At 48.0% G+C, this 127,988-nt stretch overlaps 2 protein-coding genes across 11 annotated transcripts; one reads left to right on the forward strand and one right to left on the reverse strand.

Annotated features, from left to right (window-relative positions):
* Positions 1–76,927: 76,927 nt before the first annotated feature.
* On the reverse strand, positions 76,928–89,914 carry FANCF (FA complementation group F). Of its 10 annotated transcripts, none has more exons than XM_063937620.1 (5): positions 89,289–89,542; positions 86,931–87,103; positions 79,268–79,343; positions 78,425–78,444; positions 76,928–78,204 (listed from the first exon to the last, which is right to left on the reverse strand). In XM_063937620.1, exon 5 carries the CDS (start codon positions 78,184–78,186, stop codon positions 77,152–77,154), a length of 1,035 nt encoding a protein of 344 aa, XP_063793690.1. In that variant the 5' UTR covers positions 78,187–78,204; positions 78,425–78,444; positions 79,268–79,343; positions 86,931–87,103; positions 89,289–89,542; the 3' UTR covers positions 76,928–77,151. The 10 variants fall into 10 exon arrangements, with proteins under 10 accessions (XP_063793690.1, XP_063793688.1, XP_063793685.1 ...); XM_063937618.1 differs by having other exon boundaries at positions 78,332–78,444; positions 89,289–89,541; XM_063937615.1 differs by lacking the exons at positions 79,268–79,343; positions 89,289–89,542 and adding an exon at positions 89,818–89,914.
* Position 89,915: 1 nt separating this feature from the next.
* LOC134949182 (THAP domain-containing protein 5-like) lies at positions 89,916–108,351 on the forward strand. Its single transcript, XM_063937612.1, has 4 exons — positions 89,916–90,087; positions 98,009–98,195; positions 105,023–106,015; positions 106,460–108,351. The coding sequence occupies exons 1-4, from the start codon at positions 90,023–90,025 to the stop codon at positions 106,598–106,600; spliced, it is 1,386 nt and encodes a 461-aa protein (XP_063793682.1). The 5' UTR covers positions 89,916–90,022; the 3' UTR covers positions 106,601–108,351.
* Positions 108,352–127,988: the final 19,637 nt, after the last annotated feature.

Here is a 127,988-nt window from a genome sequence, read left to right on the forward strand (position 1 = left end):
AAATCCTTCATAAAATCATCAAATTCAATACGGTCCCCCTTCCAAACAATTAATATATCGTCAGTATATCTTTTAAAAATTACTACTCTCTCAAACAGCCTCATCTCTTTTAGGCCACTCTCCCAGGAACCCATATATATAAGTTTGCGAGACTTGGCGCACAAATACTGCCCATCGCAGTCCAGCATCGTTGACTGTACCAGTTATCAAGAAACATACAGTGGGGAATCAAAAGTTTGGGCACTCCAGGCAAAAATTCATTTTAATGTGCAAAAAGAAGCCAAGGAAAGATGGAAAAATCTCCAAAAGGCATCAAATTACAGATTAGACATTCTTATAACATGTCAAAAAAAAGTTTGATTTTATTTCCATCATTTACACTTTCAAAAGAACAGAAAACAAAAAATGGCATCTGCAAAAGTTTGGGCACCCTGCAGAGTTAATACCTTGTACTGCCCCCTTTGGCAAGTATCACAGCTTGTAAACGCTTTTTGTAGCCAGACAAGAGTCTTTCAATTCTTGTTTGAGGTATCTTCGCCCATTCTTCCTTACAAAAGTCTTCCAGTTCTTTGAGATTCCTGGGCTGTCTGTGACACACTGCTCTATTAAGGTTTATCCATAGATTTTCAATTATGTTGAGGTCAGGAGATTGTGAAGGCCATGGCAAAACTTTCAGTTTACGCCTCTTGATGTAATCCACCGTGGATTTTTAGGTGTGTTTAGGATCATTATCCATTTGTAGAAGCCAGCCTCTCTTTAACTTCAGCTTTTTCACAGATGGCATCAAGTTAGCGTCCATAATTTGCTGGAATCTTATTGAATCCATTTTTCCTTCTACTCGTGAAATGTTCCCTGTGCCACTGGCTGCAATACAACCCCAAAGCATGATTGATCCACCCCCATGCTTAACAGTTGGACAGAGGTTCTTTTCATTAAATTGTGTGCCCTTCCTTCTCCAAACGTACCTTTGCTCATTCCGGCCAAAAAGTTCTATTTTAACCTCATCGGTCCACAGAACTTTATTTTAAAATGCATCAGGCTTGTCTATATGTTCATTTGCAAACTTCAAACGCTGATTTTTGTGGTGAGGACGTAGAAGAGGTTTTCTTCTGATGACTCTTCCATGAAGACCATATTTGTACAAGTACCTCTTTATAGTGGAATAGTGTACCACAACTCCAGTGTCTGCCAGATCTTCCTGGAGGGATCGTGCAGTCAAACGTGGATTTTGACTTGCTTTTCTCACAATCCTGCGAGCTGTTCTGTCTGATATTTTTCTTGGTCTTCCAGATCTTGCTTTAACTTCCACTGTTCCTGATGACTGCCATTTCTTAATTACATTCCGAACAGAGGATATGGGCATCTGATAACGCTTTGCTATCTTCTTATAGCCTTCTCCTGCTTTGTGAGCGTCAACTATTCTCCGTTTCAGTGTTCTACACAACTGCTTAGAGGAACCCATGGTGCTGATTGTTGGAGCAATGTCAGATGAGTCTGGGCTTTTAAAACCTTTGAGATTGACATCACCTGGTCTTTCCAGACGATGATTGAGAACAATCCATGACACTGCCAGGTCTCAGCTGTCCAAAGGGGGCAGTACAAGGTATTAACTCCGCAGGGTGCCCAAACTTTTGCAGACGCCATTTTTTGTTTTCTGTTCTTTTGATAGTGTAAATGATGGAAATTAAATCAAACTTTTTTTGACATGTTATAAGAATGTCTAATCTGTAATTTGATGCCTTTTGGAGATTTTTCCATCTTTCCTTGGCTTTTTTTTTGCACATTAAAATGAATTTTTGCCTGGGGTGCCCAAACTTTCGATCCCCACTGTAAAATAATTGTGCTTTAACTCAAATAAAAGACAATCACAGATGAATTCAGTCAGTTCAGTTGTCATATTTTCATCTTTCAACAAAATGGCTCTAATACTCTCTATTCCTCCTTGGTGCGGGATTGAAGTATAAAGCGCCTGTACAGCTACAGTGCACCATTTATACTCCGACTTCCACTGTATGTCATCTACTATTTGTAACACATGAGTGGAATCCCTTACATAAGTATCTAGCTGAGACACATATTTCTTTATATATCTATCCACATATTCAGAAACCCTGGCACCCAAGGAGTCAATCCCAGATATAATGGGATGACCTAGGGGAGTTAAATTGTTTTTATGCAGTTTTGGTATATGATGAAAAACTGCATAGCTGGGTGTTTCATTTAAAATATATTTATACTCCTCTATATCTAGACATTTAGATTGTACACCTCTATTTAGCAGATCTCTCAGTTCATTCACATATTCCTTAGTTGGATCACACATCAGTTTTTCGTAAGACTCTTTGTCCCCTAACAACCGATATGCTTCTGGGACATAGTAGTCCCTATCCAGGATGATGACCCCGCCGCCCTTATCTGCATTTTTTATGACTAGATTGGAAAGATGGCTGGGGTGTCAGAATGGGGTGCTGGAGAGATGGCTGGGGGTGTCAGAGAATGGGGTGCTGGAAAGATGGCTGGATGGGTTAGAGAATTGGGTTCTGGAGAGACAGCTGGGGGGTATCAGAATGGGGTTCTGGAGAGAGGGCTGGGGGTGTCAGAGAATGGGGTGCTGGAGAGATGGTTGGGGGTGTCAGAATGGGGTGCTGTAGAAAGGGCAGGGGTGTCAGAAAATGGGGTGCTGGAGAGATGGCTGGGGGTGTCAGAAAATGACAAGAAATGACAAGAAACTAATGGGGTGCTGGAAAGATGGATGGATGGGTTGGAGAATTGGGTTCTGGAGAGACGGCTGGGGGATGTCAGAATGGGGTGCTGGAGAGTTGGCTGGGTGTCAGAGAATGGTGTGCTGGAGAGATGGCTGGGGTGTCAGAGAATGGGGTGCTGTATAGATGGCTGGATGGGCTAGAGAATTGGGTTCTGGAGAGATGGCTGGGGGTGCCAGAAAGGGGTGATGGAGAGAGTGCTGGGGGTGTCAGAGAATGGGGTGCTGGAGAGATAGCTGGAGGTGTCAGAATGGGGTGCTGGAGAGATGGCTGGGGTGTCAGAGCATGGGGTGCTGGTGTGCTGGAGAGATGGCTGGGGTGACAGAGAATGGGGTGCTGTACAGATAGCTGGGTGGGTCAGAGAATGGGTTTTTGGAGAGATGGCTGTGGTGTCAAAGAATGGGGTGCTGTAGAGCTAGCTGGGTGTGTCAGAGAATGGGGTGCTGGAGAGATGGCTGGGGGTGTCAGAGAATGGACTCCTGTAGAGATAGCTGGGTGTGTCAGAGAATGAGGTGCTGGAGAGATGGCTGGGGTGTCAGAGAATGGTGTGCTGTAGAGGTAGCTGGGTGGGTCTGAGAATGGGGTGCTGGAGAGATGGCTGTGGTGTCAGAGAATGGGGTGCTGGTGTGCTGGAGAGATGGCTGGGGTGACAGAGAATGGGTTGCTATACAGATAGCTGGGTGGGTCAGAGAATTGGGTTCTGGAGAGATGGCTGGGTGTGTCAGAGAATGGGGTGCTGGAGAGATGGCTGGGGATGTGTGAGAATGGGGTGCTAGAGAGGTAGCTGAAGGAGTCTGACAATGGGGCTCTGCAGAGATGTCTGGGGGTGTCAGAGAATGGGGTGCTTAAGAGATGGCTGGGGGTTTCAGAGAATGGGGTGCTGGAGAGATGGCTGGGGTGTCAGGGAATGGAGTGCGGAACAGATGACTGCGGGTGTCAGAGAATGGGATGCTAAAGATATGGCTGAAGGAGTATGAGATTAGGGTGCTAGAGTGGTGGCTGAAGAAGTCAGATAATGGGGTGCTGGAAAGGTGGCTGGGGTTGTCAGAATAGGGGTCTGAAGAGATGAATGGGGGTGTCAGAGAATGGATGCAAAAGAGGTGGCTGAAGGAGTAAGAGATTAGGGTGCTGGAGAGGTGACTGAATGAGTAAGACAATGGGGTTCTGGAAAGATGGCTGGAGGTGTCAGAATGGTATGTTGGAGAGATGGCTGGGGGTGTCCGAGAATGGGGTACTGAAAAGATGGCTGGGGTGTCAGAATGGGGTGCTGTAGAGATAGCTGGGAGTGTCAGAGAATAGGGTGCTGGAGAGATGGCTGTGGTGTCAGAATGGGGTGCTGGAGAGAGGGCTGGGGGTGTCAGAGAATGGGGTGCTGGAGAGATGGCTGGCGGTGTCAGAATGGGGTGCTGTAGAAAGGGCAGGGGTGTCAGAAAATGGGGTGCTGGAGAGATAGCTGGGGGTGTCAGAGAATGACAAGAAATGACAAGAAACTTACCATAAAATTGGCTGGGGTGTCAGTGAATGGGGTGCTGTAGAGATAGCTGGGTGTGTCAGAGAATGGGGTGCTGGAGGGATGGCAGGGGTGTCAGAGAATGGGGTGCTGGAAAGATGGCTGGATGGGTTAGAGAATTGGGTTCTGGAGAGACAGCTGGGGGGTGTCAGAATGGGGTGCTGGAGAGAGGGCTGGGGGTGTCAGAGAATGGGGTGCTGGAGAGATGGCTGGGGGTGTCAGAGAATGACAAGAAATGACAAGAAACTTCCCCTAAAATTGGCTGGGGTGTCAGTGAATGGAGTGCGGAACAGATGACTGGGGGTGTCAGAGAATGGGATGCTAAAGATATGGCTGAAGGAGTATGAGATTAGGGTGCTAGAGATGTGGCTGAAGAAGTCAGATAATGGGGTGCTGGAAAGGTGGCTGGGGGTGTCAGAATAGGGGTCTGAAGAGATGGCTGGGGGTGACAGAGAATGGATGCTAAAGAGGTGGCTGAAGGAGTAAGAGACTAGGGTGCTGGAGAGGTGACTGAATGAGTAAGACAATGGGGTTCTGGAAAGGTGGCTGGAGGTGTCAGAATGGTATGTGGGAGAGATGGCTGGGGGTGTCCGAGAATGGGGTGCTGGAAAGATGGCTGGGGTGTCAGAATGGGGTGCTGGAGAGATGGCTGGGGGTGTCAGAGAATGACAAGAAATGACAAGAAACTAATTGGCTGGGGTGTCAGTGAATGGAGTGCGGAACAGATGACTGGGGGTGTCAGAGAATGGGATGCTAAAGATATGGCTGAAGGAGTATGAGATTAGGGTGCTAGAGAGGTGGCTGAAGAAGTCAGATAATGGGGTGCTGGAAAGATGGCTAGGGTGTCAGAATAGGGGTCTGAAGAGATGGCTGGGGGTGTCAGAGAATGGGGTGCTGGAAAGATGGCTGGGGTGTCAGAATGGGGTGCTGTAGAAATAGCTGGGGGGTGTCAGATAATGACAAGAAATGACAAGAAACTTCCCATAAAATTGGATGGGGTGTCAGTGAATGGGGTGCTGTAGAGATAGCTGGGTGTGTCAGAGAATGGGGTGCTGGAAAGATGGCTGGATGGGTTAGAGAATTAGGTTCTGGAGAGACAGTTGGGGGGTGTCAGAATGGGGTGCTGGAGAGAGGGCTGGGGGTGTCAGAGAATGGGGTGCTGGAGAGATAGCTGGGAGTGTCAGAATAGGGTGCTGGAGAGATGGCTGTTGTGTCAGAATGGGGTGCTGGGGAGATGGCTGGGGGTGTCAGAGAATGGGGTGCTGGAAAGATGGCTGGGGGTGTCAGAATGGGGTGCTGTAGAAAGGGCAGGGGTGTCAGAAAATGGGGTGCTGGAGAGATGGCTGGGGGTGTCAGAGAATGACAAGAAATGACAAGAAACTTCCCATAAAATTGGCTGGGGTGTCAGTGAATGGAGTGCGGAACAGATGACTGGGGGTGTCAGAGAATGGGATGCTAAAGATATGGCTGAAGGAGTATGAGATTAGGGTGCTAGAGATGTGGCTGAAGAAGTCAGATAATGGGGTGCTGGAAAGGTGGCTGGGGGTGTCAGAATAGGGGTCTGAAGAGATGGCTGGGGGTGTCAGAGAATGGATGCTTAAGAGGTGGCTGAAGGAGTAAGAGAATAGGGTGCTGGAGAGGTGACTGAATGAGTAAGACAATGGGGTTCTGGAAAGATGGCTGGAGGTGTCAGAATGGTATGTTGGAGAGATGGCTGGGGGTGTACGAGAATGGGGTGCTGGAAAAATGGCTGGGGTGTCAGAATGGGGTGCTGTAGAGATAGCTGGGGGTGTCAGAGAATAGGGTGCTGGAGAGATGGCTGTGGTGTCAGAGAATGGGGTGCTGGAAAGATAGCTGGGGGTGTCAGAATGGGGTGCTGTAGAAAGGGCAGGAGTGTCAGAAAATGGGGTGCTGGAGAGATGGCTGGGGGTGTCAGAGAATGACAAGAAATGACAAGAAACTTCCCATAAAATTTGCTGGGGTGTCAGTGAATGGGGTGCTGTAGAGATAGCTGGGTGTGTCAGAGAATGGGGTGCTGGAAAGATGGCTGGATGGGTTAGAGAATTGGGTTCTGGAGAGACAGCTGGGGGATGTCAGAATGGTGTGCTGGAGAGATGGCTGGGGTGTCCGCGAATGGGGTGCTATAGAGATAGCTGGATGGGTCAGAGAATGGGGTGCTGGAGAGATGGCTGGATGGTCTAGAGAATTGGGTTCTGGAGAGATGGCTGGGGTGCCAGAAAGGGGTGCTGGAGAGAGGGCTGGGGGTGTCAGAGAATGGGGTGCTGGAGAGATAGCTGGAGGTGTCAGAATGGGGTGCTGGAGAGAGGGCTGGGTGTGTCAGAGAATGGGGTGCTGGAGAGATGGCTAGGGGTGTCAGAATAGGGTGCTGGAGAGAGGGCTGGGGGTGTCAGAGAATGTTGTGCTGGAGAGATAGCTGGTGGTGTCAGAGAATGACAAGAAACTCTGACAAGAAACTGCCCATAAAATGTCATGGTTCCATGTTAGTACCTGTGTCATGCCCCCAGAATTCTCTCTATGCTCAATCCTGGCCACAAGCAATGCTTCCTCTATCACATGTGAAATGAGTCCTGCAGGCCACACTCCCTGCCCACCTTTCTCCCATCTCTAGACCCTGAGCTAAAAGAAGAGCTGTTACAGAGCAACAGAAGACGAGTTACTTGGCCACCTCAGGTGGGATGGAGCAGCAGAGAGGGCCAGCCCGGGATGCACTAATGGGGACGTCACCAGCACCCCACCACACCATTGGAATCCCGGATAGTACTGTCCTGAGGAATCCCAGCTAAGGTTACCACTATTAACCATAGCCACACCAGGCTTTACTACCCCCATGAGGAGAGACTGGCGACCACACCTAAAGATGGCACTGCACACAGGTGAGTTGCCAGCCTGGGAGGCATAGCTGTCAGCAGACCAGCCAAGGCTGCCCAGCTGCTGCACTGCCTATAGTCCCGCTGCTATAGCCTGAGGCCCCATGAAGTCTTAACCCCTTCAGTGGCAGGTTCTTAATTTAAAAACACACCCTGAGGGGTGGGTTTTTAAATTGAAGTGTGGGGGGGGGGGGTGCAGGGGGCGGGCGAGCAATGGGGAAGGGCGATGTAATCGCCCACGGGGATCGCCAGCCCCAGCACTGATTCCCTGCCGCCTTGCAGCACCAGGGAATCAGCATAAGCTATTTTACAGCTAAAGTCCATAATGGAGTATACTGATCCCCAGGCGTCTTGCACGCTGCGCGGCTGTCCCCGGGGAATCAGTCAGTTGTATGCCCGGAAATCTGGGTTTGTCAGCGCTGGCAAAGCAAAAAAGCAAGCAACTGGGCAAAACCATGTTGCAGTGCAGGTGGGGCAGATGTAACATATGCACAGACATTTAGATTTGGTTGGGGTGTGTTCAAACTGAAAACTAAATTGCAGGGTAAAAATAAAGCTGCCTATTTTTTGTGGGCTATATGCAAAAGCAGCCACTATTTATTCACCCTGCGAAAATCTGAATAAGGCCTAGAGGGAACTGACAGAAGATATGCCATGTCATTGCCAACTAGGATAGTACTCACTGCATCAGCCCCATAGCATATCATTTTCATCTTACACAGAAATGCAAAAAATGAGGTAAGAGTTACATTCATGTTCTACTTATCCACTTTACTGGCTAATATTTATTTATTTATTTTTTTCAAAAACCCTTGTGGGTTTTTTTTATGATTGATGATCATGTGATCACACCCACAAGTGGTAAAAAATATACCTTTTTAAATGTATTGCCGTCATGTCCCAATATACTGGAGGATACAGTGACAAAATGCTTCTTTTTTTCTTACTGTGGTTCAATGAGAACATCAAAAGAACTGAAATTCACTACATGGACCACTGTAAAGAGTAGGCTACCTTCATAACTTATTTTTGAATATTTTGCCACAGAACTCCAAAATGAAGCAACCAATTACAATGCCAATATCATTCTGCAAATATATAGCCCAAGAGCTTTAATTTTTTTGTATGATGTTCTCTGCTCAGACATCATAGAAATAGGTCACTCCTAAAAGTCGTCCTTCTGCTATTAATATTTAGATAATTAGAATTTTATTTTAAAGTATACCACTGCTCCCAGTAACAAACCTCATTTCATCATCATCTTATTTTTAAAATTCTAAACAACTCTATAAGTGTAGTACTGGGAGGGAGGTGGGCGTTGATGCAGTAACTAACTGCATCTTTATATAGAAAAATAACATCAACCTATCATTTCCATTATTGAAGTATATGAAAGAAAAAAATAGCCTCTGCATCATCTCCACCGATATGTGTCTTATAAATACCGGACACCTTGCCTTATTACTAGTAACATCCATCCATACGGACTCTGTGTACGTATCTTATGGAGCCTTTGATGAACATTTAAACAATAAAGATAATCAGAAATGATAACAGAATCATCTTTTTTTCTACTTTACTTCTAACATCAAGAACTGGATTTTAAATATGCTCCTCATACATATATTATACATGTTGCTTTCTTACTGGTATATTGCGCTCTGCATTCTGGAAACGACTATGGCACATATTATTACAAAAGGTTTACATTACCCAGGTGACGTGATAATTGGTGCCATCTTGTCCATTCATGGTTGGATACCTCCCATAGATCAAAAGTCAACATTCAGAAACAAGCCAGTAGATAACGCAGGCATTATGTAAGTGGTGCTATTGGGTTCAGTATGATTTGCCGACGCACTGGATGTCAGCGGTCAGAATACCGATGCCGGCATTCCGATAGTTGAAATCCCGACAGGAGGGAGTTAATACTTAATAGCACTGGCGTTTCTATAATGGGTGCAGTGTGTGCAGTGCACACGGGCCCCTGAGTTCAGAGGGGGCCCCCACCACACACGCTGCACCCATTTTTAAAATACTCACCCCTCCAAAGTCCAGCGTCGGCATCCACAGCACTGTTAAAACGCATGCACAGTAGAGAAATCTCAGGGAAAATGGTTGCTGCACCATTTTCCTGGAGATCTGCGCATGCGCAGTAGAGTCTGAGCCTTCTAGTGCTCAGACTCTCAGCGCTGCCGGCACAGAGGAGGTGGCCGAACAGAGGAGGCTGAACACGGGCCTCCTTCTCTCTCAAAGCGCCCCTGGTTAAGAGTGTTCCCACCTCTCCCCTACCTGCTAACCCTCAACTCTATAGGTAGCACAGTACTGGGGGCACGGCGCAACTAGAGGGCACAACTCTACAGGGGGCATAACTGACCACACCCATTCTCCATGAAGCCACAACCCTATTTGTTTGCCCGGGGCGCCACAAAGTCTAGATCCGGCCCTGAGATCGATATATATATTCTGTAAGTTCCTAAGGTCTATAAGAGCCCATATAGAGGGATACTATAAAACGTATGCCTTGTAGATGCTTTCCATTGTACTAAGGACAATTATAGGCTTTAGTCCTCATCTAAAGCTGCACGTACTGTCAGTGCTTTTGCTCGACATGTATACACTAGTATAAAGGTTACATTTATTATAAGATTATAGAATATGTGTGTCGGAAACTAGAAATGAGAAAATGCGTGGTGGCATGTTTTCCTCATGACAAATCATTTTAGTTCAACTATAAATCTGATCACCGTCAAGAAAACATAAGGTTTATTGTCGGAAATCTCATACTCCAGCCACAAGGATTTATTTTTTTACGGTTACAAAGCTAATATTTTTATTTGAGCTAAACATTCTAATTATACCACATAGATGAGAGACACTAGTGACCTGCACATAATATGGCAATACTAACGTTAACAAGCATCCCTTCAGCCATATGTGAGCTCAGCCGATAGTCACAAGAAAGCATACTGGTAATTCCCAGAACTACACAATGGGGTATATGCAATTGCGGTCGAATTCCCGAAATTGTCGAAAAAAAGGGACTTTTTCGCCAAAAAAAAAAAAAATCGACAATGCAATTCAGTACTTTCCGTCAAAAAAACGGACTTTCCAAATTCGACTTTTTGAAATTCGACATTTGTCAAATTCGACTTTTCTGCAATGGTACAAATGCGGCAATTCGACAAAAGTATATTCAATTGAAGTTTGGAAATTCGACAACAGTGCTTTTAGACAGTAAATTCGTCATTTTCAATCCGCCACACTTTGGTGGGTGAATCTAATAAAAAAATTTAAAACATGTTTTTTTTGGTGTTTTTTTTATTGGTAATAGCATATCTATTTATATTAGAAGGGATTAGGTACTTGGTTTGTCTTTTTGGGAGGCACAAGTATTATTTATATATTTTTAAAAATATATATATATATTTTTTTTAAGATGGAATGGTAAAATCCCGGAAAAAAATGGCGTGGGGTCCCCCCTCCAAAGCATAACCAGCCTCGGGCTCTTCGAGCCGGTCCTGGTTCTAAAAATCCGGGGGGAAAATGGACAGGGGATCCCCCGTATTTTTAAAACCAGCACCGGGCTCTGCGCCTGGTGCTGGTGCAAAAAATACGGGGGACAAAAAGAGTAGGGGTCCTCCGTATTTTTTACACCAGCATCGGGCTCCACTAGCTGGACAGATAATGCCACAGCCGGGGGTCACTTTTATACAGCGCCCTGCGGCCGTGGCATTAAATATCCAACTAGTCACCCCTGGCCGGGGTACCCTGGAGGAGTGGGGACCCCTTCAATCAAGGGGTCCCCCCCCCACAGCCACCCAAGGGCCAGGGGTGAAGCCCGAGGCTGTCCCCCCCATCCAAGGGCTGCGGATGGGGGGCTTATAGCCTTGAGAAAATGACAAGAATATTGTTTTTTTCCTGTAGTACTACAAGTCCCAGCAAGCCTCCCCCGCAAGCTGGTACTTGGAGAACCACAAGTACCAGCATGCGGGAGAAAAACGGGCCCGCTGGTACCTGTAGTACTACTGGGAAAAAAATACCCAAATAAAAACAGGAGAGACACACCTTGAGAGTAAAACTTTATTTCACACCTGCCGACACACACATACTTACCTATGTTGACCCGCCGACTGCCACGTTTCCTGATCCGACGATCCGGGGTACCTGTGAATAAAATTATACTCACCTCAATCCAGTGTCCAGATATAAATCCTCGTACTTGGCAAAACAAATAAACGAACACCAGACCAAGCCGGACTGAAAGGGGTCCCATGTTTACACATGGAACCCTTTCCCCCGAATGCAGAGACCCCCCCCCCCCCCGTGACAGCTGTCACAGAAAGGTCTCTTAAGCCAATCAGCGAGCGCAACGTCCTGGCACTCTGCTGATTGGCTGCACGTCTGAGCTGTCAGACAGCGCATCGCAAAGCCTCTCCATTATACTCAATGGTGGGAACTTTGCATCTGCGGTGAGGTCACCCGCGGTCAGTGGCTGACCGCGGGTAACCCCACCGCTGACGGCAAAGTTCCCACCATTGAAAGTAATGGAGAGGCTTTGCGATGCGCTGTCTGAGCTCACACGCGCATACAGCCAATCAGGTGAGTGCAACGAAGTAGCGCTTCCTGATATGCTGAAGGGACCTCTGTGACAGGAGTCACGTGGGGTCCCGGCATTTGGGGAAAGGGGTCCCATGTGAAAACATGGGACCCCTTTCAGTCGGTTGCCGCCAGGCTCCAGCAGTGAAGGGGGCACCTTCTCCATTGCCTCTGACAGTGCGGCTGTTCGGCTGCGGCTGCAGTCTCCCAAATGATGATACCGCGTCTGGCCAGCTCCCGCCCCCCTGACAGCGCAGCTGCCCAGCTCTGGCTTCAGCATGATGACACCACGGCTGGCCGGCGCCTGGCCCACAGTGAAGCTGCCCGGCTTCGGCTCCTGCCCCACAGCGACGCTGCCCTTCTCCTGCATGCTGACACTCCAGCTGCCTGGCAATGGTGAGAAGAGGTAACTGATGGAGGAGAGTGTCAGGATGCGGACAGTGGCCCTCATTCCGAGTTGATCGGTCGCAAGGCGAATTTAGCAGAGTTACACACGCTAAGCCGCCGCCTACTGGGAGTGTATCTTAGCATCTTAAAATTGCGACCGATGTATTCGCAATATTGCGATCACAAACTACTTAGCAGTTTTAGAGTAGCTCCACACTTACTCTGCCTGTGCGATCAGTTCAGTGCTTGTCGTTCCTGGTTTGACGTCACAAACACACCCAGCGTTCGCCCAGACACTCCCCCGTTTCTCCGGCCACTCCTGCGTTTTTTCCGGAAACGGTAGCGTTTTCAGCCACACGCCCATAAAACGCCGTGTTTCCGCCCAGTAACACCCATTTCCTGTCAATCACATTACGATCGCCGGAGCGATGAAAAAGCCGTGAGTAAAAATACTATCTTCATAGCAAAGATACTTGGCGCAGTCGCAGTGCGAATATTGCGCATGCGCACTAAGCGGAATTTCACTGCGATGCGATGAAAAATACAGAGCGAACGACTCGGAATGAGGGCCAGTGTGTGTGTCAATGTGGCTGTGTGTGTGTGTGTGTGTGTGTGTGTGTGTGTATGTATTTGTATAGATGTGTGTGTGTGTATATGTGGCTGTTAGTACATAGATATGTGGCTATGTGTGTGTATATATGTGGCTGTGTGTGTAATAGTGGTATAATGTGTGGCTGTGTGTGAATGGCTGTGTGTATATGTGGTTGGGTGTGTATTTGTATATATGTGAGTGTGTGTATGTGTGTATATGTGGCTGTGTGTGTATACCAGACTTGGGCCAATGGGGAGGGGGCAATATAAACGTTGTCGCCACCGGGCGTTTGCCATTAACTTACGCCCCTGATGGAACATGTTGGTTTCCGACCTTCATTAGCATTACCCCAGTGTGTACACACGATCTAAGGCTGACAGGGATTCATTCCAATGTCAGAACAAATCCCCGTCGCTCTAGTGTGTACCCCACGTTAGGATGTAGTCTGAGCTAGGTCTGCTCAATTTACTGTTACAGTGAAGGGTTACACATTGGAAAGGGTTGCGGTCGGATGATCGGCGGTCGGGATCCTGGCGGTAAGCATACCAGGATGCCAGCAGGGGGCGAGCGTAACAAAGCCCCTTGCATGCTCGCTGTGCTTGCCACACTGCGGGCTTGGTGGCTCGCTGCGCTTGCCACAGGTTCTATTGCCACTCTATGGGTGTCGTGTGCACCAATGAGTGAAAATAGCCCTGGGCCCCCTGCCGGCATTCTGACCGCCGGATCCCGACCACCTGTCACCTGGCTAGATCCCTTTTGAAACACTCTTACTACAGTGGTCAGCTTGTTTACCTTTGTAGCTATTATAGTATTTGAATTTCCTGCATAGGATCTTAGATTGTTATACATTTTATACATTTACAGTGCAGTGCAGGTCTGGAGGCACATGAAAAAAAAGTTTAAATTCTAAATACATCCAAGGCACAGTAATGTTGCTGCCCCCAGGGCCCTTTCTTGATGGCACTGCTCGCAACCCATATTTATGTCCCTGTATACTGATCCCGCCTAATTTGGTGTTGGCTCTTCCTACCATTGATTTGGTGTCGCCCACATGGGGCCACTTTTAGAATTTTTTTCCAGGGCCACTTTTAGTTCCCAATCCGCCCCTGGCTGAGCTCCCTGGCTTCCTGAGCTAACCTGAATAGCTACTCAGCTTCCTCATCACAGCATATCCCGATTCACTGGTACAGCCAATCCCAGTGATCCTGAAGGTCTGCTCAGCTTCATCATTGCAGCATAACCAGATTCACCAGTACAGCCAATCCCAGTGACCCTGAAGGGCTGCTCAGCTTCATCGCATCATATCCAGATTCACCAGTTCCACTCCGGTTGCTCTCAAGTCCGGTTCCAGTCCGGTTGCCCCCAGCCGGTAGCCAGTCCGGTCCCGCTTATCCTCAGCCGATAGCCCTGGTCCAGCTTATCATCAGCCAGTAGCCAGTCCGGTCCAGCTCATCTTCAGCTGGTAGCCAATCCGGTCCAGCTCATCTTCAGCCGGTAGCCAGTCCGGTCCAGCTCATCTTCAGCTGATAGCAAGTCCGGTCCAGCTCATCTTCAGCCGGTAGCCAGTCCGTTCCAGCAGCATATCTCCAGCTGAACCCCGTTCATCATTAGTTCCAGATGAACCCTGCTCAACATTGATCCTGCTCCTTCTCACCAAGTAAGGAGAGTGTAATATTATTAATTACTTATCCATCCAGTTCTCAGCTGGTTAATCCTCTACTACACTCCTCCCTACTACAATACATTCACCATCCTATCAAAGTCCCTGGTGTTCCAGTGGTCAGTATATGGCTCCCTCTGCTGAGGCCCGGGTTTGACTCCCTGTCAGGGATTGCTCCTTACCTCTACATCTCACTGTTTCCCTCGGACTAGCCAATTCTACACATAAGGGGTAATTCCAAGTTGATTGCAGCAGGAATTTTTTTAGCAGTTGGGCAAAACCATGTGCACTGCAGGGGAGGCAGATATAACATTTGCAGAGAGAGTTAGATTTGGGTGGGTTATTTTGTTTCTGTGCAGGGTAAATACTGGCTGCTTTATTTTTACACTGCAATTTAGATTTCAGATTGAACTCACCACACCCAAATCTATCTCTCTCTGCACATGTTATATCTGCCCCCCCCTGCAGTGCACATGGGCCCTCATTCCGAGTTGTTCGCTCGGTAATTTTCTTCGCATCGCAGCGATTTTACGCTATTTGCGCATGCGCAATGTTCGCACTGCGACTACGCCAAGTAAATTTGCTAAGAAGTTTGGTATTTTACTCACGGCATTACGAGGTTTTTTCTTCGTTCTGGTGATCGGAGTGTGATTGACAGGAAGTGTGTGTTTCTGGGCGGAAACTGGCCGTTTTATGGGAGTGTGTGAAAAAACGCTGCCGTTTCTGGGAAAAACGCGGGAGTGGCTGAAGAAACGGGGCAGTGTCTGGGCGAACGCTGGGTGTGTTTGTGACGTCAAACCAGGAATGACAAGCACTGAACTGATCGCACTGGAAGAGTAAGTCTCGAGCTACTCAGAAACTGCACAGAAAAATCTTTTCGCAATATTGCGAATACTTCGTTCGCAATTCTGCTAAGCTAAGGTTCACTCCCAGAGGGCGGCGGCTTAGCGTGTGCACTGCTGCGAAAAGCGGCTAGCGAGCGAACAACTCGGAATGAGGGCCATGGTTTTGCCCAACTGCTAAAAAATTTCCTGCTGCGATCAACTCAGAATTACCCCCATAGTCCTCCAGTTACCCGCACAGCCTTCACATAGACTCCGGGTACACAAAACAAACAAATATGGGTGATGGATGGCTGAGACAACCAGAGCAGAGATGTGTGTGGGCCCCCATGTTTTGGTTTTGCCAAAACCACTCACTGTATTTTTATTGATTTCTGGTTATGGCAAAACCACCCTCACATGTTTTGGTATTGGTTTTGGATCTGGATTTCGTAAAAAAAAAAAACCCTGCTGAAAACATGCTAAAATAAAATCACGTCATTTGGGCCTGGTTTTGTTCACACAGTATTAACCTTAATAATATTAATTTCCAGTTAATTTTGACCACTTCCCAGCTCACATAATTGTTCACCCAGTAAGTCCAAAGGCTGGCAGGATAAGCGTAGCAAGTTTGTGCACCGGACATTTTTCGGGTTTTGTGTTTTGGTTTTGGGTTCGGTTCCGCGGCCGTGTTTTGGATTCGGACGCGTTTTGGCAAAACCTCACCGAAATTTTTTTTGTCGGATTCGGGTGTGTTTTGGATTCGGGTGTTTTTTTCAAAAAACCCTAAAAAACAGCTTAAATCATAGAATTTGGGGGTCATTTTGATCCCAAAGTATTATTAACCTCAATAACCATCATTTCCACTCATTTTCAGTCTATTCTGAACACCTCACACCTCACAATATTATTTTTAGTCCTAAAATTTGCACCGAGGTAGCTGTGTGACTAAGCTAAGCGACCCAAGTGGCCGACACAAACACCTGGCCCATCTAGGAGTGGCACTGCAGTGTCAGACAGGATGGCACTTGAAAAAAATACTCCCCAAACAGCACATGACGCAAAGAAAAAAAGAGGCGCAATGAGGTAGCTGTGTGACTAAGATAAGCGACCCAAGTGGCCGTCACAAACACCTGGCCCATCTAGGAGTGGCACTGCAGTGTCACGCAGGATGGCCCTTCAAAAAAATACTCCCCAAACAGCACATGACGCAAAGAAAAAAAGAGGCGCAATGAGGTAGCTGTGTGACTAAGATAAGCGACCCAAGTGGCCGATACAAACACCTGGCCCATCTAGGAGTGGCACTGCAGTGTCACGCAGGATGGCCCTTCAAAAAAATACTCCCCAAACAGCACATGACGCAAAGAAAAATGAAAGAAAAAAGAGGTGCAAGATGGAATTGTCCTTGGGCCCTCCCACCCACCCTTATGTTATATAAACAGGACATGCACACTTTAACGAACCCATCATTTCAGCGACAGGGTCTGCCACATGACTGTGACTGAAATGACTGGTTGGTTTGGGCCCCCACCAAAAAAGAAGCAATCAATCTCTCCTTGCACAAACTGGCTCTACAGAGGCAAGATGTCCACCTCATCATCATCGTCCGATTCATCACCCCTTTCACTGTGTACATCCCCCTCCTCACAGATTATTATTTCGTCCCCACTGGAATCCACCATCTCAGGTCCCCGTGTACTTTCTGGAGGCAATTGCTGCTGGTGAATGTCTCCACGGAGGAATTGATTATAATTCATTTTAATGAACATCATCTTCTCCACATTTTCTGGAAGTAACCTCGTACGCCGATTGCTGACAAGGTGAGCGGCGGCACTAAACACTCTTTCGGAGTACACACTGGAGGGAGGGCAACTTAGGTAGAATAAAGCCAGTTTCTGCAAGGGCCTCCAAATTGCCTCTTTTTCCTGCCAGTATACGTACGGACTTTCTGACGTGCCTACTTGGATGCGGTCACTCATATAATCCTCCACCATTCTTTCAATGGTGAGAGAATCATATGCAGTGACAGTAGACGACATGTCAGTAATTGTTGGCAGGTCCTTCAGTCCGGACCAGATGTCAGCACTCGCTCCAGACTGCCCTGCATCACCGCCAGCGGGTGGGCTCGGAATTCGTAGCCTTTTCCTCGCACCCCCAGTTGCGGGAGAATGTGAAGGAGGAGATGTTGACGGGTCACGTTCCGCTTGACTTGACAATTTTCTCACCAGCAGGTCTTTGAACCTCTGCAGACTTGTGTCTGCCGGAAAGAGATATACAACGTAGGTTTTAAATCTAGGATCGAGCACGGTGGCCAAAATGTAGTGCTCTGATTTCAACAGATTGACCACCCGTGAATCCTGGTTAAGCGAATGAAGGGCTCCATCCACAAGTCCCACATGCCTAGCGGAATCGCTCTGTTTTAGCTCCTCCTTCAATGTCTCCAGCTTCTGCTGCAAAAGCCTGATGAGGGGAATGACCTGACTCAGGCTGGCAGTGTCTGAACTGACTTCACGTGTGGCAAGTTCAAAAGGTTGCAGAACCTTGCACAACGTTGAAATCATTCTCCACTGCGCTTGAGTCAGGTGCATTCCACCTCCTTTGCCTATATCGTGGCCAGATGTATAGGCTTGAATGGCCTTTTGCTGCTCCTCCATCCTCTGAAGCATATAGAGGGTTGAATTCCACCTCGTTACCACCTCTTGCTTCAGATGATGGCAGGGCAGGTTCAGGTGTTTTTGGTGGTGCTCCAGTCTTCTGTATGCGGTGCCTGTACGCCGAAAGTGACCCGCAATTCTTCTGCCCACCGACAGCATCTCTTGCACGCCCCTGTCATTTTTAAAATAATTCTGCACCACCAAATTCAAGGTATGTGCAAAACATGGGGCGTGCTGGAATTTGCCCAGATGTAATGCACGCACAATATTGCTGGCGTTGTCCGATGCCACAAATCCCCAGGAGAGTCCAATTGGGGTAAGCCATTCTGCGATGATCTTCCTCAGTTGCCGTAAGAGGTTTTCAGCTGTGTGCGTATTCTGGAAAGCGGTGATACAAAGCGTAGCCTGCCTAGGAACGAGTTGGCGTTTGCGAGATGCTGCTACTGGTGCCGCCGCTGCTGTTCTTGCAGCGGGAGGCAATACATCAACCCAGTGGGCTGTCACAGTCATGTAGTCCTGAGTCTGCCCTGCTCCACTTGTCCACATGTCCGTGGTTAAGTGGACATTGGGTACAACTGCATTTTTTAGGACACTGGTGACTCTTTTTCTGAGGTCTGTGTACATTTTCGGTATCGCCTGCCTAGAGAAATGGAACCTAGATGGTATTTGGTACCGGGGACACGGTACCTCAATCAAGTCTATAGTTGGCTCTGAAGTAACGATGGATACCGGAACCACGTTTCTCACCGCCCAGGCTGCCAAGGCTTCAGTTATCTTCCTCGCAAAGGACTGTTGGACAGTCAATTGCTTACTGGAAGTAGTACAAGTGGTCTTCCGACTTCCCCTCTGGGATGACGATCGACTCCCAGCAACAACAACAGCAGCGCCAGCAGCAGTAGGCGTTACACTCAAGGATGCATCGGAGGAATCCTAGGCAGGAGAGGACTAGTCAGACTTGCCAGTGACATGGCCTGCAGGACTATTGGCATTCCTGGGTAAGGAGGAAATTGACACTGAGGGAGTTGGTGGTGTGGTTTGCGGGAGCTTGGTTACAAGAGGAAGGGATTTACTGGTCAGTGGACTGCTTCCGCTGTCGCCCAAAGTTTTTGAACTTGTCACTGACTTATGATGAATGCGCTGCAGGTGACGTATAAGGGAGGATGTTCCGAGGTGGTTAACGTCCTTACCCCTACTTATTACAGCTTGACAAAGGCAACACACGGCTTGACACCTGTTGTCCGCATTTCTGTTGAAATAATTCCACACCGAAGAGCTGATTTTTTTTGTATTTTGACCAGGCATGTCAATGGCCATATTCCTCCCACGGACAACAGGTGTCTCCCCGGGTGCCTGACTTAAACAAACCACCTCACCATCAGAATCCTCCTTGTCAATTTCCTCCCCAGCGCCAGCTACACCCATATCCTCATCCTGGTGTACTTCAACACTGACATCTTCAATTTGACTATCAGGAACTGGACTGCGGGTGCTCCTTCCAGCACTTGCAGGGGGCGTGCAAATGGTGGAAGGCGCAAGCTCTTCCCGTCCAGTGTTGGGAAGGTCAGGCATCGCAACCGACACAATTGGACTCTCCTTGGGGATTTGTGATTTCGAAGAACGCACAGTTCTTTGCTGTGCTTTTGCCAGCTTAAGTCTTTTCTTTTTTCTAGCGAGAGGATGACTGCTTCCATCCTCATGTGAAGCTGAACCACTAGCCATGAACATAGGCCAGGGCCTCAGCCGTTCCTTGCCACTCCGTGTCGTAAATGGCATATTGGCAAGTTTACGCTTCTCCTCAGACGCTTTTAATTTTGATTTTTGGGTCATTTTACTGATCTTTTGTGTTTTGGATTTTACATGCTCTGTACTATGACATTGGGCATCGGCCTTGGCAGACGACGTTAATGGCATTTCATCGTCTCGGCCATGACTAGTGGCAGCAGCTTCAGCACGAGGTGGAAGTGGATCTTGATCTTTCCCTATTTTTTTAACCTCCACATTTTTGTTCTCCATATTTTAATGCGCACAACTAAAAGGCACCACAGGTATACAATGTAGATGGATGGATACTATAGTATACTTATGGACGACGAGTGACGACACAGAGATAGGTAAAGCAGTGGCCTACCGTACTGCTATATACAGTATAATGGACCTGGTGGACACTGTCAGCAGACTGCGTTTATAGTATAAAAAAAAAAGACACCACAGGTATACAATGTAGATGGATGGATACTATAGTATACTTATGGACGACGAGTGACGACACAGAGGTAGGTACAGCAGTGGCCTACCGTACTGCTATATACAGTATAATGGACCTGGTGGACACTGTCAGCAGACTGCGTTTATAGTATAAAAAAAAAAAGACACCACAGGTATACAATGTAGATGGATGGATACTATAGTATACTTATGGACGACGAGTGACGACACAGGGGTAGGTACAGCAGTGGCCTACCGTACTGCTATATACAGTATAATGGACCTGGTGGACACTGTCAGCAGACTGCGTTTATAGTATAAAAAAAAAGACACCACAGGTATACAATGTAGATGGATGGATACTATAGTATACTTATGGACGACGAGTGACGACACAGAGGTAGGTACAGCAGTGGCCTACCGTACTGCTATATACAGTATAATGGACCTGGTGGACACTGTCAGCAGACTGCGTTTATAGTATAAAAAAAAAAAGACACCACAGGTATACAATGTAGTTGGATGGATACTATAGTATACTTATGGACGACGAGTGACGACACAGAGGTAGGTACAGCAGTGGCCTACCGTACTGCTATATACAGTATAATGGACCTGGTGGACACTGTCAGCAGACTGCGTTTATAGTATAAAAAAAAAAGACACCACAGGTATACAATGTAGATGGATGGATACTATAGTATACTTATGGACGACGAGTGACGACACAGAGGTAGGTACAGCAGTGGCCTACCGTACTGCTATATACAGTATAATGGACCTGGTGGACACTGTCAGCAGACTGCTAAACTAGTATAAAAAAAAGCCACCACAGGAGTGTTTTTCAGGCAGACAAACGTATACTGGTGGTCACTGTCAGCAAAACTGTGCACTGTACTCCTGCTATAACTGCTCCCCAGTCCCCACAATTAGGCAGTGTGAGCACTCAGCACAGATATATATCATGCAGCACACTGAGCACAGATATGGTATGGAGCGTTTTTTTCAGGCAGAGAACGGATAAAAAACTAGCAAAACTCTGCACTGTACTCCTCCTAACAGCTGCTCCCCAGTCCCCAATCCTCCCCACAATAAGCTAAGCAATCAGATCAACTGTGTAGTATACTATTAATAATTAACTATATAAACGGAGAGGACGCCAGCCACGTCCTCTCCCTATCAATCTCAATGCACGTGTGAAAATGGCGGCGACGCGCAGCTGCTTATATAGAATCCGAATCTCGCGAGAATCCGACAGCGGGATGATGACGTTCGGGCGCGCACGGGTTAGCCGAGCAAGGCGGGAGGATCCGAGTCTGCTCGGACCCGTGTAAAAAAATGTAAAGCTCGGGTGGGTTCAGTTTCTCGGAAACCGAACCCGCTCATCACTAGTAGCAACAGAACAGTGGCACAAACACATGGCAGTTACTTTAAGAATATTGCACATCTATAGAACATTGCAGCACAGCAGTGACAGACAGGAACCGGCCCCGTAGAAAAAAATGTCTTCAAAAGAAGAGGACCCAGGGCAGTACAGGAAAATGGATGTGCAGTATGTAGTGGCAGGCAGGTAAGCACCTCAGCAGCACAGGGCTGTTTTCCTAGCAGGCACCTCAGGACTCCTCCCGACCAGCAGTCCCTTTCTGATGCTTTCTGACACTCGCTGAAGCTCAGCATAGACAAATCCATCATCTTCCTCCCTAACAGTCTCCACACTCCCCAATCTATGAAAGTTAACAGCACCATCAACTTGACTGTTCCCCAACTCCACTGCTTTGGTGTCACCCTTGACTCTACCCTCTTATTCGCCACCCACATTCAATTGCTGGCTCAAACCTGTCAGTTCCAGCTATGAAACATCGCTCGATTCAGTCCGTTCCTCTCCCAGAATGCTACCAAACTGATAGTCCACTCACTAGTCATTTCACGTCTCGACTGCTCCAACCATCACCTCATTGGCCTTCCACGTTCCCATCTTGCTCTCCTCCGATCTGTTCTCAATGCTGCAGCTAGACTTATCTTCCTCTCCCACCATTCCACAGTTGCCATTCCCATCCGCAAAAACCTGCATTGGTACCATTTCCCTCCTAAATCCTCTTCGCACTACTCACCCTTACATACACATACTCTTTAACTCCACTGCTTCCTACATCTCAAACCTCATCTCCTTACATACTCCCTCCCGCCCTCTCTGGTCAGCCAATGGCCGTTATCTCTCCTCTGCCCTGGTTACTGCATCTCACAGTTGAATCCAAGATTTTGCCTGTGTGGCCTCCCTTCACTGGAAAGAGCTCCCTCGCTCTATCAGGCTCTCCCCAACCTTGCATAGCATCAAACGTGCACTGAAACCTGCATTGTTCATCAAAGCATATTCTTATTCTAATTCATAGCCATTCGTCTCTCCCAGCGTTGTGCCGTCACTTTTGGAGACAGGTTCCCACCCCTCGACGATTACTCCTTCGTTCAGCTTGCTTCCCAGCTGTATTGTGCACTGAGAATTGTAGTGCTAATTGTTACTTGTGCTCTGTTTATGTTTTGCTTGCTGTAATGTTATGTTCTGTGTACGCTGTACTTTCCTACTGTAGCCAGATACACGGTGCTGCGGACCACTTGTGGCGCCTTATAAATTGAATGTAATAATAATACCTGGTTAACAATCATCAGGGCCATATTAACAATGGGGTGGGTGGAGCTCCAGCTCCAGGACTCTACATTAAAATAGTGCCATCATCATGGCAACATGATAATGACCAGCTGTCTAGCTGTCCACACAGTCACTCATAAATCATAAGTATTAAAATTGTATTTCAATTTTTTCACAAAATGATGGAATTTTTCTACTTTTAGGTATTTAAGGAGACAGCTAGGGTGGTAGTGGGAGTGGCCTAGAAACCCACGGTGCTGAGGCCACACCCACACTGCAATGGTCACAACTCCTCCCCTACTCAGGATAGGCCCATGAACATTTTCAGACCTAGGCCCATTTGGCCCTTAATCCTGCCCTGGCAATCACATTTGTGTATTATCGATTGCAATGATTGTTTAAAATGCATGCCGATATGTTATTGTAAGAGGGACGCGGTGCGAGTGCAGTGCCTGCTGCCGTGCAGGTGTAGTCTCACCGCTTACCTCGCGTCGCACTCTCTCACCTTCAGGTCACGGAATCTTCAACGGACCTGAAAACCTTCAGTTGGATCCGGACACGGCAATCCCCACTCAAAGCCGACGACGGACGAACTGGGGAGGAAGTAAACCAAATTAAGGGGGGTATCAACTCTTTTTCCATCGGAAAAAGAGGATACCCCAGGGGTGGCGGCGACCTTCACCGGTTGGGTGAAAGGTCATCACTGGCCCTAAGGCCTCAGCAACCCAATTTTCACACGCTTGCACTCTCGCGCGTAGTGTGATAAAAGGGGCTCTCATGACCGTGAGCAAACCGCTAATCCAGCGCTCGGGGACAGACAAAGGGACAGACAGACACAGATGTTACTCACCATCGCCAATCTTGCACTGCGAACTTCTCCACGTACAGGTCCCTGTAAGGAGGCAAACAAACAGCAGCCGTGCAGGGCCCAACTCTATACTGGTATAACACCACTACACTAACTATAACGGCAGAGCCCCCAAACTAGCTCTGTGTGTGTGGTGCAACAAACTAGACACAAACTATCAGCAAACTTGGCCCTGCACGGAAACAACGCACATCACAATATCACAGTACAAGGTTAAACGTTGCTGTCCCTTTAAATCCCTACCTGCCTTCTGGGGAGTGGGCGCCATACAGCCTACCCATCTCCCGTACACTTACTTGGGCCTACTGCCCCCTTTCTGACCACAGGCCTGACTTTACACTCGGGTCTAGCGCCGCCTAACATGGGGCCCGTTGGGTGACCTGGGCCTAATGCCCAGGGTCACCTTATATCCCTAGCGGCCGCAACTGAACTAGGGCCTAATGCCCTCTAATATAGCCACAGGCCTAATGCCTTTTATTACCCATGGGCCTAGTTCCCACCTGCAGTGCCACAGGCCTGTGGCCTGACTGTGCCCACGGGCCTAATGGCCGATCCCTGATGGTCTATGGAGGAGAGAATGGGGGGGGGGGGGGGTGACAGGCGCCCTCGCCGAGGGCCTACCTGTACCGATGGGAGAGGCACCAGGGGGGAGCATCGTTAGCTCTTTTGCAATCCTCCCCTGGTGTCCTCTCTGGGTCCTCAGCCCCGTTCTTCTGCCGCTGGCCCGTCCTGGCCAGCGGCGCCGTTGCCTCTTCTTCGCATCCAGCCAACGCTGGACATCTTCCTCCAGGATGCAGGAGTCGTCTGACCTCTTCCGCTGCCACCGGAGCTCTTCCCGCGGCATCCTCTTCTGTTCAGCACCGCCCAGCTCTTCACCACTCTTCGGCGCGGCCTCCGTTCTTCTTCTGCTCCCTGCGCCGCCTGACGTCACTGGCTGGAGGCGGCGCCTATGACGCGGCGAGTGCCGATTGGCTCGCCGCGCCCTCCTGTGATTGGCCGGCGCCCCGCGAGCCGTGATTGGCTCACGGACGGCACCGGATTTAAAATCCCGCAACTGGCGCTTCCCATTGGCTGCCAAAACGGCGCCAAGTTTGAAGTGCCGCTGCAGCAGCGCTGCCCGCCGCCACTTCAGGTCCAGTGCAGGGAACCAATACGCGGTCCCTGCACGGGGCACCCGCCGCTGCTGCTCTGATGTGCCCTGCGATACAGGGCACATCTTTTCATTATCATACCCCCCAACTGTCCCGCTTTGGGTGGCAGTCTTGTTTTAGGCGGGACACTCCTACTTTCCGGGGACTGTCCCACCGTCCCATCCACGTGTCACAGTGAACTGTGCGGGGGAGGGAGGGGGGGTTGAGCAGTTAGGATCTTCATCATGCGGGGACAGCCTGGGGGCAGCCCTGTTGGGAATTACCCTAGAGCATGCTTTCCCAACCACGGTACTCAAGGCACACTAACAGTGCAGGTTTTAGTGATATCCAGGCTTCAGCAGAGGTCACTTAATTAGTAGCTCAGTTATTTTGATTTAACCATCTGTGCTGCAGCCTGGATATCACTAAAACCTGCACTGTTGGTGTTCCTTGAGGACCGTGGTTGGGAATGCCTGCCCTAGAGAAATGGAAACAAGAGCATGCCTGGGGATGCGCCCCTTTCCGTGAGGACACACCCTATTGGGAGTAGGCAAGTGGTCCCGAATTTTAAATCCCATATGTTGGGAGATATTATGTTATTACAAATAGGTGTCTCTTTGAATAAATAGATTGTTTTAACTTATTACTGAAATTAAGGGGAATGTGTGGTGTATCAGGCTGCCCATCATTGGTTAGCAGATATACTTTTCTAGAAGAAACATATCAGCTCATAAGAAATAAAATGTGACTTTGAAGCCTAGCATGCCACCAGTCCCAGTCATCTCACCACAGAGCCGTAACTACGTGTGTGGCAGGTGTGCCTGGCACACAGCGCAGTCGCCCTGAGGGCGCAACTGCCCGCATTCCAAGTCAGCAGCTTGTAATGAGTCAAATTGACTCATTACAAGCCGCCTGTATGCGCCGGAGGAGGAGAGGACAAGAAGCAGATCCCGGGCAGGTGAGAAGGTAGAGGAAGGAGGGGGAGGAGGGAGCCGCAGCAGCGCTATGTAATTGGTAGCAGCGCCGCTGCAGCTGTCCATCTCCTTCCATATAGGCTGGCCGCCGCCGCAGTAAATGCTGGGATGCACTTCCCTCATCCTAGCATTCACAGCAGAGGCGGCCAGCCAATGCAGGAGAGGGACAGCTGCATGCGGTGCCACTACCAAATACACTGCGCTGCTGCGGCTCCGGAGTTCCCCTCCCTCCTCCTCCTTCTTCCCTGCCTCCGGAGCCACCAGCACCGAGAAGCCTGACTGCCTGAGCAAGCGGAGAGATGGTAAGTATCAGCTATTCTGTCTGTTTGTCTATCTATCCTGCCGTAATGTGTAAAAAGGGGGCGCTGTCTGCCGTAATGTGTAAAAAAAAGGATGCTGTCTACCGTAATGTGTAAAAGGGGGGACGCTGTCTGCCGTAATGTGTAAAAAGAGGGACTGGCTGCCGTAATGTGTAAAAAGGGGACGCTGTCTGCCGTTATGTGTAATAAGGGGGACGCTGTCTGCCGTAATGTGTAAAAAGGGGGACTGGCTGCCGTAATGTGTAAAAAGGGGGACTGGCTGCCGTAATGTGTAAAAAGGGGACGCTGTCTGCCGTAATGTGTAATAAGGGGGACGCTGTCTGCCGTAATGTGTAAAAAGAGGGACTGGCTGCCGTAATGTGTAAAAAGGGGGACTGGCTGCCGTAATGTGTAAAAAGGGGACGCTGTCTGCCGTAATGTGTAATAAGGGGGACGCTGTCTGCCGTAATGTGTAAAAAGAGGGACTGGCTGCCGTAATGTGTAAAAAGGGGGACTGGCTGCCGTAATGTGTAAAAAGGGGACGCTGTCTGCCGTAATGTGTAATAAGGGGGACGCTGTCTGCCGTAATGTGTAAAAAGAAGACGCTGTCTGCCGTAATGTGTAAAATGGGGCTCTACCTGGTGTAGTGACGCTACTGTTCAGTGTAATTTGAATAATGGAGACTACTGTGTACCGTAATATGAATTGGTATTATTTTGTGGCCTCACCCCTTCCCCATGAAGCCATGCCCCTATATATTTTTTGCGCGCCTGCAGCGTGCACTGCCTCTATTTTACAGAGGGGGCGCCAATGCCGTTTCTTGCACACATCGCTAAAATGTCTAGTTACAGCATTGTCTCACCGTGTCTATATTTGCAGTGCCCATGAGGTGAAATATCAAACATTGTTTACCCTCCTCTTTGCTATTGAGGAAATTAATAGGAGCTAAGAGCTTCTGTCAAATATAACCTTGGGATTCCAATTCTACGAGTCATTCTTGATGGAGGAAATAACACTGGAAGCTTACATGAAAATATTGACCGGAAAGGGACCCCCAGATTCCTAATTACCGATGCTACAGTCAAGGACACCTGGTTGCTGTGGTGGGATTTGCCTCCAGCCTACTTTCTCTTGCAACGGTGAATACATTTGGGTTGTATGGCTACCCACAGGTAGGACATGTTTATATGTGAGTCCTTCCAGCACCATATATTGGCCCTCATTCCGAGTTGATCGCTCGGTATTTTTCATCGCATCGCAGTGAAATTCCGCTTAGTACGCATGCGCAATATTCGCACTGCGACTGCGCCAAGTAATTTTACAATGGAGATAGTATTTTTACTCACGGCTTTTTCATCGCTCCGGCGACCGTAATGTGATTGACAGGAAATGGGTGTTACTGGGCGGAAACAGGCCGTTTTATGGGCGTGCGGGAAAAAACGCTACCGTTTCCGGAAAAAATGCAGGAGTGGCCGGGGAAACGGGGGAGTGTCTGGGCGAACGCTGGGTGTGTTTGTGACGTCAAAACTGGAACGACAAGCACTGAACTGATCGCACAGGCAGAGTAAGTCTGAAGCTACTCTGAAACTGCTAAGTAGTTAGTAATCGCAATATTGCGAATACATCGGTCGCAATTTTAAGAAGCTAAGATTCACTCCCAGTAGGCGGCGGCTTAGCGTGTGTAACTCTGCTAAAATCGCCTTGCGAGCGATCAACTCGGAATGAGGGCCATTGTCTCATTGATGTGTTCAAACTACGGGCTTGATTCAGAGATGAACACAATGCCGATACTTACGCAATTGAGTGAATATTGGCAAACTGCTAATGAATCTACTTTGTATGGCCTGGGCACCATAGTACCTTAGCGATGTCGCTCGCAGTGAGGATTTAGTCACAAAGCGATTGACAGGCAGGCACCATTTGAGGAGGGTAATGAGGAGTGGCAGCAAAAATGCAGGTGTGTTGCGACTGCTTTAGGGGTGTATCTCAGCCTACAACTGTGATCCCATATGCACATAACATCGCGGCCATTCTGCCTGATCATGTCTACTTAGGGAATCAATTACTGAAGGATCTGTGTACTCCTCTCCATACATGTATACAGTTGCTAGCATGGGCGAGGCTGCAGGATGGATTTTCAATACATTTCCAGGCAGCTACAGCATTAGCATATTTTTGCACAATAGCTGTGTACACATTTGCCTATGTAAATGTATTTGCGTATATCTCTGAATCACGTCCCATTCCACCCAGTAGCGGCTCTTGCCACAGGCAAGCAGGCTTTTTGCCCGGGGCGCCGCTGCCCTGAGGGCGCCGCCGTGGCAAGAGCCGCTACTATTATCCTCCATCCCCGCTCCCGGCTGCAGCAAGCGCCGTGTGCACCCGCTGCAGCCGGCGTTGCTGACTCTGGCTAGAGGTCAATATTGACCTCTAGTGTCAATGCGGCGCTGCTATGGGAGAGACGTCATGACGTCTCTCCCATAGAGAGGATCCAGCGCCCGGAGACAGCAGAAGCAGCGGTCCGGAAGCAGGAGCGAGGCTGGTAAGTATTGTGATTTTTCTTTTAGGTTTCAAAGCGGCTACAGGGGGCACAACTACTGGGGGAACAACTACTGGGGGCACATACTGGGGGCACTGCTACAAGGGGCACATACTGGGGGCAAATCAACTGGGGGCACAACTACTGGGGGCAAATCTACAGGGGGCACAACTACTCTCGACCCTCCCCTATGAAGCCACGCCTCTGATTTGCCATGGGGGGATGGGGGGCGCCAGTGGAAACTTTCGCACTGGGCGCCGCAAGGTGTAGAACCGGCCCTGATTCCACCATTTCTGGTTCCAGTCAGGTCAGTTTTCTATGGGCAGCTGGAGCATCTAATGTATGCTTTATTTATTTGTGGAGGCCAATGTGTTTTCATTTTTCTTATCAGTGCCATTGTGGGGAGTTTTCACCTGTGAGTCCTAATGTGGTTTTTGTTTTTTTCCTGTGAGTACCATTGTGTTTTACTTTTGTTCTTTCAGGGCCATTGTGTTGTTGTTTTTTTACTCTGTGGGATAGTGTGTTTATTTTTTAAAGGGAACCATTGTGTTTTATTTTTTTCCTGTTGGGGCAAATGTGTTTAATGTTTTTTTCTGTAAGGGCCTGTGTGTTTTATTTATTCCTTTCGGGGCCATTGTGTTTTGATTTTTTTTTACTGTGGGAGCCAATGTGTCGGTTTTTTTCCCCCTGCTGCTGACCATAGTGGGTTTTTCCCCCTGTTTGGGGCTAGTGTGTTTTATTTTCTTTCCAGTGGGGTCCATGAGAGATGAAAATGGGGGTGTACCGCAAGGCCATGACCTCTTCCCTTGAGGTCACGTTCCTTTTGGAGGCACACCTAAGAAGTCCTTATTTTGAACTCACATATGTTGAAGGGTATGACAAATGTATTCTGCTTTTGTATAAAGGAGCATTGGCTGCACCTGTACAGTCGACATATATGATCAATAGACTAATAACACAGCAACATTAATATGATGAAAATGCAGAGGGGGCGTTGTTTGTGGGTATAGCATTTCCTGCGAGACTATGCCCCTTTCCTTTTTTTCGGGCATGTGCTACCTAGGGTTGCCAAGAAAATACACTGCTCAAAAAAATAAAGGGAACACTTAAACAACACAATGTAACTCCAAGTCAGTCACACTTCTGTGAAATCAAACTGTCCACTTAGGAAGCAATACTGATTGAAAATCAATTTCACATGCTGTTGTGCAAATGGAATAGACAACAGGTGGGAATTATAGGTAATTAGCAAGACACCCCCAATAAAGGAGTTGTTCTGCAGGTGGTGACCACAGACCACTTCTCAGCTCCTATGCTTTCTGGCTGATGTTTTGGTCACTTTTGAAAGCTGGCGGTGCTTTCACTCTAGTGGTAGCATGAGACAAAGTCTACAACCCACACAAGTGGCTCAGGTAGTGCAGCTCATCCAGGATGGCACATCAATGCGAGCTGTGGCAAGAAGGTTTGCTGTGTCTGCAGGGCCGGTGCAAGGTATCTCGGCACCCTAGGCAAAACTTCAGCCTAAACCCCCCCCCCCCCCCAAAAAAAAAAAAACACTTGCTCTCCTTGGTGTCTGAATGCCTGTGTCTCTCACCTTTACTTACTCCTCGCATTTTGCCTGCTACCCATTCGGCTACTTCTACCCTCTCAACCCCTGCCCCCCCCTCATTCCCCGCACCTCTCATTGCTTGTTTCACTCCCTGCCTGCATCCTTGCCCCACTGCCTACCTGATTCCTTCTCTCAGCCCCACACCTCTCACTAGCTTTCTTTTCTTTAACCCCTAGCCCCTCTCCCCAATGCAATTTCTCATCCAATGCAGCTCCTTTCCCAACATAGACATCTCAAATCAGGAGCACCACGGCAGATATGGTGGCAATTTAAACTTAGCACAGCCACTCACACAGGAGTCACCCACTGTCGCACACATTCACACACAGCAGTCACCCAATGTCACCCACACACAGCAGTCACCCAATGTCACCCACACACAGTAGTCACACAATGTCACCCACACACAGCAGTCACCCAATGTCACCCACACACAGCAGTCACCCAATGTCACCCACACACAGCAGTCATTCACTGGCACCCATATACAGCATTCACCCAATGTAACCCACAATGTCACCCACACACAAACAATGCACCCAGTAGTGCTCACCTAGTGCTACCTTGCACTGCGCAGCTGGCTGGGAGGAGCCCGGGAGGCAGCTGTCATCCGCAGCCGCTATGTGTCTAGCCAGATAACTGGAAAAGTGTGGTACAGTAGCTGCAGCTGGTGTGACAGCTATTCAGCGGCTCTGGGCAGCTCAATGTCAGGATCAGCCACACAGCAGCAACAGCCGGGGGCGGGAGGGCGCATGGTCATTGAGGATGTCCCGGGTCCTAATGTTGCTGTGTTTTTAGTGCAAAGGGGAGGTCTTGACCCTCCTCAGCCTGGCCCTGGCAGCACAAGATGCAGGAGGTGGGGAGGCAGCGGGTAACATTTGGGAGCACAATCGCGGGAGGGGGGGGGGCTGGTAATGATGCAGAGAGGAGGAAGTAACATTCAGGAGCATAATTGCGTGGGGGCGGAGATTGCGGTGAGCGAAAAAGCTTGTGGGTCCCAGTGACCCATTACTTAAAAAAAATGGGGTCCTATTCCACTGTTTCTGGGTCCCATCTCTATATGCCGCACCTACACCTTCTCTATATACCGCACCTACACCATCTCTATATACCACACCTACACCATCTCTATATACCGCACCTACACCATCTCTATATACCGCACCTACACCATCACTATATACCGCACCTACACCATCCCTATATACCGCACCTACACCATCTCTATATACCACTCCTACACCTTCTCTATATGCCGCACCTACACCATCTCTATATACCACACCTACACCATCTCTATATACCGCACCTACACCATCTCTATATACCGCACCTACACCATCACTATATACCGCACCTACACCATCCCTATATACCGCACCTACACCATCTCTATATACCACTCCTACACCTTCTCTATATGCCGCACCTACACCTTCTCTATATGCCGCACCTACACCATCTCTATATACCGCACCTACACCTTCTCTATATACCGCACTACACCATCTCTATATACCGCTCCTACACCATCCCTATATACCGCACCTACACAATCTCTATATACCGAACCTACACCATCTCTATATACCGCACCTACACCTTCTCTATATGCCGCACCTACACCATCCCTATATACCGAACCTACACGATCTCTATATACCGCACCTACACCATCTCTATATGCCACACCTACACCATCTCTATATGCCGCACCTACACCATCTCTATATGCCGCACCTACACCATCCCTATATATCGCACCTACACCATCTCTATATACCGCTCCTACACCATCTCTATATACCGCTCCTACACCATCCCTATATACCGCACCTACACCATCTCTATATACCGCACCTACACCATCACTATATACCGCACCTACACCTTCTCTATATACCGCACCTTCACCATCTCTATATACCGCACCTACACCATCACTATATACCGCACCTACACCATCTCTATATGCCGCACCTACACCATCTCTATATGCCGCACCTACACCATCCCTATATACCGAACCTACACGATCTCTATATACCGCACCTACACCATCTCTATATGCCGCACCTACACCATCTCTATATGCCGCACCTACACCATCCCTATATACCGCACCTACACCATCTCTATATGCCGCACCTACACCATCCCTATATACCGCACCTACACCATCTCTATATGCCGCACCTACACCATCTCTATATGCCGCACCTACACCATCTCTATATGCCGCACCTACACCATCTCTATATGCCGCACCTACACCATCCCTATATACCGCACCTACACCTTCTCTGCATGATGCTCCTGAATAGAACTTTCTGTGTATTGTGAACCTTTCTAAACCAATAGCAGAAACCAGAACTACATGGCTGAAGTTTCTCTGCAAATTGAGATTGTCCTGGGGGATAAGGTGTTAACAGTCACAGATTCCCATGTAGGGGTGGGGGGCAATGTAACACATTCCAAGAAGCTGTGCAGACACTACTGTGTACTATGCATTACTTCAGTCAGTGTTTCTATACACGTGCAGCAGGGACCAGTGACCGGTCAGCCGGAGCTGGAGACGGAGCGCTGCCTGGTGCTTCAGCCTGAATGTGAGTGAATGTGAGTGTAAGTTACCTTACATCGTTCTGCACTGCACATTTCCTCTGTGTGCTGTGCTGGAACAGCATCGTAGGTAACCGTCACTGGAGGGTGATGTGAAGAACGTCGGCGCTGTTGTTCCTTATTTCCGGGGGAGGAGGGAAGAGAGAGGGAGGGAGGGCTGTACAAACAAACTCCCCTGGGACGCGCTGCACTGATATTGGTTTATTTTAATGATTGCTGTCCCCCTCGCAGGCTGGCTCCTCCTCCACTTTTGCAGTCGGGCAAGGGAGACATCAATCATTAAAACAAACCAATATCCGTGCAGCGCGTCCCAGGGGACCCACCTACCCTGGCACGTATTTGCGAACACTGGAGGTAACATTCGGGAGCGGGGGAGCGGGTGGATGGGGGCGGGGGATGACCCACTCACGTTGAACTCATGTTGAACAATTGTCAGCAGAGTGATAAAGCGTTGTCTGATTCATTCAGTGTGCGGTGCCGCCCTCCAGTGGTCGCCGCCCATAGGCAGCTGCCTAAAGCTGCCTAGTGGTAGCGCCGGCCCTGTGTGTCTGTCAGCGTAGTGTCCAGAGCATGGAGGCGCTACCAGGAGACAGGCCTGTACATCAGGAGACATGGAGGCCGCCGTAGTAGGGCAACAACCCAGCAGCAGGACCGCTACCTCCACCTTTGTGCAAGGAGGAACCGGAGGAGCACTGCCAGAGCCCTGCAAAATGACCTCCAGCAAGCCACAAATGTGCATGTGTCTACTCAAACGATCAGAAACAGACTCCATAAGGGTGGTATGAGGGCCCGTCGTCCACAGGTTGGGGTTGTGCTTATAGCCCAACACCGTGCAGGACGTTTGGCATTTGCCAGAGAACACCAAGATTGGCAAATTCGCCACTGGCGCCCTGTGCTCTTCACAGATGAAAGCAGGTTCTCACTGGGCACATGTGACAGACGTGACAGAGTCTGGAGACGCCAAGGAGAATGTTCTGCTGCCTGCAACATCCTCCAGCATGACCGGTTTGGCAGTGGGTCAGTAATGGTGTGGGGTGGCATTTCTTTGGGGGGCCGCACTCGCCAGAGGTAGCCTGACTGCCATTAGGTACCGAGATGAGATCCTCAGACCCCTTGTGAGACCATATGCTGGTGCGGTTGGCCTTGGGTTCCTCCTAATGCAAGACAATGCTAGACCTCATGTGGCTGGATTGTGTCAGCAGTTCCTGCAAGATGAAGGCATTGATGCTATGGATTGGCCCTCCTGTTCCCCAGACCTGAATCCAATTGAGCACATCTGGGACATCATGTCTTGCTCCATCCACCAACGCCAAGTTGCACCACAGACTGTCCAAGAGTTGGCGGAGGCTTTAGTCCTGGTCTGGGAGGAGATCCCTCAGGAGACCATCCCCCACCTCATCAGGAGCATGCCCAGGCGTTGCAGGGAGGTCATACAGGCACGTGGAGGCCATACACACTACTGAGCCTCATTTTGACTTGTTTTAAGGACATTACATCAAAGTTGGATCAGCCTGTAGTGTGTTTTTCCACTTTAATTTTGAGTGTGACTCCAAATCCAGACCTCCATGGGTTAATAAATTTGATTTCCTTTGATCATTTTTGTGTGATTTTGTTGTCAGCACATTCAACTATGTAAAGAACAAAGTATTTAATAAGAATATTTCATTCATTCAGATCTGGGATGTGTTATTTTAGTGCTCCCTTTATTTTTTTGAGCAGTGTATAATATGGGGCACACACACACACACACACACACACACACACACACACACACACACACACACACACACACACACACACACACACACACACACATCTCCCATAAAGGCTGTAATGTTGGCAGCTGTCACGTCAGAGGCCACAGAGATAGCCAATGGAGGAGTAGGGATGGCAGCAGCAATAACAGTTGAACTCAGTGGGTCCAGCAGCAGAACTGAGATGGTTTCAGTAGATGCCCCAAACCACCCTGTTCTTGGTGTAATGACTCCTCAGCACTAACATTTCCCACAATTATTACTGGGTAATATCAGTGGGAAGATGCTGCTGATGTGAAGCACGGCCATCACCAACTGCCCGCATGCCACATTTGAATTCTCCATGGAATAAATCCCCAGTACACAGCAATATCACTGGCATTTCTTGAGTTGAAGCTGCTGCTGACGCATGAGAAAGAGCCTCCCAAGAGAGATCTCGTTTGCTCACTAGAATTTGCTGCCAGCGATTCACCAGTGAACAGATTTTAGCGCACAATCACATCTGTGTTTTTTCTTTCCCTTTTCTTTCTTTTTTTTTTCAATTTGTGTAGGTACCGACACAAACTACAGTGAGCCAAAGGGAGTTAGCCCAGCTGCTTGGAAATGTAGGAACAAACCATAACATCAGTGAGACATGGCTGAGGTCAGGACGCCGCAGACCATCCAATGGTGAACCATCATCAGGAAGAGTAACAGCTGTACCATCGGGTGTAGTACTGCTGACCGCCGGTCAGCTTACCGACGCCGGGATCCCAGCAGGGAAGGGGCGAGTGCAGCAAGCCCCTTGCGGGCACGCTGCGCTCACCACGCTGCGGGCTCGGTGGCGACCTGCGGTCGCCACGGGTTCTATTCCCACTCTATGGGTGTCGTGGACACCCACGAGTGGAAATAGTCCCTGTTGGTCGGCATGCCGACCGTCAGGATAGTGACCCGTCGGGCTGGTGGAGGAGGTCATGTGACTGTCGGTCAGCCGACGGTCACATGAATACCACCCGTACCATCATCTGGAAGAGGAAGAGCTGGCCCATCATCAGGAAGAGCAGGACCATCATCGGGAAGAGAAAGAGCTGGACCAACATCAGAAATCAGGATTTTGGTACTTACCGATAAATCCCTTTCTCCGATTCCACAGGGGCCACTGGAGTGTAGTTACAATGGGGAAATAGTAGGTAGTAATTGGGAGCTGGCACTTTAAAAATTCTCACACTGTAGCTAGCTCCTCCCCTACTATCTCCCCTCCAAGCCAGTCTACGTAAAACTGTGCCCGGTGAGAGATGGAATAAACAAACCCTAAGGTAGAGGAGGTTAATGACGCCCTGTAAACCAGGATAACCCAAACTAAACCTGGAACAGAACCTGACAAAAAACCAGGCTAGCCTGAACTCAACAAGCAGTCATATGGTGACCTGCAAACCTTTAAGCAAAAAACAAGGGGGAACAGCGCTGGGCGGGCGTCCAGTGGCCCCTGTGGAATCGGAGAAAGGGATTTATCGGTAAGTACCAAAATCCTGATTTCTCCTTCATCCACTAGGGGCCACTGGAGTGTAGTTACAATGGGGACGTCCCAGAGCTCCCAAAAACGGGTGGGAGAGCGCTGAGAGTCCTTTAAAAACTGCTCGGCCAAACTGTGATGCAGAGGCCGCAAAAGTGTCAAACTTGTAAAAATTGACAAAACGAATGTCGGTCCGACGAAGTAGCCGCCCGACAAAGTATTCATGGAGACCCCATGGGCAGCCGCCCACGAAGGTCTTATATCGCGCGTAAAGTGCGCTGAAATGGAAAACGGAGGCTCCCTAGCAACCGCCTAGAAGACTGTCTGATGGTCAGATGTATCCAACAGCCCAGCGTCTGCTGGGACCCCGGCTATTTAGCACGGGAGCATCGTACAGAGACAAAGAAGAAAAACACTTCGTTGAATAGCCGAAGACCTCTGTAGAGAGAGTCAGCGAGCCCTGACAAGCATTCAAAGAGGACCGAAAAACACTTGTGTCAGATTTATACGAAAAATAGACAACCCCTCTGGAAGAAACGATCGCTGAGGCCGAAGCTCAGCCGGGGGAGTTGTCAATAGAGTACTCCCTGAAAAAGAGGCCGAACTTACGGCCGCTAGGCTAATCTCTTTTGGAAGAAAAACCAAAACAAAAGGCAGAGACCTAAAATTCAGGTCAGTGTGGTTTGAAGCGCAGCGGAGCAAAACCTCCCAGAGAAACCAAAGATGAATGGTAACTGAAAGAAGGGGAAAACCCCGTTCATCCTTATTATGTCCCATAAAGTCTTCCAAAAGTGGCAAAAGCGAGAAGAGGTAACAGACTTCTGAAATCGGGGCCCAGTAGGCCTAACCGAACCAGGGAACTCCTCCCTTCTGAGGTCTCGAGAACAGTCCCACGGTTAAACGAAACCAGTGTAAGATTGAACAAAGAAAAAAGGAACCTGTTGGAGTAGACAGTCCAGTCGAGGTAGGAGCCAAGGCTCCTCTACTGACAACAGGTGTATCTGTATCCTCAAGTCATGCGTGGCCCAACCAGAGCCACCGAGAGGACTAGCACGCAAAATCCCCTCCTGTGTTACCGAACATGAGGTAGAAATAGAAAAGGAGGCAGGATGGAATAACCAGAAAAACTCCCTGGAGCCCTGAGGGCATTCTCGGCTACTGCCGCCAGAGCTCACGTCCGAGAGTAGTAAAGGGTTAAAGAGTGAGTCAGAACGCCCTGAGGTCGATCCGAAATCTCCGCCCACAGCGGACCAGCTGACAAAACTCCGGGGAATGTTCCCTCACCCGGGAGTCTGACCTGGTGGCTTGACCTGGAAAGAAGATCGTTGTCCCCCGCTCAGAGAGGAATGTAGGCGATCACTCATTGCGTCGCAACTTGACTGAAGGATAGAGTACCTGGTGCCGAGAAAGGAAAAATCCTCTGACGGACCATGTTGAGAAACGTCTACGAGGAGCATAAATTGGATCTGTGTCGAACCAGAAGCTTCTAGATCCTCCGGATATGCAGAAGCCACCTAATGTACAGAGTGGGATAGTAGCAGTAGATTGTCCCATTATGGAACCAACGTCACCTACTGCCCTTAAAAAAGAGTTATTCTGTGAACTTCCTGAACTCTGTGGGAGCGGAAGAGAGACCGAAAGGAAAGGATTGACAGTGAAAAAGAGAATCCTGTAATGCGAATCTGAGAAAAGCCCGTTGAGGAAAAACCCCACGGAAATCAGTAAACAGGCATCTTTGAAGACAAGGGACACTTAGAACTCCCTCTCTTGTTCAAACTAGCAATCACAGACTGAAAGGATTCTAAGGCCAGAATAGGCCTGGCCGAGCCAACTGGCTTCGGAACGTGAAAAGAAAACAAAGGCCTGAGAACTGTCCCGATTCAAATGATATGTGAAAAACAGGGATCAACACCCTTTGCGGCTAGAAGCATATGGAGCGCCGCCTGCAGTATGACTCTCTTGTCATCGTAACTCGGCCGACCCATGTCGAGGGACTCCTGAGACGGTTGTACTCCAAAATCTAGTTTGTAACCGCCCAAGCCTTCTCCCACCGACCTGCGCCTACCCTGGGACCATCCAGGTAGTAGAAAAGTCTGACCTGTAGTGGGTGTATAGGATGACCTAAAGTCAGACTGGACCGAGGATGTTGAACCTCTACTTCAGCTTTTTTACCCTGAGATCCCCTGGCGACGGAGATATCGCCCGTGTGGAGTCGAAAGCTTGAAGGGGCACGGAAAAAACATTTTTTAAAGGAAAGACCGGTAAAGGTCTGTCTTGGAGCTGGGGCAGCAGTAGTAGAAAACAAAGTGGACTTACCTCCAATGGTTCAAGAAATCATGCAGAAAGTTCCTTCCCCTGAACCCTCTGCCCCATAGGTTTTTCATGTTCACCTGTCACTGTCGCAGCCCCAGAGGTCGTCTGGTTAAGACATCCCCAGTGAAAATGTAGGTTCCGAGTCTGCAGACGTGGAGACCTCCAAAGAACATAAAGCAGAATCGTGATTCTGACCTGTACCAAAGTATCAATTGAACCTGATGCGAAACATCCTGTAACCTAGAGGACAATTGTTCCACAACCTACCTGCTCAGGACAAGGTAGAAAACCCTGCTGCCGTATATGTCTTTGATGGATCCCTGAGCAAGGTTGCCTGAGGAAAACGGCAGCTTGTTGGACCGGCGATACATCGAGGGGTATACCCTGGAGAGGTTCTGATACCATCTCCTGCCGTCTGCGGGGAAAGGATAGGAAAACAAACATTGTTTGATACCTGAAATTGTGTATTCGGGTGTCTGCCGGCCGTCTACCGGAGCCTGCCCAGCTCATCTGAAACTGGACCAGTCGCTGCCATTTCGTCATCGGCTTCGAGCCCTGATGGACTTGACGTGTCCGCCTCCTTTACCTGCAGTATCAGACGAACTGCTGTATAATGCACCTGGATATTCTGAGACACAGGTTCAGACTCCACAGAAAACAGACATCATCAGTATTGTAACATGGAAGGTTAGTTAGCAAGGTTCCTTTAGAAACCTGGAGAGGTGAAATGACGTACAAGGTCTCTGGTTACCAGTGACATTACCTGTATAATCTGTGCTGTTCAAACATGGAGTGTCCTGCAGGTGCGTGGAGGGCTAAGCAGATGGCTCCACCGCATACTGCACACCTAAGAGGGAATTCTTTGACTATCCCAGGTGAGACAAACGAAAGGAGAAAAGGTGGGTTAAATAAACACAGCCCTATGTAAGGTCTGCACTATAACGTGTAGTGACCGACACGATTCAAATAAACTTCCTGGAGCAGCGGAGACCTGAACCAGTAGCGCTGCGCTGTGGGACAGGGGTCTGAGCCCTAGGCTATAGGTGCTCCCTTCAGATACCCGCTATTAGCGTACTGAGCCGCTGCGCTATTTGTCTGATGCCACACACATTCCCCAAATTACAAATAGCATTAGTAACTAGTGACACCAAGGAATAATAAAGGAAAGGCAACACCCCGCCCTGTATGTAGTGTACCGCTATTTTAGGTGCACCAGAAGTTTCTCGGAGGTTCCGCTGGCTTTTCAAAATGGTGACCAGCCTGTGAGAAAAAATGGGGGAAAATGTTATGTGGCAAGGTGGGGTATTCTGTTATTAGAAAACCTTGCGGAAGTGTTTGTTTTATCCCCTATATATGGTATTGTATGCATATATCTATATACATACCCACACACACTTAAATATATATACAAACATATCTATATATCCATACAGACATACATATATATATATATAATATATATACATATATACACTTTGTAGAGTAAAGAAATCTGCACAGTAGATTTTTAATTATTAATGAGCTGAGCCCCAGCTCCTGTAATAGAGCAGGTTTCCTGATCTACATGTATGAAATGCCGGGCAGAGGTACTGCAGGGAGGAATGTAGCTATATTTCAGCAGCCTAATGCATGGAAAAGTTAAAAACCCAGAGACAGGATCTGTTGCCTAGCGACAGTGAGACCTGGGAGCCGCCGCCGGGGAGCCCGCTGAGTAAGGCGGGAATAGCCTTCACCCCCCCTCATACCTTATACAAGCAAAGCCTCCTGCCTGCACAGCCAGGAGAGGAAAGAAGCCTTCAGCGTCCAGGGGAGCGGGAGACTGGAGCGGCGTGTCATGCTGCAGCGGCGCGGGGAGCGGAGAGAGCCCGCCATACAGAGCGGGAGTTAGCTCCGCCCCCCCCGCTTCGGCGCCAAATTCAAATCCGCTGCAAAGTCAGCGGAAAGCGTCCATGTCTCCACCGGTATGCTGCGGCCAGGGAGCGGAGATGCAAATGTATTTCCCGGCCGCTTGTAAATGTATTCCCCGGCCGCCTGTCTGCTGCGGCCGGGGAGTGGTGTTGTAAAGGTATCCCCACGGCCGCGTGTATGCAGCGGCCGGGGAGCGGTGATCTATCCCCACGGCTGCGTGTATGCAGCGGCTGGGGAGCGGTGATCTAAATGTGTTCCCCGGCCGCCTGTATGCTGCGGCCGGTGAGAGGTGCTCACATTGTAATGTAACTCCTGGCCGCCTTATGCTGCGGCCGGAGAGAGCCTGAGCCCGCCGAACGGAGCGGGAGTTAGCTTCGTCACCTTCATATTAAAAATCACCCTATCGCCCCCCTTATCCGGCTCCTGTAAGTGGGGAGTGTATCACCCCGGCTGCCTGTATGCTGCAGCCGGGGAGTGAAGAGCGCTGAGCCCGCTTACAGAGTGGGCTGAGGTTCCGTCTACATAATGGCGTAAGTGCACCTCTGTACATAGTAAAAACACACATCAGTCTGGAGGGGGGGAGATTGTACTCACCGCTGTCCTGATGTAGTTCACCGATCGGCCCCGACACGCGCCGCACGTAGCGGTGTCCGGCCCTTTATACTCACCGCTGCCGTGCTGCCGGAATCTTCTGCTGGATGGAGTGGCCCCGACACGCGCCGCACGCAGCGGTGTCCAGCCAACTCAGGAGAGCTCAGTGTCTCCCTCAGCCGGGGCCCATCCCGAGCCGCACACAGCTGCGATGGGACCCCGCCGGCAGCTCCCGCGGTGCAGACTGGCAGTGGCAGAGCTGCCAGTCTGTGTGTGTAAGTAAGAATAATAAAATAATAAAGAAAAAATAAAAATTTCTTCAGCTAAACCCAAGTGAACCAGCTCTCTCGGGCACTAAACTAAGACTGGCTTGGAGGGGAGATAGTAGGGGAGGAGCTAGCCACAGTGTGAGAATTTTTAAAGTGCCAGCTCCCAATTACTACCTACTATTTCCCCATTGTAACTACGCTCCAGTGGCCCCTAGTGGATGAAGGAGAAAGAGGACGAAATAAGCCCAGTGCCAGTGAAAATTGGGCAGCTGCACTGGAGGAAGCACTCCTGAGGCTGGAGAATATCTGGAGGCCCATTCTCCCCAGTATTCCAACCTACAGCAGACACACTGTTGCAGAAGGAGAGTACGCAGAGTACCGTACCATCTGCATGGCTGACATTGAAGTTGTAATGGAAATGGCAGTATCATCCTGTCACCATACCTTCCATGTCCCTTGCCTGACACAATGGCTACAGATGAACAGCATTTGTCCTGTGTACCGCACAGGGTGCTATGACCTAGACATTTTTTTCCACTTTGGGGGTCATAACGAGTTGATCGCTAGCTGCTTTCGGTCGCTGCGCAGCGATCAGGCAAAAAAACTGCACTTCTGTGCATGCGGCGCACTGCGCACGCGCGTCGTACTTTTACAACAAACAATGTAGTTTCACACAAGGTCTAGCGAAGCTTTTCAGTCGCACTGCTGGCCGCAGAGTGATTGACAGGAAGAGGGCATTTCTGGGTGTCAACTGACCGTTTTCATGGAGTGTTCGGAAAAACGCAGGCGTGCCAGGAAAAACGCAGGTGTGGCTGGGCGAACGCAGGGCGTGTTCGTGACGTCAAAACAGGAGCTGAACAGTCTGAAGTGATCGAAAGCGCTGAGTAAGTTTAGAGCTACTCAGAAACTGCACCAAAAAAATTTGTAGCCACTCTGTGATCCTTTCGTTCGCACTTCTGCTAAGCTAAAATACACTCCCAGTGGGAGGCGGCATAGCGTTTGCACGGCTGCTAAAAACTGCTAGCGAGCGAATAACTCGGAATGACCACCTTTATCTGAAGGGCACCAAACAGAAGCAGATGACCCAATATAAACATCAAATGTATATAGTGGTAAGCTTGTTCCTTTTTAAAAAAAAAAATAGGATTTTAATTACCTACTGGTAAATCCTTTTCTCGTAGTACGTAGAGGATGCTGGGGTCCATTTTAGTACCATGGGGTATAGACGGGTCCACTAGGAGCCATGGACACTTTAAGAGATTAATAGTGTGGGCTGGCTCCTCCCTCTATGCCCTTCCTACCAGACTCAGTCTAGAAACTGTGCCCGAGGAGACGGACATACTTTGAGAGAAGGAAATACACAGATAGTGGTGAGATTCACACCAGCTCACACGTACAACAAAAGGAAAGCCAAGCTAACCAACTCGGAACACTTCAGCAATGGCTGAACCAACCAAACTGAACCAAGTAACAAACAGGAATACGAAGCACTAGGCGGGCGCCCAGCATCCTCTACGGACTACGAGAAAAGGATTTACCGGTAGGTAATTAAAATCCTATATTCTCTTATGTCCTAGAGGATGCTGAGGTCCATTTTAGTACCATGGGGATGTACCAAAGCTCCCAGTATGGGAGGGAGAGTGCGGAGGTTCCTGCAGAACAGATTGACCAAATTTTAGGTCCTCAGAGGCCAAAGTATCGAACTTGTAGAACTTAGCAAACGTGTTCGACCCTGACCAAGCAGCATGCTCGGCAAAGCTGTAAAGCTGAGATACCCCAGGCAGCCACACAGGAAGAACCCACTTTACGAATAGAGTGGGCCTTAACAGATTTTGGACACGGCAAGCCTGCCGTAGAATAAGCATGCTGGATAGTGAACCTGATCCAGTGAGAAATTGTCTGCTTAGAAGCAGGACACCCAACCTTGTTGGGATCTGTCAAAGTCGAAAAATATCGTAATCCACAATGCCTTATACTAACCCCAATGCACATGCCCGCTGCACATGCACCCAGTCTGCGGTGCGTGTGCATATCCGCAAATTGCGTAAGATCGCTCCGGCGATCACGCGCGTGTTATGCTCATTTACGGTAGAATTTGTGAGCGTGTAGCGGGCGACTCGATCGTAACATATTTAACCTATATAGTGTGTTTTATAGTGATTATTTCCCCTTAACAACGACAGTAAAAATGTTTAGTTTAAATGGTTTGTGGACATGGGGATTCCTCTTTGCATGATATGAAGGGTCAGACAAAGGTTGAATGGTGGTGTCTAGTGTCTAACTAAAGAGTATTTTATTAGAAACATTCCGGTGTTGGTTAGGAAGAGATCGGTCGCTCCAGCGTATAGTTATATGTAAAAGTAGTTTATGGACTTTAAATGTATTTGCTGTTTTATTACACATGAGGTGGGAGTCCTGAGGATGCCTCCCACCTGAGCAGTTGGATAGAGACACATCCCCCCGTACGAACCCACCTATGACCTTTTGTTATAATGCAGAGACAAATTCCTGTGTCCAATGAGATTATAGGACCATTGTATTGTACAGTATACTGTGTATATAAAGACCCCCATAGCCAGACCAGCTCACTTCTCTCCACAAAGGTTTTCATCATTGATTAACTGAGAGCTGGTTTCCAGATAGCGCATGCGATTAATTCCCAAGTGTGTAAGTTTTTCTCTGTGGCCATTTCGTTACTCTGTATGTATGCAATTGTTCTTCTGTAGCTAACCTATAAGTATTTGCCATTTATCCTCTTTCTGTTTATTTGTATTTGCAATCGTTTGCTAGTGTTTGTATTTCTGCTTAGTTATTGTGTTTAGGTATTAATGTCAGGTCTGTAGTGTATGAACTGTATCTGTTTTCCCCTTTTTACGTACTAAATATCGTCAGTAAAGGTGTTGGAACCTTAGCAAGGAGTGTGTGTTTCACTAGTTAGTATAAAGGGTTACAGAGCATCTCAATTGCTCAAACAGCTTGCATACTCACAAAGGTTCAGTGTTACACCATTATAGTACCACGGTATTAAGGATTACAGTGTAAGCATATTCTGTGTTTAAAGATTATAAAGGTTACTGTCTGTGTGTACGCTCGCTGTGTGTATTCCGTACACCCAGCGCAGCGTGTGTACGTAACTAGCGTACCACGTGTGAGGTCTTTGTACGCAAATAGCGTACAAAGTGCGTAGCACGTGCACGAGGTTTAGCGGCCATTACGGCTTTTCGGTATTAGTAAATAGCTTATGTTAAAAGGTAAATATTTAGCTTTATCAATTGGGGGCAAGTCCGGTCCACCTCATATCCGCAGTCAGGTGAAAACGCGCAGACTTTATCGATCAGCAAAGGGCGGAAAATAAGAATTTACTCACCGGTAATTCTATTTCTCGTAGTCCGTAGTGGATGCTAGGACTCCGTAAGGACCATGGGGAATAGCGGCTCCGCAGGAGACTGGGCACAACTAAAAGAAAGCCTTAGTCTAACTGGTGTGCACTGGCTCCTCCCACTATGACCCTCCTCCAGACTTCAGTTAGGATACTGTGCCCGGAAGAGCTGACACAATAAGGAAGGATTTTGAATCCCGGGTAAGACTCATACCAGCCACACCAATCACACCGTATAACTCGTGATACAATACCCAGTTAACAGTATGATAACAACTGAGCCTCTCAACAGATGGCTCAACAATAACCCTTTAGTTAAACAATAACTATATACAAGTATTGCAGACAATCCGCACTTGGGATGGGCGCCCAGCATCCACTACGGACTACGAGAAATAGAATTACCGGTGAGTAAATTCTTATTTTCTCTGACGTCCTAAGTGGATGCTGGGACTCCGTAAGGACCATGGGGATTATACCAAAGCTCCCAAACGGGCGGGAGAGTGCGGATGACTCTGCAGCACCGAATGGGCAAACTCTAGGTCCTCCTCAGCCAGGGTGTCAAACTTGTAGAATTTAGCAAATGTGTTTGACCCCGACCAAGTAGCTGCTCGGCAAAGTTGTAAAGCCGAGACCCCTCGGGCAGCCGCCCAAGAAGAGCCCACCTTCCTCGTGGAATGGGCTTTCACTGATTTAGGATGCGGCAGTCCAGCCGCAGAATGTGCAAGCTGAATCGTACTACAGATCCAGCGAGCAATAGTCTGCTTTGAAGCAGGTGCACCCTTGTTGGGCGCATGCAGGATAAATAGCGAGTCAGTCCTTCTGACGCCAGCTGTCCTGGAAACATAAATTTTTAGGGCCCTGACTACGTCCAACAACTTGGAAGCCTCCAAGTCTTTTGTAGCCGCAGGCACCACAATAGGTTGGTTCAAATGAAAAGCTGATACCACCTTAGGGAGAAACTGGGGACCAGTCCTCAATTCTGCCCTATCCATATGAAAAATCAGATAAGGGCTTTTACATGACAAAGCCGACAATTCTGATACACGCCTGGCCGAAGCCAAGGCCAACAACATGACCACTTTCCACGTGAGATATTTCAATTCCACGGTTTTAAGTGGCTCAAACCAATGAGACTTTAGGAAATCCAACACCACGTTGAGATCCCAAGGTGCCACTGGAGGCACAAAAGGGGGCTGAATATGCAGCACTCCCTTAACAAAAGTCTGAACTTCAGGCAGTGAAGCCAGTTCTCTTTGAAAGAAAATCGATAGAGCCGAAATCTGGACTTTAATGGAACCCAATTTTAGGCCCATAGTCACCCCTGACTGTAGGAAGTGCAGGAAACGGCCCAGCTGAAATTCTTCCGTTGGGGCCTTCCTGGCCTCACACCACGCAACATATTTTCGCCAAATGCGGTGATAATGGTTCGCGGTCACTTCTTTCCTAGCTTTAATCAGCGTAGGAATGACTTCCTCCGGAATGCCCTTTTCCTTCAGGATCCGGCGTTCAACCGCCATGCCGTCAAACGCAGCCGCGGTAAGTCTTGGAACAGACAGGGCCCCTGCTGCAGCAGGTCCTGTCTGAGCGGCAGAGGCCATGGGTCCTCTGAGATCATTTCTTGAAGTTCCGGGTACCAAGCTCTTCATTGCCAATCCGGAACAATGAGTATAGTTCTTACTCCTCTTCTCCTTATTATCCTCAGTACCTTTGGTATGAGAGGAAGAGGAGGGAACACATAAACCGACCGGTACACCCACGGTGTCACTAGAGCGTCCACAGCTATCGCCTGAGGGTCTCTTGACCTGGCGCAATATCTTTCTAGCTTCTTGTTTAGGCGGGACGCCATCATGTCCACCTGTGGCCTTTCCCAACGGTTTACAATCAGTGTGAAGACTTCTGAATGAAGTCCCCACTCTCCCGGGTGGAGGTCGTGCCTGCTGAGGAAGTCTGCTTCCCAGTTGTCCACTCCCGGAATGAACACTGCTGACAGTGCTAACACGTGATTTTCCGCCCATCGGAGAATCCTTGTGGCTTCTGCCATCGCCGTCCTGCTTCTTGTGCCGCCCTGTCGGTTTACATGGGCGACTGCCGTGATGTTGTCTGACTGGATCAGTACCGGCTGGTTTTGAAGCAGGGGTTTTGCCTGACTGAGGGCATTGAAAATGGCCCTCAGTTCCAGAATATTTATGTGTAGGGAAGTCTCCTGACTTGACCATAGCCCTTGGAAGTTTCTTCCCTGTGTGACTGCCCCCCAGCCTCAAAGGCTGGCATCCGTGGTCACCAGGACCCAGTCCTGTATGCCGAATCTGCGGCCCTCTTGAAGATGAGCACTTTGCAGCCACCACAGCAGAGACACCGTGGTCCTTGGAGACAGGGTTATCAGCCGATGCATCTGAAGATGCGATCCGGACCACTTGTCCAACAGGTCCCATTGAAAGGTTCTTGCATGGAACCTGCCGAATGGAATTGCTTCGTAGGAAGCTACCATCTTTCCCAGGATCCGCGTGCAGTGATGCACCGACACCTGTTTTGGTTTTAGGAGGCCTCTGACTAGAGATGACAGCTCCTTGGCCTTCTCCTCCGGGAGAAACACTTTTTTCTGTTCTGTGTCCAGAACCATCCCCAGGAATAGTAGACGTGTCGTAGGGACCAGCTGTGACTTTGGAATATTTAGAATCCAGCCGTGCTGTTGTAGCACCTCCCGAGATAGTGCTACCCCGACTAACAACTGCTCCCTGGACCTCGCCTTTATCAGGAGATCGTCCAAGTACGGGATAATTAAAACTCCCTTCTTTCGAAGGAGTATCATCATTTCGGCCATTACCTTGGTAAAGGCCCTCGGAGCCGTGGATAGACCGAACGGCAACGTCTGGAATTGGTAATGACAATCCTGTACCACAAATCTGAGGTACTCCTGGTGAGGATGGTAAATGGGGACATGCAGGTAAGCATCCTTGATGTCCAGTGATACCATGTAATCCCCCTCGTCCAGGCTTGCAATAACCGCCCTGAGCGATTCCATCTTGAACTTGAATTTTTTTATATATGTGTTCAAGGATTTCAAATTTAAAATGGGTCTCACCGAACCGTCCGGTTTCGGTACCACAAACATTGTGGAATAGTAACCCCGTCCTTGTTGAAGTAGGGGCACCTTGACTATCACCTGCTGGGAATACAGCTTGTGAATTGCCTCTAGCACTGCCTCCCTGCCTGAGGGAGTTGTTGGCAAGGCAGATTTGAGGAAACGGCGGGGGGGAGACGTCTCGAATTCCAGCTTGTACCCCTGAGATACTACTTGAAAGATCCAGGGATCCACCCGTGAGCGAGCCCACTGATTGCTGAAATTTACGAGACGGGCCCCCACAGTACGCGGCTCCGCCTGTGGAGCCCCAGCGTCATGCGGTGGACTTAGAGGAAGCGGGGGAGGACTTTTGCTCCTGGGAACTGGCGGTATGCTGCAGCTTTTTCCCTCTACCTCTGGGCAGAAAGGACGCGCCTTTAACCCGCTTGCCCTTATGGGGCCGAAAGGACTGTACCTGATAATACGGTGCTTTCTTTGGCTGTGAGGGAACATGGGGTAAAAATGCAGACTTCCCAGCTGTTGCTGTGGAAACTAGGTCCGAGAGACCATCCCCGAACAACTCCTCACCTTTATAAGGCAAAACTTCCATGTGCCTTTTAGAGTCTGCATCACCTGTCCACTGCCGAGTCCATAACCCTCTCCTGGCAGAAATGGACATTGCACTTATTTTAGATGCCAGCCGGCAAATATCCCTCTGTGCATCTCTCATATATAAGACTGCGTCTTTAATATGCTCTACGGTTAGCAATATAGTGTCCCTGTCTAGGGTATCAATATTTTCCGACAGGGAATCTGACCACGCAGCTGCAGCACTGCACATCCATGCTGAAGCAATAGCTGGTCTCAGTATAATACCTGTGTGTGTATATACAGACTTCAGGATAGCCTCCTGCTTTCTATCAGCAGGTTCCTTTAGGGCGGCCGTATCCGGAGACGGTAGTGCCACCTTCTTTGACAAGCGTGTGAGCGCTTTATCCACCCTAGGGGATGTTTCCCAACGTGACCTATCCTCTGGCGGGAAAGGGTACGTCATTAGTAAAGAAATTACTAGCTTCTTATCGGGGGAAGTCCACGCTTCTTCACACACTTCGTTTAACTCCTCAGATGGAGGAAAAACTACTGGTAGTTTTTTCTCTCCAAACATAATACCCTTTTTTGTGGTACCTGGGGTAACATCAGAAATGTGCAACACATTTTTCATAGCCTCAATCATGTAACGTGTGGCCCTATTGGAAGTTACATTAGTCTCATCGTCGTCGACACTGGAGTCAGTATCCGTGTCGACATCTGTGTCTGCCATCTGAGGTAGCGGGCGTTTTAGAGCCCCTGATGGCTTTTGAGACGCCTGGGCAGGCACAGGCTGAGAAGCCGGCTGTCCCATATTCGGAATGTCGTCAAACCTTTTATGTAAGGAGTCGACACTGTCACGTAATTCCTTCCACATAACCATTCACTCAGGTGTCGGCCCCGCAGGGGGTGACATCACATTTATAGGCATCTGCTCCGCCTCCACATAAGCCTCCTCATAAAACATGTCGACACAGCCGTACCGACACACTGCACACACACAGGGAATGCTCTGACAGAGGACAGGACCCCACAAAGCCCTTTGGGGAGACAGAGAGAGAGTATGCCAGCACACACCAGAGCGCTATAATAATACAGGGATTAACTGAATTATTTCCCCTTATAGCTGCTATATAAGTTATACTGCGCCTAAATTTAGTGCCCCCCCTCTCTTTTTTACCCTTCTGTAGCTTGAAACTGCAGGGAAGAGCCAGGGAGCGATCCTTCCAGCGGAGCTGTGAGGGAAAAATGGCGCCAGTGTGCTGAGGGAGATAGCCCCGCCCCTTTTTCGGCTGACTTTTCTCCCGCTTTTTTTATGGATTCTGGCAGGGGTATTTATCACATATATAGCCTCTGGGACTATATATTGTGATTTTTAGCCAGCCAAGGTATTTATATTGCTGCTCAGGGCGCCCCCCCAGCGCCCTGCACCCATCAGTGACCGGAGTGTGAGGTGTGCATGAGGAGCAATGGCGCACAGCTGCAGTGCTGTGCGCTACCTTGTTGAAGACCGAAGTCTTCTGCCGCCGATTTCCAGGACCATCTTCATGCTTCTGGCTCTGTAAGGGGGACGGCGGCTCGGCTCCGGGACCGAACGATCGAGGTCGGGTCCTGTGTTCGATCCCTCTGGAGCTAATGGTGTCCAGTAGCCTAAGAAGCCCAAACTATCTCCAGTCAGGTAGGTTCGCTTCTTCTCCCCTTAGTCCCTCGTCGCAGTGAGTCTGTTGCCAGCAGATCTCACTGAAAATAAAAAACCTAAAATATACTTTCTTTCTAGAAGCTCAGGAGAGCCCCTAGTGTGCATCCAGCTCAGCCGGGCACAAGATTCTAACTGAAGTCTGGAGGAGGGTCATAGTGGGAGGAGCCAGTGCACACCAGTTAGACTAAAGCTTTCTTTTAGTTGTGCCCAGTCTCCTGCGGAGCCGCTATTTCCCATGGTCCTTACGGAGTCCCAGCATCCACTTAGGACGTCAGAGAAAGGTGGTATCTTGTAGTGCTGATCAGATGAGCGTCTGCGTCTGATTCTCTTGGGTTGTAGGGATGCTGGTGGAATCCGAGGAAGGTAAGAACGTTACGCTATTGTCTTCTTAAACGGTTTTTAATTTCTGTTAAGTAGGTTTGAAAGTATTTTAATCGCTCTGCATAGCTTGATAGTTTTATTTTTAACTCAGGCCTAAAAAAAAAAAAAACTTCAGGGGCTTGGATGGTGATTTTTTTTGTGTGACAATGGAAGCCGCATGGTTTGCCCTCCATTTTGTGTAACCCTCATGGATGTGGAATGGGGAGGAGCAGCGGCCATTTTGGGAAGGTCAAAATTTTTGTTTTTTTCTGAATGGCTGATTTTCAGTTGACTCAGGAATAATCAGCTGTCCCTTGTCAAAAAGAAATCACCATTTATGAGTTTCTAATGCATTTATTTAATCCATATCATAATCAATTATAAATAGTTCAGATGGAGTTTAATGTAAGTAAATAGTAAAATGAATATTTGATTTAGGAAAGATACACAGAGAAACAAAGTTTTTTTTTTTCCCCCTCTCTCCTTATCTCTAAGATTCTGTTGAGCTGCTTGGTCCATTGAAATGTAAATTAACCTGTGTAACTGTTTTTTTTCCCCCAGCAGTGAAGAGACTCACCCTCACACACAGTCAAGGGCACATTCATATGCAAATTAGAGAAGTGAATGGGTCTCATAGATGTAATAGTGATTAGTACATAGATGTAATACTATATATGTGTGCTTACAGCAATGTATGCTCTGCAAGATGGCTATCATACTATTGGAAGCATTGATTATTAGATTAATTAAGAATCGTATTGTATCTGTGTATTTTCACATATCTCACTTTCCTGTTTGCCATTTATCAATGATAACGTGCTGAGAAAGATTTGTTGCTATTGGTAGTTAAAAATGAAATTAAATACTTAAAGGGAGCAATTGTAAGGCACACACATAGCCTGGCCTAATTAAAGGTTGCTACAGTGGAATACTGTGTGATGTGCGGTAAGCGATTATAGTTAAATATCGTTTACATTTATAGAATCGTGTTATTTGCGTTCCTGTGAGCGTATCTGGACTTTGTGCATACGTATCTCGGGCAACGTGCGAGATTACGTACGTGACGCAAGGGCGTACACACGTGGCGTATATTACGCAGCGGGCGTACGGATACGCCCACTAAATTCAAATCACACGATAGCATTGTTTAGTGTGGGCAGGTATAGTAGCCACGTGATAATAGCACAAGTTTGTTCCGTTTCCAAAAGTTGTAGTTTAAAGTTTAAAGAGAACCTTTTTCTATTGCAAAACCCGGGGATTGAACTACTGCCTGAATGAAAGGAATTACTGTACAGAAAAAATCAGTGTGCATATGAGTGAATAGGAGTGTATGTGCAAATAAAGGTATTCTTTTGTGAACCCAGAAATCGGGATCCCGTCGGAGACCACATCAGGTGAGTGGACACTTGGTGGCGTGGGACTGGCTTGCTCACGTTAACATTGTACAAGGTAAAAAGGAGCAAGTAGTATTCGCAGACAAAAAGAACTGCGAAGGTTAAAGCGCAGCCCAGGGGGTTGGCGTAGCACCCATATAGGCACAAGTTGAGAAAACGCTCCGGCTGAAGGTTTCACAGCCTAATCAAATGATTCCATTGGTCGCACGGCGAATAAAATAAGAATTTACTTACCGATAATTCTATTTCTCGTAGTCCGTAGTGGATGTTGGGACTTCCGTAAGGACCATGGGGAATAGCGGCTCCGCAGGAGACTGGGCACAAAAAGTAAAAGCTTTAGACTAGCTGGTGTGCACTGGCTCCTCCCCCTATGACCCTCCTCCAAGCCTCAGTTAGGATACTGTGCCCGGACGAGCGTACATAATAAGGAAGGATTTTGAATCCCGGGTAAGACTCATACCAGCCACACCAATCACACCGTACAACCTGTGATCTGAACCCAGTTAACAGTATGATAAACGTAGGAGCCTCTGAAAAGATGGCTCACAACAATAAACAACCCGATTTTTTTGTAACAATAACTATATACAAGTATTGCAGACAATCCGCACTTGGGATGGGCGCCCAGCATCCACTACGGACTACGAGAAATAGAATTATCGGTAAGTAAATTCTTATTTTCTCTGACGTCCTAGTGGATGCTGGGACTTCCGTAAGGACCATGGGGATTATACCAAAGCTCCCAAACGGGCGGGAGAGTGCGGATGACTCTGCAGCACCGAATGAGAGAACTCCAGGTCCTCCTCAGCCAGGGTATCAAATTTGTAGAATTTAGCAAACGTGTTTGCCCCTGACCAAGTAGCTGCTCGGCAAAGTTGTAAAGCCGAGACCCCTCGGGCAGCCGCCCAAGATGAGCCCACCTTCCTTGTGGAATGGGCTTTAACAGATTTTGGCTGTGGCAGGCCTGCCACAGAATGTGCAAGCTGAATTGTATTACAAATCCAACGAGCAATCGTCTGCTTAGAAGCAGGAGCACCCAGCTTGTTGGGTGCATACAGTATAAACAGCGAGTCAGATTTTCTGACTCCAGCCGTCCTGGAAACATATATTTTCAGGGCCCTGACTACGTCCAGCAACTTGGAGTCCTCCAAGTCCCTAGTAGCCGCAGGTACCACAATAGGTTGGTTCATGTGAAACGCTGAAACCACCTTAGGGAGAAATTGAGGACGAGTCCTCAATTCCGCCCTATCCGAATGAAATATCAGGTAAGGGCTTTTATAGGATAAAGCCGCCAATTCTGATACGCGCCTGGCTGAAGCCAGGGCTAACAGCATTACCACTTTCCATGTGAGATATTTTAAATCCACTGTGGCAAGTGGTTCGAACCAATGTGATTTTAGGAATCCCAAAACCACATTGAGATCCCAGGGTGCCACTGGAGGCACAAAGGGAGGCTGTATATGCAGTAGCCCCTTTACAAAAGTCTGGACTTCAGGAACTGAAGCCAGTTCCTTCTGGAAGAAGATAGACAGGGCCGAAATTTGAACCTTAAGGGATCCTAATTTTAGGCCCATAGACAATCCTGCTTGCAGGAAATGCAGGAAACGACCCAGTTGAAATTCCTCTGTAGGGGCCTTCTTGGCCTCACACCACGCAACATATTTCCGCCAAATGCGGTGATAATGTTTTGCGGTTACATCCTTCCTGGCTTTGATCAGGGTAGGGATGACTTCATCTGGAATGCCTTTTTCCTTCAGGATCCGGCGTTCAACCACCATGCCGTCAAACGCAGCCGCGGTAAGTCTTGGAACAGGCAAGGTCCCTGCTGAATCAGGTCCTTTCTTAGAGGTAGAGGCCACTGGTCCTCCGTGAGCATCTCTTGCAGCTCCGGGTACCAAGTTCTTCTTGGCCAATCCGGAGCCACGAGTATAGTTCTTACTCCTCTCCTTCTTATGATTCTCAGTACTTTTGGTATGAGAGGCAGAGGAGGGAACACATACACCGACTGGAACACCCACGGTGTTACCAGAGCGTCCACCGCTATTGCCTGAGGGTCCCTTGACCTGGCGCAATATCTGTCCAGTTTCTTGTTGAGACGGGACGCCATCATGTCCACCTTTGGTTTTTCCCAACGGTTTACAATCACTTGGAAGACTTCTGGATGAAGTCCCCACTCCCCCGGGTGGAGGTCGTGTCTGCTGAGGAAGTCTGCTTCCCAGTTGTCCACTCCCGGAATGAACACTGCTGACAGTGCTATCACATGATTTTCCGCCCAGCGGAGAATCCTTGCAGCTTCTGCCATTGCCCTCCTGCTTCTTGTGCCGCCCTGTCTGTTTACGTGGGCGACAGCCGTGATGTTGTCCGACTGGATCAATACCGGTTGACCCTGAAGCAGAGGCCTTGCTTGACTTAGGGCATTGTAAATGGCCCTTAGTTCTAGGATATTTATGTGAAGAGACGTTTCCATGCTTGACCACAAGCCCTGGAAATTTTTTCCCTGTGTGACTGCTCCCCAGCCTCTCAGGCTGGCATCCGTGGTTACCAGCATCCAATCCTGAATGCCGAATCTGCGGCCCTCTAGAAGATGAGCCCTCTGTAACCACCACAGGAGAGACACCCTTGTCCTTGGAGATAGGGTTATCCGCTGATGCATCTGAAGATGCGATCCGGACCATTTGTCCAGCAGATCCCACTGAAAAGTTCTTGCATGGAATCTTCCGAATGGAATCGCTTCGTAAGAAGCCACCATTTTTCCCAGGACTCTCGTGCATTGATGCACTGACACTTGTCCTGGTTTTAGGAGGTTCCTGACTAGCTCGGATAACTCCCTGGCCTTCTCCTCCGGGAGAAAAACCTTTTTCTGGACTGTGTCCAGAATCATCCCTAGGAACAGTAGACGTGTTGTTGGAATCAGCTGTGATTTTGGGATATTTAGAATCCACCCGTGCTGACGTAGCACTACTTGAGATAGTGCTACTCCGACCTCTAACTGTTCCCTGGACCTTGCCCTTATCAGGAGATCGTCCAAGTAAGGGATAATTAATACGCCTTCTCTTCGAAGAAGAATCATCATTTCGGCCATTACCTTGGTAAAGACCCGTGGTGCCGTGGACAATCCAAACGGCAGCGTCTGAAACTGATAATGACAGTTTTGTATCACAAACCTGAGGTACCCTTGGTGAGAAGGGTAGATTGGGACATGGAGATAAGCATCTTTGATGTCTAGAGATACCATATAGTCCCCTTCTTCCAGGTTCGCTATCACTGCTCTGAGTGACTCCATCTTGAATTTGAACCTTTTTATGTAAGTGTTCAAAGATTTTAGATTTAAAATTGGTCTCACCGAGCCGTCCGGCTTCGGTACCACAAACAGCGTGGAATAATACCCCTTTCCCTGTTGTAGGAGGGGTACCTTGATTATCACCTGCTGGGAATACAGCTTGTGAATAGCTTCCAATACTGCCTCCCTGTCGGAGGGAGACGTTGGTAGAGCAGACTTCAGGAACCGGCGAGGGGGAGACGTCTCGAATTCCAATTTGTACCCCTGTGATACTACCTGCAGGATCCAGGGGTCCACTTGCGAGTGAGCCCACTGCGCGCTGAATTTCTTGAGACGACCCCCCACCGTGCCTGAGTCCGCATGTAGAGCCCCAGCGTCATGCTGAAGACTTGGCAGAAGCGGGGGAGGGCTTCTGCTCCTGGGAAGAGGCTGCCTGGTGTAGTCTTTTTCCCCTTCCTCTGCCCCGGGGCAGAAATGAGCGGCCTTTTTCCCGCTTGCCCTTATAGGGACGAAAGGACTGAGTTTGAAAAGACGGTGTCTTTTTCTGCTGAGAGGTGACCTGGGGTAAAAAGGTGGATTTTCCAGCCGTTGCCGTGGCCACCAGGTCCGATAGACCGACCCCAAATAACTCCTCCCCTTTATACGGCAATACTTCCATATGTCGTTTGGAATCCGCATCACCTGACCACTGTCGCGTCCATAACGTTCTTCTGGCAGAAATGGACATCGCACTCACTCTAGATGCCAGGGTGCAAATATCCCTCTGTGCATCTCGCATATATAGTAATGCATCCTTTAAATGCTCTATAGTTAATAATATACTGTCCCTATCCAGGGTATCAATATTTTCAGTCAGGGAATCCGACCAAGCCACTCCAGCGCTGCACATCCAGGCTGAGGCGATTGCTGGTCGCAGTATAACACCGGTATGTGTGTATATACCTTTTAGGATATTTTCCAGCCTTCTATCAGCTGGTTCCTTGAGGGCGGCCGTTTCAGGAGACGGTAACGCCACTTGTTTTGATAAGCGTGTGAGCGCCTTATCTACCCTAGGGGGTGTTTCCCAACGTGCCCTAACCTCTAGCGGGAAAGGGTATAGTGCCAATAATTTATTAGAAATCAGCAGTTTTTTATCGGGGGAAACCCACGCTTTATCACACACCTCATTTAATTCATCTGATTCAGGAAAAACTACTGGTAGTTTTTTCACACCCCACATAATACCCTTTTTTGTGGTACTTGTAGTGTCAGAAATGTTCAATGCCTCCTTCATTGCCGTGATCATGTAACGTGTGGCCCTACTGGACATTACGTTTGTCTCCTCACCGTCGACACTGGATTCAGTATCCGTGTCTGGGTCTGTGTCGACCATCTGAGGTAACGGGCGTTTTAGCGCTCCTGACGGTGTCTGAGACGCCTGAACAGGCACTAATTGGTTTGCCGGCTGTCTCATGTCGTCAACAGTTTTTTGCAAAGTGCTGACATTGTCACGTAATTCTTTAAATACGACCATCCAATCAGGTGTCGACTCCCTAGGGGGTGACATCACTAACACAGGCAATTGCTCTGCTTCCACATCATTTTCCTCCTCATACATGTCGACACAATCGTACCGACACCCAGCACACACACAGGGAATGCTCTGATAGAGGACAGGACCCCACGAGCCCTTTGGGGAGACAGAGGGAGAGTTTGCCAGCACACACTAGAGCGCTATATATATACAGGGATAACCTTATATAAGTGTTTCTCCCTTTATAGCTGCTGTTTTATATTTGCTGCCAATAGTGCCCCCCCTCTCTTGTTTTACCCTGATTCTTGTAGCAGGACTGCAGGGGAGAGTCAGGGAGCCGTCCTTCCAGCGGAGCTGTGAAAGAAAATGGCGCTTGTGTGCTGAGGAGAAAGGCTCCGCCCCCTTCACGGCGGCCTTTTCTCCCGCTTTTTTCAGGAAAACTGGCAGGGGTTAAATGCATCCATATAGCCCAGGAGCTATATGTGATGCATTTCTTTAGCCATATAAGGTTTTTATAGTGTTTTATTGCGTCTCAGGGCGCTCCCCCCCAGCGCCCTGCACCCTCAGTGACCGGAGTGTGAAGTGTGCTGAGAGCAATGGCGCACAGCTGCAGTGCTGTGCGCTACCTTATTTGAAGACAGGAACGTCTTCTGCCGCCGCTTTCTCCGGACCTCTTCGCTCTTCTGGCTCTGTAAGGGGGCCGGCGGCGCGGCTCCGGGACCCATCCAGGCTGAACCTGTGATCGTCCCTCTGGAGCTAATGTCCAGTAGCCAAGAAGCCCAATCCACTCTGCACGCAGGTGAGTTCGCTTCTTCTCCCCTTAGTCCCACGATGCAGTGAGCCTGTTGCCAGCAGGACTCACTGAAAATAAAAAACCTATTTAAACTTTTACTTCTAAGCAGCTCAGGAGAGCCACCTAGCCTGCACCCTTCTCGTTCGGGCACAAAAATCTAACTGAGGCTTGGAGGAGGGTCATAGGGGGAGGAGCCAGTGCACACCAGCTAGTCTAAAGCTTTTACTTTTTGTGCCCAGTCTCCTGCGGAGCCGCTATTCCCCATGGTCCTTACGGAAGTCCCAGCATCCACTAGGACGTCAGAGAAATAATAGTTATTTATACGAAGTGCGACTGGACCGCACGCTACTGTGTACATTAGTTAGGTCACCTTGATACCCACTAAAAAAAATTGCTGTGGGATCATAGACGCTATTTGTACATTTTAACGTGATTTGTGTAGGTTTTTGTTATTTTAAGGGAGTTTCGCTGTTCACTCAGGAAATCTCCAACAACTAATATTTACTGGGAAGGGTAGCATACTTCCACACGCCCCAGTAAATAGAGGTTACAAAAAGATCCCGAGATTGGGTACGACCAGTGGTGGGCACAATGCTGGAATTCGTATTGGCCAATAGGGGCGTGAGTGAGTGAAGGCACTTGTTGAACTTTCACCGTCGCCTTATCTCTGGGAACTTGGTTTGTTTTGTAAGAATTCGCTGAGACAGCAATATCTGCAAACGATGGGGGCCAGTTGCTCAAGAAAGGGACGTCCAACAAGGGTTCACGTTGGTAGTTGTTGGCCCAAAGGGTCAGCTCGGTATAATGTGTGAGAAATACGGATCACACACACAGGTATTATGCAAAGAATGGGAACGAATGACTGAGGATGATGGGGAACAGTTTCCCAGGGTGGGCAGTTTGAATCCTGAGGTATTGCAAAATCTAAGAAAGAGGATAGGTCTAATAAAATCTGCAAAACAGAGGATTAGACATAATGATTATTTACAGTTATGGCAACAGGAAGGTGAGATACACGGAGGATTAGCTTACACAGCTGACTCTCACGTTGGTAAGAAAAACATGGCAAATAGAGAACAAATGGCTGCAGAGAATGACACACTGGTATATGATAACTGTGCACTTAGCAACTGTATTATTACTGATAAGAATAATTGTAACAAATATAATAATGATAGAAGGAAAACTGATAAATGTACAAATTCTAACCCGTGCAAGTTGCACTCCATGTTAAACTTCCCTCAGGATTACAAGCAAGAAAGTGAGCCCAGCACGATATCGGCACCTATTCCAGCAGCCATCATAAAAGACATCCAGGTGGACGCGACCCAATCGGTAAAGGCAGTAGTCAAACCCCCCTAACGGAGGGTCAGGTGAGGTCGTGTCCACGGGTAAGTAAGTACGGTGTTATATATCATACACAGACAAATGCACCTCATAAAGTAGTAGTTTATGTATTAATGGATGGTTTAAAGGTAGTATTGAGAACAAGAGTACAGACCACCAACCCAAACTGGAGAAATATCTTGGTGGCTGCATTAAGAAAGTCCGCTGTTGGGCATGATCAAAACATCAGCAAGCACAGGGAGGCACAGGGAGGTAAGAAGCCTCAGATCCCCGTGGGTAAGTCAAAGGTGATAAGATGTTATAATTGCCAGAGGGAAGGTCATTTTGCACAAAATTGTAGGTTTTGAAGATATACACAAGGTAGATAAACCCCCTAGACAAAAACACGAGCAAAGTCAGGATACACGAAATTGTAATCAGGAATCACCTAGGAAGAAGTTTGGGCCGCACCTGTAATGTGCAGTCAGTAAAGTTGATCATTAGTCGTGACAGTAAGCCTGAGGTTACAGTTAATGAAATTGGGAGGTCAGTTCCTTGTAGACACAGGAACGGCCGGGTAAACTTTGTAATTTATCTTTGAATGTTTTCATCTCATCTGTAACTTTCATCGGCAGAACTCAAACATCACATGGCTACTTGGTCTTTTCAGAAGTCTACCTTACCGCAGTATGTCTTACCGGCATCGTTGTGTTTGGCCAGACGCAAAGGGTGGAGAGGGGAAATACTGGTGGGGGGGGGGGGGGGGGAGATTATGCAGAGATACTGGTGGACATGTTGATGTGACAGCCTGTTGATGAAAATCTGATAATGTTTTTTTTCCCTTTCCAAATTGTTCTCTCTCTCTTTTTGTTCTTTCATGTTTTACGGATGGTATGTCACACAAAAGTTAGACAAATGGTAATGCAAGATTTATTCTCCTTACAGAAAGATCGCTGAGTCGGAAAGAATATTGCACCACCGGAATGTTCGTTTGGAAGACTGAGAGACAGCACCATTGAGATGACATCTGAGCAAGAAGAACAACAAGACCAGAGGACAAATCATCATAACAATAGTCATAACAACAAGTTTTTTTCCCCCCTTCAATTATTTTTCTGTACCCCCATTACAACTTTCTCTTTCTCCTCCTGTAAGATGGACTCGCCCCAAGAGACTGCAGTCCGTATTTTCCTGCTGACCCTGTTGTTGACCAGAGCAGTCTGTTTCGGTGAGAGTACCAGTGAGGTCGAGAAAGGATCTGGAATGGGTTCTGATGATCAGGATGGATTCATAGAATTCCAATAGCAACATAATCACCGAGCAAAGGCGAGTACCAGAAAACGATCTAGTAGCCATGTCATTGATAGACATTGTGAAGGATTGTTAGCTGAAGAGAACTGCATCTGTAGGCATTGTGACAGTATAGTTGAGGACGATTACATCAATGAATGTCAGTCCAGTTTCAATATCAACATGGACCGGCATCCATTGAGTGGCTATCACTCGTTGGTGGGTAAAGTGTTAAATCAGACAGACTGTTGGGTATGCTCACAAGTACCTCAGGGCCATAGAAAGTCAGGACTAGTGCCATATCCTTTAACGGTAGATGAGGTACTTGTGTTAAAGGGTGGGAGACCGGTGGACAAGAGATTTAATATTTCTAGTCCTCCTAGTTTAAAGCTCCACCAATACCATGTAGATAGGTCCCTAATATGTTTTAACATTTCCAATCCCCGAAAGCCGGGAAATTGGGAAGTGTCATGGAACAACCAAACCATGACGTTCTCACACAGAGCCGACAAAATGCCCCTAGACTCAGAACTTATACGCCAAATAGCCGACAGTGGAAAATATTTCCGGTATAGGTACACTCTAGGAAGTAGGATCATGCGAGTTGCAGAAGTATCACCAGGATACTGTGCACATATCGTACAACCGGATACGTGTACTAGACAGATGGGAGAATTAGGGTTAGGAGATTTCACATGGAAAGTTTGTAACATGGTTATGTCATACTCCATCCCATATGTTCTCCCCGATGATGCATATTTCATATGCGGGAGGAAGGCGTATAAGTGGCTTGCCCCAAACTCAGAGGGATTGTGTTACATTGGAAAGGTACTGCCTGAAGTAATGACTGTATCCCATAACAAAATGAAAGACATCCACCGCGGTGCCCAAGCTCCTTATACTCACACTCATTACGAGCACGTTGTTAAAAGGCACCTGATAGAGAGGACAGAGCATCCGGCCTCTGATCTGATCCATGAATCCACCGGGATTCAATTCCTACTCGCGTTAGATATCACTCGTACCGCCAGAGGAGTGATAAACTTTAGGTATATAAACGCACTTGCGAACCTGATAGACAATATCACCGAAATGTATGACGACCCGTTCAGGTATACTGGGAGAGAGCTACAAACCTACAAAACCGAGCTGGTTCAGCATAGGATGATTCTCAATTACCTCACAGCAATGACAGGCGGGTATTGTGTTACCCTAGCAACTCAGTATGGTGTAAAGTGCTGCACGTATATTACAAACAGCACTGAGGACCCGGCCGAGGTCATAGACCAAAAGATGGATGACATTTTGCAATTAAAGTGGGAGTTTCGAAGGAGACATAATCTTACTCTCGCTGCTGTGGGTAATGAACTGACCGGCTGGGTGTCATGGGTGAACCCACGAAATTGGTTCTCTGGTTTAGGAGAATGGGCCCAAGGCATTATCATGGATGTAGGGAAATTTCTCTTGTGTATTCTGGGAGTCGTCATATTGATTGGTCTGATATTTAGATGCGTTCGGACTTTAATGAAGTGTAAACGTAGTACCAGAGTGATGAGTCTGAGGAGCGAGGACACTGTAATAACAACAACTAATTTAATTTATGAGCCGTCAATAGAGACAATGTTGTGATGAAAATGTGATTCCACGGTCCGTTTCTTTCACCCATTTCTCCTTTGTTTTCCTCCAAGGTACAAGGACATCCACTTGGAAGAAGAATTTGACAACCTCTTTTATACAGACCATTGATGAACTGTGTCACAGACACCCAATACTTTTAGTGACTTTAACTATCCACTGGAAACCCAATACTTTAGAGACTGTAATTTTATGGACACTGGAAAAGCTTTTGCTCACCACTTACAGCAAAAGCACCGCGAGACATCAGACAACACGTACATCAGACAAGACATCAACAAGACCTCAATCGGCGACTGTATACTAAACCTCACATAGTTATATGACTGCATTTATAACGCTTGTTTCTTATCTTCATCTCTACAACTTCCAGGTAGTATTCCACATAGTCGACAGGTGATATTCACATACTAGCATCTACATACTCTCCCCCTTCATGTATCATCAACTAATGTGCACCCCATTTGTAGCAACCAAAAGCCGAAAAGAGCTCGGTAAAGTTTGACAGCCCATCCACAGACCCTTAATACGGGATAAGAAGGATTCAAATGTATACTTCGCAATACCTCGAAGCTTGATTTAGAACACGTACGGCACGATGATACATGACCCCTCAGACACGGACTTCATACACACATGCTTTTACTATCTCACTAGGTCATATCTTTCCCACCTCCTCCTCTCCTCCCTCTACCCAATCATAAAAAGGTATTACATGATGACATATATTTTTCTGTTTGAATTGTTTAGATAGTGGCAGTTATTGTTGACTGCCAAAGGGTGGACTGTCAAAGTCGAAAAATATCGTAATCCACAATGCCTTATACTAACCCCAATGCACATGCCCGCTGCACGTGCACCCAGTCTGCAATACGTGTGCATATCCGCAAATTGCGTAAGATCGCTCCGGCGATCACGCGCGTGTTATGCTCATTTACGGTAGAATTTGTGAGCGTGTAGCGGGCGACTCGATCGTAACATATTTAACCTATATAGTGTGTTTTATAGTGATTATTTCCCCTTAACAACGACAGTAAAAATGTTTAGTTTAAATGGTTTGTGGACATGGGGATTCCTCTTTGCATGATATGAAGGGTCAGACAAAGGTTGAATGGTGGTGTCTAGTGTCTAACTAAAGAGTATTTTATTAGAAACATTCCGGTGTTGGTTAGGAAGAGATCGGTCGCTCCAGCGTATAGTTATATGTAAAAGTAGTTTATGGACTTTAAATGTATTTGCTGTTTTATTACACATGAGGTGGGAGTCCTGAGGATGCCTCCCACCTGAGCAGTTGGATAGAGACACATCCCCCCGTACGAACCCACCTATGACCTTTTGGTATAATGCAGAGATAAATTACTGTGTCCAATGAACAATGAGATTATAGGACCATTGTATTGTACAGTATACTGTGTATATAAACACCCCCATAGCCAGACCAGCTCACTTCTCTCCACAAAGGTTTTCATCATTGATTAACTGAAAGCTGGTTTCCAGATAGCGCATGCGATTCATTCCCAAGTGTGTAAGTTTTTCTCTGTGGCCATTTCGTTACTCTGTATGTATGCAATTGTTCTTTTGTAGCTAACCTATAAGTATTTGCCATTTATCCTCTTTCTGTTTATTTGTATTTGCAATCGTTTGCTAGTGTTTGTATTTCTGCTTAGTTATTTTGTTTAGGTATTAATGTCAGGTCTGTAGTGTATGAACTGTATCTGTTTTCCCCTTTTTACGTACTAAATATCGTCAGTAAAGGTGTTGGAACCTTAGCAAGGAGTGTGTGTTTCACTAGTTAGTATAAAGGGTTACAGAGCATCTCAATTGCTCAAACAGCTTGCATACTCACAAAGGTTCAGTGTTACACCATTATAGTACCACGGTATTAAGGATTACAGTGTAAGCATATTCTGTGTTTAAAGATTATAAAGGTTACTGTCTGTGTGTACGCTCGCTGTGTGTATTCCGTACACCCAGCGCAGCGTGTGTACGTAACTAGCGTACCACGTGTGAGGTCTTTGTACGCAAATAGCGTACAAAGTGCGTAGCACGTGCACGAGGTTTAGCGGCCATTACGGCTTTTCGGTTTTCGTAAATAGCTTATGTTAAAAGGTAAATATTTAGCTTTATCAGATCACAAAGGACAAACAGAGCATCCGACTTCCTGTGATGTGGCACCACAATAGGTCGGTTGATATGAAAGGCTGACACAACCTTCGGAAGAAATTGCTGACGCATTCTGAGCTCAGCTCTATCCTCATAGAAAATCAAGTAGGGGCTCTTGCATGACAATGCCCCCAATTCCGACACACGTCTAGCAGACGCCAATGCCAACAGTGTGACCGCCTTCCAAGTAAGAAACTTGACGTCCACGTCCTGTAAAGGCTCAAACCAATCTGATTGCAGGAACTGCAGTACCACATTAAGATCCCACGGTGCCGTGGGAGGCACAAAGGGTGGTTGAATATGCAGAACCCCTTTCAAGAATGTCTGAACTTCAGGAAGAGCAGCCAATTGTTTCTGGAAGAAAATGGACAAGGCCAAAATCTGGACCTTTATGGAGCCCAAGCGTAGGCCGACATCCACACCTGCTTGCAGAAAGAGGAGAAACCGTCCCAGTTGAAACTCCACCATACAAAACTTCTTTGATTCACACCAAGACACATACTTTTTCCAAATCCGATGGTAATGTTTTGAGATTACCCCCTTCCTAGTCTGTATCAGGGTAGGAACGACCTTTTTCGGAATGCCTTTCCGAGCCAAGATCTGGCGTTCAACCTCCATGCCGTCAAACGTAGCCGCGGTAAGTCTTGATAGGCGAAAGGCCCCTGTTGCAGAAGGTCCTCGCGAAGAGGAAGAGGCCTCAGATCCTCCAGCAGTAATTCCAGAAGATCCGTGTACCAAGCCCTTCTTGGCCAGTCCAGAGCAATGAGGATCGCCTGAACTCTTGTTCTTTTTATGAGCTTGAGAATCCTTGGGATGAGTGGAAGTGGAGGGAACACATACACTGACTGGTATGTCCACGGAATTACCAGTGCGTCCACCGCCACTGCGTGTGGGTCTCTTGACCTAGATCGTACCTCCGAAGCTTCTGGTTGAGGCGAGAGGCCATCATGTCTATTTGAAGTACACCCCATCGGCTTGTCACCTCTGCGAACACCTCCGGGTGGAGGCCCCATTCTCCTGGGTGGAGATCGTGTCTGCTGAGGTAGTCCGCTTCCCAGTTGTCCCCTCCTGGAATGAAGATTGCTGACAGCGCCACCGCGTGCTTTTCTGCCCAGAGGATGATTCTTGTTACCTCTGACATTGCAGCTCTGCTCGTCGTTCCGCCATGCCTGTTTATGTAGGACACTGCTGTGACGTTGTCCGACTGAACCTGAATGGCTTGATCTTGTAGAAGATGTACCGCTTGTAGAAGGCCGTTGTTCCAGAACATTTATTGGAAGGAGAGATTCCTGACTGCATCACCTTCCTTGGAAGTTTTCCCCTTGGGTGACTGCTCCCCAACCTCTGAGACTTGCATCCGTGGTTAGAAGGATCCAATTCTGAATCCCCAACCTGCTGCCTTCGAGTAGGTGAGAAGCTTGCAGCCACCAGAGGAGTGAAATTCTGGCTTTTGGTGACAGGCGTATCCGTTGGTGCATGTGAAGATGTGATCCCGGCCATTTGTCTAGGAGATCAAGTTGGAAGAACCTCGCATGGAATCTTCCGTACTGAAGAGCCTCGTAGGATGCAACCATCTTCCCCAGAAGACAAATGCACTGATGAACTCATACCTGGGCTGGCTTCAGGAGCTCCCGGACCATTGATTGGATCCCCAACGCTTTCTCCACCGGTAGAAACACCCTCTGCACTTCCGTGTCCAGTATCATCCTCAGGAAGAGCAGTCTCCTCCTCGGCTTCAAATGTGACTTTGGAAGGTTCAGGATCCACCCATGATTCTGGAGTAGTCGAGTTCTTGAAACTCCAGTCTGTATCCCTGGGCAACAATATCCTTTACCCAGGGGTCTAGGCATGATGACGACCAAACGTAACTGAAAGCTTTTAGTCTCGCTCCCACCTGCCCGACCTCCAGGCTGGGAGGTCTACCGTCATGCTGAAGATTTTGAGGAAGCAGAACCTGGTTTCTGTTCCTGGGAACCTGATGGTGCATGTTTTCTGGACTTTCCCCAACCTCCTCTAAAGAAGGTGGGCGGGGGTTTGGATTTTTTACATTTTGCAGTCCGAAAAGACTGCAGTGTAGGCGAAGGATAAGATTTCCTAGCCAGTGGTGCTGCTGAGGGAAGAAAGGTTGACTTACCTGCAGTTGCTGTGGAGATCCACGCATCCAATGCGTCCCCAAACAGAGCCTGACCTGTGAAGGGTAGGTTCTCCACGCTTCTCTTGGATTCTGCATCTGCAGTCCATTGGTGTAGCCAGAGTCCTCTGCGCGCCAAGACCGCCATAAAAGTAGCCCGCGCATTCAGCATGCCAAGGTCCTTCATGGCCTGTACCATGAACCCTGCAGAATCCTGTATGTGACGCAAGAACAAATCAATGTCACTCCTATCCATAGTATCCAAGTCCTCTAGCAATGTGCCTGACCACTTTACTATGGCCTTAGAAATCCACGCACAAGCAATAGTGGGCCTTAAAGTTACGCCAGTAGCTATGTATAGTGATTTGAGTGTAGTCTCAATGTTGCGGTCAGCCGGCTCTTTTAAAGCGGTTGAACCAGGAACAGGTAAAACCACCTTTTTTGACAACCTAGATACAGAAGCGTCAACTATAGGGGGGGAGGGGGGGGGGGAAGGGGGTTACACTTTTTTCTATCCTCCTCAAGGAAAGGGAAAGCAATGAGAACCCTTTTTGGGATCTGGAATTTTTTCTCTGGGTTTTCCCAGGATTTTTCAAACACAGAGTTTTACTCCTTGGAAGCCGGGAAGGTAAGCGAGGATTTTTTACTTTCTGTAAAATAAGATTCCTCCACCTGCTTAGGTACCTTCTCAGTAATGTGCAAAACATCCCTAATGGCTTCAATCATTAGTTGCACCCCTTTAGCAAGGGATGCATCCCACCCCGTGCATATCCCCATCACCGTCCCCTGCATCAGAGTCAGTATCAGCTTGCATTATCTGGGCAAGTGTACACTTCTGTGGGTATGTAGGCGGGGTTTTTCACAAATTAGTGGGGGCCAAATACTGCAAACCCTCCACAGATGTCCTCAAAAACTGCATCTCTTTCTCAGTATGTGACTTCCTGGTAGAAATCTGGGATATCATTCCCCTTAAAGAATCCACCCATGTGGGTTCGGATTCGGAAGGCTGAGAAAGCATATTGCAGTCCTGAGTACATGGAATAGACTCCTCAGGAGAATATAAACACTGTGCAGCACAGGACACTGAGTCCTTGGACATGGTAATGTGGGATATACACACTTACACACACACAGGAAAATGTCAGATACAGATTCCCCCAGATTACCTTCAGAGAACCACAGAGTCTAAGGAGCCAGCCACACAGCGCCCCTGTGGGCAGTTATTATAAAAGCCCAGCGCTGACTAACCAACCTTAATAGGTTAATTAGTACTAACAACACACTCCCCCCTGTCTATAACACCCTGGTACCGCAGATAACTGGAGTTATGTGGAGGGCAGCGCTCCCTATCAGCGTCTTGCTTCCTTTGTCTGCAGGGAGAAAATGGCGCTGGTGAGTGCTGGATCCACTCTGAGAAGCCCCGCCCCCTATAATTGCGCGTGGCTTCCCCCACAATTTGATTATACTGGCCGGAGGTTTTATATACTAACAGCGGGATTAGCCCCTGTTAGCTTTTACCAGTTTACGGTGATCGTGCTGGCCCAGGACACCCCACCAAGTGCCTACACTGTGTGCTGCTAAGCCTTCATGGAGCGCAGCCTGTCAGAGCTGCGCTCCCACCCTTGTGCCGCCATACCCGCCGTCGACCCACTAACCATTAACTTCAAAAGTTGGTTCCTACTCCCCCCCCATGAAGCAGGAAGGCTGTTGCAAGCAGCCTTCCCCTAACCCAGTGTTTCCCAACCACGGTCCTCAAGGCACACTAACAGTCCTGGTTTTAGTGATATCCCTGCTTGAACACAGGCGACTTAATTAGTACCTCAGTTATTTTGATTTAACCATCTGTGCTGAAGCCTGGATATCACTAAAACCTGCACTGTTGGTGTGCCTTGAGGACCGCGGTTGGGAATGCCTGCTCTAACCTAATGCTCTATTACAGCGGTGGCCAACCCGCGGCTCTCGAGCCGCATGTGGCTCTTTCATCCTCCGCATGTGGCTCAATCCGCTCCCGGCCACTGCTGCCCGACACAGCGCATTCACAGCCCGGCACACCGACAGGTCTCCAGTGGCGGTGTCTATCTTCAATTCGGAGCCAGCCCGTAAGCCAATCAGAGCTTGCCGACCGGTAGCTAAGGCTCCTGATTGGCTGCCGGACCGCGAGCTCCGATTGGCTCATGGGCCGGCGCCGGATTGATGATAGACACCGCCGCCGGAAACTGAGGGGTAGGAGAGGTGCACGCTGCTCTCTCCTTCCCCTCACAGCAGCAGCTGAGCAGCGCGGTAAGCAGCACTTTTTTTTTGGGGGGGGGGGGGGGGGGGTGAGGCACTGTGGGGACATGTGTATCAGCACTGGAGGCATATCTGGCACTTCTGGGAGGAGCTGTGGAGGCATGTGTATCTGCACTGGGGACATTTCTGGCAATGTGGGGGCATGTGTATCTGCACTGGGGGCATATCTGGCACTGTGGAGGCATGTGTATCTGCACTGGGGGCATATCTGGCACTGTGGGGACATGTGTATCTGGCACTGGGGGTATATCTGGCACTGTGTGGGCATGTGTACCTGGCATTGGGGGCATATATGTATCTGGCACTGTGGGGACATGTGTATTTGGCACTGTGGGGCATATGTATTCGGCACTGTGGTGGCATACATGTATTCGGCACTGTGGGGGCATACATGTATTTGGCACTGTGGGGAATATATGTATTTTGCACTGTGGGGAATATATGTATCTTGCACTGTGGGGCATATATGTATTTTGCACTGTGGGGACATGTGTATCTGGTACTGGGGGCATATATGTATCTGGCACTGTGGGGGCATGTATTTATCTGGCACTGTGGGGACATGTGTATCTGGCACTGTGGGGACATGTGTATCTGGCACTGTTGGGGCATATATGTATCTGGCACTGTGTGGGCACCCATTTTTTGGCATTTTGATATGTATGTGGCACTGTACAACATGACTAACAGGGGTTATGACACAAGGTCACACTCCTACAAACGTCATACCGAAAGGTGTGTGCACAAAAATGGGGCGTGGCTTTGTGATGCATGATAGTGGCTTTTGCCCTTGCCTATGGATCTTTTCTGGCTCTTTGATTCTGATTGGTTGGCCACCCCTGCTCTTTTAAAACAAAAAAAACGAAGAAAACTCCTAAGAGCTCCCCTAGCTGTGACCGGCTCCTCCGGACACATTTTCTAAACTGAGTCTGGTAGGAGGGGCATAGAGGGAGGAGCCAGCCCACACTATTAATCTCTTAAAGTGCCCATGACTCCTAGTGGACCCGTCTATACCCCATGGTACTAAAATGGACCCCAGCATCCTCTAGGACGTAAGAGAAATATTATATAAGATCCAGCTTCAAACATATTTTGTTTTCTGAACAATAAATAAGAACGTAATTGCTACATTTTTCTTTAAATAAATCTGTAAATTTACATTTACAGAACACACAGTACAATATTAGTCTCTTCTTTATCCCCTCTCTGAGGTGACACACGCATCGGAACTGGCAAGATTACAGGTGGCACTTTTTGTGCAGGAACTTTGTGGGACTATACAAAGGGCTTGATTCATGTTTGTAAGTAAAGCAAAAAAAAAAAGCAAGCATCTGGGCTAAACCATGTTGCATTGCAGGTGGGGCATATCTAACATATACAGACAGATTTAGATTTGGGTGGGGTTTGTTCAAACTGAAATCTAAATTGCAGTATAAAAATAAAGCTACCAAGCATTTATGGGTTACATTCAAAAGCAGCTAGTATTTACTCTGCACAGAAAAATATAACTTAACAGAAAGGAAAACTAGGGATTAGGGTTAATTTTGTCAACAATGGAACGTGTAGTAGTGAAACGTGATTTAATTCATAAGGATGCCAAATCATATTAGTCTGATGGTTCATCCGAGTTCTGTTGGTTTGACCGGGTTAGGATTGAGACAGTAATTCATGCAAAAGGGGCCCAAACCAAGTACTGAGTACATATGCATGATTATACTTTTCAGAGGGCTGACATTTCTGTATTTAAAATCCTTTTTTTTATTGATTTTATGTAATATTCTAATTTTCTGAGATTTTGGATTTGGGGTAATCTTAAACTGTAAGCCACAATCATCAAAACTATAACAAATAAAGGCTTGAAATATCTCACTTTGCATGTACTGAGTCTATATAATAAGATTTTACTCACCGGTAAATCTATTTCTCGTAGTCCGTAGTGGATGCTGGGACTCCGTAAGGACCATGGGGAATAGCGGCTCCGCAGGAGACTGGGCACAACTAAAGAAAGCTTTAGGACTACCTGGTGTGCACTGGCTCCTCCCACTATGACCCTCCTCCAGACCTCAGTTAGGATACTGTGCCCGGAAGAGCTGACACAATAAGGAAGGATTTTGAATCCCAGGTAAGACTCATACCAGCCACACCAATCACACCGTATAACTCGTGATACTATACCCAGTTAACAGTATGAAATATAACTGAGCCTCTCAACCAGATGGCTCAACAATAACCCTTTAGTTAGGCAATAACTATAAACAAGTATTGCAGACAATCCGCACTTGGGATGGGCGCCCAGCATCCACTACGGACTACGAGAAATAGATTTACCGGTGAGTAAAATCTTATTTTCTCTGACGTCCTAAGTGGATGCTGGGACTCCGTAAGGACCATGGGGATTATACCAAAGCTCCCAAACGGGCGGGAGAGTGCGGATGACTCTGCAGCACCGAATGAGCAAACTCTAGGTCCTCCTCAGCCAGGGTATCAAACTTGTAGACTCTTGCAAAAATGTTTGAACCCGACCAAGTAACAGCTCGGCAAATTTGTAAAGCCGAGACCCCTCGGGCAGCCGCCCAAGAAGAGCCCACTTTCCTCGTGGAATGGGCTTTTACAGATTTAGGGTGCGGTAGTCCAGCCGCAGAATGTGCAAGTTGAATCGTGCTACAGATCCATCGAGCAATAGTCTGCTTAGAAGCAGGAGCACCCAGTTGTTGGGTGCATACAGGATAAATAGCGAGTCAGTTTTCCTGACTCCAGCCTGTCCTGGAAACATACTTTCCAGGGCCCTGACTACGTCCAGTAACTTGGAATCCTCCAAGTCCCAAGTAGCCGCAGGCACCACAATAGGTTGGTTCACATGAAAAACTGATACCACCTTAGAAAGGAATTGGGAACGAGTCCTCAATTCCGCCTTATCCATATAAAAAAATCAGATAAGGGCTTTTGCATGACAAAGCCGCCAATTCTGATACACGCCTGGCCGACGCCAAGGCCAACAGCATGACCACTTTCCACGGGAGGTATTGTAGCTCCACGGATTTAAGTGGCTCAACCCAATGCGACTTCAGGAAATCCAACACCACGTTGAGATCCCACGGTGCCACTGGAGGCACAAACGGGGGCTGACTATGCAGCACTCCCGTAACAAAAGTCTGAACTTCAGGCAGTGAAGCCAGTTCTATTTTGGAAGAAAATCGATAGAGCCGAAATCTGGACCTTAATGGAACCCAATTTTAGGCCCATAGACACCCCTGACTGTAGGAAGTGCAGAAATCGACCTAGCTGAAATTCCTCCTTTGGGGCCTTCCTGGCCTCACAGCACGCAACATACTTCCGCCATATGCGGTGATAATGGTTTGCGTTCACTTCTTTCCTAGCTTTAATTAGCGTAGGGATAACTTCCTCCGGAATGCCCTTTTCCTTCAGGATCCGGCGTTCAACCGCCATGCCGTCAAACGCAGCCGCGGTACGTCTTGGTACAGACAGGCCCCCTGCTGCAGCAGGTCCTGTCTGAGCGGCAGAGGCCATGGGTCCTCTGAGATCATTTCTTGGAGTTCTGGGTACCAAGCTCTTCTTGGCCAATCCGGAACAATGAGTATAGTTCTTACTCCTCTCCTTCTTATTATTCTCATTACCCTGGGTAAGAGAGGCAGAGAAGGGAACACATACACCGACTGGTACACCCACGGTGTTACCAGAGCGTCCACAGCTATCGCCTGTGGGTCCCTTGACCTGGCGCAATATCTTTGTAGCTTTTTGTTGAGGCGGGACGCCATCATGTCCACCTGTGGCCTTTCCCAACGGTGTACAATCATGTGGAAGACTTCTGGATGAAGTCCCCACTCTCCCGGGTGGAGGTCGTGTCTGCTGAGAAAGTCTGCTTCCCAGTTGTCCACTCCGGGAATGAACACTGCTGACAGTGCTAACACATGATTTTCCGCCCATCGGAGAATCCTTGTGGCTTCTGCCATCGCCATCCTGCTTCTTGTGCCGCCCTGTCGGTTTACATGAGCGACCGCCGTGATGTTGTCTGACTGGATCAGCACCGGCCGGTGTTGAAGCAGGGGTCTAGCCTGACTTAGGGCCTTGTAAATGGCCCTTAGTTCCAGAATATTTATGTGTAGGGAAGTCTCCTGACTTTTCCATAGTCCTTGGAAGTTTCTTCCCTGTGTGACTGCCCCCCAGCCTCGAAGGCTGGCATCCGTGGTCACCAGGACCCAGTCCTGTATGCCGAATATGCGGCCCCCTAGAAGATGAGCACTCTGCAGCCACCACAACAGCGACACCCTGGCCCTTGGAGACAGGGTTATCCGCCGATGCATCTGAAGATGCGACCCGGACCACTTGTCCAACAGAACCCACTGGAAAATCCTTGCATGGGACCTGACGAATGGAATTTCTTCGTAAGAAGCTACCATCTTTCCCAGGGCTCGCGTGCATTGATGCACCGACACCTGTATTTGTATTAGGAGGTCTCTGTCCAGAGACGACAACTCCTTGGACTTCTCCTCCGGGAGAAACCCTTTTTATCCTGTTCTGTGTCCAGAACCATACCCAGGAACAGTAGACGCGTCGTAGGAACCAGCTGCGACTTTGGAATATTCAGAATCCAGCCGTGCTGTTGTAGCACTTCCCGAGATAGTGCTACTCCGACGAACAACTGCTCCCTGGACCTCGCCTTTATAAGGAGATCGTCCAAGTACGGGATAATTATTTCGGCCATTACCTTGGTAAATACCCTCGGTGCCGGGGACAGACCAACGGCAACGTCTGGAATTGGTAATGACAATCCTGTACCACAATTTTGAGGTACTCCTGGTGAAGAGGGTAAATAGGGACATACAGGTAAGCATCCTTGATGTCCAGTGATACCATGAAATTCTCCAGGCTTGCAATAATCGCCCTGAGCGATTCCATTTTGAACTTGAACCTTCGTATATAAGTGTTCAAGGATTTCAATTTTAGAATGGGTCTCACCGAACCGTCTGGTTTCGGTACCACAACATTTTGGAATGGTAACCCCGGCCTTGTTGAAGGAGGGGTACCTTGATTTCACCTGCTGGAAGTACAGCTTGTGAATTGCCGCCAGTACTACCTCCCTTTCTCCGAGGGCAGCAGACAAGGCTGATGTGAGGTAACGGTGAGGGGGAGTCGCCTCGAACTCCAGCCTGTATCCCTGTGATACTACTTGCAGAACCTAGGGATCCACCTGTGGGCAAGCCTACTGGTCCCTGAAGTTCCCGAGACGCGCCCCCACCGCACCTGTCTCCACCTGTGGAGCCCCAGCGTCATGCGGTGGACTCAGAGGAAGCGGGGGAAGATTTTTGATCCTGGGAACTGGCTGTCTGGTGCAGCTTTTTCCTTCTTCCCTTGTCTCTGTGCAGAAAGGAAGAGCCTTTGACCCGCTTGCTTTTCTGAAGCCGAAAGGACTGTACCTGAAAATACGGTGCTTTCTTAGGCTGTGAGGAAACCTGAGGTAAAAATTTTTCTTCCCAGCTGTTGCTGTGGATACGAGGTCCCAGAGACCATCCCCAAACAATTCCTCACCCTTATAAGGCAGAATCTCCATGTGCCTTTTAAAGGCAGCATCACCTGTCCACTGCCGGGTCTCTAATACCCTCCTGGCAGAATGGACATTGCATTAATTCTGGATGCCAGCCGGAAAATATCCCTCTGTGCATCCTTCATATATAAGACGACGTCTTTAATATGCTCTATGTTAGCAAAATATTATCCCTGTCTAGGGTATTAATATTATCTGACAGGGTATCAGACCACGCTGCAGCAGCACTATTTATGCTGAGGCAAATGCAGGTCTCAGTATAGTACCTGAGTGTGTATATACAGACTTCAGGATAGTCTCCTGCTTTTTATCAGCAGGCTCCTTCAAAGTGACCGTATCCCAAGACGGCAGTGCCACCTTTTTTGACAAACGTGTGAGCGCCTTATCCACCCTAGGGGATATCTCCCAACGTGACCTATCCTCTGGCGGGAAAGGGTACGCCAGCAGTAACTTTTTAGAAATTACCATTTTCTTATCGGGGGAACCCACGCTCTTTACACACTTCATTCACTCATCTGATGGGGGAACAAAACACTGGCTGCTTTTTCTCCCCAAACATAAAACCCCTTTTATGTGGTACTTGGGTTCATGTCAGAATGTGTAACACATTTTTTATTGCCGAGATCATGCAACGGATGTTCCTAGTGGATTGTGTATATGTCTCAACCTTGTCGACACTGGAGTCAGACTCCGTGCCGACATCTGTGTCTGCCATCTGAGGTAACGGCCGTTTTTTTGAGCCCCTGATGGCCTTTGAGACGCCTGGGCAGGCGCGGGCTGAGAAGCCGGCTGTCCCACAGCTGTTACGTCATCAAGCCTTTTATGTAAGGAGTTGACATTGTCGGTTAATACCTTCCACCTATCCATCCACTCTGGTGTCGGCCCCACAGGGGGCGACATCCCATTTATCGGCCTCTGCTCCGCCTCCACGTAACCTTCCTCATCCAACATGTCGACACAGCCGTACCGACACACCGCACACACACAGGGAATGCTCTGACTGAGGACAGGACCCCACAAAGTCCTTTGGGGAGACAGAGAGAGAGTATGCCAGCACACACCAGAGCGCTATATAATGCAGGGATTAACACTATAACTGAGTGATTTTTCCCCCAATAGCTGCTTGTATACACATATTGCGCCTAAATTTAGTGCCCCCCCCTCTCTTTTTAACCCTTTGAGCCTGAAAACTACAGGGGAGAGCCTGGGGAGCTGTCTTCCAGCTGCACTGTAAAGAAAAAATGGCGCCAGTGTGCTGAGGGAGATAGCCCCGCCCCTTTTTCGGCGGACTTTTCTCCCGCTTTTTTCATGGATTCTGGCAGGGGTAATTTATCACATATATAGCCCTGGGACTATATATTGTGATGATTTGCCAGCCAAGGTGTATTATATTGCCCTCAGGGCGCCCCCCCCCCCCCAGCGCCCTGCACCCATCAGTGACCGGAGTGTGAGGTGTGCATGAGGAGCAATGGCGCACAGCTGCAGTGCTGTGCACTACCTTGTTGAAGACAGAAGTCTTCTGCCGCCGATTTTCCGGAACACTTCTTGCTTCTGGCTCTGCAAGGTGGCCGGCGGCGCGGCTCCGGGACCGAACATCGAGGTCGGGTCCTGTGGTCGATCCCTCTGGAGCTAATGGTGTCCAGTAGCCTAAGAAGCCCAAGCTACCACCAGTTAGGTAGGTTCGCTTCTTCTCCCCTTAGTCCCTCGCTGCAGTGAGTCTGTTGCCAGCAGATCTCACTGTAAAATAAAAAACCTAAAATATACTTTCTTTCTAGGAGCTCAGGAGAGCCCCTAGTGTGCATCCAGCTCAGCCGGGCACAAGATTCTAACTGAGGTCTGGAGGAGGGTCATAGTGGGAGGAGCCAGTGCACACCAGGTAGTCCTAAAGCTTTCTTTAGTTGTGCCCAGTCTCCTGCGGAGCCGCTATTCCCCATGGTCCTTACGGAGTCCCAGCATCCACTTTGGATGTCAGAGAAAATATATTAGTTTCACCTTTTAAATTGAATTACTGAAATAAATTAACTTTTGCACGATATTCTAATTTTCTGAGTTTCACCAGTATATACTTAAAATGAACCACTTTCTTTATTAGTAACTGCTAATTTTGTTTGAGTCTCACAGTAATGATCAGATGTAGCTCGAGATTAACACTTTTACCTTAGTAATAAGGACAGAATATGTGAGATGGTATCTACATGGAACCCTTTCTATACTTTTAATGGGACATAATGACACCTTGTAATGGGTTTAGTATGAAATACCTACAATCAAAATCCCGACAACAATTGACCGACGGTCAAAATCCCGACAAGGTCAAAATACAGACATTTAAAATACCGACCAGGTCAACATGTCGACATTAAAATGTCGACAGGTCAAAAAGTTGACACAAGTTTTCATATTTATTTTCGTGTGTATCTCGACATAGGTCAACATGGACACCGTATAAGTACACCGCGTCCCCTCGCATGGCGAGCGGGCTTCGGGCACACAATTATATTCCCCCTTCACGTCCACTGGGATAGTAAAGTATGAACAAGTCTGTTTCCATTAAAAAAATCATGAAAAACTCATGTCGACTTTTTGACCAGTCAACATTTTAAATGTTGGTATTTTGACCTTGTCGGTATTTTGACCATGTCGGGATTTTGACCGTGGGTCAATGGTTGTCGGGATTTTGATTGTAGGTAAATTGACGGTATCCCCGTGTAATTGCACATCTGTAAGATCACCATGATATGGTGCCCAAATGTGAAAAATATTATGGGGTCGATTCAATTCACCGACAGTTGAATAGCGCCGGGAGCATACAGCGACAAGTGACCCTCAATTGTCGGGAATTCTTCTCTCACCCCCGGGGGATGAGAGAAGAAATCCGACAAAAGTGCTGCCGCACGGCCGGCGCGAGGCTGATTCTGTCGGAAATCAGCATTGCGGCGGGGAGTTAAGTCGGAGAATTCCTGTTCTCCCGACAATTCAACCTGTTAAGTCCAGGAGAAGGAGCCTTCGCCGACTTAACTTGAGCTGAATTGAATAGCGATGGGAGCTAACTCCTGGCGCTATTCAACTGTCGGTGAATTGAATCGACCCCCTATGAATGATTTTGCTCTTAACATTCTACCTTCACCATGAGCTTCTTTCTAGCTTCTCAGCTTGATAACAGAACTCAAAATCCTGCTGTACAGTTGAGATGTACTCACTACTTGGATGAAAAGTCAGAAGAAATACAAGATCAGGGATCACATTAAATTCAATTCAGACATACAAGAACCAGGGAGCCCTAACTAGATAAGGAAGGGCAGGCAGAGCATCACCAATGTGTCTGTGATATATATGGTACCTGGTCCATCATTTCACTCCTTATCACTTAGTGTGTGGTAAACTGTGTTTATTATATCCATATATAAAAATTATATACATCCATTACATTGGCAGTTACAAATTTAAAATAAATAATATTAAAGTTATGCTTATTATATAACAGAATTGTTCCATCAATTTTAAAGTGTTATGCAATTGAGAGAGTTTGGCAGGTAAATAGATTTGTCTCTCCAAAGTAACAAATGGGCTCTAAAGAAAAATTACCTCTACAAAATGTTAGGACTTATGTATTTCAATTAATAAATCAGTCCATATACTGATTCCAGGCACGTCATAATCCCCATCCTGACTTTTCAGTGTCTGAAGTCTGGTTAATGTAGAGTCTTTGAGATCCTCAGATACTTTCAAAAGGCTCCTAAAATGTTGTATTAGACCATCAAAAGACAGTGCTGGAGCATTACTAACCCATCTTCCAGAAGAGATGTCTTGCTCCATACCACCACCCAGCTGACATAATTTATCCAAATAGGCACTCCTGAACTTGGAGCACCTAAAACTTAAACTTGCCAGGACCCCGCAACTTACATTTAGGCAGAAGCCAGTCCACGTAACATCATTTGACAGAAGCCAGTCCAGAAGCAGCTTAGACAACATGTCCTGCTGCTGAGAGCTCAATGCATTATCAGACACCAACATAGCTGCTATGAGGTGGTAGACAAGTGGACGGGAAATCCCAACAAGAACATCTGAGAGAACTGACAACTTCTGGTTATCTTCCAATACCTTCAATCTGCCTTCCAGGCTGCTCTTCAGTATTTCAGCTTGGGTTGTTACTACAGGGTTACCAAATGGTTCATTGAAAACTAAAAGGGGAAGAGAGAGGAAGAGATCTGAAGCAACTTTCTGTGATATGATGTGGTGTAGACCCAAAGACTCGATGTCCTTGGAATTAGAATCTCGGAGCAGCTCAACTAGATACTTGAATACATGAATGGAAACAGCATTGTTCTGGAGAAGAGACATACAAAGAATCACCTTGCCTTTTCCAAGGTCATTAAATGTTATGGGTTGGTAATTCTTCATGATAACACGAAGTTCCTCATTTTTTACCATAAGATGATCATCAATAACATTTCTGAGGGAAACATTGTACTTGAACTTATGGTGGACATGTTGAAAATAACTTCCCCACTCAAGGGCTCTCTGTACATTAAGGACATCCCAGTCTTTGACATGAACACTTCGGGTCAAGACAAGGACCTCAATAAAGTGGTCTAAATGTTCCAACATGGTCTTCAACTTCCCAGCCATGGTGCGGTGATGCTTTACCTAAATCACAGAGAAATTGACAAGTATGTAAAACGTGGACAATGTAGACATTACAGTTTACTGCAGAAGACAACAACATAATTGCCGCAAACATATCGTTCCACTACGGTAGTTGATTTCTGCTCACATCTCCATAGTACACACACTGCTCTGTGATTCTATCTTCCTTCTATGGTTTTCAGCTATGGTTTTGTATTATCAGGCACAGGTGTTAACTGACCTGTCTGGATCCAAGTATTTCTATTGAAGAGAAAAACATGGAGATGTAGAATAAGCTAAGGAAATTCAAATAATAAATTGCCTGATTATCTAAGTACGCAGTCAAAACTCCAGAGAAGGAAACTGGAATCATAAGCTTTTAGTAAAAGCTTCAACATGTACAAGCCAATACAGTTATCTAATGGTGCATACTAGCTCTATTGAGGTTAATAAAGGAGACAAATAGCTATACCAATACAATTCAAAGTATCTATCCATAATTATAATAGCACGCACAGCAATGTCCTTACCCTGGAACGGGATCAGTACTAAATCCCGCTGGACGGGATCCCGGCGGTCGAAATCCCGACGCCGAAATCCCGACCACACAATCCCGACAGGGGTGGCGAGTGGAACGCAGCCCCTTGCGGGCTCGCCACGCTGCGGGCACGGTGCCTATTTTAGCTCGGCACACTATTTTATTCTCCCTCTATGGGTGTCGTGGATACCCACGGAGGGAGAATATGTCAGGATTGTGCCAGTCGGGATTCCGGCGTCGGTATTTCGACCGCCGGGATTCTGTCCGGCGGGATCTTGACCGCATCCCCCCTGGAACAGTATAGCGTGTGCAATAGCATACACACACACACAGTGTATATCTGTCTTATAATAGTCTGCACCTATCAGCAAATGTGTTTAGCATGACTATCAATATACACAAATGTTATACGTTCATGATGTCAATACGGTCTGAATGTCAACTTTGACAGACATTCAATATGACGACAATGACAAAAAGTTGACATTGTGAATATTGGATCTGATTCTAATTTGGAAAAAAAGAAAAAAGAAAGTAACTACTCACCTGGGCAAAACCATGCTGCACTGCAGGTGGGGCAGATGTAACATGTGCAGAGATATTTAGGTGTGGTGCATCCAAACTGAAATCGAAATTGCAGTGTAAAAATAAAGCTGTCCAGCATTAGGGGGCTACATGCAAAAACAGCCAGTATTTACCCTGCACAAAAAAAAATTCATTAAATCTGCTTGCTTGGCAACATGGTTTGTTCCAGATACAAAGGGGTATATTCAATTGAAGTCGGATCCATTCCCACATTCATTTGTCGGAAAGGATCCGACCTGGGCTATTCAATGTCATCTCAATCCGACTTTTAAAAAAGCCGAATTGAGATGCGGGAGCTGAGACAGGGGAGAGCCGAGGGCAGACTGGGGAGTGCAGCGCTACAGCAGCAGCTACATAGCCGCTGCTGTAGCGCTGCTCTCCCCCTTCTGCCCACGGCTCTTCCCCGTCACCCCCCGTCCCCGTCTCTCTGCCTCTCCCCGAGCCCCCTTTCCCCATCCCCGCATCACAGCCACCGATCACGGCAGCGTCCACCCAGCTCCAGCAAGTGAGGTCTCGCTTGCTGGAGCCAGGTGGATGCTGCTGTGAGCGGCGGCTGTGACATCCTCCAGCGCTGCTCTCCGTCTGCCCGCGGCTCTCCCGGTCTCTGCTCCCGCATCTCACTTCAGCTTTTTTTTAAAGTCGAATTGAGATGATCGAAAAAGGGGGCCCCATTTTGGACACAAGCACGTGAATCGGCAGCTATTCCGCCGATCCACGTACTTTTCAACAAGTCGAATTCCTCAACTTGTCGAATAATTTGGGGCTAGATTGAATAGGTCGGAACCCCTTCCGACCTAAAACAGTTGAAAACTGCGGTCTTTTCGACAGACGGCAGCTTTCGACTTCAATTGAATATACCCCAAAGTCACTTTTTTGTTTTACTAACAAATCAGAATCAGGCCCATTGACAACAGAATGTCCACAGCTTATTTTTGCACAAGGCTGCAAATAAGATTTTACTTACCGATAAATCTATTTCTCGTAGTCCGTAGTGGATGCTGGGGACTCCGTCAGGACCATGGGGAATAGCGGCTCCGCAGGAGACAGGGCACAAAAGTAAAAGCTTTAGGATCAGGTGGTGTGCACTGGCTCCTCCCCCTATGACCCTCCTCCAAGCCTCAGTTAGGATACTGTGCCCGGACGAGCGTACACAATAAGGAAGGATTTTGAATCCCGGGTAAGACTCATACCAGCCACACCAATCACACTGTACAACCTGTGATCTGAACCCAGTTAACAGCATGATAACAGCGGAGCCTCTGAAAAGATGGCTCACAACAATAATAACCCGATTTTTGTAACAATAACTATGTACAAGTATTGCAGACAATCCGCACTTGGGATGGGCGCCCAGCATCCACTACGGACTACGAGAAATAGATTTATCGGTAAGTAAAATCTTATTTTCTCTGACGTCCTAGTGGATGCTGGGGACTCCGTCAGGACCATGGGGATTATACTAAAGCTCCCAAACGGGCGGGAGAGTGCGGATGACTCTGCAGCACCGAATGAGAGAACTCCAGGTCCTCTTTAGCCAGGGTATCAAATTTGTAGAATTTTACAAACGTGTTCTCCCCCGACCACGTAGCTGCTCGGCAGAGTTGTAATGCCGAGACCCCTCGGGCAGCCGCCCAGGATGAGCCCACCTTCCTTGTGGAATGGGCCTTGACAGATTTAGGCTGTGGCAGGCCTGCCACAGAATGTGCAAGTTGAAATGTGCTACAAATCCAACGAGCAATCGTCTGCTTAGAAGCAAGAGCACCCAGTTTGTTGGGTGCATACAGGATAACAGCGAGTCAGTTTTCCTGACTCCAGCCGTCCTGGAAACCTATATTTTCAGGGCCCTGACAACATCTAGCAACTTGGAGTCCTCCAAGTCCCTAGTAGCCGCAGGTACCACAATAAGCTGGTTCAGGTGAAACGCTGACACCACCTTAGGAAGAAACTGGGGACGAGTCCGCAGCTCTGCCCTGTCCGAATGGACAATCAGATATGGCTTTTGTGAGACAAAGCCGCCAATTCTGACACTCGCCTGGCCGAGGCCAGGGCCAACAGCATGGTCACTTTTCATGCGAGATATTTCAAATCCACAGATTTGAGCGGTTTAAAATGTGATTTGAGGAATCCCAGAACTACGTTGAGATCCCACAGTGCCACTGGAGGCACAAAAAGGGGGTTGTATATGCAATACTCCCTTGACAAACTTCTGGACTTCAGGAACTGAAGCCAATTCTTTCTGGAAGAAAATTGACAGGGCCGAAATTTGAACCTTAATGGACCCCAATTTGAGGCCCATAGACACTCCTGTTTGCAGGAAATGCAGGAATCGACCGAGTTGAAATTTCTTCGTGGGGCCTTCCTGGCCTCACACCACGCAACATATTTTCGCCACATGTGGTGATAATGTTTTGCGGTCACCTCCTTCCTGGCTTTGACCAGGGTAGGAATGACCTCTTCCGGAATGCCTTTTTCCCTTAGGATCTGGCGTTCCACCGCCATGCCGTCAAACGCAGCCGCGGTAAGTCTTGGAACAGACCTGGTACTTGCTGAAGCAAGTCCCTTCTTAGCGGCAGAGGCCATGAGTCCTCTGTGAGCATTTCTTGAAGTTCCGGGTGCCACGTCCTTCTTGGCCAATCCGGAGCCACGAGTATAGTTCTTACTCCTCTACGTCTTATAATTCTCAGTACCTTGGTTATGAGAAGCAGAGGAGGGAACACATACACCGACTGGTACACCCACGGTGTTACCAGAACGTCCACAGATATTGCTTGAGGGTCTCTTGACCTGGCGCAATACCTGTCCAGTTTTTTGTTCAGGCGGGACGCCATCATGTCCACCTTTGGTCTTTCCCAACGGTTCACAATCATGTGGAATACTTCCCGATGAAGTCCCCACTCTCCCGGGTGGAGGTCGTGCCTGCTGAGGAAGTCTGCTTCCCAGTTGTCCACTCCCGGAATGAACACTGCTGACAGTGCTATCACATGATTTTTCGCCCAGCGAAGAATCCTTGCAGTTTCTGCCATTGCCCTCCTGCTTCTTGTGCCGCCCTGTCTGTTTACGTGGGCGACTGCCGTGATGTTGTCCCACTGGATCAATACCGGCTGACCTTGAAGCAGAGGTCTTGCTAAGCTTAGAACATTGTAAATTGCCCTTAGCTCCAGTATATTTATGTGGAGAGAAGTCTCCAGACTTGATCACACTCCCTGGAAATTTTTTCCCTGTGTGACTGCTCCCCAGCCTCTCAGGCTGGCATCCGTGGTCACCAGGACTCAGTCCTGAATGCCGAATCTGCGGCCCTTTAGTAGATGAGCACTCTGCAGCCACCGCAGACGAAACACCCTTGTCCTTGGAGACAGGGTTATCCGCTGATGCATCTGAAGATGTGATCCGGACCATTTTTCCAGCAGATCCCACTGAAAAGTTCTTGCGTGAAATCTACCGAATGGAATCGCTTCGTAAGAAGCCACCATTTTTCCCAGGACCCTTGTGCAATGATGCACTGACACTTTTCCTGGTTTTAGGAGGTTCCTGACTAGCTCGGATAACTCCCTGGCTTTCTTCTCCGGGAGAAACACCTTTTTCTGGACTGTGTCCAGAATCATCCCTAGGAACAGCAGACGTGTCGTCGGAAACAGCTGCGGTTTTGGAATATTTAGAATCCACCCGTGCTGTCGTAGAACTACTTGAGATAGTGCTACTCCGACCTCCAACTGTTCTCTGGACCTTGCCCCTATCAGGAGATCGTCCATTTTCTTTGAAGAAGAATCATCATTTCGGCCATTACCTTGGTAAGGACCCGGGGTGCCGTGGACAATCCAACCGGCAGCGTCTGAAACTGATAGTGACAGTTCTGTACCACGAACCTGAGGTACCCTTGGTGAGAAGGGCAAATTGGGACATGGAGGTAAGCATCCCTGATGTCCCGGGACACCATATAGTCCCCTTCTTCCTGGTTCGCTATCACTGCTCTGAGTGACTCCATCTTGATTTGAACCCTTGTATGTAAGTGTTCAACTATTTCAGATTTAGAATAGGTCTCACCGAGCCGTCTGGCTTCAGTACCACAATATAGTGTGGAATAATACCCCTTTCCTTGTTGTAGGAGGGGTACTTTGATTATCACCTGCTGGGAATACAGCTTGTGAATTGTTTCCACTACTGCCTCCCTGTCGGAGGGAGACGTTGGTAAAGCAGACTTCAGGAACCTGCGAGGGGGAGACGTCTCGAATTTCCAATCTGTACCCCTGGGATACTACTTGTAGGATCCAGGGGTCCACTTGCGAGTGAGCCCACTGCGTGCTGAAACTCTTGAGACGACCCCCCCCACCGCACCTGAGTCCGCTTGTACGGCCCCAGCGTCATGCTGAGGACTTGGCAGAAGCGGTGGAGGGCTTCTGTTTCTGGGAATGGGCTGCCTGCTGCAGTCTTCTTCCCTTTCCTCTATCCCATGGCAGATATGACTGGCCTTTTTCCCGCTTGCCCTTATGGGGACGAAAGGACTGAGGCTGAAAAGACGTTGTCTTTTTCTCCTTTATACGGCAATACTTCCATGTGCCGTTTGGAATCTGCATCACCTGACCACTGTCGTGTCCATAAACAACTTCTGGCAGATATGGACATCGCACCTACTCTTGATGCCAGAGTGCAAATATCCCTCTGTGCATCTCGCATATATAGAAATGCATCCTTTAAATGCTCTATAGTCAATAAAATACTGTCCCTGTCAAGGGTATCAATATTTTCAGTCAGGGAATCCGACCAAGCCACCCCAGCGCTGCACATCCAGGCTGAGGCGATCGCTGGTCGCAGTATAACACCAGTATGTGTGTATATACTTTTTAGGATATTTTCCAGCCTCCTATCAGCTGGCTCCTTGAGGGCGGCCCTATCTGGAGACGGTACCGCCACTTGTTTTGATAAGCGTGTGAGCGCCTTATCCACCCTAAGGGGTGTTTCCCAACGCGCCCTAACTTCTGGCGGGAAAGGGTATACCGCCAATAATTTTCTATCGGGGGAAACCCACGCATCATCACACACTTCATTTAATTTATCTGATTCAGGAAAAACTACAGGTAGTTTTTTCACACTCCACATAATACCCTTTTTTGTGGTACTTGTAGTATCAGAAATATGTAACACCTCCTTCATTGCCCTTAACAAGTAACGTGTGGCCCTAAAGGAAAATACGTTTGTTTCTTCACCGTCGACACTGGAGTCAGTGTCCGTGTCTGTGTCGACCGACTGAGGTAAAAGGACGTTTTAACGCCCCTGACGGTGTTCGAGACGCCTGGACAGGTACTAATTGGTTTGCCAGCCGTCTCATGTCGTCAACCGACCTTGCAGCGTGTTGACATTATCACGTAATTCCTTAAATAAGCCATCCATTCCGGTGTCGACTCCCTAGAGAGTGACATCACCATTACAGGCAATTGCTCCGCCTCCTCACCAACATCGTCCTCATACATGTCGACACACACGTACCGACACACAGCACACACACAGGGAATGCTCTGATAGAGGACAGGACCCCACTAGCCCTTTGGGGAGACAGAGGGAGAGTTTGCCAGCACACACCAAAAACGCTATAATTATACAGGGACAACCTTTATATAAGTGTTTTTCCCTTATAGCATTTTAATATATATAGTCATATCGCCAAATAAGTGCCCCCCCTCTCTGTTTTAACCCTGTTTCTGTAGTGCAGTGCAGGGGAGAGCCTGGGAGCCTTCCCACCAGCATTTCTGTGAGGGAAAATGGCGCTGTGTGCTGAGGAGAATAGGCCCCGCCCCCTTTTCGGCGGGCTTCTTCTCCCGTTTTTCTGAGACCTGGCAGGGGTTAAATACATCCATATAGCCCCCAGGGGCTATATGTGATGTATTTTTAGCCAGAATAAGGTACTATCATTGCTGCCCAGGGCGCCCCCCCCCCCAGCGCCCTGCACCCTCAGTGACCGCTGCTATGAAGTGTGCTGACAACAATGGCGCACAGCTGCAGTGCTGTGCGCTACCTTATGAAGACTGAAAAGTCTTCTGCCGCCGGTTTCTGGACCTCTTCACTTTTCGGCATCTGCAAGGGGGTCGGCGGCGCGGCTCCGGGACGAACCCCAGGGTGAGACCTGTGTTCCGACTCCCTCTGGAGCTAATGGTGTCCAGTAGCCTAAGAAGCCAATCCATCCTGCACGCAGGTGAGTTCACTTCTCTCCCCTAAGTCCCTCGATGCAGTGAGCCTGTTGCCAGCAGGACTCACTGAAAATAAAAAACCTAACAAAACTTTTACTCTAAGCAGCTCTTTAGGAGAGCCACCTAGATTGCACCCTTCTCGGCCGGGCACAAAAATCTAACTGAGGCTTGGAGGAGGGTCATAGGGGGAGGAGCCAGTGCACACCACCTGATCCTAAAGCTTTTACTTTTGTGCCCTGTCTCCTGCGGAGCCGCTATTCCCCATGGTCCTGACGGAGTCCCCAGCATCCACTAGGACGTCAGAGAAATTAGGGTTAGGCACTGGTTAAAGTTAGGAATACGCACTTCGCCTATATAATCCGCAGGGTCTGCATGTCGACTGACGACATTTACAAAGTTGACATTTGACATGTCAACCTACTGTCCATGACGCCATTCTGAATGTGAACACTGGTGTTGATGCAGAGGTAGGGAAAACAGAATTCCCATACACATCTGCAAATTCAGCCTCATATGGAGGAAAACTTCCTTCTTTGCCCATATACTGTATGTAAAGCGCAACGAAATTTGCTGCGCTATATAAGAAACTTAATAAATAATAATAAATATATGGCAATAAGATACAATGCCATATTCTGCTTCATTTTCCAATGCAACTATCGCTAATATTCATTGTAAGAAAGGCAAAAGCATTTCCTTACACCCGCACACTGATTCGGCTATTGCTATAGCAGCAGCTCCACCTATCGCAAGGACGGTATCCGTTTGGATGGTCGACCATGTTATGGTCGACCACTATTAGTCGACATTGACATGATCGACACATGAAAATGGTCGACACATGAAAGGTCGACATGCGTTTTTCTCATTTTTTTTCTTTTAGGGAACCTTTCCATACTTTACGATCCATGTGGACTACGATTGGGAACGGTAATCTGTGCCGAGCGCAGCGAGGCACCTTTCCCAAAGCATGGCGAGTGAAACGAGCCATGTGAGGGGACGCGGTGCACTAATTGGGGTTCCCCGTCACTTTACGCAGAAAACGACACCAAAAAAGGTTAAAAAAACAACATGTCAACCTTTTCATGCGTCGACCTTTCATGTGTCGACCAATAGTGGTCGACCTAATGACTGTCGACCATAACATACCATTCATACCGGAACCTGCAAGGACGGCTTCCAGAACTCACCACATAGCTGCATTAATATATAAGAAGATTAGGTCCGGCACTTGCCCACTTTGTTGGCATTAGTATGCTCGGGTGCCCCCCAGAGAATGAATCCAATATAACAGACAGAGTGGTGGCACTCCGAGACTCATGTAATATGAAGAAATGCTGCTTTATTAGCTCAATGTCTCGGGTATGTTACCCGCTGTCAGGAGTAAACGGAGTGATACACAAACATACATATTTATACCCACATACAGAACAAGGCAGAATTACCTGATTGTGTCCGGCTGGATTCGCTCCACATCAGCCGCCTCTGGGGGATTGTGCCACGGGAACACAGCTCCGTCCGGTCCGTGACGTCATCAAACGACGTGAATCATCCGGAGCCAACCAGGGAACATCATGCCGTAACCATGGTGACACAAACATCACAAAGTGCAAAAGTGCTACAATATAAACAAACGTGAACAATATTTAAAATGCATAAAAATCAAAGATGTGCTTAGCGATTTACAAAGAACGCCTACGACAAATGGGGGATACAGCAGTGTATCAATTGCTACCGAAAAGATCCGACTGATGTATATAAAAGGCAGTTGGACAACTATTTAACCCAAGAAACCTCTTTACAACATAGAACTACCGAGTTAAAAGAGGCACTTACGGTACAATGCCAGGTACTCCAATCTTCTATACAGTGCCAAAGATCCATAAAAGGCTGGAGGATTCCCCGGGTTGACCTATCATATCGCCCCAGGGTTCCTTATATCAACCATATGCCTTGTTCTGCATGCGAGTATAAATATGTATGTTTGTGTATCACTCTGTTTACTCCAGGCAACGGGTGACACACCAGAAATGTTGAGCTAATAAAGCAGCGTTATTTCATATTACATGATATATTTATGATATATTTATTTATTGATGTGTTGAGGATAAGTGAGCTTGCTATGGTAAGTGCTGGGTTTTCTGTTTGTATGTATTTGAGCGATGTGGTCATGGGCTACATGCACCCCACCCTATGAGTGGTAAGTGCAGTCATGTACCCCGCTTCTGGGGTGGCGAGTGCCGAGGTTATGTGCACCCCACCCTATGAGTGGTGAGTGCCCCGCTTCTGGGGTGGCGAGTGCTGTGTGTGATATATATATATATATATACACACACATACACACACACACACACACACACACACACACACACACACACACACAGTGTACCAAGCAAGCAACGGCACTCGGAGACTTATCTCAGTAAGAAAACAGCATGTGATTTATTCCGTAACACAGCAGAGAAAGGCTATTTTTCATTTGCCCATTTTCTGCTGTGTTATGGAATAAATCACACGCTGTTTTATCACTGAGATAAGTCTCTGAGTGCCGCTGCTTGCTTGGCAGACTGTATACAAATCTTTTCCAGAGGGCACCGGAGCTTTAAACATTGATATATTGAGAGACAAACAGAGAATGCACTCAGAAATATCTTGAAAAGCACAATCTTTACTAGAAACCATATGTTCACGTACATATAAGTTTAAAAACACCAGCATGAATAGCTGCAGTAATTTAGCCACTCTGGGTTGGTAATTCGGCTTATAGGCACTACACACTGGCCGATCCGCCGCCGAGCTGCCCGACGGCGGATACGGCCTACGAGCGAGCCGGCAGCGGGGGGGCAGTGACGGGGGGAGTGAAGTTTCTTCACTCCCCCCCGTCACCCGGCTGGATTGAAGTGCAGGCAAATATGGACGAGATCGTCCATATTGGCCTGCATGTACAGCCGACGGGGGACCAGCGATGAACGAGCGCGGGGCCACGCATCGTTCATCGCTGGAGCCTCCTCACTGCACGATATGAACGGTATCTCGTTCATATCGTGCAGTCTAGTCGGCCAGTGTGTAGGGCCCTTTTCTCCCACGCCAGATCTGGTTCCGGGCGGGTGATATCACAGCGTCCATGTCCGCAGCCATGACCAACGCGTTGTCACCCACCTGCATATGCAGGGGGCAACCCTAATCATGCGAGTGCTTCACTGCTGAGCGAAGCACTAGCATGTTACCGGGGGTGGGGGTGGTGGTGCGGGCTTCAGAACCCAGCATTCGGAGCGGACTTGCCTGTGCTGGGCGTCCCCCTACACGTCAGTGTAAAGGACTGTAGTTGTGCGATTTTTCACACAACTACAACCCATGCGGAATTAGGCCATAAGCTAATCAACAGAAAACAGCTGAGGACATTGTTACTATCACCAAACTATAAGGGTGTCACAGCTTGGTGGTGCCACTGCCAGTTAGCAAGTGCCTCTACAGCTGCCAACATTTCAATACACAGTAATCTTACAGGGGCACTTTGCTACTGGGCACGCCCACCTACACATGCAATTTTCGGTTTACTGCACCCAAACAATGGTGAACTACAACACCCAGAATTACCTACTCTATTTTGTTATGGTTATATAATTGTGTATTATAAACAGCTTTAATCAATCATACCTAGTTCAAAAAATTACATTTTATAGACAATAAGATAACGTACTGTCTGGAACTGGGAAATACTGGAAAGTATGGACACTAATATGGTTAACTATCTAAACTGTTCTTCCTCATCAAACAAGAAACGAATAAAAACAACAACTCACTCAGGTATTACTATTGGGAAGGAAGGGGCGGAGTATAGGGGTTAAACTGTCACAGACACAAGTGGGGCCCTACTCACTGGCCGACCCGCCGCCGAGCTGCCCGACGGCGGATACGGCCGACGAGCGACCCGGCGGCGGGGGGGCAGTGACGGGGGGAGTGAAGTTTCTTCACTCCCCCCGTCACGCGGCTGCATTGAAGTGCAGGCAAATATGGACGAGATCGTCCATATTGGCCTGCATGCACAGCCGACGGGAGACCAGCGATGAACGAGCGCGGGGACGCGCATCGTTCATCGCTGGAGTCTCCACACTGAAAGATATGAACGAGTTCTCGTTCATTTATGAACGAGATCGTTCATATCTTTCAGAATATCGCCAAGTGTGTAGGGCCTAGGCTCTCCTATCGTTGCCTCCAAGTTCACAGTCACACTGCACGATAAGAACCCAGGCAGCCATCTTTGTTTAGGGCACAGCATTCCTACACACACTGTTGTGTTTCTCTACCTCTATCGCCACCAGCAAAGCTCACCCGCCAGACTCTGGAGTCGCATTCTGATGACGTATCACCAACACTAACCGGCCTCAGTGCTCAGGACACCCCCAATTGCATGCCCGGAATTAAAATGGCCACTAGAAGCTTTTTGGTTACTGTGGCGCAGGTCCGGTATGCGTAGGTATGACGTCACGGGGCAACGGAAGACGTCATATATTGGATCTGGAGATCGAGAGAGACGATGCCGAAGTGCTGCGTGGCCTTGGAGTGCGGGAGGTCGGAGGGGGTCAGAGAAAGTTACTATAAGTGAGTAGGAGTGCGGCCGCTGGCGCTCTGTGCGGTGCAGGGAAGAGAGCGGCGGCTCCGGCGAGGATGGACTCCTGTGGCGCACCTGGCTGGGTATTACTGCCCCTCTGGGCCTGGCCTGCCCTAGTGTGGTGGCGGCTGATGCGTATTGTTAGTACATGAGGCCGTAGCGCGTATCAGCTGAATGGAGAAGTATTTTGCGGAGTACGTGAAGTTGGATGAGGAGAGTGCTGCAGAGGCTCGCAGTCACAGGGCTGATGACAGGGAGCAGCAGCAGGCAGTCACCTCACATACAGGGGCGTATACAGAGGCCGATAACAGAGAGCAGCAGCAGGCAGTCACCTCACATACAGAGGCTGATAACAGAGAGCAGCAGCAGGCAGTCACCTCACATACAGGGGCGTATACAGAGGCTGATAACAGAGAGCAGCAACAGGCAGTCACCTCACATACAGAGGCTGATAACAGAGAGCAGCAGCAGCAGGAAGTCACCTCACATACAGGGGCGTATACAGAAGCTGCCAGAGCTGACAACAGAGAGCAGCAGCAGGCAGTCACTTCACATACAGGGGCGTATACAGAAGCTGCCAGAGCTGACAACAGAGAGCAGCAGCAGGCAGTCACCTCACATACAGGGGCGTATACAGAGGCTGCCAGAGCTGATAACAGAGAGCAGCAGCAGGCAGTCACCTCACATACAGGGGCGTATACAGAGGCTGCCAGAGCTGATAACAGAGAGCAGCAGCGGCAGGCAGTCCCCTATGTAGGATAGCGTACAGGAGGCTCACAGAGCTGATAACAGCAGTAGCAGTTAGTCACCTACTGTATGTAGGTTAACATACAGGGACTTAAATGTAGAGGTCAGAGCAAATACATAAATAAAAATGAAACAGTTGGCTCTTGGACAACCTGTGCTGCATTGAAAGAGGTGCAAGTGTGTTTATTATATTGCATGCGGTGGAAAGTACGGGCTGTGCCTAGCGAACAAGTAGTGGGCAGCATTACATTGAAAAATGAATTAAGCTAGGACACATCACTTGTCAACTCTAAACTACACTGCAACACGTTCTAAAGCCGCTCCGCTTGCAGTGGCACCATGGCTTTGCCAACGTACAAATGCAAACCTTTTCTTGTGACAGATATATATATATATATATATATATATATATATATATATATATTTATTTATTTCTCTGACGTCCTAGTGGATGCTGGGTACTCCGTAAGGACCATGGGGAATAGACGGGCTCCGCAGGAGACTGGGCACTTCTTTAAAGAAAAGATTAGGTACTACATCTGGTGTGCACTGGCTCCTCCCTCTATGCCCCTCCTCCAGACCTCAGTTAGAATCTGTGCCCGGCCTGAGCTGGATGCACTTAGTGGGCTCTCCTGAGTTCACTAAAAAGAAAAGTATTTGTTAGGTTTTTTATTTTCAGTGAGATCTGCTGGCAACAGACTCACTGCTACGTGGGACTTAGGGGAGAGAAGCAAACCTACCTGCTTGCAGCTAGCTTGTGCTTCTAGGCTACTGGACACCATTAGCTCCAGAGGGATCGAACACGGGGCCCGTCCTCGATCGTCCGTTCCCGGAGCCGCGCCGCTGTCCCCCTTGCAGAGCCAGAAGACGGAAGAAACCGGAGGAAATCGGCGGCTGAAGACTTCGGTCTTCAATAAGGTAGCGCACAGCACTGCAGCTGTGCGCCATTGCTCCCACAGCACACCACACGCTCCGGTCACTGGTGGGTGCAGGGCGCTGGGGGGGGGCGCCCTGGGCTGCAATTAATATACCTTTTGGCAATAAAAAGCACATAATACAGTGTTTAACACTGTATATGTGCAGAAACCCCCGCCATTAACGTTATAAAAAGCGAGAGGAGTCCGCCGTTGAAGGGGTGGGGCTATCTCCCTCAGCACAGCCAGCGCCATTTTCTCTTCACAGCTCCGCTGGAAGGACGCTGCCCAGGCTCTCCCCTGCAGTATACACTACAGAAAGGGTAAAAAAGAGAGGGGGGGCACATAAATTTAGGCGCAAATTGTGATATAAGCAGCTATAGGGGGAAAATTCACTTTGTGTATAGTGTATATCCCTCTGTTATATAGCGCTCTGGTGTGTGCTGGCATACTCTCTCTCTGTCTCCCCAAAGGACTTTGTGGGGTCCTGTCCTCAGTCAGAGCATTCCGTGTGTGTGTGCGGTGTGTCGGTACGGCTGTGTCGACATGTTTGATGAGGACGCTTACGTGGAGGCGGAGCAGGTGCCGATAAGTGTGATGTCGCCCCCTGCGGGGCCGACACCTGAGTGGATGGATATGTGGAAGGTATTAACCGACAGTGTCAACTCCTTGCATAAAAGGTTCGATGACGCAGCTTTGGGACAGCCGGCATCTCAACCCGCGCCTGCCCAGGCATCTCAGAGGCCGTCAGGGGCTCAAAAACGCCCGCTACCTCAGATGGCAGACACAGATGTCGACACGGAGTCTGACTCCAGTGTCGACGAGGATGAGACAAATATACAATCCACTAGGGCCATCCGATGCATGATTACGGCAATGAAAAATGTGTTGCACATTTCTGACATTAACCCGGTTACCTCAAAAAAGGGTATTATGTTTGGTGAGAAAAAGCAGCCAGTGACTTTTCCCCCATCTGATGAGTTAAATAAATTGTGTGAAGAAGCGTGGGGTTCCCCAGATAAGAAACTAGTAATTTCTAAGCGGTTACTAATGGCCTACCCTTTCCCGCCAATGGATAGGTTACGCTGGGAGACATCCCCTAAGGTGGACAAGGCGCTCACACGCTTATCAAAAAAGGTGGCACTGCCTTCTCAGGATACGGCCGCCTTAAAGGAGCCTGCAGATAGAAAGCAGGAACTATCCTGAAGTCTGTGTATACACACTCAGGTACTATACTGAGACCTGCTATTGCTTCAGCATGGATGTGTAGTGCTGCAGCAGCGTGGTCTGATTCCCTGTCTGATAACATTGATTCCCTTGACAGGGACACTATATTGCTAACCATAGAGCATATTAAAGACGTAGTATTATATATGAGAGATGCACAGAGGGACATTTGCCGGCTGGCATCTAGAATTAATGCAATGTCCATTTCTGCCAGGAGAGTATTATGGACTCGGCAGTGGACAGGTGATGCTGATTCTAAAAGGCACATGGAAATTTTGCCTTATAAGGGTGAGGAATTGTTTGGGGACGGTCTTTCGGACCTTGTATCCACAGCAACAGCTGGGAAGTCGACTTTTTTACCTCAGGTTCCCTCACAGCCTAAGAAAGCACCGTTTTATCAAGTACAGTCCTTTCGGCCTCAGAAAGGCAAGCGGGTTAGAGGCGCGTCCTTTCTGCCCAGAGGCAGGTGTAGAGGGAAAAAGCTGCACCATACAGCCAGTTCCCAAGAACAAAAATCCTCCCCTGCTTCCACTAAGTCCACCGCATGACGCTGGGGCTCCACATGTGGAGCCAGGTGCGGTGGGGGCCCGTCTCCGGAACTTCAGCGACCAGTGGGTTCGCTCACAGGTGGATCTCTGGGTTCTACAAGTGGTATCTCTGGGATACAAGCTGGAGTTCGAGGCGTCTCCCCCTCGCCGTTACCTCAAATCAGCCTTGCCAGCTACTCCCCAGGACAGGGAGGTAGTACTGGCGGCAATTCACAAGCTGTACCTCCAGCAGGTGATAATCAAAGTTCCCCTCCTTCAACAGGGACGGGGTTACTATTCCACAATGTTTGTGGTACCGAAACCAGACTGTTCGGTGAGACCCATTCTGAATTTGAAATCTTTGAACACTTATATAAGGAAGTTCAAGTTCAAAATGGAATCGCTCAGGGCGGTTATTGCAAGCCTGGAAGAGGGGGATTACATGGTATCACTGGACATCAAGGATGCTTACCTACATGTCCCCATTTACCCACCTCACCAGGTGTACCTCCGTTTTGTGGTACAGGACTGCCATTACCAATTCCAGACGTTGCCGTTTGGTCTGTCCACGGCACCGAGGGTATTTACCAAAGTAATGGCCGAAATGATGATACTCCTTCGGAAGAAGGGAGTTATAATTATCCCGTACTTGGACGATCTCCTTATAAAGGCGAGGTCCAGGGAGCAGTTGTTGGTCGGAGTAGCACTATCTCAGGAAGTGCTACAACAGCACGGCTGGATTCTGAATATCCCAAAGTCGCAGCTGGTTCCTACGACGCGTCTGCTGTTCCTGGGTGTGATTCTGGACACAGAACAGAAGAAGGTGTTTCTCCCGGAGGAGAAGGCCAAGGAGTTGTCATCTCTGGTCAGAGACCTCCTAAAACCAAAACAGGTGTCGGTGCATCACTGCACGCGAGTGCTGGGAAAGATGGTAGCTTCTTACGAGGCAATTCCATTCGGCAGGTTCCATGCAAGGATCTTTCAGTGGGATCTGTTAGACAAGTGGTCCGGATCGCATCTTTAGATGCATCGGCTGATCACCCTGTCCCCGAGGGCCAGGGTGTCTCTGCTGTGGTGGCTGCAGAGTGCTCATCTTCTCGAAGGCCGCAGATTCGGCATACAGGACTGGGTCCTGGTGACCACGGATGCAAGCCTCCGAGGTTGGGGGGCAGTCACTCAGGGAAGAAACTTCCAAGGACAATGGTCGAGTCAGGAGGCTTCCCTACACATAAATATTCTGGAACTAAGGGCCATTTACAATGCCCTAAGTCAGGCAAAACCCTTGCTTCAAAACCAGCCGGTGCTGATTCAGTCAGACATCACGGCGGTCGCCCATGTAAACCGACAGGGTGGCACAAGAAGCAGGATGGCGATGGCAGAAGCCACAAGGATTCTCCGATGGGCGGAAAATCATGTGATAGCACTGTCAGCAGTGTTCATTCCGGGAGTGGACAACTGGGAAGCAGACTTCCTCAGCAGGCACGACCTCCACCCGGGAGAGTGGGGACTTCATCGAGAAGTCTTCCAGCTGATTGTAAATAGTTGGGAAAGGCCACAGGTGGACATGATGGCGTCCCGCCTCAACAAAAAGCTAAAAAGATATTGCGCCAGGTCAAGGGACCCTCAGGCGATAGCTGTGGACGCTCTAGTGACACCGTGGGTGTACCAGTCGGTTTATGTGTTCCCTCCTCTTCCTCTCATACCAAAGGTACTGAGGATAATAAGAAAGAGAGGAGTAAGAACTATACTCATCGTTCCGGATTGGCCAAGAAGGACTTGGTACCCGGAACTACAAGAAATGATCTCAGAGGACCCTTGGCCTCTGCCTCTCAGACTGGACCTGCTACAGCAGGGGCCCTGTCTGTTCCAAGACTTACCGCGGCTGCGTTTGACGGCATGGCGGTTGAACGCCGGATCCTGATGGAAAAGGGCATTCCGGTTGAAGTCATTCCTACGCTGATAAAAGCTAGGAAGGATGTGACAGGAAAACATTATCACCGCATATGGCGAAAATATGTTGCTTGGTGTGAGGCTATAAAGGCCCCAACAGAAGAATTTCAGCTGGGTCGATTTCTGCACTTCCTACAGTCAGGAGTGACTATGGGCCTAAAATTGGGATCCATTAAAGTCCAGATTTCGGCCCTGTCTATTTTCTTTCAAAAAGAACTGGCTTCACTGCCTGAAGTTCAGACGTTTGTTAAGGGAGTGCTGCATATTCAGCCTCCTTTTGTGCCTCCAGTGGCACCTTGGGATCTCAACGTTGTGTTGGATTTCCTAAAATCACATTGGTTTGAGCCACTTCAGACCGTGGAGTTGAAATATCTCACGTGGAAAGTGGTCATGCTTTTGGCCTTGGCTTCAGCTAGGCGTGTGTCAGAATTGGCGGCTTTGTCATGTAAAAGCCACTATCTGATCTTCCATATGGACAGGGCAGAATTGAGGACTCGTCCCCAATTTCTCCCTAAGGTGGTATCAGCGTTTCATTTGAACCAACCTATTGTGGTGCCTGCGGCTACTCGGGACTTGGAGGCTTCCAAGTTGCTAGATGTAGTCCGGGCCCTGAAAATCTATGTTTCCAGGACAGCTAGAGTCAGAAAAACTGACTCGCTGTTTATCCTGCATGCACCCAACAAGCTGGGTGCTCCTGCTTCTAAGCAGACTATTGCTCGCTGGATCTGTAGCACGATTCAACTTGCACATTCAGCGGCTGGACTGCCGCATCCTAAATCAGTCAAAGCCCATTCCACGAGGAAGGTGGGCTCTTCTTGGGCGGCTGCCCAAGGGGTCTCGGCATTACAACTTTGCCAAGCTGCTACCTGGTCGGGATAAAACACGTTTGTAAAATTCTACAAGTTTGATACCCTGGCTGAGGAGGACCTTGAGTTTGCTCATTCGGTGCTGCAGAGTCATCCGCACTCTCCCGCCCGTTTGGGAGCTTTGGTATAATCCCCATGGTCCTTACGGAGTACCCAGCATCCACTAGGACGTCGGAGAAAATAAGATTTTACTCACCGGTAAATCTATTTCTCGTAGTCCGTAGTGGATGCTGGGAGCCCGTCCCAAGTGCGGAATTCTGCAATACTTGTATATAGTTATTGCTTAACTATAGGGTTTTTTGTTCTGAGCCATCCGTTGAGTGAGGCTCAGTTGTTGTTCATACTGTTAACTGGGTAAGTTTATCACAAGTTATACGGTGTGATTGGTGTGGCTGGTATGAGTCTTACCCTGGATTCCAAATACTTTCCTTGTAATGTCAGTTCTTCCGGGCACAGTTTCCCTAACTGAGGTCTGGAGGAGGGGCATAGAGGGAGGAGCCAGTGCACACCAGATGTAGTACCTAATCTTTTCTTTAAAGAAGTGCCCAGTCTCCTGCGGAGCCCGTCTATTCCCCATGGTCCTTACGAAGTACTCAGCATCCACTACGGACTACGAGAAATAGATTTACCGGTGAGTAAAATCTTATTATATAGCGCACCCCCCCATCCTACTTACTCCGCAGTCCCTGTCCTCTCCTGCCTCACCATCAAGGCTGTGCCATGCGCTTCACACTTAATGTGCATGGAACGTGTAATGCTCTCGTAATCGCAGGAACACGGTGACCAAGTTTTACATACTTATCTCTGTATAGGCCCCACAGTGAGATATCGTCATGTTAAAGGTTGTTTTTTATATTTTCTTGGGTGCTTTTACCGCCCCATCTTTAGTATACTAATGTGTATCTCTATCTCCCTTGCATACTTCCATACACCCACTACAGTTTTCTTTTTCACAAGTAATCAGGACCGCGCACGGAGTGGAATTCAGTTGCGAAGAAGATGAATTGCCGCAGCATTTATATGCTGGCCTTGGCAGCCCAATTAGCTCCCTTCGCCCAACCGATTCTCACCCCTCTCGCTCAAAGGTGCTTGCTACCCATAAAGTGCAGTAGGTGTTGTGTGAATTTGGCTGGCGAACAAGTTGGCAGCAATTAAATTCCCCCCACTGTGCCTGTCGATGTATTGTAACCACTGAGTTCATGGGTTGAATTCTAACCAGTGCATTATCTGGGTGGATTTTGTTTGTTCTCTCTGTGTTTTCATGGATTTCCAAACATGCTGGTAGGTTAATTGGCTTCGGACCTAAAATGATCCCTGGTGAGTATGTATCTACATGTGGTCGGGAATACAGGGGGTGATGTATCAACCAGTGAAAAGAGTGGAGAAGTTGTCATAGCAATCTAATTCCAACTATCATTTTTCTAGAATATAGTGGATAAATGATTCCTCATAGCACATTGGTTTCTATGGGCAACTTCTGCTCTTGTCACCGTTTTCACTGCTTGATACATCCCTACCACATGTAGATTCGTAATCATGCATAGATTGTAAATGCCACTGGGCAGAGTTCGATGCTAATGACTATATAATCTGTAAAGCTCTGCGGGGCGTGTGTCTACAATATAAACTATGAATAGGTGTATTTTTATTTAATGTGTGTTTTTGTTTGTGTCCCACTAGGTTTCCCTTACATGACAAAGTGCGTCTCAAGCAATGGCTAGCAAACATAAATCTGGATAATTTTTTCCCCACCAAAAACCAGTATCTGTGCAGCAAGCACTTCAAACCTTCTTGTTTCCAAGTGCGTTGGGGAATCCGCTATCTCCGACATGATGCTGTTCCAACTATCTTCTCATCTGGTGCAGTGGTATGTATTCTGTGTCCATACAGTGCCTTGCTAAAGTATTCACCCCCCTTTGCATTTTTCATGTTTTGTGGCCTCACAACGTGGAATTAAAATGGATTGTTTGAAGGTTTGCATCATTTCATTCACAGAACATGCCTACAACTTTGAAGATTTTTTATTTATTTATTTTTTAATATATTTATCTGGGGCCTTTCAGAAAAGGTGTGTTTACACTGACAGATCATGTGACACTTAGCAGAGTCTCACTGGACCTGGCATGCCAAGAGGGGCTGTTGGGCGAGACTGCAGCAGTGATCTATGAGGACACTTATGTATAAAACCTTCTCAGTAAAATAACACTTTCTAACATATTTTCCCATTGTTATAGTTTTAAATAATCTCCTGATCTTTGACGGCCTTTACCTGCTCTTTCAATACAGAGACATGCAGCCTATTACTGAGCTCAGTGGTGTGTGTTGCACTTCATTTCCAAGCGCGCTGTCTGGCCTATCCTTTAGGAAAAGCTGACATTTCCATATAGCTGTTATGGGGGTGATACATCTTTGTCATGGATGATTTAGTATAGATCTGAAACCAGAGATTGCATGGTTGTCTTGCTAATCTCTAAAATAATATAGCATAGTGGGGCCAAACTATACATGCCTGTGATATATGGCTATACAATGCCAGTTCTGCTCTTTAGGATTGGTCTTATTAGATGCACAGTTACTTAGTAACTTGGGACTTGGTGTGACCTATAACCATGATTATTGTTCTTTGTGGTTATCCATCCTTAAATATTGGGACAAGCTCAATGTACGTAGTAATTATGGTGAAATATTAGATCTGACTCTTTCAGAAGAAATGTAAAGATTTAGATCTGACATTTAAACCATAGATGGAAGCCACGGGTAATTGCACAATCACTTTGGAGCCATGTCCTGCTGTATTATGTCCTAAAAGCAGCCTGTAATACACAGCCACTCAAAGGTTCCAGAATTTAACATCCCTAATATGACTGATGTCTGGAATATCAATGACTAAGTAAGGGTTCATAGGAGACATTCATCAAAAGCTGTGCACAGAAAAAAGGGGCAGTTGTATTAAGCCTGGAGAAGTGATAAGTGTGAGTTATCAAGTTATCACCATCCAATCGGCTCATAATTGTCATTTCTCTGACGTCCTAGTGGATGCTGGGAACTCCGAAAGGACCATGGGGAATAGCGGCTCTGCAGGAGACTTGGCACAACTAAAGAAAGCTTTTAGGTCACCTGGTGTGCACTGGCTCCTCCCACTATGACCCTCCTCCAAGCCTCGGTTAGATTTTGTGCCCGGCCGAGGTTGGATGCACACTAGGGGCTCTCCTGAGCTTCTAAAAAGAAAGTATATAATTAGGTTTTTTATTTTACAGTGAGACCTGCTGGCAACAGGCTCACTGCAGCGAGGGACTAAGGGGAGAAGAAGCGAACCTACCTGCTTGCAGCTAGCTTGGGCTTCTTAGGCTACTGAACACCATTAGCTCCAGAGGGATCGACCGCATGGAACTGGCCTTGGTGTTCGGTCCCGGAGCCGCGCCGCCGTCCCCCTTACAGAGCCAGAAGCAAGAAGCCAGGAAAATCGGCGGCAGAAGACATCAGTCTTCACCAAGGTAGCGCACAGCACTGCAGCTGTGCGCCATTGCTCCTCATACACACTTCACACTCTGGTCACTGAGGGTGCAGGGCGCTAGGGGGGGGCGCCCTGAGCAGCAATAAAAACACCTTGGCTGGCAAAAATACCACAATATATAGCCCCAGAGGCTATATATGTGATAATTACCCCTGCCAGAATCCATAAAAAAGCGGGAGAATAGTCCGCGAAAAAGGGGCGGAGCTATCTCCTTCAGCACACTGGCGCCATTTCTCCCTCACAGCTCCGCTGGAAGGAAGCTCCCTGGCTCTCCCCTGCACTACAGAAAAGGGTAAAAAAGAGAGGGGGGGCACTAAATTTAGGCGCAGTATATAGAACAGCAGCTATAGGGGACATAATTCAGTTAGTCCCTGCATTATATAGCGCTCTGGTGTGTGCTGGCATACTCTCACTCTGTTTCCCCAAAGGGCTTTGGTGGGTCCTGTCCTCTGTTAGAGCATTCTCTGTGTGTGTGCGGTGTCGGTACGGCTGTGTCGACATGTTTGATGAGGATAATGATGTGGAGGCGGAGCAGATGCCTATAGAAGGGATGTCACCCCCTGCGGGGCAGACACCTGAGTGGATGGACTTATGGAAGACATGCCAAATGCGGGACAGCCGGCTTCTCAGCTCGTGCCTGTCCAGGCGTCTCAAAGGCCATCGGGGGCTCTAAAACGCCCGCTACCTCAGATGGCAGACGCGGATGTCGACACGGATACTGACACCGGTGTCGACGACGATGAGTCTAGTCTAATGTCCACTAAGGCCATTCGTTGCATGATTGAAGCAATGAAAGAGGTGTTACAAATTTCTGATATAAACCCAGGTACCACTAAAAAGGGTATTATGTTTGGGGAGAAAAAACTACCCGTAGTTTTTCCCCCATCAGAAGAATTAAATGAAGTGTGTGAAGAAGCGTGGGCTTTCCCTGATAAAAGATTGGTAATCTCTAAGAAGTTACTAATGGCGGTCCCTTTCCCGCCAGAGGATAGGTCACGTTGGGAGACACCCCCTAGGGTGGATAAAGCGCTCACACGTTTGTCTAAAAAGGTGGCACTACCGTCTCCGGATACGGCCGCCCTCAAGGAACCTGCTGATAGAAAGCAGGAGGCGATCCTGAAGTCTGTATATACACACTCAGGCATTATACTTAGACCAGCTATTGCGTCAGCATGGATGTGCAGTGCTGCCGCTGCGTGGTCAGATTCCCTGTCAGAAAATATTGACACCCTAGACAGGGACACTATTCTGCTAACCATAGAGCATATAAAAGACTCAGTCTTATACATGAGAGATGCACAGAGGGAGATCTGCCGGCTGGCATCTAAAATAAGTGCATTGTCCATTTCTGCTAGGAGAGGCTTATGGACTCGCCAGTGGACAGGGGATGCAGATTCAAAAAGGCACATGGAAGTTTTGCCTTATAAGGGTGAGGAGTTATTTGGGGATGGTCTCTCGGACCTAGTTTCCACAGCAACTGCTGGGAAGTCAGCATTTTTACCCCATGTTCCCTCACAGCCTAAAAAGGCGCCGTTTTATCAGGTACAGTCCTTTCGGACTCAGAAAAACAGGCGTGGAAAAGGCGGGTCCTTTCTGTCCAGAGGCAGAGGTAGGGGAAAAAGGCTGCAACAAACAGCAGGGTTCCCAGGAGCAAAATTCCTCCCCCGCTTCTTCCGAGTCCGCCGCATGACGGTGGGGGGCCGCCTCAAAAATTTCAGCGATCAGTGGGCTCGCTCACAGGTGGATCCCTGGATCCTGCAAATAGTATCTCAAGGGTACAAACTGGAATTCGAGGCGTCTCCACCCCACCGGTTCCTAAAATCTGCCTTGCCGATTACTCCAGACAGGGAGGCTGTGCTAGCGGCAATTCACAAGCTGTATTCCCAGCAGGTGATAATCAAGGTGCCCCTACTTCAACAAGGACGGGGTTACTATTCCACACTGTTTGTGGTACCGAAACCGGACGGTTCGGTGAGACCCATTTTAAATTTGAAATCCTTGAACACATACATAAAAAAATTCAAGTTCAAGATGGAATCGCTCAGGGCGGTTATTGCAAGCCTGGACGAGGGGGATTACATGGTATCCCTGGACATCAAGGATGCTTACCTGCATGTCCCCATTTACTATCCTCACCAGGAGTACCTCAGATTTGTGGTACAGGATTGCCATTACCAATTCCAGACGCTGCCGTTTGGACTCTCCACGGCACCGAGGGTGTTTACCAAGGTAATGGCGGAAATGATGATACTCCTTCGAAGAAAGGGAGTTTTAATTATCCCGTACTTGGACGATCTCCTAATAAAGGCGAGGTCCAAGGAGCAGTTGTTGGTGGGAGTATCACTATCTCAGGAGGTGCTACACCAGCACGGTTGGATTCTGAACAGGTTCCATGCCAGAATCTTTCAGTGGGACCTGTTGGACCAATGGTCCGGATCGCATCTTCAGATGCATCGCCTAATAACCCTGTCTCCAAGAACCAGGGTGTCTCTGCTGTGGTGGCTGCAGAGTGCTCATCTTCTAGAGGGCCGCAGATTCGGCATACAGGACTGGGTCCTGGTGACCATGGATGCCAGCTTTCGAGGCTGGGGGGCAGTCACACAGGGAAGAAACTTCCAAGGACTATGGTCGAGTCAGGAGACTTCCCTACACATAAATATTCTGGAACTAAGGGCCATTTACAATGCCCTAAGTCAGGCAAAATCCCTGCTTCTACACCAGCCGGTACTGATCCAGTCAGACAACATCACGGCAGTCGCCCATGTAAATCGTCAGGGCGGCACAAGAAGCAGGATGGCAATGGCAGAAGCCACAAGGATTCTCCGATGGGCGGAAAATCACGTACTAGCACTGTCAGCAGTGTTCATTCCGGGAGTGGACAACTGGGAAGCAGACTTTCTCAGCAGGCACGACCTCCACCCGGGAGAGTGGGGACTTCATCCAGAAGTCTTCACGCTGATTGTAAATCGATGGGAACGGCCACAAGTGGACATGATGGCGTCCCGCCTAAACAAAAAACTAGAGTGATCTTGCGCCAGGTCAAGGGACCCTCAGGCGATAGCTGTGGACGCTCTAGTGACACCGTGGGTGTACCAGTCAGTTTGTGTTCCCTCCTCTGCCTCTCATACCAAGGGTACTGAGAATAATAAGAAAACGAGGAGTAAGAACAATACTCGTGGTTCCGGATTGGCCAAGACGAGCGTGGTACCCGGAACTTCAAGAGATGATCTCAGAGGACCCATGGCCTCTGCCGCTCAGACAGGACCTGCTGCAGCAGGGGCCCTGTCTGTTCCAAGACTTACCGCGGCTGCTTTTGACGGCATGGCGGTTGAACGCCGGATCCTGAAGGAAAAGGGCATTCCGGAGGAAGTCATTCCTACGCTGATTAAAGCCAGGAAAGATGTAACTGCAAAGCATCATCACCGCATATGGCGGAAATATGTTGCTTGGTGTGAGGCCAAAAAGGCCCCAACAGAGGAATTTCAACTAGGTCGATTTCTGCATTTCCTACAAGCAGGAGTGGATATGGGCCTAAAACTAGGCTCCATTAAAGTACAGATCTCGGCTCTGTCGATTTTCTTCCAGAAAGAACTAGCTTCACTACCTGAAGTTCAGACGTTTGTGAAAGGAGTGCTGCATATTCAGCCCCCGTTTGTGCCTCCAGGGGCACCTTGGGATCTCAACGTGGTGTTGAGTTTCTTAAAATCACATTGGTTTGAGCCACTTAAAACCGTGGATCTAAAATATCTCACGTGGAAAGTGGTCATGTTATTGGCCTTGGCTTCAGCCAGGCGTGTGTCAGAATTGGCAGCTTTGTCATGTAAAAGCCCTTATCTGATTTTCCATATGGATAGGGCGGAATTGAGGACTCGTCCCCAGTTTCTCCCTAAGGTGGTATCAGCTTTTCACTTGAACCAACCTATTGTGGTGCCTGCGGCTACTAGGGACTTGGAGGATTCCAAGTTACTGGACGTAGTCAGGGCCTTGAAAATTTATGTTTCCAGGACGGCTAGAGTCAGGAAAACTGACTCGCTATTTATCCTGTATGCACCCAACAAGCTGGGTGCTCCTGCTTCTAAGCAGACTATTGCTCGCTGGATTTGTAGCACAATTCAGCTGGCGTATTCTGCGGCTGGACTGCCGCATCCTAAATCAGTAAAAGCCCATTCCACAAGGAAGGTGGGCTCATCTTGGGCGGCTGCCCGAGGGGTCTCGGCTTTACAGCTTTGCCGAGCTGCTACTTGGTCAGGGGCAAACACGTTTGCAAAATTCTACAAATTTGATACCCTGGCTGAGGAGGACCTTGAGTTCTCTCATTCGGTGCTGCAGAGTCATCCGCACTCTCCCGCCCGTTTGGGAGCTTTGGTATAATCCCCATGGTCCTTTCGGAGTTCCCAGCATCCACTAGGACGTCAGAGAAAATAAGATTTTACTCACCGGTAAATCTATTTCTCGTAGTCCGTAGTGGATGCTGGGCACCCATCCCAAGTGCGGATTGTCTGCAATACTTGTACATAGTTATTGTTAACTAAAGGGTTATTGTTGAGCCATCTGTTGAGAGGCTCAGTTGTTTTCATACTGTTAAACTGGGTATAGTATCACGAGTTATACGGTGTGATTGGTGTGGCTGGTAGGAGTCTTACCCGGGATTCAAAATCCTTCCTTATTATGTCAGCTCGTCCGGGCACAGTGTCCTAACTGAGGCTTGGAGGAGGGTCATAGTGGGAGGAGCCAGTGCACACCAGGTGACCTAAAAGCTTTCTTTAGTTGTGCCCAGTCTCCTGCGGAGCCGCTATTCCCCATGGTCCTTTTGGAGTTCCCAGCATCCACTACGGACTACGAGAAATAGATTTACCGGTGAGTAAAATCTTATTTTTTCAAAACTGTAATGATTGGCTGGTGCGTTTTCACCTTCCACTTATCACTTCTTTATCACTTCTCCCGGGCTTAATACATCTGCCCCAAAGTCTGTTACATATAGAACGATTGAACCTTTTTTCTAGTACGGTTTAGATTGTCCCCAAATGTGAAAGAAACAACTTCAATTGCTTTTATTTAATTGCTGTATATGTATCTTTTTGTCTTTGCTTACGCTACTGTAACTATTTACCCATGTTACTGAAGTGTAAAACTGGTAACTGGTGATCAGGGGGCTTACTGTCCTTTTTCCTATGTTTCAGACTAGAACACATGCAGCAAAGCCTAAGATGCTGACATCGGCGCAGACTGTAAATGGTGAAGCCTGCATACCGACTGTTTCACATTTAGGCATTGGCCAGACTCTGCCTCTTTCCAACGCACTGGCGATTGCACTAGATCCAAGCTCGTCAGCCAGTCAGATGACAATAGATGGAGCACAGTTGTTGGTCAAGAATACAAACACGCTTGCTGTTCACAACACAGTGATGGGTGCGGTGAATTTGATGCCGCTTGTTCATATCGTTGAGTCCTTTGATGGGTTATCTTTGGCTCTGGCACCCTCACAAGGCTTTTCGTCTGTAGCTTTACCCATTGAGGTGACGGGGGCGCAGCAGATTCATGAAATGCCACTGGTAGAACCGGTTGCAATCCTGTCAGAAGAGCAGCTAGCCTCCACATCATTGCAGTGTGGCTTTTATAATGGTCAAGTCTTGCAGTGTGCTGGGGAAGAGCTCCCCACCTTTATTGCAATGAGCGAGGATTCTGGCAGTGGCGCTCTAGTTATAGAAAACATCTCAATAGAGCCGTATTTTGAAACCGCAGTGCCGGCAGAGACACCGGCATCAATGTCTACAGAGGATGTAATGGCCTATTTAGAGACCATGCAAACGGCCACAGTTGTGCCTGCCGTTTCAACAGGCCCTCTTCCACCATTGATGCCTTCTCAAGAGACCGTGCTGTCAACCTCCATCACAAGGCCCATAGCGTCTACAGTTCCTATTGTATCAAAACATGGGAAGGAGGTGTCTGTCAGCATATCTGAACCACTTTCTACAGACCAACCACAGGAACCAGATGAAACTTTAACCACTGGGGAGCTGGTGTCTGTAGTGGTGAACTTGCAGAATAAAGTGAAAGCTCTTCAGCAGAGACACCAGAAGCACTGCTCCAAGCTGGAGGCCATGGAAGGTGTTGTGGAGCAGTTGAAGACTGAAAACCTAGTTTCAGAAGAGAATATGAATTTGCTGGAATTGGTAAGTCTGCAGTCCATGAGAAATATGGTTGTGTGTCTGTAGATGAAGCGTAGCCCAAATACTAATCAGTGGGTGTTCAGCCGATACCTGCTGTACTATGTAGACCAGTGGTTCCCAGATTCGGTCCTCGAGGACCCCCAGCAGTTAATTTTTCCAAGTCACCTAGCAGATGCACAGGTGTATTCATTACTCACTGACACATTAAAATAGATCGAGATATGGAGCTAATTATTTCACTTGTGATTCTGTAAGGAGGCCTGGGAAATGTGAGCTGTTGGGAGTCCTTGAGGACTGTGAGTTTGGGAACCACTGATGTGGTATGAGATGGGTTTAAGTGTGGGAACATGGAAAGAGTTGTGTCCCTCCCTCCCCCTTCCTTAATTTGTTGCAACTTTATTTATAAAAACACATTTTTTTTTTCTTTTCCCTTTTTTTCCCTTTTAGGCTTGTCTCAATTCCACCCCTGCATCAGCTGAAGATAATACTGCAATTGCGATTGTTTGTCAAGATGACGACCAAACCATGATGTACTCTCTCCCCATCCAGGGTGAAAACCAGCCTGTGTATCATATAACGAGGCAATGAGATTCCAGTTGTGTTCTGAATATGTTACCATAGTTTATTGTATGTTATAAGCGCTATACTGAGCATATTGGCATAAGGACACTTCACTGCTGTATCAAGAGAAGACTACTTTTATATATGGTGTTTTTTGCGGCTAGTCTATTTATACAGTGTCCTTAATAATTGTTTTATATATATAGATTTTTTTTTTGCAAGCATTTGTTGCTGAATGTCAGTGTCCCCAGTTGTAGCTTTGGTTTACTGTGGGCAGTTTGTGGCTTCTATAAACTGAAACATGGTGGGGATAGCTTCTGCTTTGAGTCCTCTCTACAGAGCTGCTGCCTTTTGAGCTTTGCAAACTGGCCATTAAATAGAGTGAATGTTGATGGGCACTGTTCAAGATGAGTTCTCTTTGGGGACTCTTGCCACTGTAAGCTGTACCACAAGAGCGCGGTACCTATGCTCCTACTTCTGATGGCTTACGTATGCCTGTCAGAAAGCCACAGTGAATATAGCCTGTTGGATCGCTAGAAAACTGATGGTGTATGTTACAGGTGTCCAGTGCATTGATAATACACATTCCCGTTGGCTTCACAGGTTCTAGTGGCCTTATTGGCTTTGTTCCCGCAAATGATAATTAAGAACAGAGTGGCTGACTTAGAGTATTTTTGGTTTAAACTTTGATATTTCAGGTGGGTCCTTACCTTCTCATGAGCAGTTCCAGCTTGATGAAGGTACAGATGCTGTTCTATATTAAGTGAGGACAGGGTAAAGATTTGTAGCTGAATTTCTTTCACGTAAGTTTCTTTTCATTTTATTTGCCATTGTTACTTTTTTTTTTGTGTGTGTTTAACAAATGACTCATCAGCTGTTATATGCATTGTTTGAATAATATAGATTTGTGTAGCAAAATTGAGATACATGCGTTTTATGAAGGGCGTGTTGCTCAGTTGCATTGCTTGGTGACGTAATGCACTGTGGCTGTTTCTTGTAAATTGGGTAGATGGCACTACTGTGCTGATCACGTATCACGTCTACAGCGGAGGTGGGAATTGCTACTGTGTGACTAGCTGGAGAAAATATAGGATAATTATGCATATTCAGAGGAGAATACGTTTCTCTTACAAGCAGGGATTATATCTACACATTACGGTCTCGCTATGCCGCCTCTCTGTGCTTGCAGTCCCCGTGTCATGCCCTTACTATCCCAAGCTTACGATCCATTGCATGAAACCTCTACACTTTGCTCTTTCCTTCTCTGTAATCCTTTCTGCTGCCTTGAAGGTTTGTAAAACCTTTAATCCCCTCTTTGTACCTGGATAGCGAAAGGTTAAATGTTTGGCCGAGCACTGTTCCCAAAAAAATAAAAATAAATGAAACAATTAATGAGGATAAAATGTTGGCCTCTTTGCCCCATTAATGGATGGAGACAGGTGGTCTTGTGTGTGGTCAACCAAAATATTCAGCTCACAAGTGGATAATTTAGAAAAATGTCTATTTTCTGTCAGCAGGCATCTAATGTTAAGTACAATAAAATGTAAATCTGTTTACCAGTTGGGAGATAACAAGCTGTGAAGAGTAAACTGAAAAATGCAGACTTTCTTCAGTAGATACAGGATATCCCGATGATCATTTAAAACCTTGTTTAATATGTGTGAGAGACCCTTTTAAATTGTGTTTTTGTGATTGAATATTGATTTCTGTGCAATACTACTTGAGCTTTTCTGTAAACTTGAATCTTTTGTTAAATTATAAAATTATTTTTCCTTTTATGGTTTTGCGTGTTTTGTCTCCAGTATCTGTTTTTCCATTGTGGCTGTAGAAAGAAGTACTTACATGTAAACTGCTTTACAGATTAGGAATGTAATGTATGGACTGTAATAACTGTTGCATTAAGGTAGGTGCACAGGCACATAAATGTCATGTTTATAAATGGGTAAATGCTTTTCTGCACAGGGAAAGCTGTTTGGTTTCTGAGAGGGGATGGGAGCTGCTATTTGCTGAGTGTTGATTATGTGTTTGAATGTTCCTCATTATGTGCTAATGTGTAAGTGCAAGATTTGCTGTATGTGGTAAAGCAATGCAGAGTTACTGTAAGGGTGCATTTCCTGCGCTGGGGGGTGGTGAGACTCCTCCTGTACAAATTCTCATGTGGGTACACAGGACTTTCTAATAATCAGTTGACTCCTCCTATTTTTAATGCACCTTTTTTATGGTTGTGTGTGTGTGTGTGTGTGTGTGTGTGTGTGTGTGTGTGTGTGTGTGTGTGTGGTTTTTTTTTTTTTTTTTTTCTCACAGGAAATCACACTTCATATAATTAAAATGAAGCCCAAATACAGACTGTCCTAGTGTCATCGTTCCCCACTCCTGATTCATTTATAACACGAATAAGGCTAAACTTACGCTTTTGTCATTTAAAATAGAAGCATTAAGATTAAGGGGAAATCCGGCTGTGTTCTTTTAGGTTTTTGCAGTGACTTACTGTACTGTGCATGGTTCCTGTCACCTGCAATCATATAACACAGGCTCAAGTTTATTTTCTTTGTTCGTACACGTGTGTAAATTACGTTTTGAAGTTCGTGATGGTACCCAGATTATAATTCCTTTTACCAACAAATCCCATTGGATAGAAAAAATATTGGGAATGAAACCGTATCTTTATGGAAAGTTTAGGTAAGGGGAGATTGCTAAACCTCAAACTTATATTACAAACCCAATAAGAATAGAAACCGTGCTGTAGAAGGCAATAAATCTTTCACATTACATCTACAGCGCAATAGGATACCTAGAGAATCAATTATTCAAGTAAATTGTCCTTATACAATTGAAAGTCACATTTTTGTTTTATGGTGTTAAACTGAAATGTAAAAAATAAAGTATTTGGGGGAAGTAGAGTAGAAACATGTAATGAGGTTCAATTATTTCAGAATATTTTGCCTTTAAAGCTATAGATATTGTCCAAGAAGGCTTTCTGCAGTTGTCTAATCACTTGTGTGACAGGGAATATTGGTTCCAGGCTTGGTCAGACTAGGTGGCAGGCACGAGAAGTTTGTGGGCCTACTCCCAGTCTCTGGTAGAATTGGTTGCACACTGATGGTTGTCATGCAAAAGCGAGACTGTGCTGCCCTTTGCAGTTAGTCACTGTAATACTGCCCTGGGATACAAGTTCTACGGTCTCAACACTGCCCCTGATTATGGTGTGGCAATTCCAATTTTGTTTTACTGCCCTACCTCAGTCAGGGCTTTGGCCCCACTGCACGTTGTGTTGGGAGTTAGTACTTTTCTTGTGAAGGGAGAGCTGTAGGGACCTAGCAGCAGTGCAGCTGGCATTGCCTGTGTATTGGAAGGGGGTCGGAGAGAGGTCCCACACTAGCTAACATTATAATCTCACTACACTGCTTGCACTCTTCCGAAAGGAAACTAGATCACTCAAGTGAGGTCACCTGAGCAGTTATTCTACCTTTCGTACCTTTGGCAGCCAGTCACATCCTCCTGTGGGGTTGGATATGGAATGCGGGTAGTCAGAAACCGACCGTGGCATCCGGACACTGAGAATACGGACAGCGGATAGGGGTAAGTAATTTACCCCTACCCCAACCCTCAGGAAGTTGGGTTGGGGTAGTGACTGAGAATAAACTCCATTATACACCGATACTGATAATTACATCTGTTACGCAGACCTAGTTCCGCTTGTGGTCCTATGATGCCGTGTTGCTAGCTTAATCGTTTTCATCAGAATATGAACTAATACCCTGTGTTATCATTTAACTGGTACACATGGATTTGCAGTTCATAAGGCAAGCACTGACAGCAGCTCCCTTTGTTTTGTGTATATGCAGAGCAGTTATATTACTGTGCAACTAGTCCCATTATAATACAGGATTCACCAAGAGTAGGCTTTCTATACATAGAGAGAGAGAAAGTGTGTGTGTGTGTGGCACTAGCTCTCTATTGGACCTACAGCCCCCAGGGCCCATGGTTGTTTTGATCCACCACGGTAAGGTCCTGATACATAACTCTCTGATCTTGTTCCATCCTCTGAGGAAGCCCGTCCTTGTGATTTGTTCAGGGTGGTAGCAGGACTCGTGTGCTGTCGCTGAGCATGCCATTTACCGTGCTTTCTAGGGGATACTGGGAATCCATTTAGTACCATGGGATATAGACGGGTCCACTAGGAGCCATAGGCACTACAGAAGTTTGATTGTGTGTGCTGGTTTCTCACTCTATGCCCCTCCTACCAGACTCTGTTTAGAAAATGTGCCCGGAGGAGCCGGTCACATCTCTGGAAGCTCCTGAAGAGTTTTCTGCATTTATTTTATGTTTGTTATTTTCAGGCAGGACTGGATGGCACCAGCCTGCCTGCTTCGTGGGACTTGGGGGGAGGGGGATGGGAGGGGGAGCAGCCCAGCCCCACTAAGGGTTAATGGTCCCATTCCCTGCTGACAGGACGCTAGCTCCTGAGGGAATTATTCCCAAGCCCCACCACGGTGAGTGTACATTCCCACAGCACGCCGCAACCGCTAACAGAGCCAGAAGAAAAAAAGAGTGGTGAGTACTAAGCCGACGTCTCAGCGAGTCGCCGGCCAATATGGCGGCATGAGGGTACGGAGCAGCATGGCTTCTAAATGTGGCGGACTGCGTCTCCTGACTAAGTAAACTATAGTGTACACAGTATCCAGACTGGCACTACAGCCATAAAAGGGGTCTTACTCCATTTTATGTACACAGACACATAAAGCCAGTATAAAAAAGAGCGGGAAGACCGTGTACCATTGAAGGGGCGGTGCTTCACTATGAGCGGATCCAGCAGCTCACACACACCATTTTCCCTCTGCAGCTGACACAGACACTGACTGACAGGGACGCGCAGATCCTCCGGAAAGCCTCTAGTTTACTTCTGCAGTACCAGGGGGTTATAGCAAGGAGGGAGCGATTTCTAGTGTACTAAGTCCCTAATCTAGGTACTTAGTCTTCAACCCAGCTAAGCTTGGCATTAGCGATAAGGGCGCTGTGTGCTGGTTCCATACTCTCTCTGTGTCTCTCTGGAAGGGCTCCTTGTGCGTTAATTGTGCTTTTAACCTTTTCCTGTGTGTGCTGTCACTGTTGCAGTATGTCAGGCAAAGAGTGTATTTCATGTAAGGCACAGTGTTCCTATTCAGGGGGTTCACTAGTGTGTACTCAGTGTAGTATCCCTTCCCAGGCTCGTGGGGAAGAACCAGCATGGCTGGACTCCCTTAGAGGAATTATTTCCACCATTTCTACAAAATTATCTCGTAATGAGACAGACGCAATACTTTAGGCAGTCTATGGCTGAGTTTATGAAAAAGGATTCAGTACCCAGACCAGCGTCTCAGTCCTCCTACAATTTGTCCGCAAAACGTACATTGACCCATTTCCTGCATTTTTAACATACATTTTTATTTTAAACACAATAGCATCAATTTTCTGGGGTACAGAAAGGAAAAGAGAAAACTGGTAACAGTACAGGTACGGGGGGAACATCAACAACGTAATTACATTCAGATTGTAAACGGTATTCACATATACATTCAGTAAAATACATAGAAGGGTAATGCACAATTCAGTAACTTGGGCTAGGGGTGGTGTCTGGTTCGTTCAGAGGGAAATGGGCTGGGTCAGAGCCAGAGGGGACATTTAAGGCCTGGGTCTGAGCTCTAATTGTTCCATATTACTGCCATTGGGAACCAGTCGGGTAATTTTGTGGGGGGGATGAAGAGACAATGCCAGAAATTGTGATTCCATCTCAAAATTAAGGTAAATTTTTTGAATAACTTTTGAAATGTGTGGCAATGTTATTTGTTTCCAGTTCTGTGCGAGGGCGGCTCTTTCCGCTAAAGGATATGGCTTAGCATGTATTTGTGTCAGGGTAATAGAGCATCTGGCAACAGATGAAGCAGTGCTATGTTAGGAGAGGGGTTTAGAGACGGGTGGAGGACATTATTGATTGAAGTGAATACACCCCCGCCTCCCCTGGTGTGGTTAAGACATTTGGACATGCTGTATGAAGACCTGTAAATGTTATTCCATTGGGAATCTGATGAGGTGAGTCCCAAGTCCTCCTCCCACTTAACTTGCGCCTTAAGGCTAGGGTTAGGTAATAAGGCAATAAGTAGTTTATATCAAAAGGAAATCTCACCCTTGGAATCAGTCCTGTACAGCCTGGCGTAGACCTGGTGAGTATACAGATTAATATCTTTGGTGGTAGAAGGGAGCGTACTCCACCAGTGTCTAATTTGGTAGTAGCTAAGTCACTCAAAGTGGAAAGGCCATATATGTGCCATTGGTAAATATTCAAATTCGGAATCAATATCGCCAGGGTGAGGAGAGATAGGGATGTGAAGGTGGGTGGAACATTAGTAAGTTTTGCCGCTAATTTGTCCCGTGTTTGTAGCGATGCACGGGTAGAGGGCAGTGTTGGCAAATAAAATGGTCGGGGACTCTTAGGAGTTTTAATATATCTTCTAATGGTACGCTGTACATGCCGCTCTCTCTAAACACACCCACCCAAGCTCAGGATTAGTGACCCCATACACCTTTAAGTGTGCCAATACACATGCTTCGTGGTAAAGGGTGAGATCAGGAATGGCTAGCCCTCCCAAGTCCGTGAGCGGGCTATCTTAGGGGGCCGTGATTCCCATATATATTTGGTCATAATGGACGAAAATATATTGAGATAGCGTTTAGGGAAGAAGGAGGGTACAGTTTGAAAGAGGTACATTAATTTTGGGAAGAAGACATTTTAAACGCAGCCAGTCGCCCTAGCCAGTATATATCATACAGCGACCTGGATCTGGTTTGAAGGGACAGTGAAGTGAGGAGGAGGGGTTGGAGGTTATTATAAAACACTGCATCTACACTGGGTGATATACAGATGGAGCTATCTTTATCTTGGCTTTTAATAGGATTAATTGAACCATGGCAGTCAGACTTAATTCCCTGCTGTATTGTTCTCTCTGTATTGTATTGCAGCTGAGAACAATAGATAAAGGGTTTATGCTAATAAACCATGGTGTGCCTATGCACAGCAGAGAAGCCAAGATAAGCGTGGCTCTATCTGTATAAACTCCTAAATATTTAATTGAGGAGGCTGCTCAGTTATAAGTATATGCTGATTGAAGGGTAGCGAGGGAATCCGGTTAATTGGGAGGGTGTCCGTTTTTGACGCATTACGTTTTTAATAAGAGTTATATAATATAGAATGCAAATGGGGGAGGGACATCATAGGGTTGGTTACAAACAAAAGAACATCATCTGCAAATAGGCACAGTTTATGCAGGTGGTTTCCAAGGGGAACGCCAGGTAATGAGGGGTCAAGGCGGATCTTTGCCGCCAGAGGTTATAAAGCCAATACAAAGATTAATGGGGACAGGGGGCAGCCTTGTACCGTTGGTGATAGGAAATACATCTGATAAGATGCCGTTGCTAAATTCCCGGGCCAAGGGGCAACTGTACAGTGCCAGCTTGAAGGTGATGATCTGGCCACAGATACCGAAGTGCGATAGGACTGATCTCATATATGGCCAACTTAACCGATCAAATGTCTTCTCTGCATCCAAAGATAGCGGAAGAAGGCCCTGGTCAGTCGGTAGGGAGTCTAGCAGGTTGAAGACCCTGCGAATGTTGTCTGATGCTTGCCTTCCGGGCACAAACCCGACCTGGTCCTGGTGGATCAAGTCAGGTAAGAAAAGCTTAACTCGAGTGGCAATGATCTTGGCATACAGTTTAATATCCCCATTCAATAATGCTGTGGGTCGGTAGTTTTGACAGGAAGAGGGGTCTTTCCCTGGTTTGGGTAACGTCACCACTTGCGCCTCTAGCATTTCCCTGGGCTGGGCACCCTTCTCAGTTATAGCATTAAAAATAAGAGTTAATGGAGATGTCAAAAGCCCTTGGTATGCTTTGTAAAAGTCATTTATAAAACCATCCGGTCCCGGGGCTTTACCAGTGGGCAATGACTTAATCGCTTCGGTAACTTAATCAGAAGTCCATGGAGGGTTTAAAAGCTCCACTTGGGCCTCTGTCAAAGAGGGAAGGTGTATAGCAGTGATGGCTAACCTTGACACTCCAGCTGTTGTTGAACTACACATCCCAGCATGCCCTGCTACAGTTTTGCTATTTGGCCTTGCTATAACTGATGCAGGGCATGCTGGGATGTGTAGTTCAACAACAGCTGGAGTGTCAAGGTTAGCCATCACTGGTGTATAGAGTCTAAAAAATTGTCAATAGATGATGCTGTAGGTTGGGGAGTAGTGAGGTTAGATGAGAGATTGTAAAGTTGGGCATAGTAACGAGCAAATTGGTTTGAAATATCTAGTGGGTTGGAAATTTTTGATCCAGAGGGCAAAATTTCAAATGTTATCTTATTCCGAGCCTGTTTGGCCCGTAACTTCCGGGCTAGTAACTTGCCCGGTCTGTTGCCTGCTATATAGAATCTCCTACATAGTCTATTCAGTTCTTCTTGGGTGTGGGCCATTTTAAAAGTTTTTGCAATTGACCCTGTGTCGTGGCAAGTTCTTTACGAACGGACGGGGAGGGGAGCTGTTTGTTTTGGTCCTCCAGACACTTCAGTTTAGCATCTAGGTCTGATTGGAGTTTGGCTGATTGGTGTTTAAACAGTGCACCTGCCTGAATGACTGCATCTCTAACTACCGCTTTTAAAGCGCACCAGTGATTAAAAGTGTATGTGTCTGAAGTGTATGTCATTGGATAATAAATAACCCGAAATACTATCCTCAGTCATCTTCCTGGCAGTTTGATTAGAGAGTAAATGGGGGGACAGCCGCCAAGGGCGGGCTGGGAGATATTGTCTGTCTAGATCCCAACGGCAAAGTATTGGGGCATGGTCCGACCATGTGATGGGGAGGATATCTATTGGGGTAGATATGTTGTAGGGTCCATTTGTCTCAGAAGGTGAAATCAATCTGCGATTAGGAGTTATGTACAGGAGAGTAGTAGGTGTAGTCCCTAGCGGAAGGGTTCTGAACCCTTCAGGCATCATATAAATCATATTCAATAGGGCCCTGAACCCAGCAGAGGGTGTGGACAGGGGGGGCCGATCTCAGCGGGGCACCTCATGAAGACCTACCCAGGGTTGGATCTAAGACCAAGTTAAAGTCTCCCGTGACCACCAGAGAGCCTTTGCGGGAGGTCTGTATCTTAGCAAATAATTTACGGAGAAAAGCGACCTGGTTAGCGTTAGGGGCATACACCAAGGCTATAGGGACCAGTTTATCTGCTAGAAGGCCTTGCGCAATCAGGTACTGGCCGTTCTTATCTGCTAATTGTGATTACAGCACAAAGGGTGTCCGTCCACTAAACAGAATTACAGCACAAAGGGTTTCTCTAGGAAGATCAGTGGGTACTGTGCGTGGGTGCCATAAACTGTGTATTCGATCAATAAGCAAGTCCCAGGTGTCCACATCCAGCAGTAACTTACGGAAGAAGGACATGGTATAGCCCTCCAATTCTGAGTTGGCTACTGAGTCAGGAATACCTCTGATCTTGATGTTGGAACGGTCCTCCATATCTGCCATTTTATCTCTTTAAGTGTGTCCAGATCCGCCCTTTGCTGGTTCTGTGCAGTAATGAGGTCATTATGGGATGTCACAAGCTCCTCCATCTTGTGCTCCAAATGGTCTGTGCGGTTTCCCACCTCGACTAGGTCTGACTTTACCTCCCTGATTGCCACCATGAGGTCGGCAGCCAAATCAGACTTAAATGCCGACAGGACCTGGCATAGGGGTTTCACAATCACGGGGGCCTCAGAGTCCACATCTATGCCTGCAATGGACATGGTGTTCAGTGGGCTACTCGATTGCAATAGGCTCAAAGAGGTAGCAGAAGAGTCGCCCAGAGATGATAGAGGGGCAAGTGTTGTCTTTTGTACCCGAAAGGACACCTTGGGTGGCAGGGCCCCTTTTAGCTTTTTAGGGGGCATGATGGAGGGGGCCGTAGAGTGATGTAAAAGAGCAGGATGGGTTGTACGTTAGGTATATGTATGCAGGAGACCAACTATAGAGGCCAGGAAGGCGGAACACGGAGGACCTTCAGAAGGCGAGCACAGAAAACCTGAGTGGTGGGAGTGGGCGAGAGGATTTACATCAGGAGCTCAACGCTGGATGCCGGCATACAGCAAAGCTGCATGTTGCTGAGGGCAAAGACTGGCCTATGTCGGCTACCAAATTGAAGCCTCCCGCTGGATCTGTGTGATCCAAAGCACTGGGCGCCCAATTATGTTGATTGCCAAATATCAGTTGCTGTATAGGCACAGATCTACATGTGCTTCTATTGGGAAACACGGTCGCAGCTGCAGGGTGAGAATCAGAATGGCCGAGCCTCGGCGTACCCTCTAGAAACCAGTGGCGGCTGCAGCCCATAGAACCAGTGGAGAGGGGTGCATCAGCGGTAGTAAGCGTCGGATGTGGAGACTTGCGGCATACCTCTGAGTAGTAGCGGGTCCCATCCGGCAGCTTCAGGCCCATACGCTGGTACGGTTCCCAATCTAGGTCCCAGCTGGAGGAGGCGGGGGGAGGCCACAACCCGCATGAGCGCTATGCACACTTCCCAGCACCACAGTACAATCTTTACCGGTCTCTGGGTCTGCAGGGGAGAGAGCAGATGAGAGCGGGGTGTATGGGGCCCCCTGGGAGTATATCTGGGAGAACAGCCTTTTTGTCTCCCCCAGACAGGGCGATGCCTCTCTCTGTCTCCCCTGTGACTCAGTATAAGTGGGATTGGGGATGCTGGGGGCACAGTGGGAGTCCCAGAAGCACCTTAGAGCAGGGTTCTGAATGCTAGGCGCCATTTCCTGCACCTCCGCGCCGACGGAGCATTTCCGGCGGGCAGGCCCAGCATCTTTAGGCCGCAACCTAAAAAACCTGTTTGAAGAACCGAGGGTTAATCTAGATAAGAAATTTCAAATTCCTAGACGGTTTTAATTTATCTTTTCCTCCTGAGGATAGGAAAAAATGGGAAAATCCACTGATAGTGGATGTGTCAGTCTCCAGGCTTTCACGTAAAATTGTATTGCCTGTCCCTGGTGCAGCCTCACTAAAAGATGCGGCTGATTGCAAGATTGAGACTACACTAAAATCTTTGTACACTGCTACTGGGGTGGCCCAGAGACCCACTATAGCATGTGAGTGGATTATAGGAGCCATTGCCAAATGGTCAGGTAATTTAATTGAGGGGTTAGACGCCTTACCTCAAGAGGAAATTGTTTTGCTCCTGCATGATATACAAGACTCTGCAGACTTTAAGGTGGAAGCCATAACGAAGATTGGTTTGCTTAATGCACGCACTACAGCTATGGCAGTGTCGGCACGCAGGGGTTTATGGCTACGTCATTGAACTACTGACGACTCCAGGAAAGGCGTGGAAGGCTTGCCTTTCACAGGTGAGGCCTTATTTGGAGATTAACTCAACAAATGGATCTCCCGAGCTACTGCGGGTAAGTCCACATATCTACCTTCTGCAGCTCCGCCAGCTTGGAAGGCCTACTCAGGACCCAATTTACAGTCATTTTGGACTGCCAAGTTTAGGGGCAAGGCCAGAGGTTCTTCTACGGCTGCCAGAGGTGTTAGAGGAAAACCACGCAAACCAGTGCCTGCTGGTTCACAGGAACAGGGCTCAGGTTATGCTTCCTCAAAACCTTCCGCATGATGGTGGACCGCGAGGCCTGGAAAGACAGGCAGGTGGGAGCCCGCCTAAAATTCTTCAGTCACATCTGGACAAGATCGTGCCAGGTTCCCTGGGTCATAGACCTTATATCCCAGGGCTACAGACTGGAGTTCCAGGAGCTCCCACCTCACAGATTCTTCAAATTAGTCTTACCAGTTTCACAAGAGGCAAGTATTACCTTACAGGACGCCATTCAAAAACTGTTACAGACCCCCAGGTCATTGTTCCAGTTCCACCTCATCTACAAAACAAGGGATACTATTCCAGCTTGTTTGTAGTACCGAAACCGGACGGTTCGGTAAGACCGATTCTGAACCTCAAGTCATTGAACCCGTACTTATGAGTGTTCAAGATGGAGTCTTTGAGAGCGGTGATCTCAGGTCTGGAGGAGGGGGAATTCCTAGTGTCCCTGGATATCAAGGATGCGTACCTTCACATTCCGATATGGCCGCCTCATCAGGCTTACCTTCGGTTTGCACTGCAGGACTGTCACTACCAGTTCCAGGCCCTGCCATATGGTCTCTTCACGGCACCGAGGGTGTTTACCAAGGTGATGGCAGAGATTATTCTGCTCTGCAAACAAGGAGCGAACATAATTCCATACCTGGACGATCTTCTGATAAAGGCTCCGTCCAGGGAACAGTTGTTGGAGAACATTGGTCTCTCAACCAGACTTCTCTTGGATCGTGGGTGGATTCTGAACCTACCAAAATCTCACCTAGAACCAACACAGAGGCTTAATTTCCTGGGAATGATACTGGACACAGTCTCAGAAAGTGTTCCTTCTCTTGGAAAAGGCAATGGTAATCCAGTCGATGGTCTGGGCCGTCTTAAAGCCGACCCGGATCTCTGTGCATCTTTGCATATGCCTTCTGGGGAAAATGGTGGCTTCTTATGAAGCAATTCAGTACGGAAGGTTCCAGGTGAGGCCCTTCCAGCTGGATCTGTTGGACAAATGGTCCAGATCGCATCTTCACATGCACCAGAGGGTTCGTTTGTCGCCAAAAGCCAGGATTTCCCTCCTGTGGTGGCTACAGACTTCTCGCCTAGACAAGGGTCAGAGGTTCGGGATTCAGAATTGGATTCTGCTAACCACAGATGCAAGCCTCAGAGGTTGGGGCGCGGTCACCCAGGGAAGACAGTTTCAGGGAAGATGGTCAAGTCAGGAGGTCGTCCTTCTGATAAACATCTTGGAACTCAGAGCTATCTACAGTGCCCTTCTGCAGGCCTCATCTCTTCAGAATCAGGCCATGCAGGTCCAGTCGGACAATGTGTCGGCGGTAACGTACATACACCGACAGGGCGGAACGAAAAGCAGAGCTGCAATGTCAGAGGTGTCAAGAATTCTCCTGTGGGCGAAAAAACACGCATGGCAATGTCGGTAGTCTTCATTCCGGGAGTAGACAACTGGGAAACAGACTTCCTCAGCAGACACAACCTGCGCCCGGGGGAATGGGGTCTCCACCCGAAGGTGTTCCGGTGGTTTAACATGTTGGTGGGGGTATCCACAAATCGACATGATGGACTCTCGACTCCACAAGAAACTCAAGCAGTATTTCTCATACGTCCCAGAGGATGCTGGGGACACCATTAGAACCATGGGGTATAAACGTGATCCGCAGGAGACATGGGCACTTTAAGACTTTGAAAGGGTGTGAACTGGCTCCTCCCTCTATGCCCCTCCTCCAGACTTCAGTTTTAGAATTGTGCCCAGGCAGGCTGGATGCACTCTGAGGAGCTCTACTGAGTTTCTCTGAAAAAGACTTTTGTTAGGTTTTTTATTTTCAGGGAGACTGCTGGCAACAGTCTCCCTGCTTCGTGGGACTAAGGGGAGAGAAGTATGACCTACTTCCAGTGAGTTCAAAGGCTCTGCTTCTGGCTACAGGACACACATTAGCTCCTGAGGGTTTGATCGCTAGGTACGCCTAGATGCTCGTTCCCAGAGCCAGCCGTCACCCCCCTTACAGAGCCAGAAGTCAGAAGACTGGTGAGTAGAAGATCAAGAAGACTTCAGTGACTGCATTCTGCGGTACCGCACAGCGATCGTATGCTGCGTGCCATGCTCCCACACACACAGCAGCACTACAGGGGGCGCTGCAGGTCTGGGACATTCTTTAGTGTTTCAGAACCGGTGATTAGGCGCTGGGTTGTGGGCTGGCAAACTCCCTCTGTGTCTCTCTGCCAGACTTTACTGTGGGTCTGTCCCCTATATGCCCGGTGTGTCTGTGGGTGTTGGTACACGTGTGTCGGCATGTCTGAGGCTGAGTGCTCTTCCCAGGAGGAGACTGTACTAGGGACACAAACGGCTGCGGGAGTGACCCTGTCGGCACCGCCGACTCCTGATTGGGTAAATATTTTCAATGCTTTGAATGCTAATGTGGCTCTTATTAGTAAGAGATTAGATAAATCTGAATCTCAGAACCAGGCATGGAAGAAATCTGTGGAGGATGTGTTATTACAGGTCCAGACCCCCTCGGGGTCACACAAACGTTTGTTTGCCCAGTTGGCAGACACGGATACCGACACGGACACCGACTCCAGTGTCGACTATAGTGATGCCAGATTGGATCCAAAATTAGCAAAGAGCATTCAGTTCATGATTGTGGCGATAAAAGACGTATTACATATCTCCGAGGACCCTGCTGTTCCTGATAAAAGGGTCTGGATGTATAAGGAAAAGAAACCTGTGGTAACGTTTCCTCCCTCTCATGAACTAAACACTCTTTTTGAAAAGGTTTGGGAAAGCCCTGACAAAAAGTTTCAGATTCCCAAAAGGATTCAGGTGGCGTATCCGTTTCCCTCTGAGAATAGGGAAAAGCGGGAGTCGCTCCCCGTGGTGGACAAGGCCCTATCGCGGTTGTCTGAAAAGGTGGCTCTCCCGTCTCCTGACACTGCAGCCCTTAAGGACCCTTCAGATCGTAAGCAGGAAAATACATTAAAATCCATTTATGCCACCACGGGTACGCTGCTCAGACCAGCCATTGCATCTGCGTGGGTGAGTAGTCTATCGAAAAGTGGGCATTTAACTTGTCATCTGATATAGATACACTAGATAGGGATAGCGTCCTTTTGACACTGGGTTATATCAGAGACGCTGCGGCCTACCTAAAGGAAACGGCGAGAGATATTGGCCTTTTGGGATCAAAGGCCAATTCTATGGAAGTCTCATCTAGGCGAGCATTGTGGATCCATCAATGGAATGCTGATGCTGACTCTAGGAAAAATATAGAATCTCTGCCATGTAAAGGTGGTGTCTTGTTTGGTGACGGTCTCGTTGATTTGGTATCTACGGCTACCGCGGGTAAGTCATAATTTTTGCCTTACGTTCCTTCATAACAAAAGAAAACACACCACTATCAGATACAGTCCTTTCGGCCCAATAAATACAGGAAAGGCCGAGGTTCTTCCTTCCTTACTACTAGAGGAAGGGGTAAAAGATCACCGGCCTTGGCAGGTTCCCAGGAGCAGAATTCCTCACCGGCGATGCTGGGGCTCCTCTGCGGGAGTCCGCACCGGTGGGGGCACGTCTCAGACTCTTCAGTCAGTTCTGGGTTCGTTCGGACCTGGACCCTTGGGTTTTAGAAAGCGTGTCCCAGGGGTACAAATTAGAGTTTCAGAACGTTCCCCCTCGCCGATTTTTCAAATCGGCCTTACCAGCTTCTTTTCCGGACAGGGAGGTAGTATGCGACACAATACAAAAGTTGTGTCAAAATCAGGTCATTATCAGGGTTCCCCGTCACAACAGAGAGAAGGCTTTTATTCAAGCCTGTTTGTGGTTCCGAAGCCGGACGGTCGGTCAGACCAATCCTGAACCTAATATCCCTCAATTTCTACCCAAGAAAATTCAAATTCAAGATGGAGTCTCTCCGAGCAGTGATCTCCAGTCTGGAGGAAGGGGATCTTATGGTGTCGTGGACATAAAGGATGCCTACTTACATGTTCCCATTTATCCTCCGCAGCAGGCTTACCTGAGGTTTGCAATTCAGGATTGTCATTACCAATTTCAGACGCCGTTTGGTGAAAATCCTCGGAGCCGTGGACAGACCAAAGTGATGGCAGAAATGTTGGTTCTCCTTCACAAGCAAGGAGTCACAATTATCCCGTACTTGGACGATCTCCTGATAAAGGTGAGATCCAGGGACCAACTGGTGCAGAACGTTACACTCTACCTGGCAGTTCTGCAACAACATGGTTGGTTTCTAAACTTGCCAAAATCACAGTTGATTCCGACGTCACAGCTGTCAATTTTGGGAATGATTCTGGGCAAAGAAATACAGAGTTTTTCTTCCAGTGGAAAAGGCTCTGGAAATTCAGAGCCTGGTCAAACAAATTTTGAAACCAGCAAGAGTGTCAATCCATCAATGAACTCGTTTGCTGGGGTAGATGGTGGCGGCCTACGAGGCCATTCAGTTTGGCAGGTTCCATGCCAGAGTGTTCCAGTGGGACCTGTTGGACAGGTGGTCCAGATCCCACCTGCACATGCACTGAAGAATAATTCTGTCTTCCAAGACCAGAATCTCACTCCTGTGGTGGCTGCACAGCTCTCACCTCCTAGAGGGGCGCAGGTTCGGGATCCAGGACTGGATCCTAGTAACCACGGATGTGAGTCTCCGAGGCTGGAGGGCAGTCACACAAGGGGAAAACTTCCAGGGAACATGGTCAAGCCAGGAGACTTGTCTACACATAAACGTTCTGGAGTTAAGGGCCATTTACAACGGCCTTCTTCAGCCGGAACATCTGCTTCGCAATCTGCCCGTCTTGATCCAGTTGGACAATATAACAGTAGTGGCGTACATAAACCGCCAGGACGGAACAAAAAGCAGAGCGGCAATGGCGGAGGCCACAAAAGTTCTCCGCTGGGCGGAAAGGCATACAAGCGCCCTGTCAGCAATCTTCATTCCAGGAGTGGACAACTAGGAAGCAGACTTCCTCAGCAGACACGATCTCCATCCAGGAGAGTGGGGTCTTCATCAAGAGGTCTTCACAGAAGTGACAGGTCTTTGGGGAATTCCTCAAATAGACATGATGGCGTCTCGTCTCAACAAGAAACTTCAGAGATATTGTTCCAGGTCGAAGGAGCCTCAAGCAATAGCAGTGGACGCCCTAGTGACACCATGGGTGTTTCAGTCAGTGTATGTATTCCCTCCGCTTCCTCTCATTCCAAAGGTGCTAAAGATCATAAGAAGAACAAAGGTTCAGGCGATCCTCATTGTTCCAGACTGGCCAAGGAGGGCTTGGTATCCAGATCTTCAGGAGTTACTCATAGGAGATCACTGGCCTCTTCCTCTACGAGAGGATCTGATGCAACAGGGGCCGTGCGTGTATCAAGACTTACCGCGGCTGCGTTTGACGGCTTGGCGGTTGAATGCCAGATCCTAGCTCGAAAGGGTATTCCCAGTGAAGTCATTCCCACACTTCTTCAGGCTAGGAAAGGAGTAACGTCTAAACATTACCACCGTATTTGGAGAAAATATGTGTCTTGGTGTGAATCCAAAAAGGCTCCTACGGAAGAATTTCAGTAAGGACATTTTCTCCATTTTCTACAAGCTGGTGTGGATGCGGGCTTAAAGTTGGGCTCAGTTAAAGTACAAATTTCAGCCTTATCGGTTTTCTTTCAAAAACAATTGGCCTCCCTTCCAGAAGTTCAGACTTTCGTGAAAGGCGTGTTGCACATCCAACCTCCATTTATGGCACCATGGGATCTTAACGTGGTGTTGCAGTTCCTTCAATCACATTGGTTTGAACCTTTACAGAAGGCGGAGTTGAAATTCGTCACTTGGAAAGGGGTCATGCTGTTGGCCTTGTCATCCGCAAGGCGGGTATCTGAGTTAGCGGCTTTGTCTCACAAGAGCCCTTGTTTGATCTTCCATGAAGACAGAGCAGAGTTTCATCGTATCATAAGGACCAACCTATTGTGGTGCCAGTGGCTACTGACGCCTTGGTGGAGTCGAAGTCTCTCGATGTGGTCAGAGCTTTAAAAGTTTATGTCGCCAGAACGGCTCAGATTAGGAAAACGGAGGCTCTGTTTGTCCTGTATGATCCCAACAAGATTTGGGCTCCTGCTTCCAAGCAGACTATTGCACGCTGGATCTGTGCTACGATTCAGCATGCTCATTCTACGGCTGGATTGCCTTTACCGAAATCGGTGAAGGCCCATTGTACCAGAAAGGTGGTCGCGTCCTGGGCGGCTGCCCGGGGGGTTTCAGCATTACAACTTTGCCGAGCAGCTACTTGGTCAGGTTCAAACACTTTTGCAAAGTTTTACAAGTTTGATACCCTGGCCGAGGAGGACCTCATGTTTGGTCAATCGGTGCTGCAGAGTCATCCGCATTCTCCCGCCCGTTCTAGAGCTTTGGTATAAACCCCATGGTTCTAATGGTGTCCCCAGCATCATCTAGGACGTATGAGAAAATATGATTTTAATACCTACCGGTAAATCCTTTTCTCTTAGTCCGTAGAGGATGCTGGGCGCCCGTCCCAGTGCGTACTATACCTGCAGTTATTGGTTATGGTTACACACAGGTTGTGTTACGTTTATAGTCAGCCTGTTGCTGACATTGTTCATGTCGTTGACTTGAGTTCTGTTGAATGCCACGTTGTACGGCGTGTTTTAGGTGTGAGCTGGTATGTATCTCGCCTTAGTTTAACAATAAATCTTTTCCTCGAAATGTCCGTCTCCCTGGGCACAGTTCCTATAACTGGAGTCTGGAAGAGGGGCATAGAGGGTGGAGCCAGTTAACACCCTTTCAAAGTCTTAAAGTGCCCATATCTCCTGCGGATCCCGTCTATACCCCATGGTTCTATTGGTGTCCCCAGCATCCTCTACGGACTAAAAGAAAAGGATTTACGGGTAGGTATTAAAATCCTATTTGTTCCTGGTCGAGGGACCCACAGGCAGTAGTGGTAGACGCCCTGACAACTCCGTGGGTCTACCAGCTGGTTACTTGTTTCCTCCCCAAGAATTCTAAAACGAATAAAAAGAGAAAAGGTTCAAGCAATTCTCATTGCTCCGGACTGGCCGCGAAGGGCCTGGTATGCGGATCTTCTAGAGATGCTAATCGAAGATTCGTGACCTCTGCCACTTCGAGAGGATTTTCTGCAACAGGGCCCGTTCGTCTATCAAGACTTACCACGGTTACGTTTAACGGCATGGAAGTTGAACGGCTGATTCTAGCCAGGAGAGGGATCCCTGACAAGGTCATCCCGACTATGATCCAAGCCAGAAAGGGGGTAATGTCTAAACATTACCATCGTATCTGGAAGAAATATGTCTCTTGGTGCGAGAGCAGACTATATTCTGCGGTGGAGTTTCATCTGGGACGTTTCCTGCTTTTCGGCAGTCGGGAATAGATGTAGGCCATGCCTAGGCTCCATTAAAGTTCAGATTTAGGCTTTGTCCATTTTCTTTCAGAAACAATGGGCTTCTCTCCCTGAGGTCCAGATGTTCTAGAAAGGTGTTTTTCACATCCAACCTCCTTTTGTGCCTCCTACGGCACCTTGGGATCTCATTTTGGTGCTGCAGATTCCACCAATCGGACTGGTTTGAACTGTTACAGGAGGTGGACGTAAAGTACCTTACATGGAAGACCGTCACACTGTTGGCTTTGGCTTAGGCAAGATGTGTGTCGGAGCTGGGGACATTGTCTTACAATAGCCCCTACTTACTTTTCCATGAGGACAGAGCTGTACTCAGGACTTGTCAGCAATTTCTTCCTAAGGTGGTGTCCAGGTTTCACATCAACCAACTTATTGTGGTTTCCGGCTGTTACGGACACCTCTGCTACTTCAAAGTCTGAAGGGTCCTATACACTACAACGATAATGCCCGATTTCATCCGATTTCGACCTTTCGGGTTGATAAATTGGATGGAAAGTGGCAAAATGGATGTGTTTTACATCCGATCCGATGTGCGGTCCCGTGAGCATCGGATCGGAGCCCCTAGGTCGTTAGTGCTGCACTCTTGATATGTGTCGGTTCCCGCAGGCATGGCTGGGATCACATAAGATACACTGTATGCAAAAGGAGCGCATACGATGTATCCTATGCGAGGCTGCTGGGCGGTTCAAGGGAAATCTTATGCGACATGAGGGTCCGACATGTCGCTGTAGTGTATGGGGCCCTTTAGGATGTCGTAAGGGCTTTAAAGGTCTACGTGAAGAGAACAGCTTGTCACAGAAAATCGGACTCGCTGTTCGTTCTTTATGATCACAATAAAATTGGGTGCCCTGCTTCGAAGCAGTCCATTGCACGCTGGATCAGGCTCACTATCCAGCATGCTTATTTTTCGGCAGGTTTGCAGATTCCGAAATCTGTTCAAGCCCACTCTACTAAGTCGGTGGGTTCCTCTTGGGCAGCTGCCTGGGGTGTCTCGGCTTTACAGCTCTGCCGAGCAGCTACTTGGTCAGGTTCGAACACGTTTGCTAAGTTTTACAAGTTCGATACTTTGGCCTCTGAGGACCTTCAGTTTGGTTAATCAGTTCTGCAGGGACCTCAGCACTCTCCCACCCGGTTTGGGAGCTTTGGTACTTCCCCATGGTACTAAATGGATTCCCAGTCAGAGAGACGTAAGAGAAAATAGATTTCAATTACCTACCGGTAAATCCTTTTCTCGTAGTCCGTAGGGGATACTGGGCGTGTGCCCAGTGCTTCGTTCATCCTGCTCTGTTACTTGGTTCATTAATGTTGTTTGGTTCAGCTGTTGCTGTCCCTGTTTGCAAATTTGGTTAGCTTGGCTTTCCTCTTGTTCTGGTTGTGCTGGTTCGAGTTCTCACCACTTTCCTTTTCTATATCCTTCTCTCAAAGTATGTTCGTCTCCTCGGCACAGTTTCCTAGTCTGGTAGGAGGGTCATAGAGGAAGGAGCCAGCACACACAATCAAACTTCTGTAGTGCCCATGGCTTCTAGTGGACCCGCCTATACCCCATGGTACTAAATGGATTCCCAGTATCTCTACGGACTACGAGAAAAGGATTTAGCGGTAGGTAATTAAAATCCTATTTTTTTCTGTAGCCCTTACAACAGGCTAATACTATCTTCAGATAGCATTCGCTGCTGGGGACAAGCTCGGGAATGCTTTGCATTCCATAGCTTGGTATATTTGACAGCATCACCATCCCCATAGAAACCTATGGGAATTGCGGATGTTGTCATAAATGGCTGTAGAAGAGATGCTGCTGTTCTGCCATTATGCATTATGCATAGGGGTAATACTAAATATTTGTGGTTACCCCCCGAAAACACCTGTTTTGTGTGTGTGTGTTTTTTTTTTCTAAGCCACAAATATCTATTTGTAAATAGGCCCCAATGTGTTCAAGCCAGGTGACTGTTTCAGACTTCAGCTCCCCCAGGAGGTTGGCCATCACCTACCTGACACATGCTGCTGTTAATGAATGCCATGCATTATAAGGTAGCTTTCGATATGATCGCAGTTGCAGGGTTTTTTTTGCTTGGTATTTTTGTACACCATTTATACCTTTGTGCCCACTCTGGATCAGGCCCCTACTGTAAGATAAGCTAGATGTACACTCGCTCTGTTAGTAGTTTCTGCCAGTCTTATCTGGGCGTACTTAGTGCCCCATTATTTACATGGGGCCCCCTGCAAGGATGTAGTGTGCTCTATGTGGGATAGCCACTGGTCCGATCCCTCAGGCTAACTTCACCGCAGCTGCTAACTAGGGCTAGGACAGGCAGTTGTAGAATCAGGGTACAGA

The sequence above is a fragment of the Pseudophryne corroboree genome, chromosome 8, assembly GCF_028390025.1.
Source record: "Pseudophryne corroboree isolate aPseCor3 chromosome 8, aPseCor3.hap2, whole genome shotgun sequence".
Taxonomy (NCBI): Eukaryota; Metazoa; Chordata; class Amphibia; order Anura; family Myobatrachidae; genus Pseudophryne; species Pseudophryne corroboree.

Bases quoted from the DNA above. Each gene is read 5' to 3' on its own strand.
- FANCF (XM_063937615.1), bottom strand. From the start codon at position 86,961: ATGTGGAGCGAATCCAGCCGGACACAATCAG. The intron at 78,445-86,930 runs GTAATTCTGCCT...TCTCTTCAATAG, and splicing joins ATCCAGCCGGACACAATCAG to AAATACTTGGATCCAGACAG. The intron at 78,205-78,424 runs GTCAGTTAACAC...TCTGTGATTTAG, and splicing joins AAATACTTGGATCCAGACAG to GTAAAGCATCACCGCACCAT.
- LOC134949182 (XM_063937612.1), top strand. From the start codon at position 90,023: ATGCCGAAGTGCTGCGTGGCCTTGGAGTGCGGGAGGTCGGAGGGGGTC. The intron at 90,088-98,008 runs GTGAGTAGGAGT...GTGTCCCACTAG, and splicing joins GTCAGAGAAAGTTACTATAA to GTTTCCCTTACATGACAAAG. The intron at 98,196-105,022 runs GTATGTATTCTG...CCTATGTTTCAG, and splicing joins TCTTCTCATCTGGTGCAGTG to ACTAGAACACATGCAGCAAA.